Raw genomic sequence first — 144,179 nt, 5'->3', positions numbered from 1 at the left:
AATGAAAGAGCGCCATCATTCTGAATGAGCGACTATATGTATCAAAAAATTATGTCTACAAACTCAGCACTAAATGGCTCTATCATTAATCGGAGTCATCGGAGGAAGAGTCCTCCTCTTGTACATTCTTGGGTGGTTGCGATGATAACCCTACTGCTACCTGTCGAGCAACCTCGTCCATGTCGTTCTCATCATGTTGCTCCTGCAATTAAAAATGTCTATTGGCTATTTGAGTATAAAAAAAACCATATAACATATAACACATGCAGATCTTGATTGGCATAAAACAATATTTGATAGAATTACTTACAAAAGCATCGGGTGTCGGCATCTCCTTCTGTAGCGCTCTGTAGCCGTAAATTGTGGCTCTCCGTATCTAGTCTGCAGATGGTGCTCGACCATAATCCTTTCTCTGTCATTTAAACATTGCATATATATAAGTAAGAAGTGAATTGAATGCATATGAGATCATAGATACATGGATACATATATATATGTATGTATGTATATACAAATACCTATAGATAGTCGAACAAAAAATTTGTGCACTTACAAAGAGTGCTCGAAAGCCATTAGAGCCCATCCGGCCAAGCCGAGAGGTGTGCCCTGACTGGACACGAGCTTGTGCTGCCTCCTGCAAATTAAATGCGCTTTTATATGAATATATAATTAATGCTATTCGAGAAGTACCTATCATATGCATTGAGTGAATTAACTTTGTGTACCTTCTGTTGAGGCCATGTCACTCTCAAGCGAATCTCTTTCCTGAAGTGCCACCAAGAATCTTTGCACATCGCAGGTGGGCGTGTATGCTCAGGGACGACCGCAAATTTCCTAAGCATTTAACAACAGTGTGTTATTACAAGGTTTCACAATTTACGATCAATAAACATATAGATGGATATATAAACACATATACATAGGTAGGTGGATAGATAAATAGATAAATGTAGCGGTCAGTATGCGCTATGGATGCTCAATTGGGTGCATTTGGAGAGCGTACTAGCTCTTCGAATGGACCAATTGCACATCCATAGTGCATACGGACCGGCTGACGGTCCGTATATGCTATGCTAACGCATTTGGGTGCATGTCAATTACACCTTGAAGAACTATTTTGTGCAAGGTTACTGTAAGCCTCTAATATGGACATAAGTACAGTAAGAAGGTATGATTACAAATTAACTAGTTTCTGCTGAGGGAAGAACATTATTCCTAACCTGGGGATAAGCAAATATGCATTGTGCGCTACCATAGCATTTACAAACACTTCTAGGATGATTTTGTATGTGTATTATTTTTGTTCAAGTTTTCTTTGATTTTTAATGATATTAATATGACATTAATATTTTATGAATGTAGATTCCGGATCATGCTCTGGGACACCACCTCCTCCCACTCTTCCTGTGCGTCCATCTGTAGTTGCGAGAGGAGATTTTTTCCTCTTCTTCCACATCATCTACGACACTATGCGACTCACAAACATATTACGTTGAAAGAATCCCATGTTGGTGTGCAGCATGCCATGGCACTCATCGACGAATGCGACGCATATGTTTTGCCCATATGGAGCAGTATGGTCCATGTCCTGATATGCCACCACAAGAGGAACGGGAGCATCCCATGGTAAGTGATGTCATTTTAGAACTATGTATAAATTCATATCCAAGTTTACTCCGCACTATTAATCGTGTTCCATGTGTGTCTCACCCTTCATATAATCAACAATGATGCATTATTCAGCACGTACCAGTTCTACATCCTCGATTTCATGAGGATTGTGAAGACCATGGAATTGATCCTTCATTCCTTCCACGCACACAATATGGTCAAGCCGTTTTTCAGTTGCAAATGGAGGCATCATCAACTTCTTTGCCCCTCGGTGCCCAATCAGAGACATTGGGTGATCATCCATTGCCTGATCGTCTTCTATCTCTCATTCAAACGTACGATCGTAGACGCTATGGAGGATGGTTGGGAGCAGCCCTTCCAGCAGACGGAGAGGTTTTCAGCTTTTGGGGTGCTCGATATGTGATTGCACCATCTACCATTCCCAATGGTGGACGAGGTCTCTTTATTGCACAGGATTTACGCGTGCCCGCAAACTCAGAGGTGACTCTTATGTCATTTTGTGGGCCCATTTATGGTTGGGGCGCATGGCATGCACTTGTTCGCTTTATCAGAAGTATGACAACATATGGGCTTTGTGCTAATGCGGCCTCACTCACCGAAAGAAACATTAGATATAATTGTGGATCGCGGCTTTATATTGATGGAAGACCCTATGCTCAAGGAAATATAGCAGGGCTAATCAATAGTAGTAGAGGGAGAAATGAGAGAACAAATTGTAACTTTATGGAGTGTGAGAATAGTCACGAGCCATGTTATATGATTAGAGATGTACCCATATATATAGTAGTGTGTGCTACAAGATCATTACAAGCTGGCGAGGAATTATTTGTAAATTATGGTTGGCGTCGGCCATCACCAGCCCCTCTTTGAGAATGAAATTTGAGATAAAGTGTCGGCCTCTTAAATTATGTATGTTTCAAATAATGTATCCAGCTTTGTAGCCCAATCAGCATTTAATTTTGACAAATATTTGATGATATATTTCATTGTCTCGTCAGTAATACAACTAAGGGTATTTTAGTGTCTTGTCTAAGGTTATCTTGAGTATAGATTTTTGCTCCTAATATGCTTGAATTGTGTTGTAAAAAGGGTTTCAATGTTATGATTATATCACTTAATAATTCGATTGTTGTTACTTTAAATCATTTCTTCATGTAGACTATGTTTATACATGCAGTTTCTAGATGTTGAGGGTGTATCTAGCTCTCACCGAAGTCACCATATCTTGCCAGAGGAGTACATGAGGCTTTTATGTACACAAGATCCAAGTACATATCAACGACTTAGAGATGAGTACAATGCAAAATGCACAGAAAAAGCGACCAATGAGGGACATGTTGATGATGACATCAATGAGTTTATCGACGATTGGTTCCAAGCAAGTAGTGAAGAAGAAACTTGTCCGCATGAAAAATTTCTACGAGAAGAAGCTTCAAGGCCCATCTACGATGGTGCATCCATATCAAGATTGAGTGTGACCTTACTCATCTTGAATCTCCAAACACGCTACCAATGGAGTAATGCATCAGTTTCTGCATTACTATCGTAAGTTATATTTGTATTTTGTTTGCATAAAAATAATGGCTCTCAATCACTTTTGTGCTCATTAAATATTTACAATTGAGTGGTAGGCTTCTTTCGAACAAGATTCTACCATCAAACAATGTGATCCCAAAGTCGAGGGACGAGGCAAAGAAAATGATCGCATCCCTTGGACTCGAATACAACACAATTCATGCATGTGTCAATGATTGCATTTTGTATCGTGGAGAGTATGAAAATGCAACCACTTGTCCCAAATGTGGTATTGCTCGTTTCAAGGCAGGAACCTTGAATGTCCCTATGAAAGTTCTGCGACACTTTCCCTTGGCACCACGAGTTGAACACATCTTCCGCAGCCCCGAAATAGCCAAGCTTATGGATTGGAGTTCGAGAAATGCAAGTATAGACGGAGTCATGAGGATTCCAAGCGATAGCAAAGCATTTAAGCATATCGATGCTACATGGCCAGAGTTTCATTGGGAGCCTCGCCATATAAAATTTGGAGTTGGCTTGGATGGAATCAATCCCTTTTCCATGCGATCGAGCAAGTGGTCAACTTGGCCCGTAGTTCTTATCAACTACAACATCCCACCATTCATGTCAATTAAGAAAGAGCATTTAATATTGTCTTTGTTGATTCCTGGTATGTGACAAATATTCTCATTTCTAAATAGCACACTCATTTCTCATTAGGAACTCAATGGAGTCTTCTTGGGCCCTTTTATTTGGCAGTTTAAGGGAGTCAAACCTTTTCTCTTAAGAAGAAACGTTTTCTAATTAGAAGCTTCAAAACGGCTACTTTATTCGAATTTGAATTTTGGGGGGAAAATGGAATTTAAAATCTAGCGGATAAAACCATATCATGTAACATATCTATGGAAAGCTCTTGATGTGTAGATCACGGATCTGTAATCTCTGCTCAAATCGGAGCTTGTATGTAGAAGTTATGGAGGTCCGAAAATTGTAAAATTGCCCCCTCCCCTTTTTGGGAGAAAAAGTGCACCCTTTGACCACTCTTACACCTCTCTTACAAACCATTGGTTTTTGCTTACATGGCGGGCTCCTATTTGTCAAAAAGTTAAACGTTTCCATAATCTCATGGCAAATTAAAGGGCCCAAAAAGACTCCATTGAGTTCCTAATGATTTGAAAAATGTCAAATTTAAATGATGCATCAATGTAGGGAAGCGGCAAGTTAAAGACATCAACGTATATCTTGCACCGCTCATTGATGACTTGCAACAAATATGGAAAGGAGTAAATGTTATTGATATGTCAAAACCTGTGGGTAATAGAAGTTTCAAGGTTCGTGGCATTTTAGCATGGACAATACATGACTATCCTGCCTATGGCTTTGCATCAGGTATAGCAGGGCTCTTTAGTTGTTTGTTTGTTTATACAATCAAAAAATTTGGATGTTGAAAACATAAAAACAGTTTTTGTTTCTCTCAGGCCTATCAACAAAGGGTTACAAAGCATGTCCACCATGCGGTGATTGGCTACGCTCCAAATATAGTCGAAGTTTGAGTAAAAATATATACCTTCGACATCGATGATTTCTGCCTCCAGATCATGTGCTACGTTCCAAAGCGAATGCGAGACATTTTAATGGCAAAGTGGAGAATGGACGTTGTCCAACGCGAATGACTCCAAGAGATTGGTACGTCAAGTGGACAAACGGACCTCTAATAGATCCGGAGGCAGAACTTGCAAGCGATAATGATGACGAATATGATTTGCGACAGTCGTCGAGAGGCAAGAAATCAATGACACAAAATTCATCCATATGGTATACGTTGGAGTATTGGAAAGATCTAAAAATAACTCATTTGCTTGATCCCATGCACATATTTAAAAATGTTGCACACTCGCTTTGGAATCATCTTATGGGCTTCAAGGATACAGAGGCTGCAAGGGCAGACCTAAAGATTTGCAACTGCAAACAATCACTATGGCCTATAATCAATGAGGAGACATGAAATATTACTTATTCACAGGCACCATGGGTACTCACAAAGCAAGAGATAAGCGTCATCAATGAGCGGATACGATGCATACGTACTCCTACGGGCTATGGTGCTTCATTGCAAAACATGTTTACCATGGATGATAACTCTCTTTCGGGTCAAAAGACACACGACTGGCATAACTTCATTAAGGTATGGTGCCTCTCTAACATGTATCGTCAATTTCTAATGAAGGTGCCATTACATTATCATTTGTTAACACTAGAGCTAATCTATGTGCAGCACGTCTTGCCACTTGTTATCGACGGTTGTTTGACTGAGGGTATTAGGGATGTTATATATCAATTGGGATCATTGACAAGGTATTGACAGTGGAACATCATATTGTTCTTACTTCTTTGTCACAAAAATCTTATGCTAATCACATTGTTTCTCTTTATAGATGGATTACATCCAAAGAGATCGACTCACGTGATATCCCGCAACGAAAGCTAGAGTGTATTGAGCTCCTTTGTCTGATGGAGAAGGAGTTACCTACCTCCTTTTTTGACATTCAAGTCCATGTTATGATCCATCTCGTTGAAGAGATAGAGATTGCTGGGACCGTGAGTACACGATGGATGTTCTGGGTTGAAAGGTACATGGGGGTATTGAAAGGATTTGTGCGCCAGCGAGCAAGCCGAGGGATCCATGGCAGAGGGATGGTTGCTTCACGAGTGCATGTATTATCTATCTGAGTACTTGCAACATGTGGATAACGAAGCTCCTCCTGGTTGGAGAGAAGAACAATCAGACAACGAAACCACAGAGATGTTATGTGGGCAAGGGGTCCCACTAATGATAAGTGCTGAGGAGAGGGAAGCGCTTAGTACTTTTGTGGTGTATAACTCAGATTGCATGCAAAAATGGATTGACAAGCATGACAAAGAATGCAAAGAGAGAAACAGGAGAAGTAGGGCATCCAAAAAGGGTCGGAGTGCACCTCCAACGATGAGCCTAGAATGGTTGAATACACATATCAGAGAGATGCGAGGGCAGGGGTTTGACATCTCACGAGAAGAGTTTGAGCTTAGCCTAGGATGCGACACCATGGTAAGTTACTCCAATGTTATATTTTAATTTGAATAATACTACATGTTTTTCTGGATTCTAACCATACATGTTCATGTGGTTCCCATGTGGTTTTAGGTCCGAGCTCACAGTAACATGTGGGTGTGTGGTCAGCATCTCCGCGTCAAGAGGATTGATGATCTTTGTGTTACTCAGGACTCTTGCATCGTTGCGTCCTTTCATCAACTCTCTCGTGCAAGTGCTTGTGACACAAATTTGATTGAGGATGAGCTCGGCTACGTAGGGGATCTGGAGGGCATATACGAAATTAACTATCGTGTTATGAAACAGGTATGCATGATTCGTTTCAAAATATTATGCAAACCAAATGATTGAAATATTCAGCATCTTTGAGTAACAAGTTTATATACATTATAATATTGCAGGTAATTTTGAAGGTGCGTTGGTTTCGAGCGGAGTACAAAGGAAAAAGGGCCACCTTGAGGCACAAACAAAGCGGCTTCTGGTCCGTTGACTCATCGAAGCTCCTACAAGCAACCAAAGAGCCCTATCTCTTCCCGATGCATGTGCAATCGGCCAGATGCAAAAAGCCCACGACTGAATATATTATGCCAAAAATGGCATAAATGCTGGTCGGCTGAAGTAGCATCCTGTCGGCTGATGTAAACAAGCTGTCGGCTGCCTCCACAAGCCCTAAATGCTGGTCTATATGGCTAATGTGATGCTACCATGCTGAATCCCATGTGGTACATGCTGAAAACATTCATTTAAATGCCTGAATAATGCCTGATAAATCTTGATGATACTTATGATGCTAAAATGATGCCATGTCACTGTACACCTGAATGGTGTGCACGTGACATTCCCCACTGCTAAACTGTTGCTGGGTGATATACCTGGCAACCTTCGACTCCTCTGTGATCCTTCTCCTCCGAACCACTGCCCCCTTCTGTCTTCTGCTACCCGGACTGAGGTCGTCCTGCAGGAGTGAAATCCTTCGAGCCAAGACTCTATGTACTGCGGGAATTGAATGGCAAATGCTGTTAAACTGCCTGGAAATACCTGAGTCACTGCTGACCTGTCTCTGGAAACCTTTCATCTACCATCTCTGTCGTTCCTGAAGCTCTGAACCTCCTAAGGCAATGTTGGAGCAAACTTCCGTCTTCTGTGGAAGAGAAACCCCCTGCATCAAGTTGAAGCCCAAAACTTATGTCCTCCTTTGATGATGGATGTCATTCTTTCCCAAAGAGTTCATGGGCAACATGTATGCCTTGCAAATGCAAGATGGACTGCTAAGATGACTGCTAAGATATCTGATATATGATAAATCCTGATGATACTTATGATGCTAAAATGATGCCATGTCACTGTACACCTGAATGGTGTGCACGTGACACCTAAGCTATTTAGTGAGAGGTAGTCCTAAAGATATTGTAAGGCTCTGATATGAGCACAAGTACAGAAGATGGTATGGCTACAAGTAGCTAGTGAAGGATAGATAAGTTTAATACCAGCCAGCTGTGGATTGCTGTGGATTAACTCCTCGCAGCTTGCTGTGGATTAACTCTTCTACAATTTCCTAAGTATGGAAACCTAAAGGCCACTAGGGCAGCCCATGTCCCTAAGGCATATGATAGAGAGAGAGAGAGAGAGAGAGAGAGAGCATAAGGGCTGGGGGTGCGTGTTAGAGCTAGATCTAGCCTACAAAGGAAATCGCACACCAAAACTGGCTAAGGTCATTTATATCAGCAGAAAGGCATATGCCAAAAGTGAATCGCAGCTCTAAAAGTGAGGAGAAAGGCTCCTTTTGCTCTGTGCAAAAGGAAGGAGGCCAGCCAAGTTGAGAATCACCTTTAGACACCCCCCCGGCCGGCCCCCCCAGAGCTGTGCCCTCACGCCCCCCCCGGCCGGCCCCCCGCCGGGGAGCCGTGCCCGAACACCCCCCGGCCAGCCCCCCGGAGCCGTGCCCAAACACCCTCCCCGGCCGTTCCCCCGCCGGAGCCGTGCCCGAACACCCCCCGGCCGGCCCCCCGGAGCCGTGCCCTCACGCCCCCCGGCCCTCGCGGTGCCATGACCGAACACCCTCCCTCGGCCCCCGCGGTGCCATGCCCTGAACACCCTCCCCCGACCCCCACGGAGCCGTGCCGTGCCGTCACCCCGGTGAGCCCGAACACCCTCCCCGGCCCCCGCGGTGCCGTGCCTGCCCGAACACCCCCCGGAGTCGTGCCCTCACGCCCCCCCCTCGGCCGGCCCCCCCGGAGCCGTGCCCTCGCACCCCGGTGCCGTGCCCTCATGCCCCCCCGCCGACCGGCCCCCCCCGAGCGGTGCCCTCACGCCCCCGGCCCCCGCGGTGCCGTGCCCGAACACCCTCCCCGGCCCTCGTCGGAGCCATGCCCTCATGCCTCCGGCCCCCGCGGTGCCGTGCCCGAACACCCTCTCCGGCCACCGCGGTGCCGTGCTTTAAAGGCTGGTCGGCTGACTTGAATGCTGTCTGCTGCCTCCACAATCTATGGTACAAAAAGGTACATGTCTGCAGCCCTTGGCTGCCTTCTTGAAAAGGTGATAACACCCCAAAATTCAGTCCCAAACTAGGACTCCTACTGACTCAACCCCTACTAGTGGGCTGAATGATTAAAAACAAGGAGCACTTGGGCTATTTATAGTCCCTTTAAATGCATGGGGAACTGGCTGACTACTGGTCGGCCCGTTCATAAATTTTTTAATGCTCTTTTAAACACAGTCGACTGGATCACTCCTGCGCATGCTGCTGCCCGACTGCTTTCCAGTCCACACACACCCTAGCGCCTGCCTGCTGCCTCTATGTACTGGTTCAGCCGACCATGGCTATGGGCAGCCGACACCTTCTGCAACCAGCCTACTCAGCTCTTGTCCTGCTGATGTCAGCCGACAGTCCTTTCTGGAACCAACTGACTGCTTCTTGCTCCAAGTCCTGCTCCATGTCCACCTCAGATGTTACACCTGAAGCTCCTACACTCTGGTTCTACCTATCTTCTACTGGTTCATACTCTTTATCTGGTTGCCTTTTCTGGATCTAGCCCTGAGAATGTCCATGGCATCTATGATGCACATGACATCCCCCTCTGCTAAACTTGATGATGGGAATCCAGCCTGCTCTTGGATGACTGTCATCATCCCAATCCTGTCCCGAAGTCCATCTGTCATCATCCATTCCTCGCAAACCTTTTTCTTTGAAAACCCGGCCTGTTCTCCAAACCACTCTGTCTCTGATGAAGATCTATGCATCTGGTCTTCCTCTAGTCCACAATCCATTCCTACCCTGACTCTGAACACGGTCTTGGTCTTCATTCCTGGAACTGAGTCTGGCACTCTCACATCACCCTTGGAGGATCAACCTCCCTACCTGAGAACCTATCTGGCTCACGGAACTGCTATCCCCATCTGGCACTATGGAACACCACCAACAAACCTCCTGGGAGTTCTTCCCGATCTGTGTTCTTGCCTTGGGCTTCGAATCCGTGTACTTTCCTGTACCTTGGACCTGTACACCATCATCTGGGACTGATTCAGTTTTTAGCTTTGCTGAGCCTGATGCTCTGATACCAATGTAACACGCGGAAGCTCTGGGTAGTCTTCTTTCAGCCCTAAACACTCTTGGAAACCATCTGATGCAAAAACGCACCATCTGATGCAAAAACACAGATATAGAGAGAGAGTAGAGAGCGAGAGAAGTGCTGGAAATTGAGTATAATCTATGGTACAAAAAGGTACATGTCTGCAGCCCTTGGCTGCCTTCTTGAAAAGGTGATAACACCCCAAAATTCAGTCCCAAACTAGGACTCCTACTGACTCAAACCCCTAGTGGGCTGAATGATTAAAAACAAGGAGCACTTGGGCTATTTATAGCCCCTTTAAATGCATGGGGAACTGGCCGACTGCTGGTCGGCTAGTTCATAAATTTATTAATGCTCTTTTAAACACAGTCGACTGGATCACTCCTGCGCATGCTGCTGCCCGACTGCTTTCCAGTCCACACACACCCTAGCACCTGCTGCTGCCTCTATGTGTAGTACTGGTTCAGCCGACCATGGCTATGGGCAGCCGACACCTTCTGCAACCAGCCTACTCATCTCTTGTCCTGCTGATGTCAACCGACAGTCCTTTCTGGAACCAGCCGACTGCTTCTTGCTCCAAGTCCTGCTCCATGTCCACCTCAGATGTTACACCTGAAGCTCCTACACTCTGGTTCTACCTATCTTCTACTGGTTCATACTCTTTATCTGGTTGCCTTTTTTGGATCTAGCCCTGAGAATGTCCATGGCATCTATGATGCACATGACAAGTGGTAGCAGGGGGTGCAAACAGTTTCTGAGAATAAGAAAAGCATTCATGTTGGAGCTCTGAGAAAGACAGAGTCCATTCACCATCCAGTTTACGGACTCTGAGGCAAGAGCTCTTCCTCCTGTAAGCATGTAACCCTTGAAAGAAAGATTTTGAAGAGCAGCCTTTATCCATGAATTGAGTCATCCTTGCCCGAACCTGCCACTTGGCCAATTTCCGTCGGTCAATAGCTTGCAAGAGAGCTGTTGACTGAGAGAGAGAGTGTCCATTTGTTGAGAGGAGAGGGGCTGCAATTGGGAATGTGCAGTCAAGGACTGAACTACTACTTTGGCATGCTGAACTTTAGCTCTCCAGTCAGGCATGAAATTACTCCCATATTCCTGAATAGCATGCTGAAGCCTGTCCACAAGGCGTTGCCATGCAAAATTACAGTCATAATGGACATGGGCTGCAAGAGGAATTATGGCATATCAGATCAATTGTTGAAATTGTGCATGCTGCAGGTATCCTTTATTGATATGTTTCACCCTATATGCTGTGCAAGAATGCAGATGGATGGGTTACTAATGCATCCCTAAGGGAAAATCCCTAAGGGTGGCCTGCAAGATTTTGAGAACTAGGTTTAACTGTGCGGAAGCAATTAACATGATGTCTGACTGAATGACTGATGGAATGAACATGATCTAAGGCTGGTTACCCTGTAACGCTCTGATACCAATGTGGCATGTGAGGCTTCGACCGTAGTAATCACAACCTTAGTCTAACTAAACTACACTTAATGATGTTTAAGAGACAGACAAATATGTGTCAATGCAATGCAGCTATATTAGATGATGAATGCGGTTACAATGAGATCCAAAGGGATGTATGCTGTCCTAGATGATGTCTACCCCTGGAAGAGAGGGAAACATGCTAAATAATGATGAAGGATGGCTGAAAGATGGTTGTCCTGACTCCAATGCTGAGTTCCACCACTTGTATGCTGGTATCCCTCTATGTAGGAGTTGGGAAGATGGCTGAATATGCTGATGCGTGGATGCGTTGTTGTTCCCAGCCCTCTTGGTGTAGAAACGCTGAAGGAACACACTAATGGATGCTGAATTGTATCCCCCTTTGCTCCTAGGAAGGAAAACGCTGAAGAGATCCAGATATCTATGCTGAAATGATGCGTTTCTTTATATATGGGGAATTGGTGCTGGTCGGCCAGCTTGGCTGCAGTCGGCCAGCTTTGAATATGCTCACGACTGCCATTTAAATGCCATAAATGCTTTAAAGGCTGGTCGGCTGACTTGAATGCTGTCGGCTGCCTCCACAAGCCCCAATGCTTTTGTCTAGATGGTTAATATGATGCTACAATGCTGAATCCCCAACCCATACCATGTGGTACATGCTGAAAACATTCATTTAAATGTCCATAAAATGCCTGATAAATCCTGATTAAATGCCTGATGATGCCATGCCATAAAATAATGCCATGTCACTGTACACCTGAATGGTGTTCACGTGACAGCAATGGCATGCCACATGGAAGCTCTGGAAGTAGAAGTTTGCGAGGCATAAACAAAGGCAAACTCCCAAATATCACCATTGACATCACATTGAATCACCATCCATCTGCCATCACAATCATTGAAGGCAAGTTGGGGCCGGAGGCATGAGGGCATGGCTCCGGCGAGGGCCGGGGAGGGTGTTCGGGCACGGCACCGCGGGGGCCGGGGGCGTGAGGGCACGGCTCGGCGGGGGGGGCCGGTCGGGGGGGCGTGAGGGCACGGCACCGGGGTGCGAGGGCACGGCTCCGGGGGGGCCGGCCGAGGGGGGGCATGAGGGCACGGCTCCGGGGGGTGTTCGGGCGGGCACGGCACCGCGGGGGCCGAGGAGGGTGGTCGGGCACAGCACTGCGGGGGCCGAGGAGGGTGTTCGGGCTCACCGGGGTGACGGCACGGCACGGCTAGGTGGGGGCCGGGGGAGGGTGTTCAGGGCACGGCACCGCGGGGGCCGAGGGAGGGTGTTCGGTCACGGCACCGCGGGGGCCGGCGGGGGGCGTGAGGGCACGGCTCCGGGGGGCCGACCGGGGGGTGTTCGGGCACGGCTCCGGGGGAACGGCCGGGGAGGGTGTTTGGGCACGGGGGGCTGGCTGGGGGGTGTTCGGGCACGTTATCTTCAGCTTTTTCATCCTCTGAACCCACATTCTCATCAAGGCTTTCCTGACTGGTTGAATTTCCTGTATTGATCATCCTGCTCATAAGAAGCCTATTTTCAAGGGTTGTTAAAACTCCATCTCCATTCTCTTTGCCAGCTAATGCAACTTGCACAAGTGTTGGTTTGGCATCCCCCTAGTTGAAATTCTCACAGCTTTTACTTTCATAAGATACAGTTTGATTGTTCTCAGAGCAGTCCACAACTGTGTTTCTAGATTCCCCATGCGTGTCGAGAATATCTGCAAAAGATAGCATTGCATCGTAGTATTGCCCATCTTGCATGGTTAAGCCAACATCATCCTCATTCAAACCTTCTAGTGATAATGGGGTTGAACCCCCATTGACATTAACCTTCCCTGTTGTCTCAGAGGCTGGTGCCTTACGCTCAGGGTAGTCCGTATCTCTTATCTTTGATATGCCAAGTTTTGAACACCCTAGCTGCACTCTCCAGACTCCCACATTTCGTATACATATTGATAAGTGCAATCCCAACCACTGCATCTAACTCAAAGCCACTAGCCATCAAGCGAGCATGGACTAGCTTGCCTTGGGAAAGGGCAGCTATACTTGAACATGCATTCAAGGCACTGATAAGAGTAACATTATTGGGCATTTGCCTCTCCTATTGCATTTTGTTCAAAAAGTCCTGCTTGTCCATGTCCATGTTGAGAATATCCTGCAATCATAGTAGTCCATGGCACCACACCTTCTTGTCCTAAACTGTCAAACACTCTCTGAGCTTCCTCAAGAGACCCAAGTTTTACAAGCATATCAATTAGCATACTACTGATGCATGCATCCAAATCATAACCACTTTCGACAACATATCCATGAATGAAATTACCCCTATGATCAGCTGATGTACTGGCGCAAGCTTTCAAAGCACTAACAAAAATGGTATCCTTTGGCTCCATCCCTTCCCGCATCATTTGCTCAAAAAGATGGAGAGCCTCCTCACCCTGCCCATGCTGAACATACCCTGTAACCATTGCACTCCATGTCACCCGGTCATGTTTTGGTAGCTTTTCAAACACACTCTGTACATCTGCAGGCCTTCCACATCTGGCATACATGCCAATAAGGATACTCCCTACAAATACATCAGTTTCAAACCCACTCTCAGCTACATAGGCATGAGTAAGCTTGCCCTGCCCTAAACTTGCCATATAGGAACATGCTTTCAAAACACACACGAACGTAATTGCGTTGGCTTCATGCCATGTTGTTGCATTTCCTGAAAGAGAAGGAGAGCCTGGTGACCATGCCCATGCTGAGCGTAACCTCCAATTATTGCATTCCATGTCACCGCACTTGAAATGGGCAATCTCTTAAACACTTTATATGCACATACAGGCTACGACATATGGCATACATGCTAATAAGGGTATTGAAAACAGTAATGTTTGAGTCATGACCACTCTCAAGTAAGTGTCCATGGACCAGCTTACCCTCATGAAGAGTTTCCATACTTGAACATGCTTTTAAAACAGCAACATACATGTAATTCCCTGGAATTACACTTGTCTGTTGCAATTTGCTGAACAAATGAATCACATTTCCACCATATCCAAGCTTTGCATGTGCTAGAATCACAGCAATTCATGCTAAGACATTCGGATTCGAAAGCTTGGAGAACACATCATTTGCTTCCGGTAAACTACCACACAACGCATACATTCTAATGAGATTCTAATCAAGTGGCTTCCCAAGAAAGTGTTGAGATCATATCTTCTTCTCCTTATAAGAGAATGCACTGTTCTGCCAGTATCCAGGTCCCTTTTGTCAATGCACCCTTGTAAGAGATAGTAAAACATAGTGGTAGAAACATGAGAGCTGTGCCCGTCCACTGTCAGGTTGTCCACAGTCCGTATGGCTTCATGAAGGCTACCCTGATTACAAAGCTTTTTCAATCCTTCAACAAATTGCTGTGGGTTATCATGCTTTGCCATCCTGCATCACATATGAAGCCTAGCCTGCCTTCCCCTTCCACCGATGCCCTGTACTGCTTCAAATCACCATGAGCTTCTTTTCAAAGACTCTAACTGGTTGCAGCCATTAACTGGCACATAGTTTATTCATGTATTACAAATGAGCATTCCATGTGTACATATAATGCCATCATATATGGCTTTCCTGAACAACGAGTAGAGCTTTAATCTCCATGTTCATACACTCAATTCTACAGCATTCTGCATTGGCATTCCTTTTATCCTTCTGATGTTTTGGGCTTTCTCTATGTCGAACCATTCATTCAGATTATCATTGCATACATTTAGCCTTGTTTTTCAAGAGTTTCTTTCAGATATTCCGACAATTAGAGTACAAAGAAGTGTCCACCTTTCCGGCATTCATAAGTTCTTGAGCATTCTAACTGTTTTGCAACTTGTAGGGAAGACCTCAAGTCAATACAAGCTCCTCACCACCTCAATGGCAAGCTTCACAGCTTCTTCTCCCTCTTCTCTCATTTACTCATAAACCCTAATAGAGAGCACCAAGCTCTGACACCATAGAGGGAAGCCATCTCCCTTCTCACACAATGCATAAAGCCATAATCCATAATACACAAGACACACTATGTGTTGTGTCTACACTCAGCTAACCCTAGCTAATGTCCACACACTATGACCACCTGGATGCGGTCATTTATGTCTCACACATGCTACTATCTAGCATGCCAGCACATAGTACAGCTGGCACACACTGACATGGAGCTTGAATCTCAACAAAATACCATCAACGTCTAAAGGAGTTGGGGAATACCCAAATGCTGAAGAGGAGATAAGAAAGCTCAAAGATGCCATGGTCTTATTAAGAAGAATGTCAACGGCTTCATGAAGCCAAGTTAAGGGCTAACCAAGTCAGGGATACAATGTATGCAAGAAAGGAGCCAACAAGGGAAAGAGAATTGGACGTACCTACTCCGATTCTAGAAGTGATGGAAGAGGGATCTCAAGGGAGCATAATGTCAAGAATGTTTGAGGAAGATGCGTAGGGTGAGTCCATCCATTCATTCCCTAGGGATGGATACGAGACACATACATGATGCAAGGAACCCTCAATTACTAGAGAACCCAGAGAGATAGGAGGCCTCATGGTTGTACTGTCCACATTTGTGCAAATGCCATTGAGACGATTGCTCCGCAGTTCACCAACATTATGGGAAGATATAAAGGAATGGGTAGAAGGTGGAATAAGGCTAGCCCACACTACAAAGGATGTTCTATCACCTCTGTGGCTGAAAGAACCCTAAAACACACAAGAGAAAGAATAATCAAAGTCGTCAAGATACCAGTTAATCAATTGGGGAGTTATTACAAAACTGACGATACTAATGCTAAATTAGGGAAAACTTGATCTAAAAAGAGAAGATCTAATCATTAAAATGGCTGACGAAACATTCTCAAGACCGATTGGGCTTTTGGAGAATGTTAAACTCAAACTTTTTACATTTCGCTACCATCATACATTTGTAGTAATGGACTTTCTGTACCAACCAGACTCATATGAGACTCTTCATGAGAGGGAATCCATATTGGTGCAAGATTGGGGACTAGATCATGTGTATGTGCATAGGGATTTGTAAATTTTAAAGATAGATCTAAGAACATGGAGAGCACACCCCATGGAAGGGTAACTGTCGGTAATGATTCGATCATAAACTGACAGACCACATCCGTACAAATATGCCAACCCACTGTGGAAAATTCCAAAGAGGGAAAGAAAACGGAAATGTGTGCATCAATTCCTCCTCTGGATTTACAATAATTTGGTTCTCAACCAAGCTATTGTCCCAAAGAATTAAAGAGAATATGGATCTGAAAGCGCAGTTGGAGCAAGCTAAACAGCAACTTCAAAAGGAAGTTACTCCCATAACCATGAGCTAGCAGCCAATCATGCCCAACAGGTACATGAGCTCTAGCATACATCCCTAGCCAAAGAAGAGGAGCTACAAAGCCAGATCCAGATGCTATTCTTAAGTTTGAAGGAAGCAAAAAGTAGAGCTACCCACTTGTAACAAGAAAGAGAATAGACAAGCTAAGATGCAGAGAATGGTGATTGCACACCACAAGGCAATGGTGCAAGTTTTACAAGACAGTTAAAGACTGGCTACCCCCAAAAGAATTCAAAGAATCACAAAAGCTCAAGAAAGGGAGGTGCAAGAGGAAGCAACAAGGTGCTTTGAGGAGTTGGATGCTGCACAAATGGTTGGAGAAACAACCATATCAAACCTCCTCAGCACCAATGACTCCCGTGTACAAGAATTGGAGCGACAACTAGCCATACATGATAGAAGTCAAAGACAAGAGCCTACAAATGAAATGCGCCTACTCCTTGAGCAAGCCTCGGAGATAGGTCAATTGTTTGTCAGTAACTCATCAGGCCCCTCCTCAAACTCTTACTCTTGTTTTGTCTACACTAGCCCTCTCATTGCTTCAATATGATATAAATCTGTCTGAGGATCTAAGCCTAGGTGAACCAACCCTCATCAAACAAAATACTGAGCGTGATGCTGATCCCACTATCATTATGGGAATTTTACGGGGGGGATGTAGTTTTAACTAATCCACAAGATAATTACTTTTATCCATTGCACCTATTGTGCTAAACCTTCGTAGTTGGTGTTGGGTACTCCAAAACTCTAAAATCTTGGACACAACAGTGTCGAGAACTTCGACCTGTTTGTTCTAGATGATATTCCCAAAACACTTGCCAACTACGAGGTGGTAGCACAAAGTTATCAATGGATTATAAGACATGGCTAGCCATAGTTTTCATGAGATACATCATGTTGTTCACGTTCATGTCCCGGCCTTCTTAAGGTATTTGTGGAACATTAGCCTCTTTATGCACCCCTTCATTGATATTTCCACTAATTTATTCTTGCATTTCTCCTTGAGCATCCTAACTCACTTCTTGTCTTGCTTCCTATGTGCTCGCTTCATACTTAAGAGCTTCCTTGTAGTTCCCTTTTTGGGTTTAGCCTTCGGCATCATCTTAATTGCTCAAAAGTCTTTTGAAAGGGTTCCCAAAATCCAAATTGAATGTTCCTTGGATCTATAGAGGGGTATTTCAATGCTCTATCCACTTATGTAGTTGCCTTTGACTTGGTCAACTTGTACTATTCTCTGTTTAAATTTTTTGGAGAAGTCAACTTTAACACAAATGTGTCCAAATCTTCATCAACAAATCGAAGGCAATTTTGAAAGTCTTTAGCTTGATGAGATGCTTTAAGCTAGCCCTACACATCCATGTCAATGCCTTGACCAAATTTGATTGGCAACATTCCTTTGTTTGACCCCTTTGTTGTGACTCGTCACAACTACTATCGTTTCATCAAGTCAATGTTGTCGAAATCAAGAACCCTTTGGTTTGTCAAGGAGCTAATGGAATGTACAATGCCCCCACATGCGCAAATCTCAAACTTCATTCATTGTTTTTGACTAGGCACCAGTTCTGCCTTGCAGCAGCAGCAGGGAGACTTGCTGGACGAAGTCATAATGGAGAAGTTGAGAGATCCAAATGGAGCCCTTAGAGAGTAGAATAAAGCTATGTAAACCACTTGAAAATAGCCCCAATCCTCTTGGACTAAATTAGGTTTTAGCAACGCAGTAGAAAACTTTCAAGATTGTCTCCAATTGCTATCCACACTTCCCCTTTGCATTGGCAATGTCTAGGACCCATTTAAAACCATGCACCACATAATATTGCATCTTGTGCATCCAAATCCAACCCCAAATGCCTTGTATATGTGCTTTTGCAAAAAAATTGACAATGCCTCCTTTGTATTTGCAATGAAATCTCAATGTAAACTCAATTAAATTTCACTTGCAATACTATATCCACTGCTTGTTGCCCATCAAAATACATCCATTGAGAACACTTGGAGGTCGATGTAGTTCTTTGAAGATTGCCAATCTCCTGAGCAAGCTCTTCCAACCCCCTTACTCAATTTTTAAATCCAAGAGCAAGGGCTTGTGCCAAGTCTTCACCACCATTGTACCTAATCCCTCACTGTACCACTTTACCATGGCACTCATGGCATGGTGAGTTCAAGGCACACTATCATTGGCCTCTTTCCCGAATTGCCAAGGTACCCTCACCACATATCTAGCTTTTTAGTTATGAAAGAATCAAATGAAAGCCTAGAAATTGATGAGAGTGTAGATTACTTACAAATGGAACTTATAGATGCATGCCAATCAATCAATACAAGATTTTAATGGTGGTGATAATGATGATTTCAAAGAGGAGATTCAAAAGCATGTCTTCCCATATACAGCTTCAATCACTTGCCCTCCCGAATTCTCAAAACATGTGCCTCTTCACAAGAGCATATGGCATGCCTTATATCACTTGCATCAAACATGATCAATGGCATACATATTCATCCCATAAGCTCATATGAAACCATAGCATGATTCATACATGTCATGTGACATACCATAGCATGGAAATGGCTACGAATGGCATCTAAAACTTTCCAATGACATGTAGTAGTGCATATAAGGATCTCAATGCCATAGATTAAACCTTCAATTACCAAGAAATGATGAAAATGGATGAAATTAATGCAAATATTGCTTAGCATTCTCCTAATGCTTCAATTGAAGACATATGACTGCATATGGTCTTAATTGGCATGATATAGCTCTCCATACAAGTGAATAGCATAAGTAATTATCCAATTGCATGCAATCAAGGTTCCTATAATGAAAGCCCCAAATTGATAAATAACCTTCTATCTTAGCATGACAAGGCTCATTTAAAGGTTTATGTAGAGTATTAATCAAATCTTACTCATGATTAGCATCTTAGTTAGCACTTAATTAGGCCACATTGTGCACTTAATCAGGCCACATTGTGCACTCTCTTCTCAAAAAAACCCTAAGAAGAAAACACAACCATTTTTTGTCTAATTGTAGCCTGAACAATCTTTCAAACATGAAGAGAAGACATTATGGAATAAGCTTGAGAGGTTATGAAAGGTTTATGAAGCTTGAACCTCGTGATTTTCTAGATATTTTTTTCTCAGTTGTTGTGGCGGCGACCTGTGCGAGTTTGCCATGAGGAAGAAGGAGTGTATAGATGTCATTTTCCACCATTGTACTATCCAATCAATGTTAAATCCCTTCCACAAGTCATGAAAAGCTCCAATGGTAGATATTTGGCTCCAATAGATGAGAAGATGCACATAGTTGTCGAGCACCCTCATGGGTAGAAATCCTCAACGAAGGTTACCAAAGCTAGTCTCATTGTTGTGAAGCTTATTACCTCGCAAGCCAAAGCCCTAAGATATTGCAAGCTGTTAACTAGAGATTTAAGCCTTCTATCACTCAAAAATCAAGCAAGAAATAAGAGGAAGGGGAAAAACATTTTCGGATTAGCATTAATCTTGATTAGCAAATTTTTCCCCAATTTTGGTCCTGGGATTTGAAATTAGGTGCGGCTTCCTCAAAATTTAGTCCTTAGCAAATGCACGGCCCCAAAAGCTTAGAAAATGAATCAAGAAGATTAAATTCGCTCAATCAAGATCACCATGTCCCTCTTCTTGATCAAGAAAATAAAAAAATCCAAGAATTTCTCAAATTTTCTTGAAACCAAGAACCAAGTGGATCAAAAACTAAGCTCTTATACCAATGAAAGAAAAGAGCTTCTAGATTAGCCTTGGATTAACCTAATTATCTTGGATTAGGATGATTAGCCTAGGTTTAGAGAGAGAAGAGAGCAATTGACTTATATTATGTTGGTTATCAACAAAAGGTACCCCAAATATAGCCTATTTGACATATATACATGACCACCCCTTTCACACTATCGTAAGTGTGTCCATTATTCATTATATGAGACCATTTCACTTTATTACAAATAGAGGCCTTAAAATTTTAATCTTGTTATATTTTGTAGACTCTTATTATGCCAGTTATTTTGTTGTAAATATGGTGGCTCTTATTATGTCTATTATAATAGTATACAATTAATAATAACTTGTTTCTATTATAGATTTATTCATGAAAAATCTATTTGCTAAATTTATAATTTTATTTAAACAAAAAAATGTTTGAATATTAAATAAAACATATCAGAGATTGAAAATGATATTCGTCATCTCATTATTATTTATAAATCTTACCCTTTCACAAAGATCTTGAGCTTCATCTTGTAATAGTTGCACCTACATCATTGAACATAGAAAAAATTTAACGTTAAGAAAATAATGATATTTTTACCATATTGAATAATATTTTCACATACCATTCAAAGATCAAACTTGTAAATAAAATGTAAACAACACTTACCATTCTTTCTCTTATCTTGTTAAGTGCAATAACCATTCTATTTTCAATATCTTCAATCTCATGAAGATTCAAGGGCATGAGACTCTCACCCAACATGTAGCTGTAAAAGTTTTTAGAGGAGGTGTCACATGATTTTAAGAAAAGTGTCACATGCAAAATTATACGCAATGTATATCCAAAGTTTTATCACTATTGAGTAAACTTTCAGATGTACTAAGAGTACCTTTGTAGATTCTTTAAGTGGTCTATTTTCTCCCTTGTTGTAAGAGCTTTGCACCTCCAATACTATTTTAACAACCATTGCAAATAAATGAAGATAAAAAAGTTATTTAAACAAGAAAGGAAAAAAATATATTGTGTGACTTTAGATACGTGGACATAGTTCTTAATGATCTACTACATGTTAAAAACAAGAGGGTTTCTTAATGGTGGACAAAGGAGTTAAGAAATAAGGGTAGATTAACACTTGCATAGAGTAACTCACACAAAGTGTTGATTAGCAATAAGAATAATGAGACTAGACATAATGAATGTGACCAAGCACTATGAGTAACTCATAAAGACAAGAGAACTTAATTGAGAAAGGAAGCAATTTTTTTAAACAAAATCTAACCAAAGTTTATGTGGTTTAGACCTAAGAGCAGTCCACACACTCTCTCTCGTGTAGGAGAGAAACACCATAGCAAAGAAATATTGAAAGCTTCATTTGATTAGTAAAATGATTATATCCTTGGTTAGATCCCATAGTTGGTATTTATACTTTCTACCTTTATATACTACCACATATTGATGCACCCCATACTTGGGCAACTCCCCCCAAGCCCATGGCCTTGACCCCACTATGATAGATGGTCCATAAGAACTTTCTTATAAACCATCCCCACCTACAGGTTTCATCTGTGAAACCTTGCATCGATAAGATAATCCACATGGGTAGGATCTCCAATCATAAGTGCTTGGGTACCAATCATAAGTGCTTGGGTACCAATCATCCAAAGGTGCTTGGGTACCAATCATCCAAAGGTGAATGAATGAATGTCATATTTAATCCAATTGTGAGAGCATCATTATACTTTTTGAGCATGGTTGTAAATGATCTCCAATAGCTATAACCTTCATCATTTTCCCTGAAAACAACCCAAAACTTACTCTCCAAGAAAGTACATCAAGTTTTCTATCTTAGAAATGCAAGTATCTTCATTCTCAAGTGGTATGAATCTCTCTAACAATGATTTATAGGAATTTCTAGCAAGTTGAATCAATGTTGTTCCCCTACATTTACCTCACCAAATGCATCCAAAATTTTCTCACATGACCTTCTAAAACTGTGGCGAGTTTCCATGATGCTTCTTCAATAGGTAAACCCTTCTATCTGACGAGGTATTCCACAGTGTGTAGCACCCTTTCTCTAGTACCCTCATAAGTGGGCTATTTCTTGTACAATACTTAATCTAATATTAAATGCATAAAGTTCATTCACAATTGAGACAACCATGTTAATAGTGTCATCCTTAGTCTTGCATGACTTGAAGTGTTCTTTATGCCACTTCTCACCACATTTATCGCAAAGACCTTTGTTCCTCAACTTATTGTTGTGGCCACTGTCAAAAGTTCCTCTATTTTCCTATGTTGGTAAGATCAATGCTAATAAAAACATTATAAAGCCCATGGGCAACAATTACAATGGGTAGTTAGTTCCCTTGATCTTATTCCTAATGGTGGAAAGCATCCTAAATACATAGTTCAAACCATTTTATTTTGAAATTAATGAATCTATAACACAAAATGCAAATATCCCAAACTACAAGTATTGGAAATGCCCATTTAATGAATTGATAGTGAAGAAACATGCGAATTGTATGAAAATGACACAATGTATTGTAGAAATGTCACTAGCAAGGATGCAAAAGTAGATAACAATGATGATGATGATACCAAAGAAGTTAATGAGACGAGATCGAACATGCAATGTCGATGATGACAAAGAAGTGATGATGAGACAACCTTTTTATACTTATGGAATATGCACACCATGTTGGAACAAAAAATTTATGTCGTTACACTACTTGAAACCTAAAATTGAATAAAGACAATTCAAACGAACACTCCCCTAGGATGTTTGTTGAAACATTATAGCATGCAAACAGGTCATGAAATCTGACAAAAACGGCTTGAAAGTTGTAAAAATCATGTTACTTTATTAACCAATAAATTTATTAACTTATATGGTATACCTTCTCCACCTCAAATGATAGCTCAATCTAAGACAATTGAAGAGCATCTTGAGAAGGTGATAATGAGAGAAAATGAGAAAGGTGAGAGCCAAAAGCACCTACTCAAAGGAAAGCTCGATCTAAGACAATCAAAAGAGAATCCTGAGAAGGTGATAATCAGATAAAATGAGAAAGGTAAGATCCAAGAGCACTTACTCTAATATCAACTATTATGCAATGCCCAATCATCATGTGAATGATTCGCTAATTCCCTATTTTTAGCACTTGGTGCTAATGAATTAGCTATAGTCATGCTTGACTCTTTCTTCTTCTCCATCTCAAATCTTTTTTTCTACATTTATTAATATAACAAGTTGGATTTTAGCAATAGTTGAATTTTCCTTTCTTCTTAGGATTATCACTCGGGCCCTTCTTGCCATCCTTGCCACCAGAAGACTAGGTTGATTCCTACTTTAGCTTATAACCACCTTGAGAGAAGGCTTTACCTTTGCCTTTACCTTTTTACACGCACTCCTATACTAATTTTCTTTTATCGATATTCATCTTCTTACAACAATACTGCAACCAACTCATCAAACATAGGGGGATTTGGGTTACCCTCATAAGAAGATTTGTGGATGAAAAATCTTGGTGTGAATTTGATAAACCCTTCACCAATCAACTGTCTTCATCAATATATGCAAGATTCTCTCTCGGTTCTTTAATACTTGTGAGCAGCTCATATATCAAGTCTCCTTTATTAATATTATCGCACTCTACTTGCAAGCTTACGTAAGAAGGCTAGCTGGCAGGCGTGGCTCATTACACACCTAGTAAAGGAAAGCAAAAACATCCCCCAACCTACTTGGTAGCTTTACATTAGTAAATATAAGGAGAGTAATGGTTGATTTCATGGAAATTTCAAGCAATGTATGTGCATATGTTAGTCGTAACCTCTTTGGGGATGCCCATTATTTGATTTTGGGGTATTGTATTTTTGCATGCTCCCTTTTATATCATCTACAAAGATAAATGTGTTTAAGTAAGCTGTGTGAGTTATTATGCTGTCTGCCAAAATTAATGTGCTTAATCAAGCTATGTGCACTAGTCTGATATGGTCATGATTAATGTGTTTAATCAGATATGTGCACTGACTATTACTATTTTGCATGTAAGCGAAGAATGAGTGGTGGATTATGTGATAATCATGGGTAAAACATGTGTTGGACCACTATGAGATATTTTGGAAGACATGTGAACACCTTTTATGGTTTCATATTTAGGCATCTATATTTTGGTCAGGCTAAGGTCTTATACCTTTGTACATACCAAATAGTATTTTATACTTTTGGTAGGCCCAATACTTTATATTAATACTCACTATCTTTTTGTAGAGCTTGCACACTCATAAACTTAAAAGCACTTATGCTTTATTTTTGGAATTATCTTTTTAAAAATTAAGCACTTTTTCTAATATATATAAATAAAGAAAGCTCTTCCTTGTGCTCCGTTTTTGAAATTAGCTTTTTGGAAAGTAAGAGCTTTTTCTAATACAGATAAATAAAGAAAAGTACTAGGCTTGTGCTCTATTTTTAGAATTATCTTTTTAGGAAGTAAGCACTTTTTCTAATATATATAAATATGGGAGACTCGTACAAGGATCACACTCTAATCAAGGGAGATTCAATCCACTCTTGTGTTGACGGTAACTTCTACTCCATTCTCCATGTTTTTCTTTGTTTGTTTAATTTGGTTTATTAAGGTTTATGCAAATATATGTTCTACTGTAATTTTTGTGTTGAGAAATTAGAGTCTCCTTCTCTATGTGTCTTAGAGGTCATGATAGTGGTGTCAGAGATTTGGCGACCACTTAAGGAGAAAGACTTTTGAAAAAAAGTTAAAAAAAATAGAGGTTTTCGCAATTTATTTGGTGCAAGAAAGGCCAAAGGTTTAATTTTTATAATATCTAAAGATTTAAAAATTCAAGGAGAAATATTACGAAAGAGGAAAGGCCTTCAAAAAGCTACAACAAGGGTACAAGTACTTGGACAAAGAGAGGACATCATCAAAGATCCAAAGGATAAAGAGAAGAAGGCTATAAAAACATCTGGACATCATTAAGGATAAGGCGAAGAAGGCTATAAAACCTCTAGGCAAAAGCTTGGATGGTTTATGGGAATATTATGAGCCGTTAGATTAAGATAAAGATCAAAAACTAGGGTTCAATACCAACGTTTTCACAACAACTTCTACAAAACCCAAAAACCACCTTTTATTTATACAAAACCACTTTCTTCAATTCCTAATTTCCTTAATAATCAAGCCATATGGATGTGATTTACTAGTAGGGCAAGGCCTCCTAGTCTTGGATTCTAGAGTCAATTTCCATAATCAAAGGCCATAATAACTTCCATACGCTTTCTTATAAAGCTTTTGGTAAATCTTAATTGAGCTTTAGATCTAAAAACGCTTTACTATTCTTTTGTTAGAAAAGCATTTAATCTCCAAACCTTGTATACCAAATCTTGAGATTAAAAGCTTTCTATTGCAAGCTTGGTGTCCTCTATATTAAAAGCTTACCAATCCAGTTTTCCAAGATTTTACCTCCCCTTCACACTTTGTGATAAAAACACGAAGAGATAAAATCTAGGTTTAAAGGCTTCCAACGATCCAAGAGTTGAAAACAAATAAACTTTTGCATTATTTTAAGCAAAAATGCCACAAAAAACCATGTTTTAAATTAGTGATATATGTGCCCAAATGAAATTGGAGTGTAATATGATACAAAATAGAAGATTATCAATGGCCTAATCAGATATTTGAACCTTTAAAGATTAGTATTAACACTTCTTTATGCATTAATTGTACAGTCTATTTGTAGATAATGGTTTGCTAAAAAATAAAGAGTACATTGAAGATTTGAATAGGTTAGAGAGAAAATCAAGCTATAAGAGTTGACGTGATCATGGATCAATGATAGCTAAATATTCTTATATCTTCAATTGCATCATAAAAAGTGTCTTATACTAGTTATTGATCTCATCTCTAATCGACATAGATCTACAAATCTCTCCCGATTCATGTTTGTTTTGCTCTGGATGCTTGATGTTATCTGATGTAGATGATCTCCTTAATCTTGTGGGATTATGGGGGTTCCTAAAATCTTCAAGAGAAGCCCTCCAATCACTTAACTTGAGATTACTAGAGTGAATGGGTAAAAGAAGAAATTTTTAGATTAACAAAGCCATTAATACTTAATGACATGTACTAGTTAGACACATCGTAGAGTGCATAGATATTTAAGGGATAGTGGTAGGCTCTCATACCAAATTAGAATTAGAAATTTTGGAGTAATAGGGTGGATAGTAATGGACAAGGTTCAATACTTGAACATAATCATGAAAATTTAATTAACACTAATGATAAGATAATGACATGCTAGAGAGTTGATCTAGCACAAACACAATTTCCATTACATGGGGGCATTTAAATAGGTTGTTGCACTTCATTCGTTATTTTATGTATTTTCTTAATCCTCATGTACACATGCCCTTTTCATCTCTCTTGATTCTAGGTATACCTCCCCCTGATCTTCTTGTTGATTAAATACACATCATGTGCACGCCCACTTGAAGTAGGTGTCTTCATCCTAGGAATCTACCATGCATGTTGAATACCTTTCTAGGTTTACATTGCTTCCTAACATCTACTAGTTTGATTTCTCACATAAACTTAGCAACACTTTTATCTCTAAGGTGTATCCTCTCCTTCATCACTTATTTTCTAACATCCCCCCCCTTAACCGTTGAATTCCTATCAGCATACATGTATTGGGTCTACACTCTTACTCATTTTATAAAGTGGTCCACCTCACTTTGAATCTTGGCTACAATTTTGACTTTGACTTGAGTCTTCACACTATTAGGTGGAAAAAGGGTTACAAGTATGGGTGAGACTCATGCTCTCATTACTCCCTTTTAAAAGGGCATATATGAGTCCTAACTTCCTTCCTAGGAAGTAATAATATCCTTTTCCTTATCTTTAGTCTTATCATGTCTACTTCAACTCAAAGTCCATGCTAGGAGTCTTATCATGTCTACTTCAACTCAAAGTCCATGCTAGGAGTCTTATCATGCCTAGTGGGAACACCTTTCTAGGTTTATAATTTACTAGTGTATTTTCTCATAACCTTAGCAACACTTCTATCTCTAAGGTGTATACACCCCCTCATTTCAAATTACCCTTAATCACTTACTTTCTAACAAAATAGTCATATCTCCTCTATAGTGTCTATTGATTATCTTAAAGAAAACAAAAACAAGTGTGCAAAGTCTTCTAGCTCTAGGGTTTTTATCTTTAATATACACACATAACTCAAGAACTTCTTAAAACTTATTGGTTGAAAATTTTATATAACATTTTGTACATAATATTAAACTCGTTGTAGAGTAGCTAGTACTTTTCTAGTTGTTTTTACTACAAAATATCAACCAAGCATAGGCTAAGGTTCCATTTCAAAGTTGGGGAAATTTTGTGAAATGTATATGGACATTTTCACCAAACCAAAAGGCATAATAACATACTTCAAATTCAAACTTGGAATTAATGAGATCAAAGAATTGAGTTAATGTTATTCATGTAAGATGTTTATAGTATTCAGACATGGAAATATTAATGTTATTCATATAAGATGTTTATAGTATTGAGACATGGAAATATTACGTAATATGATAACTAAAATCCATATAGCAACAAGATGAGTTTTAAATTGTTCACAATTTTAGAATCATTATGCACAATGTTAAATATTTCTTAAAAATTATAAGCCTTCAATAACACATGCACTCATATAAATAAATTTAAGCATCAATGATTAAAATTTATATAAATACAAAGATAGAAAAAAAAACTAAAAAATTTACAAAACTAATACACAATTTATTTCTAATGGATGAATACAAATTTAAAGATATAGAGGAAAAATTAGAAAATAGAAGAGACTAATTATTATGTATTTTTATTGGATGAAATATAAGTGTTATCGTCTTAGTTTTACCTACCTCGACATCCTGAAGTCATTCTTTGGAGTGTTTTTTGTCTGCATGCTCTCGATATCTCTCCACACCATTCGGCACGCTAGAGATATTATAAAGAAATAAATCATTATTTTATGATCTAGTCATGTTAAAAAAGAATAATTTAACTAATCTAACAACTTTAGATTTCTTAAAACAATAATGCATGTACGAGAGAATGTGACACCTATGCGTATGCATGACACACTCATACATCGGATAGCAACTCACATGCAAAGTTTGACACTCCACATAACATGTGGCACTACCTTGTGGTAGTGGGGAAGTGGAAATCAGGTACATGTGGCCAAGAGAACTACTTTTGGCTAACTAGGAGCATTCGTGCATATAAATACGTGGACCCATAGCTAAACCATCATATTCATCTTATTTTCTCTCAATGTTGGACTTCACATAGCATTTATATGCAGATGATGAGTGTATAATAGGTCGTAAAGCTCACATTACATCTTGTACTTGAGTTTAGTTTGTACTACTTCTTCCTTTTGCATTATATAGAGTAGTATTTTAGGACTCTTATGTGTGCTATATTTCTACAAATATAGATAAAGAATTTAAGGAGGGGCTAAGGATAGGGGATAATATTAGAGTAATGAGAACAACATGAATTATTCTATTGATAATAAAAATGTAACTTGCCCTCAAGGATGTCCACATCCCTTTGAAGTTTGCACGCTGTAGTCTAGCACTTGCTCCATGTAAACACTCAAGTGTGTCATCTTTGGGACATGTAGGTAGCCTTTTTCTACTTTCTTTTCCTTTCCTTGTAAGATGTAGTTTATGGTAATATAAATAATGAATATTCACCCATCCAAGAATGCTGTGGGTTTTCTAAGTGTAGACAAAGGCTACAAATTCAATTCATAACTATTGAATTTCTATACATGTTTTGTGTGCCATGAAATTTTCCTACTTCCATTTTGTGAATAAATGCAGAGATAATGACATTATATTTCTGATTTATTCACTTAGGCTCACCTCAATAAACATCCATGCTACGTACTTTTCATGAGGTTATGATCTTCATGGTTATTAATCTTTTTTTATATCTACAAATATGATTATTGATCTTTACAATGAATTACAAAACTATGTCACATAGTATTTTGGTCAAATATAGAAACTACATTAGGTAAGAATTCTCATTGAGATGACTTTAATTTCAAATTTCATCTAAAACATGCAAGGAAAAATAAGTAAAAATAGGATAATAATATTGATAGTGTAAAGAAAATGTAAATATTATTTTGACCATGCAATAATGGTCTCAAGAACATCTTCTTTTGCAAGATAAGATAAGATTTTCCATGTTGATTTCTATAGCTCACACACCTTTGTCTAATGTCCTACATATTATTATAGAAGTGTTTACTTACTGTTAATGTTTCAAGGTCAAATTAACTATGGACAAAATATTTCCTATGATAATGATAATGCATCCTTCTTTTTAGACTTACGTCAATAATATCATGATTTTTTGTATCCCCTTAATTCTATGTCCAAGATTCTGATTCTTAATGAATGCATGACATCATGAGTATTACACATTAAATTTTGATTGACTTAATTTTATGAGTTTAAAATCACAACTTATAATATTACCATTCTATTGAAGAGATACAATTTTTACATGCACATCACATCATTTTGTACCCTACTTCTTATAGCTCATGTGCCTTTTTCCAATGTATTACATATTTGTAGTAGTGAAGTGTTTTCGTTATGGTGCTAGAGGTGGTCGTGGATATACACCTCAGAGAGGCAGAGGTAATTCTCGCGGTAGAGGACGTTGGCAAGGCCAACAAACATCTATGCAAAATGTGGAATGCCATTACTGTGGGAAATTTGGTCATATGGCACGTGATTGTTTCCGTAAACAAAATGATTTGAGAGGGGGTAGAGCATAACAGTGTGGACATTAGCTAGGGTTAGCTGTGTGTGGACACAACTCATAGTGTGTCTTGTGTATTATGGATTATGGCTTTATGCATTGTGTGAGAAGGGAGATGGCTTCTCTCTATGGTTAGGGTTTGCAATATACATTAGGGTTTTCTCCTGTGTGTGTGTCTCCTCTCCCTCTACCTGTTTTTCATATGCCTCAAGAAGGTTGGTTTTGTGAAGTTTTTCCTTAAAGTTTTGTGTTTGAGCATGGAAAAATGCTCTATGAAGGGTTGCTATGTATGGGATTTTTGTATCCCATGAATCTTGTGTGGAGGTGCATGCTTGTCAAGATGATGGCAAGTGAGATAGTGAACTCAATGGAGTTCACATGTGTGTGCATCAAGAACAGAATGCGCTTGTGAATGTTTGCTCAATGAAGGAGAGAAAAGAAGGGGATGGAAACCTTGGTAGTTTCCACATGTTTATGCACCTTGGTTCTTATAAGAAACTTGTGAAGAAGCATCGTGAATGGATGCATGCATTGAAGGAAAAGCATGCTGATTTGGAGGCCATGAAGGCCATGTCAATGGTCATGGAAGACCTCAATTTGGAGTACTTGGAGAGGCAAAGTAGCAATGGGAGAGCATGCAAGGTTATGGAGTTCATTTGGGAGCTCACAATGGTCATAGCGATGGCTGTTGGAACCTTGGAAAGAAGGGCTTGAAAGAGATTCAAGAAGACATATGAGACAAATTGGAATGAGTCTATGCAGGTAGCAAAATAGAAGGCAAAGAGAGGCTTGTGGCCAAAATTATTATGGAGTTCATTTGGGAGTTCACAATGGTCATAGCGATGGCTGTTGGAACCTTGGAAAGAAGGGCTTGAAAGAGATTCAAGAAGACATATGAGACAAATTGGAATGAGTCTATGCAGGTAGCAAAATAGAAGGCAAAGAGAGGCTTGTGGCCAAAATTATTTGGCGTCTGAGAAAAGCAGCAAAGCTATTGAGAGCCTTGAAAATGGCATAGAAAGGAGAACCATTAGATATGGACAGTAAACATTGAGCTTGAGTAGCAAGAGCAAGCAAGCTCACAACAGATTGAACGAGAAGTAAATGCATTTGGAGAAGAAGGAGCACATCAAAAGTGCATTGGAGCAGTTTTAGGCTCATGAAGCAAGCCATCATCAACAGTTGAGCAGGTCATGCAAACCTTGCTCACAACCAAAGTAAAAGCAAAGTTAGCAGCCCCTATGTAGAGCCAGGCTACAAAGCGAAGCAAAAGTGTGAGCGCAAGCAGAGCCATAGTAGCTGTAGCTGAGGAGAGCACGCAGACCCGTACATAGAGGGTGGTACCCGCCATAGCTATTGTAGAGGTAGCCGAGTGCAGAAGCAGTCACGAGAGGAAAGGGAAGAAGACCATCTGGGTGTCAGCGTTCAACGCAGCGCAGAGAGGTGCATTTAACGCGCTGCAAAGAATTAAAATCTCAGAGATTTTTTTTTAAAAAGAAATTATTTTATTAAGGTCCACAACCTTTCCAAAATCTCAAAGGGTATATTTTCATAAAGCCCTTGTTCACATGCTTTGTAAGAAGCATGTACTTTGCAATTGATTACACACTCACATGAGTTCTTTGCCTAGCTTTGGCCATAATGTTTGTAATGTTCTCTCTCTCGAGTGTCCTAAAATAGGGGGCAAATATCGGTTCGCAAAATAAAGCCATGGAAATTATTTTTTTGTGACAACTTGAATTTTTGATGGGTACCGTGCCCTTGCCTTGGTGCATAAAATGGATATGTATTATTCACCCATGGTATGAGGGACGTCTTGCCCGAGCTCACCTAGAAGCTCAAAATGGTTGTTGTAATGTGTGCAAGAGCGATGCACATGTGAGGTGCATGCGCATGGGTTGGTTCCCACCAGAACTTTCATGTTCACAGTGGTTCCGCTGTGAGCAAGTTGGCTCAAAATGGACTAGGTGTCTAAGATGGTAGACATGCGCACACATGTTTGGTTGATGGACACTCCAATGTATCATTGAGGGGGAGTGTTGAGAGGTAGCGATTGCGGTTGTGCAATGCTACATTGATGGGTGATGGGTGAGTTATGGAACACCTCGATTAAGAGGGGGGGTTAAGAGATGTAATCGCAGTGTTGTGTGTATGTGTGAAAGCACCCTAGAGGTGCAAGATATTGTGGTGAGATAGGAATGCCACAATATTGTATGGTGTGGGAGTATTGACCAAAAGAGTGGAAAAGGGAGTGCCACATGGATGATGATGTGTAAAGTGGGATAAGGCTAGAGAGCCTATATCATTGTATGGTTCATTATGATATGCAAGTGAATAGAATTGAGTTTTGAGTGTGCAATATCTCTCTCTCTCTCATGGAGTTTTTAGTGTGGTTTAATCCACCTTAATTATGTTGCTTAATCTATGTCCACCATGATCAATCCCATTTCTAGAATCTTAACATCATGTAGTTTAGACGATTTGAATCCTCCCAACTCATTTCCCTCAACGTTTTTCCCTCCAAATGTTCACCTCTTACCTCAACCTTATTCTTGATTATTCTTGCTCAATGTATTGTTCTATGTTTATTTTCTCATGCTGCATTATTTTTACAACCATAACATTTTTTCTCCCTTACAAGCTCTCCTTGCTTTTTGAGACATGTCCACTTCAGATATCCCCTCTCAAAGGAGGTTTCACATGAACATCAAGCTTGGCTTTGAATACGCAACTTGGCAAAGTGCAAATCAGAGGTCATTGAGAGATTCAACTAAATCAAACCACCTTCAGAATGAAGGGAGGAATCACATTGACTTATGGCTGGATGGTAGTCTCTAGCCTATTGATCCCTTAACTGGTAGGTGTCCTTCCTTCACATCTATTTATGATCTAATAAGGATTGTGGGAGATGGTGTTAATGGTTTTCTAGGGTATTGTTTAAGATTATGCCAGTTGTATAATGAACATTCTAATAATATCTATAACTTACATAGAGCTATATCAAATTAGGCCTTTCGACTTGCAAAGTCCACATAAGGTCACTAAAGCAGGAAACCTATTGGATCTTAAAATTCCTAACTACTTTGGAAACTATTATCATATAGAAGGCTCTATGGCATTTGAAAAATAGAAAAGATAGAGTGTTTTTGAATACAATGAATTGAATAACATTTGGATGGATATTATAAAAGTACAATTTGCTATGGTTATGTTGTATGAAATAACTCTAGATGAGTGTAATGGGAAACTTAAATTTGTTTTAAAGTTAGATGAAGCACATATTCATAAGTGCTAGAAAATGGAAAGAGAGTATTTCTCTTATGAATCCATCATTAGGATGTTCCTAGTCATAATGTACAATCAGAGAGACGAAGCTATGGTGGATAAGCTATGCCTAAGTATCGGTTGAAAGCCATTAAACAATGGCTTTTCTCTCATACTAGCATTCCTAGCATTATTAAATCCCAAAGTGTAGGTGAATGCTTGAATGTTGATGGTGTTGGTAGTTTTTCAATTGAGTGCCATATGAGTGCTGATTTAAAGGCATTAAAATCAATGTATGGTATTAGTGATGGTGCTAACTCTATGTATCTTTGCTTATATTGCATGGCTAGTATGGGGACAAATGAGTGGTATAACAAAAAAGCTATTGGTAGGCCTATAACAAGAAACAATGGATTTATCAAAATTTAGAAACACTAAATTGATTCAAAATCCTTTAGTCCCAAATCATCTTACAAATGTTTATATTTTCATGTTTCATGATGTTGAAATAAGAATACTTTTGATAAACTTCTTCGTCCTCATCTAGACTATGCATATTCATTGAAGTCTACAGAATTGCAAATGAATGCATAGATAAATGTGAAAATTTGCTATCCGCAAGCATGGGTTTCCATGGTGGTCAAGTGCACCTTGAGAAATACCCAAACCTTTCTAGGAAAATAGATGATGTTCTTGCAGTTCAATGGGAGGATCAAAGGAAAGAAGATTTTTCAACAATCATGACAAAAAATAGGTAAACGTAATGTGGGAGTGTTGGAAAGAGCTATGCCAAATAACAACAAATGTCTCGAGAAATCCTCAAGTAGCCAAAAAAAGAATGGAAGTGTAGATGATACTTGATGACTTTTCCAGGAAACAAGTGAGAACAAATACATATTCTCATGAGTGAGTACAAAGAAATTATAGCATGTCTGATTCAGGCCATCATGGTTGCATGGGGAGAAAAGGACATCACATACTACCTAGTAAGGTCTTCAAGATATTTTTTAGTTTACACTTGTGAAACAACTTACTAATGTGTATAGAAAAACTAAAATAGTACCATTACTCATACAACATATACTTTATATTCATGGGGCATTATTTATTGAGAACCAAGGACCACTTGCAACATGGAGTACTCAAGGCATGGAGAAAGCACACTACCAAGCCCAAACACCATTCTTTCGAAGTACCTGACATGGAGGCGGAAGAATAAGAAGCAATGATCGTAAACACAAACAAGAGAGGAAGGTGAATATATTTCATCAAAGGCATACATCAACTAGCATTCATCTATCTTGATGCAAAAATTTAGTATATGGTTATATAGAGAAAGTAAAAAACCAGTTGAACAATATAGAATGGCTTTAAAAGCCCTACAATGTATGACTTAAAATCTCCTATAATGTACAAACTTCTTTAGTATAATAATATTTTTTGCTTTTCTTCACAGCGGTGTCAAGAGGAATTTTGCCTTTATATCTCAAAAATGTCTTTCTCTTGTATCCTCCAAGTAGGTTTATATCTGACTTCTTATCTACTAGTAACAAGAAGAATCACATAAAAAGTATCATGTCCATGAAGGCTAGAATCCAAAACCATAACCAAAGATCCTTATGGGAGTTGTCCTCTCCAAGAGCATAAGTTTGTTTGCATTCGACTCCCATGAACCTGGAAAGTACCTTCACGAAAAAATATCAAGAATCTCAGAGAGAACATTATGGTAGATGATAAACACATTATTGTTAAGATATGGCAAATAATGAGCTAGAGCATTGTCTATTTTACTTTATTCTGTTGGATAAATGTAATCCCAACTCCTTAGTCCAATTTAATATGTGGTGGTTAGGCTAGTGGTCAGTGGTTGGTGTAAAGCCTACAAATGGTTAGTGCATATTGTACATGCAACTCATGCAACTAAAAATAGGATAGAGGAGTCTCTAAATAAGGTACAAGTCATGATCAAGTGATTATGTAAGTTTGGTTCATGCCTAATCATAGTTAGTGTCTTCTTCTGTTAATCTAAAAGCAATTTCCTGCATATAATAGTTTTTGTCCCTCATGTTCATGATGTTTTGTACAAGCTTTGATCCACCTTGAGTATGTTTTGATCAATTTTCATAGTTGAATTATCATATCCAACATTTGGTATCAGAGCATGACCCAATTAGGTTTAGTTTATTAGCAAAAACCCTAATTTTTCTCTTAATCACCATAGAGCCAGTTTTTCTCTATTTGGATAGGATGCTGTAGATTGCCTCCATGCTTGCATATGAGGTGATAATACCCCAATATTTTGATATAGGCCTCTTGCCTTGCTCCCACGCATGCCCTAAAACGAAGATCATAGGCGGATTTCATCGCTTCTTCACGAATTTCTCATCGCCATCAAAACAGGCCATTTTCTGCTAATCGGGTTAATTCAGTGCCATCTCTATGAATTAGTCTGATTCCTCTTAGGTGCTTCAAGTTTATTTTGTGAGGATTCATCATATCAAATCTTGAAGCAATTGGTCCATAGGAGCTACTGTACAGAGCTATTTTCTAGTCGCCTATTTTCTGCCTCTTTTGCTCCAACAACATGGTGATTATTATTTTGATCTATATTGATGATATTATTATTATTTGGGCTTAAATCATCTATATGAGCAAGTTATCAATATCAAGCATCATATTGCATCATCATGAGCTCCAAATTTCCCCACAAATTCAACGGAACTGGGTTTCATACCTGGAAAATCAAGGTGAAGGGCTACCTCATGAAGAAAAATCTGTGGAGTATGGTCAAACCACTTTCTAAAGATGAAGCAGGTATTTCTGCTACAGTTACAAGAGCTACAATGGCTGCACTTCAAGCAAAAGATGAGAAAGCACTTGGTATTATCATTACTGCTTTAGAAGATGATTTTATTCATCATTGATGATGTTGAGTCAGCTATGGAAGCTTGGGAATTATTAGAACGTACTTTTGGTGCAAAGGCAAAGCATTCCAAGATCAGTTTGAAGATACAACTCTTTGATCTAACCATGGAGAGTAATGAAAATTTAACAACTGTGATTAATAGGTTGAAGAGCTTAATGACACAATTGGTTTATGTTAAGTCTCATGTTCTTGAAGAGAATGCTATTGCTATTTTGCTTAAAAGCCTACCTTCAAGCTGTAGGCAAATTGTGATGGTACTTAAAGAGAAGGAGCCAGTCCCTTCCTTGGAAAGTTTCATAAATTCTTTGCAAGAAGAAGACAAGAAGATTACAAAGGATGTGATATATCCTTATGCATATGCTATTACTTCGACATCAGCAAAGAAGAAGTGTACTATTTGTGGTCGTACAAATCATCTTACTAAGGATTGTTTCTCCAAACATCCTTGTGAGTATTGTGGAAAGACAAATCATCCATCCTCAAAGTAGCTAGCAAAGGCACATGTGGTTGAAGAAGTCAACCAATTGTTCTAGTCTTAGTATAAAAGATGTAGATGATGATTATGCTTTTTAAATTATGTCATGTATGTGGTTGAGTCAAGACTTATGTTGTTCCAACTTGACGAGTTGTAGAGGAGAGTACACCACCCTATGTTGTTAAGGGGGGAATCTTACTCATTGTGTCAAGGAGGTATGTTAGACTTGTTCATGTTCTTGTAAGAAGTTAGCCTTAAGGAGGAATTGTTGGATAAATGTAATCCCAATTCCTTAGTCCAATTTAATATGTGGTGGTTAGGCTAGTGGTGGTCAGTGGTTGGTGTAAAGCCTACAAATGGTTGGTGCATATGGTTCATGCAACTCATGCAACTAAAAATAGAGTAGAGGAGTCTCTAAATAAGGTACAAGTCATGATCAAGTGATTATGTAAGTTTGGTTCATGCCTAATCATAATTAGTATCTTCTTGTGTTAATCTAAAAGCAATTTCCTGGATATACTAGTTTTTGTCCCTCATGTTCATGATGTTTTGTACAAGCTTTGATCCACCTTGAGTATGTTTTGATCAATATTCATAGTTTAATTATCATATCGAACAGATTCCATGTCTAGTGCTCCTCTAGAACCCTTCCCCCTTCCCAAAAAGTGGTTTGCATCTTCTATCTGACATTTAAAATAGGATTGAATTAAACAAACAGTAGTGAAAAAGAAGTAACACAAAAATGGAGAAAATTCTTACCTTCTAATTCTCATCTTCCTCTAGAACTTTATCCTTTCATAAATTGATGGAGCCTTGGTTGTCCTCTTTAGGCTCTACATATTCTACCTTCTCCCTTCCAATATCACCAATCTCGAGCCCTTCTCAAACATAAAGCTAGAGTTAAAGATGCATCTATGCACTTGTCATTGGATGTCTCTATTCCTAGAGAAATAAACTCCTTCAAAGATTCATTCTCCACATGAATAAGCCTTGAAATAGCCTCACATCCCCGTGCAATAATGGACAAGAAGTAGTCCTCCCTAAAGTTGAAGAGACTTTGAATATGAGGAATCAAAATGAAGTCCTTCCCATTGATGTGGAATGAGGGTAAGCTAGGAGGGGTGAAAGAGTTCTCTGAAATCTCAACCTCCTCTCTGGCAGATGGATCATCAACATCTAATGTAACACTAGATTTAATTTCATCATCGACTTAAATAGGCTCTTCGAAATCCATAGACCCCCCCTCCTCTAGCTCACTGATGATTAAAAATGTTTCTTTTTGTCCGCAATATCATCCTCATAAAATCTATCTTTCATATCGATTTGCACATATAGAGGAATATAATGAATGTAAGGGACTTCAAAACTAACCTGCAAGACTTTGTGTGTAATGGGCATCTCACATTGATCGGCATCAGCATATCGTCAACTCCAATTGTTATGCATCTCCTTGTATTCTTACCCCTTAACGATGGGGTAGCACCTTTGGTTGAAATGTGCATGTAAAGACCACCGTCCAAAGTCACTATATGTTGCTCAATGAGGTTTTCAAAACTCCTCCTTTTTTCTTCATGCAGGAATTCCTTGTGGTGGTCAAATAATAGAGAAACATCAACGGGTGCATTGAGAATCTCCCTCGCATCATTGAAATATCTGCTCTTTCATCCCCCCTTAATGATAAAGTCAAAGAGTTTTGCATTGGGAGTTTCAATTGTGAGCTCTTTGAAGCCTTGAGATGAGGACGTCATTTCTTTACCCTCCATTGATTACACTCTTAAGAACAAATAACCATATAGCGTGAAAAAGGCCCATGTAAGCAAAGAGAAACCCTTGAATTCATGTTGTGTGGTCAATGGGATACAAAGGTTTTGCACTAAATGACACTAGGATGTGAAAATGACCTAAGAAAGCAGTGTGAGGAAACCCTGAAGTCGCGCTATGTGGTCACTATGTGGATGCCTATTGTGGATGAAAATAAGAAAAAATATGCAACCATTCCTCTTTATATGCAAGTGTTCCTCTTTGCAGCCAATGAAACAATGACACATGTACAAACCATTGATATGACACATGTACCCAATCAAATTTCTCCACATGTTCTTAATGTTGTAATGTTATTGCCAATAAGAGATTGACACGTGTCACTCGACATGTGAGATGACCATTTTCATGAAGTCAATCATAAGGTGCCACGTGTACTACCCATTTGTATGGTGCACAGAGTCAATCATCATGTGACATGTGTACTACCCATTGGTATGGTTTACAGAGTTAACCAGTACGTGTCAAATGGCAATGTATAAAATCCCTATAAAAGTATCTTTTGTGTTTCCTCTCCATGACCATACAACAGAAAATAGTCCACTCAGGTATCCTTGGACCTCAACTTTTCACGCCATATTGTTTAATATCTTCCTTGAGAGTTCACGCCAATCTCTCCACTACCATATGCCTATCTCTCCATGACCATATGGTGTGAAATCAACCACTTGGGTTTCTGGGGACCCCCCCTTTTGGCACTGTATTGCTTCTTTATTGAGATTTTGAGCCTCTCTCCATGACCATATACCTTTCTCCATGACCATACGCATATGTCTTTTGATTTGGCTCCATGACCACACAGCAAAAAAAAGGCCCATTTGATTTGGCTTGACCCCTGTCTTTGTGCTGTATTGACATTTTTTTTAAAAGCCTCTGCTTGGCCAAAGAACTTATCTTTTTGCTTTACACTACAATGACAAGGACAAAGCAAACTGTAAGAAAAGGTTGGGAATGATCCAAGTCTTGCAAAAAAAAAAGCAACTACCCCCCATAATAATTAAAAAAAAGCAACTACCCCCATAATAAAATTGAAGGTATCAAGTACAAGAAAGTGAAGGCAAGGAGGATCGATATCAGTTTCATTGCTTGAGAGAGATAAGGAAAGAAAAAAAGGCATCAAACTTGGATATCCCCAAGGTGCCATTTATGTGTCTTGTGAGGGACATTTCTAATAGGTTATGCGAGAGGATTAAGACTGGCGTTTTCCAAAATATGATATGGAAATATGACATTATTTTATGTTTCCAGGAGGTTGTAGAGGACATGCTCATAGATTGTATAAATGATAGTTACATTGTTGCGGCACACGCCCATCGAGTCACATTGATGAACAAGGATTTCAGTGTTGTCAACAAAATAAGATATAACTCAAAAGACTCACAAAAGCTTTAAAATAAAGCTTTCACATATCATCAAAGAGGGTTTCAAAGTGCAGTTTGTGGACATCAAATATTATTAATTTTTTAGATTTTAGGGGAAAATAAATTCAGCATGATCAACTGGGTTTTCCTCTAGGATATTTTTTTTGACTCTCTTAAAGACTCTTTATTGTCAACATCAAGGATTCAAGCTCAATTGTTGAGTGATAAGAGGCAAAGAGAAGATCTTGGCAAAAAATTTATCAAAGAAGCGAAGACGTGCATCTTTGGAATCTGATTCTTTTGATTACGAGGAGGACCTATCCAAAGGACTATACGAGCTACTCTCAAAGCTCAAGAGTCTCAAAAGGGACGTAAGATCAATAGAAAGGCTTTTAATTTTCAAGATTATGATGGAAAAAAGGAAGCACACATCATACTCGCATGGTTGAGCCAGCTTGATGATTATTTTTCTAGAGAGAAATTCTATGAGAAGAGTAAGGTGAAATGTTCCACTAATCATTTGGTAGGTAGTGCAGCTCTTTGGTGGAACGTTATTAAACAGGGAAAACACAAACCAAAGTCATGGAAAGAATTTCAGAAACTGATCAAGAAGGATTTCTTACCTCCATCATATAAGAGTAAAGCCAAATAGTAATGGGATATTTTAAGATAGCTTGAAAAGGAAAACATAGCAGCCTATGTTGACATGTTTTTGCAAACTTTATTGTAACTTCAAGCTATAGAGAAAGTGCATGAAAGAGAGCAAAAGAGGAATTTTACATAGCAGGTTTGAAGCCAGCTATTAGAGCAAAAGTGAACATGTTTCGTCCTCGTTTCGTTAGCAATGCCATCTCTCTATCAATAAACTGTGAGAAGAAAAATGTCTTTCCAAGGGACACTATAGTGGCAGATCCTCATATTCCTCAATTTCTCGATCTAAATATTTTGAGAAGTTTCACAAAGATGAAGCAGGGAAGCACAATGGTTCACAAGTGAATGGGAAGAAAAATGAAGCTACAAAGAAGACAAACAATGGTGGAGGAGATTAAAAACCTTGTGTGATTACATGCTATAGGTGCAACAAAGAAGGGCATTATACATAGGAGTGTCTTGAGAAGACAAAGCATCAAATTGTGATCATGAATGTGGTTAAAGAAGAAGACAATGGCGATGAACCTGAACAAGACGATACTCCCAATCATGATTTCTACCCCTACAGAGGTAAGCCTAAAACTCATAATTAAGTATTGTTTAAGTTTTTTAAAATCTGACCAACTGTGACATGTGACGCATGTAAGGAATGTGGGAGTTTGATTGTGAGTGAATCCAATCAATTTTAAAACATCTGTGATGCATGTAAAGGTTGTGTAAGTTTAATGATGAGTGAATCCGATCAACTCTAAGACACGTGTGATGCATGTAAAAGACATTGTGAGTGAATCCAATGTGGAACGATTAATGTGCTTAATCTCTTGTGTGTGCGGATAGTTATAACCGAGAACGGTGGTCTTCTCAAACAAGAGGACTATCATGAGAGTGAGATTTTTCAGAATATTTTGTAATGGGAGTGAACCCAATTAATTATGTGTGATGCATGGTGGTTTATGGGTGAAGCATGTTAGTAAATGTTTTCCATTTGTTAGAATTATTTTTGTGAGTGATTTCAAAGTAATTGTGATCTAACATTGTGGACTTTGTTAAGTAGTATAGATCATGAGTTCGGAACAACCAAGGTGGACATTAGACAAGATTATCTAGTCGAGCACATGTGTGCTAAATATTTAATTTTGTATGGTTTGGCCCATTGTACATATGTTGGGCAAGGTTTATTTTTTATGAGATACTTTAAAAGCATTCGACTATGGTGCAATTTTGTGAAAGCCCAATTTTAAAAAAGCTATGCTGTTATAGCTCCAAGGACTAAATTTATGATAATATGATTTAAATACCGCGTGTGGGAGTGGAGACATGCACGTCGAAGGGGAGATTGCACCCAATCTCGTGTTCTTTGATGTGTATGCTCTTGAATTATGTTATGGTGTTTATGGCTTATTTCTTCTATTATTCAGTTTATGGAATATTCTAATCTCCATGTACCATGGTCCTACAACACATTGCCTTCTAGATGTCTTGTGAAATCTTTACTTTTATGCTTGACAATGTTGCTATATCCAGGACCTCCCAATTAAGCAAATTGAGGCATGGCATGGGTAGATCTTCAAGCTCACCATATGAAACTGCCTTTGTGACAAATTGAGGGGGGTTTTTCCACCAATGTAATGATTTTTGGGTTGAAGAATAGTCTAGCCACATTTGAAAGGATGGTTTAGGAAATATTATATGATTATTTAACCACTTTCATGACAGTCTTCATGGATGACTTCAGTGTGCTTGGAAAGAAAGAAAACCACATAACACACCTCACGATGTGCCTGGAGAAGTTCAGCAAAGCTAGACTGAGCCTTAATCCTTCCAAGTGCGCCTTTGATGTATAATGAGTGGATCCCTCTTAGGGCGCATAGTATTTGCAAAAGGGCTAGCGGTAGATCTGGCCAAGGTCGTGATTATTATGAAGCTACAGCCACCCATGAATGCCAAAGAACTTGCCAGATTCCTTGGACTAATAAAGTGGCATAGAATATCCATGAGGTTCCTGGAAAATGTGGAAATACCCCTACATAACCTGATGGTGAAAGATGCAAAATATGTCTAGTCGGGATCCTATAAGGAGGCATTCTAAAATCTCAAGAGGATACTGTCATCATCAACACCCATTCCCCCAACAACTGAACTTTGATCTGGTATTCCACATATTTGTTGATGCCTTTGATTTTTCCATTTGTAGTGCTTTGATGCATAAGGTTGGTTCATACCAGTTTACTATCCAAGCAAGAGGTTATCTAAGCCAGAAAGTAACTACTCTATGGCAAAAAAGGAGTCATTGGGGACTATCTACTTGATCAAAAATTTTAGGCACTATCTATTGGGAAAGGTGTTTCAATTTTATGTACATCATAAAGTACTCTTGTATCTCATGGACAAACCATACCTGGTAGAAAATTAGCTAGATGGATACTTCTAGTTATTTACAAGAGTTTGAATTCACCATAAGGCACACTCCCAAAAATAAGCACGTAGCTGCAGATTTCCTATCAAGATTGGAGTCAGGAGAAGATCCAAAGGGGATGGAGAATGACAACCCAGATGCATAACTCTTCTTCAACGAAGAAAAATCCAGTTGGTATAATGAGATGCTGCAATTCCTATCTAACTTGTTCTTTCCGGAGTGCATGTCTAGAGATGAGAGGAAAAATATGACTGTCATTAATGGAAGTAGTAGGTTAGCTCCATGAGATGGGAATTGATCAAATACTAAGAAGATGGGAATTGATCAAATACTAAGAAGATGCATCCTTGAACATGAATAACAACTTGTGCTAGAAGAAGCACACTAAGGAATAAGCGGAGGGTACGTTTCTAGAGAGGTCATGGGGTGAAAAGTGTTCCAGGTAGGATTATGGTGGTTGACTGCATTAAATGATGCACACAAGTTCATGCAAAGGAGTGTGATATATGTGCTAGAGACTGGGGTAGCTGAATGATGTACACAAAATGCCTCACAAACCAATATTTTCCCTAGAGCCATTCCAGAAGTGGGATCAGCCGTTTCAAGCCAACAACTCAACGAACAGAAAGTAAATACATTCTGGTGGCTACAAATTACTGCACAACATGGGTAGAAGCCAAGACCCTGAGAGACTCTAAGGCATCCTCAATAGCAAAGTTTCTTTATAAAACTATCATGATAAGATTCAGATACCCAATTGAGATAGCGTCCAAGGGAGCCACTTCATAATAAAGTGAACAAGAAGCTACTAACAAAGCAAAATATGATAATACATAAGAATTCAACACTCTACTACCCGCAGGAACATGGGCAAGTAGAATCCACAAACAAAATCATGAAGGGAATTCTAGTCAAGATAATAAATGAGAACACTAGGACACAAAGTTGCACTCAGCATTATGGGAATTCTCAACAGCTTACAAGAATGCAATAGGACTTATGCCTTTCATAATGATGTATGAAATAGAAGTTGTAGTGCCCATGGAATTCCTCACACAAAGCCTTAGGATAGCACTAGAAGAAAAGCATTCTTCAAAAGAATCACATGTGCACAGGATTGAGCAACTCCTTAAGCTAGATGAAAGGAGACTACGTAGTGCATGGACAACCAAAATTGTAAAGAAGATGAGAAATTTGCAAGTGGATAGGAACACAAAATTGAAGATCTTCGAAGGAGGAGATGGTCATCAAGAATGGGACCCCACCAAGGAAAGCTGAAAATGAGATGGACGGGCCCATTCAAAATGAGATGGACACCCAGGAAAATTGAAAATGAGATGGACAAAATTCAAGATCTTTAAAGAAGGAAATGTAGTCCTGCTTTTCTCATCTCAAGAATAGGACCCCACCCAAGAAAACTGGCCCATTTAGAATTGTTAGAAAAATGGGCATAGGAACCTTTGAGCTGGCAACTCTAGATGGTGAAAGGTTAAGAAAACTGGTGAATGGGTATAGGCTAAAGCCTCATTATGGAAGAATGCCAGAACAAGGAAAAGTGTGTCCAAATTAAAGAGAATGTGGGGGAGAGGGAGAGCTTCAAACCCTAGCAAAGCAAACACACACACACATGGATAGCTGAATTTTCTTCTATCTTCTTCTTCTCTACTTAACCAACATAACATAAAGATAAGAGTACACACTATATTTGTTAGTACTCAACTACTACAACATACAAGGGTTGGTCCATAATGTGAACCTAACTAAATGCGCTGGCGCTATAACTATGCCAGTCTCTAGTAATCCAAAATGACTATCACATAGCCTGCCTTTCCACTGGCCACATATCACCCATAATCTCACAAACCATGCCAATGGTGTAAATGCGGAAGCTATCACCCAGGCGGATCATTAATGTCCATCGTCATAGCCAGGGATTTAATATTCACGTGATCACAAGATTTTTTGTGATAATAACACATGTGAAGAAGTTATTCACATGTTCTCATGTTACCGTTCACAAAATAACAGGTCACTTGCCATTTGGGAACCCCTTAAAAGCTTGGCTACACATGGGAATAAGCTATTCACATGTTCTCATGTTACCATCTTCACATAATAGCAGGTCAGTGGCCACCTAAGAAGATTTTTTATGCCCGACAAAGATAAATTTTTTAGGCCCTTGTGAAAGCTTTGTGAATATAACATGTGATCACAAGATTTTTTGTGTTGTTAACATATGTTATTAACATGTTCACATGCTCTCGTTTACGTCAGTGAAATCCCTGGTCGTAGCACTAGTTGAGCTTGATATCTCAACACTCTCTCTCGAGATCCTCCACACACTCTGCACTCCAAGTAAGCTTCTAAACCTATGGAGCTTCTATGTGCCCAATGCCTTTGTGAAGATGTCAGCCATCTGATCCCTCGAGTTTGATCCTCTATGCTGACATATACCAGATCTACATCTCTTGCTAGAACCTTCTCCCTCACAAACTGATAATGCACTTTAATGTGCTTTGTTCTAGCATGATATACTGGGTAAGTGGCTAACTGTATTCTACTCATGTTGTCACAATATATGACAACTACCCTATCCAGGGGGGGCTCTCCCATGTCACCAAGTAGCTTCGGAAACCAAGCTACCTCACAATTTGCCATAGCAGCAGCACCCCTGTACTCTGCCTCTATACTCGATAAGGGAAATGGTGGATGCTTCTTATTTCTCCAATTCACAATAGCACTCCCAAATGAGAGCATAAAACCACTAGTAGATCTCATGTCTTCAGTACTACCAGCCCAATCAACATTTGTTAATGAAGCATAACACTAAGGAAAGTAGAAAATAGAAAGCATTAGTACAACAAATAAGTAATCGATAGGGAAAATCCACCACTAAAGATTGAAAGAATTAGCACAATATCAACTGGCCAATAAAACTTCACAATATAAAATCTGCATGTACGCTAATACAGCTTAATTATATACCTAGACGAATCCATACAACTGTATCTCTGTACCAGCCTCATAGAAAAGCCCATAATCAACTGTGGACTTTATGTACCTGAGAATCCTTCTAGCCGCATCCAAATGTGGCTTCCTAGGGGCCTGCATAAATTGACTTACAAGTCCAATAGCATGTCTCAAGTAGTCTGGCCTTGTAACGGTCATGTAGATCAAACTACCCACTATGCGCCTATATGTAGTGGGGTCCTTCAAAAGCTCACCTGTATCTACGAAAGCTTTGTGTTCTGCTCCAATACTTGGACATGTCCAAGCGATACTACCTCTACAAAATAGCAAAATGCCATGAGGTGATCTCATCACCTCTATGCCCAAGAAATACCGCAGCTCACCCAAATCCTTCATCTCAAACTTCTACTTCAAAAGCATCCTAACATCATGTATGTCTACATCACTATCACCAGTGATAGTCATCCACATAGATGACTAATAGCATGATGCCTCTATCTATCTTTTTCACATATAGTGAAAAAAGTGCATTGGGGGATATCAGAAATCTAATGGTAACAAGATACTTCCCAATCTTGTTTGTCCATGCTCTAGGTGCTTGCTTCAAGCCATACAAGTCTTTGCATGACCTGCACACAAAATCTAGATGTGGATGAGTCTCATAACTTGGTGGCTGTATCATGTACACTTCTTGCAAATCACCATGCAAGAAAGCATTATTTACATCCATTTGATGTAAAGACAAACCCTTCTCTACATCCATAGCAATGATAACTCTCACGGTTGCCATTCATTAGGGGAAGGTTGAGGTCTATATAGGGGCCCTTTAAGCTGCCATATTATGATTTTAATGACTTTTTGTTAAAATGTTAAGTTTCTTTGACTTTAGATACCTTCTTATTCTTCAAATGGCTAGAAGTTTGAATTTTAAAGTTTCCCGCCAAAATTGAATTTAAAATTGAGTGGACAAAACCATATCATGTGACATATCTATGGAAAGAGCTCAGCGAGTGGATCTCTAATCTCCGACAAATTTTGAGCTCATATGTAGAAGTTATGGATGTCTGAAATTTCAAAAACTTTCCCCCCACTTTTTGGGAACGAAAAGTACAAAAAGGCATCTTGCGTGGATTACTACTAGGTGTCCTCAAAACAACCCTAGTTCTCCTTACACTAGGAGTAACCATAGACGAAATGCCAAGCTCCTTATCAAGGCTCTACTCAGATCCACTAGAGCGAGCACTAGAGTCACCATCCACATATGAGTGACTTGCTGACAGATGAGACACAAAAGGTTGATCTACCTTTTTCTTCCCTTTTAGTGATGATACATGTGTACCTGCATCATTCCTCAACCTACCTGATCATGGGCTACCAATTGATCCACTAGTTGAGGACTCCCCAGGTCCACTCAACACCTATGATTGCTGCTCCACATGTGGTGCAACATCAACACTTCTTACATATGCATCTTCTTTTACCTTCACTACTAGTGTATACCAGTTACTCATCTCATCGAAGACACCATCTCTACTTACTCGCATCTCACGAGTGGTAGGTTTATAGCATCTATAACCTTTTTTCTCCATAGCATAACCAATGAAGATGCATTTCTCTGCCTTTGGATCCAACTTTGTTCTCACTTAATCAGGAACATGTACATATGTAGTACACCCAAACACTTTCAAGTGAGACACATCCGATCTTATGCCTGTAAACTTCTATTCAAGAGTCATACCATGAACAACTACAGTGAGTTTCTTGTTCATAATAGTTGCTACTACTTCTACCCACCAAAAGTAATGTGGCATATTCTTTTCAGCCCCATAAAGGCACGTGCCACTTTTGCAATGTGCCAGTTTTTTCTTTCTGCAACACCATTTTGTTGCGGAGTGTACCTGCACGTAAACTGCCTCTTGATTCCTCGCTTTCTGATATGAGGCAATTGTTGAACTCATTGGAGAAATATTCTACCCCACCATTTGATCTTAGAAATTTTGTTTGCATGCCTTTTTCCTTCTTGACCAAGGCTTTAAATCTCTGGAAGTGAGCAAACACCTCACTTTTCTCCTTCATGAAATAAACCCACACTTTCCTAGTGTGGTCATCATCAATGAATGTAACATAGTACTTGCAACCTGCAATTGTTACAATCTTGGTCAGTCCCCATACATATGAATGTATGACATCCAATGGCCTTGCACTGACATGCTTTTCATGTGTGAAAGCATATTTGGCCTGCTTACCAAGCTGGCATGCTTCACATACCTTATGGTGGATACCGTCAACCTTAAACTTTTGCAAACCTACAACAATAATTTGGGCCTGCATACATTTCAGTTGCTGTACATTCACATGACCAATGTGCTTGTGCCATATGCCAATATCTGCAATGACGACACATGTTTCATATGCAAACATGGGTGCCTTTATCTCAGGCATGTTCACATCCAAAGTAAATATCCTACCATTTCTGTTACCCTTTGCAACCAAGCGACCCTTATTTTTAAAGTTTTCCATAAAAAATCATTGAGGATTAAACTCACTTGCATACCCTGCTCAACCATCTGTCCAACAGAAATCAGGTTCTTTGTAATATTCAAAACATGAAGTACATCAGCCAAATACTTCATTTTGCCATCCTACCAGTTCTGTTACCCTTTGCAACCAAGCGACACTTATTTTTGAAGTCTTCCATAAAAAATCCTTGAGAATTAAACTCACTTGCATACCCTGCTCAACCATCTATCCAACAGAAACCAGGTTCTTTGTAATATTCATAACATGAAGTACATCAGCCAAATACTTCATTTTGTCATCCTGCATAGACAATGGAACTTTACAAACATGCACAATGGGATGCACAGTATCATCACTTGTTTCTACATAACTTGGTTTTTTCATTATTTGCATCCTTATTGACTTTATGTCTGCAATTAGGCTTATCTGGTTGATATGGACAAGAAAGGGCAATTTTTGTATGGCCTTGACATGCAAATCTAATGGGAGGTCTGTATGTTTAGGCCAGCCACTTTTGAAGACGCACTCTCACTTGCGCAGAGTGTATAAATGAAACATAATGGTGACAAGCCCAAGACTTCCTAGCCGGCTTCTCCCAGGGCTACCGCCCTTGGGGGGCAAAGGCCAGAACCAAACGGGGTCTTCCCCAGGAGAGAGCCCAGGAGCCTTTATCTCCAAGAACTCAAACAATGTGTCTAAGCATACTCCAGAGACTAGAAAGCGGAGGCAGGCAAGATAGGTGGCAAGTTAAGTGCTGAGGAGATTTCGCAGTACAAGGAGGAGGGTAGATGTTTCTTTTGTCATACAAAAGGCTACACTTCTTGGGATTGTCCGAAGAAACCTCGAAAGCCCACCATCACCGCCTCCATAGCTTTCACGGGGTGGAGGTGAGCTCCGCTCCCACATAGACCCCAGTGGCTACCCCTAGTTCTTCAAACCCCGGTGCTTCAGTTGGAGCAATTATTAGCCGGGAGCTCGAAGATAAGTAGAAGCGTGCCCATGACACCAAGAGTATGAGCACAACAAATTGCTCAAGTCCTTTGGCTACATAGGTGGCCAGAGTGTCATTGTCTTGTTTGACAGCGGCGGCAGCATAGAGGATGTGGTCACATGGAACAAGCTGCTAGGTGTGCCCGTTTTGAGCTAACTTCAATGGACAAATAGGTTGAGGGTTTCAGCATAGGCATGACAACGCCGAGCGTCAAGTATGAAGCTCTAGGTGCTAAGTTAGTTACTCAGGGCATAGAGTTTGTACGTGATTTTATGGTTGCCCCTCTTGGGAGCAGACATAATTTTAGGTATTTAGTGGTTTCACAAGTTTCTCCCTGATGTCAAGTGGGACAAGCACACGTTCCAGATCAATCGGAATGTGTCAAATGCCTCGGTGACAATTAAGTGTGTGTAAGATTCCTCCCCCACCCCCTTTTTGATGTCTAGTATCTTCCCCTGTAATCAATCCCTCTTCAGAAATATAAAGACCTTGTTTCTAGCTATTTTAACCTAGAGAGAGAAAATATTATAGAGAGAGAATATTCAGATTTTGAATATTTTTGAATAGAAAAATATCTCTTATAATTAAGATGAATTCCCTTGAAACAAAAATTCAAAAAGAATTTTCCAATGTGCAATTGGAACTAATTGGAAATGTGTATAAAGGACCTTAGCCTAAGGGTCTAGATTTTCAGAAATTTTTGGATTATGGTCCAATTAAGGTTCCTATGGGCCAATAGCATCAATCCATGTGTAGGGAGGAGATAAATCCAATTTGTAAAAGAAGATACCCAAAAATGAGTAAATGCTCACATAAGATGAAGAGTTGAAAATGTACAAGTAAAAAAACTATGAGCAATATTAAAAATATGAGATATTTGGGTATAATGATTCCATTTTGACACATATGTAAGGAAGGGGAGTTCTTTAAAGGAGGTGCATATTTCACATGCTTGAATGAGTTTTAAACTCATAAAAATTGAGATATTTCATCTCTCCTCTCTCCTCATTCAAGTCCAGTTCCAAAAAGTTAGCTTAACTGACCTAAAAATGGTCAAAAATTGACCAAACTGATTTGGAAAATTCTAGAATTAGTTTGTTTGGTTAGGTGCTCAATTTTTCCTATAAATAGAAGCCTACCCCTTGTTGAAAAATATATATAGTGTTTATGCATCGTTACTCTACTCCACCTAAGCCAAGAACTGTGAATTCATTAATAATTCACTAGTTTTTGGAGCTTCCCTCTTTCTTCAATCCCCATTGGTGGCTCCATCAACATACTTAACCAATTGATTGGTTGGGGGCCTCTACCGTGAACAAAGAATCAAGCAATTTGTAAGGTAATTAGTGAATTTTGATCATTTTCTATAATTTCTCAATGTTTCTCTCTTCTCAACCCCTCTCAAGCTTGAGAAGCTTAACTAGAATGGTTTTTGAATGTTATTAAAGTTAATTGATGAATGGTAGTGAAGAGTTACATAATTTGATGAATGCTATTGAAGTTAATTGATTAATGATAGTTAAGAATTACATAAATTTCTATTTATACTTAATTCAAATGGTTTTTATGAAATTTCTCTCTCACTCAAGAAATGGTCATACTCATGACCCATTCTCAATCCAAAATGAAGCTTTTCATAAAGCTTTTCCTTAATCCAAGATTAATCTATACTTGAGGTCAAATTAATGGCTTTTTTCTATGCTTTTAGTTTATGTATTTCATGAATATTAATGATTCAATCCATTATGGATTATTGATCCAATTAGGGATCATTCTAATTAATTCTTAATGATAAGCTTTATCCCTTAGAAAAAATTGAGATTTATCAGTCATAGCAGCGGAGCTATGGCAAAATTTTTATAAAAATTACGCATAAAATAATTTCATTTAAAGCATGAAAAGAGGACTTCCTACCATATTCTAGGAATTATCATCCTAGATTAATTGAAGATATTCATAGAGAAATTGATTTTTATATTATGCATAATTGATTTTCATGCATAGAGGTATGCATAATAGATTATTATTTTAACATAAAAGTGTTACTTTTATCATAATTAGATTTCATGCATAGAGGTATGCATAAAAGTTGATTATTTTATTATAAAAGTGTTGCTTTTATCACAATTGAATTTCATGCATAGAAGTGTGCATAAGAGTTGATTATTTTATTATAAAAGTGTTACTTTTATCACAATTGAATTTCATGCATAGAAGTGTGCATAAGAGTTGATTATTTTATTATAAAAGTGTTACTTTTATCATATTTGGATTTCATGCATAGAGGTATGCATAAAAGTTGATTATAAAAGTGTTACTTTTATCATATTTGGATTTCATGCATAGATGTATGCATAAAAGATGATTATTTTATTGTAAAAGTGTTACTTTTATCATAATTGGATTTCATGCATAGAGGTATGCATAAAAGTTGATTATTTTATTTTAAAAGTGTGACTTTTATTATATTTGGATTTCATGCATAGAGGTATGCATAAAAGATATTCTTTTATACTAAAAGTGTGATTTTCATCATAAATGGATTTTATGCATAACTTAGATGCATAAGAGAAATTCTTTTATTCTAAAAGTGTAATTCCTACCAAATTGAATTTATGCATAAGAAGATGCATGAAAGATTGATTTTTACTTCGAAAGTATTAATCTCCTTAAATAGAATTTATGCATAAATAAATGTGTAAAGAAATCTTATATCAAATATAAGAATTCTCTTGTATTCTATAAATAGATATGAGATGTGATAGGATGTGATAAGAGGTGTACAAGATGTGAAAAGAGGTGATAAGATGCTTATGAAATAAGTTCTGAGGTGATAAGATAAATTAAGATTTGATAAGATGTGTATGAGATGAGGTAAGAAGTGTATGTGATAGGATAAGATGTATATGGGTTGTGATAGGGCGAGAATGGATGTGATGTAAAAGATTAGATGTGAAGGCATATGGGGTTATATGAATGGGAATGTGGAAATGGATGTATGTATGTGGATGTGTGGATGTGGAGATGGGAGTGTGGATGTGTGGATGTGGAGATGGGAGTGTGGATGGATGAATGTGGAAAGGGATGTATGCATGAAGATGTATATGCATAGATGTGAATGTGGATGTAGATGTGGCTGTATAGATGTGAATGTGGAATGTGGATGTGGATGTATGTAGTGTTGAAATGTAGAGAGAAAGAGACGAGACAAGAGACACATCATGTACGCTCCCAAAGACTGATTCATATTGAGGACAAGATACATATATATAGGTGAGACCAAGTTAGGTAGAGTGAGCCATATATAGAGCTCCAACACCCCCACTCAAACAAGGGTCTCTAGCTATGGATGAAAAAACCCTTGGGGAGTACAAGGGAAAAACCCAAGCCCCTATACAAATGTGAAAATATGAACCAGAAGTAATGATATGAAAGTGCATTGTGCATCTATGTACAAATATACAAAAGGACCAAGAGGTCATAGTGAGCAATTGTGGAATGTGCAAAGTGCATGGTGTCTAGAAGATTACAACGATATATGTACAAAGCTACCATAAGAGTAAAGAGCCTAATCTAGAAAGAGTGAGCCCGAGGCAACTCCAAGCTCTGAGCGCAAGAGAATGAAGCGTGACTCATTGAGACCTTTGGTAAGAATATCTGCAATCATCTGGTCACTTGGACAATGTTCAATCATGATAGTGCCTTTGCGTACTTCGTATCGAACATAATGGTAATGCACAGCAATATGTTTTGACTTGTTATGTTGGACATAGTCTTTTGCAAGACTAATAGCACTCTGATTATCACACCGCAAGGGTGTACTAGAAAGAGGAGAATGGCCGATATCTGTCAACACTTGTCGAAGCCAAATGAGTTCACGAGCTGCAAGTGATGCCGCAACATATTCAGATTCGGTTGTAGAAACTGCAACACAACGTTGTTTCTTGCTTGTCCAAGAAATAAGACAACCATTAATGAAGAAACAATTGCCACTAGTAGATCGCATAGATAAATGTGAGCTGGCCCAATTTGCATCTGTGTAACCCAAAAGAGAAAGAGATGGAATGGAGTCGGATGTGAATTGTCGTTGATAAACCAAACCATAATCTATAGTGCCTTTCAAGTATTTCAACACGCGCTTTGCTGAAGACCAATGCTTAAGAGAAGGACATGCAAGGTGTTGCCCGAGATAGTTAGCAATAAACAAAATGTTAGGACGAGTGTGACGAGTGTTCAAACCAACAACTTGAAGACATCCAACCAAATTAGCATATGGTTGATTTGTAACAAGCTGGCCACCACCATCAGAAGTGTTTTTCATGGAACTCGCAAGACAAGGAGTAGTTGCTGAATGTGCAGATTCCAAACCAAACTTCTTAATAGTATCTTCAATAAACTTTGACTGTCGAAGTAATAAAATACCTTTACTGCGATCCCTTTGAATCTGAATGCCAAGACACGAGTGAAGCTCTCCAAGATCCACCATATCAAATGCCGAAGATAACAACTGCTTACTTTGGTGTAGAAATCCCAAATCATTGGAAACAAGGATTGTATCATCCACATAAAGGGAAAGGATTACAAAACTACCATTTTGGTGTTTGGTAAATAAGTTGGGATCAGAAGAGCAAGAGAGAAAACCATGGGAGGTAAGAAAAAGATCAAACTTGATGTACCAGGCCCGTGAAGCTTGTTTAAGACCATATAAAGCCCTATGAAGACGAGCAACAAGATCTTCCTTCCCTGCAATAACAAATCCTTCTGGCTGCTCCATGTAAATTTCTTCATTCAAATCTCCATTCAAGAAAGCTGTGCGCACGTCCATCTGATGAATTTCTAAGTCAAATTGAACAGCAAAAGCCAATAAAACCCGAATACTAGTAATGCGAACAACTGGTGAAAAGGTTTCGTGATAATCAACGCCAGCAACTTGAGAATAACCTTTGGCAACTAAACGTGCCTTGAATTTGTCAAAGGATCCATCTGCTTTAAATTTTGTCTTATATACCCACTTACACTTAATGGCAGTACGGCCAGGAGGTAGCTCAGTGAGTATCCATGTACCTTTAGAGATAAGAGAATCATACTCTGCTTCCATAGCCTCTTGCCATTGATCCTTTTGTGGAGAACATATAGCATCACTGTACGTGGCTGGATCTTTAGAAGTAGAGAAAACATTAGCCTCAAAATCTTCATCATAAACATGACAAGAACCATGCTCAAAATCAATAGGCAGATCAATAAAAATGTCAACATCATCAATGACAGCATTCGGAATCAATGGTTGTGAAGAGGAAAGTTGCTCTTTAGATGGTTGTGAAGAGGAAATTTGCTCTATAGAAGAAGATTCATCATCACACAAGAATGGAAAAGCTTGAAGCAAAGATTTAGTATCATCAGAATCATCCATGGACCATGTACCGCCCATAAGCTGTTCATTGAAAATAGCATCACGATTCACAAGCACTTTCTTGGAGGACGGGTCATAGAATTTGTAGCCTTTGGAAGTGTCAGAATACCCAATAAAAATAACTTTAAGGCCAGGAGCATCAAGCTTTGCTCGTGTTTCTTTAGGAACATGAATGTAAGCAATACATCCAAAGGTTTGAAAATGAGATACAGAAGGAATTTCACTTGTCCATGCTGTGATGGGTATCTTACCAGAAGGAGCAGTAGTAGGAAGATGATTCTGAACAAAGACTACTGTCAAGAGAGCTTCACTCCAGAAGACACGAGATAACCCAGAATGAATCAGCATACATCGTATAGCATTGATAATAGTGCGATTCTTACGTTCAGCAACACCGTTCTGTTGAGGTGAATATGGAATTGTATGTTCATGATGAATACCATGGTCCGTACAATAACTCTCAAACTCACGAGACACATATTCTCCACCATTATCGCTGCGAAGTTTCTTGAGGCGACGTCCAGTTTGAAGTTCGGCAGCCTTGTGAAATTGCTTAAAAACAGATAACGCCTCAGATTTTTGTTGAAGCAAGAAAACAACTGTATACCATGAGTAATCATCAATAAACGTAATGAAATAACGATGTTGTGTTCTCGATGGAGGCAAAGGTCCACAAATGTCGGTATGAACAAGATCCAACAAATCATGAGAATGAACTGAATTCGAGAGAGGAAAGGGTTTACGATTGTGTTTGCCAAGAGCACAAAACTCACAGATTCCCATATGAGGATGAGCTTAAAGATCCATTCCGCGTACAAGACCTTGACGATGAAGATTAAGAAGCTTTGAGAAATCAGCATGAACAAAGCGATGATGCCATATCTTGCAATCATGATCCCCTGGAGCAGTGACAACATTTGCTACAGCATCATTAAGAGAGAGCTCAAACAAATTGCCATTACGAGAAGCAGTTGCAATAATCTGTCCATCTTTCTCAATGCGGCATTTGGTGTGGTCGAATCCAACAAACAAACCAAGATCAACAAGTCTTGCAACTGAAAGAAGATTACGTTGAAGTTCTGGGACATGTAAAACCCCTCGTAAAACTCGAGTTGAAGAAGATAAGGTGCCAAGATATAAATCTCCAATGCCCTTGACTTGGCAAGTTATGTCATCAGCAAGATAAACAACACGCTTAACAGGTAAAGAATGATAGTTATGTAGCCACTTAGATTCATATGTCATATTTCCTGTAGCACCAGAATCAATAATGAAAAGTGAACCATCAGGTACATGAAGTATTCTGTCTGGGGGAACTAAACATAAAACACAACTTGTTTCAGGCATAACATTATCATGATGCTCGGCTGCATATGCTCGATTTCGATCTACATCAAATCGACGCTTAAAGCACATGGAAGAGGGATGATCAGATTTTCCACAATAATCACAAGAAGAAGAATCTCTAGATAAACGTGGTTGTTTTGTGGTAATGTTGTGTTCTTCATCATATTGACGTGCCCAACAGTCATCTTCAGTATGACCATTCCTATTGCAGTAAGAACAATGCTTGTTAGGAAATTTGAGACGAGAGAAACTACCACCACGACGACCACCTCTACGGTTGCCTCGTTGAAAAGAACGCCTTCGCACATTAAAGGCCCGTTCCAACTGTTGTGACTCAGGCTCCTCGTGTTGTGAAAACATAACTGCATCATGACCAACACTACGTCGTTGTTGACGTTGAGAATACTCAATCAAAGATATGCAAGTTTGGTCAAAATCAAGACCGTCCTTGTTAGAAAGAATGGTAACAATGTTGTCATAAGACGGATCCTTTATTGTATCAAGAAGAATTGTAATAAGTTGCTTTCGTGGAACAGGATCACCCACTGTCGTGCTGTGACACGTCTATGCAGTGAAAGCATGTTCATGGCACAACTTATGTGGAATCTGGGCTTGTAGAAGGCCTGTCCGGAACGTGGTTGGCAGCAGATGATATCAGCTACTTGGGTTTGAATGTGTGGAAACCGGCAAGCAATTGATGATGTGGCCAATGTGGCCAATGTGCCTTGACATGGTATGAAAAGAAGTATAATTGGATGGCCATCTCCCAGGCATTAAATAAAATAAATAACAGTAAATATGGCCATTAATAAAAAAAAAAAGCTACGTGGAGGTTAAGGATGCTGCCAGCGCCTCTTCTAGAAAGGTGGCGAGCTGGCGGCCTGAGGGAAAAAGAGGATCGTCTGACGGGAGAAGGGGGGTAGCTGTGTGTGGAAGGGGGGGGGCCTCGGGGAAGGGGCCTTTCTCTGTATATAATCTCTCTTCCCGAGAAGGTTTGCAGTATACAAACAGATTTGCTAGCCAGTTCCACTTCTGCGTTGGTGACCCAGCGAAGGAAAGAGATGCATCTTTTGATTTCAGTGCAAATTTAACCTTCTTGACAGCATGTTTGTTTGAAACAGAAGCAACTATGTTGGACCGACTATGCAGTGCAGGGGAAATCAAAGCCTATATTGATTCACTTGTGAATCTTATAGAGAGCAGCGAATCAGGAACAGTGGCTTCACCCATTTCAAATGTCAACTGCAATGAAACCAACTGGAGTCAAGGATGTGAAGATGGTTGGTCTAGGAGCCTGCAAGTCAATGTGAAACAGATGAGTAATCTTTATCAAAACACTACTACCATTCCATTACGCGATGATGGGACTTCGGACTTGCTGTGCAGGCTTTTATTGTCCCCGGGGTATATCTTGCATGATCCCTTGTCCTCTAGGAGCTCAATGCCCAAAAACTACTATGGTCGAAGGCCTTTGTTCACCATATGACTACCAGGTGACTCCTGGTAGGAATTATTCTTGTGGAGGAGTCGTTATGCAGCAACCAAAGAAGGGGGCCTCCAGTGTGAAGAACAGCGCAGCTGGTAAAGAGCTTTCAAGAGGGCTGGGAGGATTCGGCACCGTGACTGTCAGTTCACTATTTCTAGCCGGACATAATGATGATCTAGCTGCCCATTTGTATTGGCAAATATCAACTGTGGATCTTCAGAATCGTGCTGATTGCAACTCAAAATCCGTTTTAAACAGGTGGTTTGGAGCCATTGTATTTGTGGGGATCGCTTCTGGGAAACTATTTGGATAATTCTGTGTAGACTGCAAACTCAAATCAAGTGAATTACAAAACACCAAACTCTCACAGCCAGACACCCAGTGTGTTCCCGGCTATACCGCCCACGTCATGACAGCTTTGGTGAACCCGACGTGAAACAGCTGGGGTGAGAGTAGAAGGGGAATCATGGGTGATCAACAGGAGCAGCAAGGATTTCGTCCGGACGTCAACACCATGCAGATGTTTCAGGCGTTTGTGCTCTACATGCAACAGCAACAGGCAGTCGAAAGAAGGCTGGGTGAAGTGGGAAAATAAAGGTAATGTTATCTGATTTGAATGCTGGATGAAAAACGATATGATATCTGGAATGTATGGATACATGCAAGATGACATACAAATCAAGATGATGCTTGAGGAAAATTAGAGCAAATAGATACACAATCAGGGCTTTCTGAAAGGCAGGTACAAAAATGAAGGAAATATACTATAATGATGCTATATCTTAGCTGCTTGGAGAACTTCTAAAGCATGACAAGGATGCAAAGGAGGTAAAAATAATGGCAGACAAAGCAAAGAAGGCTATAGGGGCCTATGACACTGATGCATTTCTCGAAAAGAGAGAGCCAGGAGCTTATAGGACTTGTAGTCTTCCATAATAAAACTATTAGGGAAGAAGAAGGATTACAAGGGCTTATGACACTTGTTCACCTCAGGAGAAAGGGGTGGCAAGGAGCTTGTATAGACTTGTAGTTCTCTCTTAGAACTGTAGAATGGCAACAAGGGCTTGTGACACTCATCCTTCTCGACAGCTGAGGAAGGAGAGGAGCTTGCAATGACTTGATCCATTTTTGCCACTTCAAGGGCCTATGACACTCATCTATTCCAATAACCAAGGATAGAGAGGAGCTTGTAGTGACTTGAAGCTAACCCTTTGTCTCAAGGGCTTACGACACTCGACCTTTCTGATAGCTGAGGAAGGTGAGGAGCTTGTATTGACTTGAGGTCTTCCCTACAAGTTGCAAAACAGATAGAATGCTCAAGAACTCATGAATGCCGGAAAGGTGGACACTTCTTTGTACTCTGATTGTCAGGATATCTGAAAGAAACTCTTTGAAAAGCAGAGCTAAATGTATGCAATGATAATCTGAATGAATGGTTCGACATAGAGAAAGCCCAAAACACCACTGTTCGGGTTGCTAAAAATCTCCGTGTTTGTGACTATTGCCACAGCATGGCAGCACTTATATCCAAGGCAGAGCAATGAACTATTATTTGCAGTGATGCAAGTCTCTCTCATGTTTTCAGAAATGGGAACTGTTCTTGTGGAGACTATTGGTGACAGTACTGCATTTCAGAGAGTGCAGACTTGCAGTTGGCCCCGGGTTGCACTTCTCATAAAGGCAGCCACTCTAATTCATGCATATGGGAGTTGTGCAAGCATGGTAGATGCACAGGTATTTTTTTTGATGAACTTTTTGAGCCTGATATTGTGTCATGGAATGCATGCATTGATGGTCATGCAGGAGAAGGAAATTCTGTAGCAAGCCAGTACATGTTTGAGAACTTGAAGTTTGTAGGTGTGAAGCCTGATAAAGTAACGTTCACTTCAGTTCTCTCGGCTTGTAGCCATAATGGTCTTGCTGTCAATGGTCTTGAGTACTTTGAATCTATGAGCAGAGATTATGGGATATATCCCGATGTGAAGCATTATGGCAGTATGCTAGACCTCCTTGGGCGTGCAGGGGACTTCAAGAGGATACAGGATATGCTGGGGAGGATGCAAATGTGGGCTGATCTGAACATTTGGTTGGGCTTGCTGGGTGCATGTCGGACGCATGGCAATTTTGAGATGGCAAAGCAGGCATTCAGTTACGCAGTGAATTTGCATCCTGAAGATGCTACTGCATATGTTTTCATGTCTAACATCTATGCTGATACTGCGGTTGCAGCCGAGATGGAAATATCTAGACAAACATGGTGCATGCAAGAAGCCTGACAGGAGCTGGATTGAGCTTGGAGTTCAAAATACCCACACGCAAAACATTGGAGTTCAAAACACCCACATGCAAAACATGCTACACATAACAAGCAAAGATTTTCACGAGAATGGTTGTGTTTTATATACAGGAAGCTGGTCATGGCATTTGGGCTGCCTAACATTGCCATGAGGAAACGAATTGGTTGAAGGTGAACTTTCATTATGTGACTGTCACAATGCTGAAAACGTTATATAATTAAGTCTAGGCAAATGTTCGTGAGGAGATCATCTCTGTGTTTATCATTACAAATCAATCAGTTGAAATGGCCTTTGCAAAGAAGCACCATAAACGCAAGATGTATGTGGTTGAGCACCTTCTTGAAGGCAAAAGTAGACGTGCTCAAAATGCCTACCTTCAAAAAAGTTTTCATCAGCATGATAGAAAAATTACACCACAAGATAGTGCTTCTAAAGCCCAGAAAAGTGAGTTGCTGAATGTACAGGGATACACACATGTCAGTCAGTTTAGAGGCAGAAGGCCGGGGGTATGTGCAGCATCAGGATGAGTAGCCTTGCTTTGTGAATCCATTCAGGCAAGATGAATCTCAGGCGCACAGAGGGACGGCTATCGTGCCTTAGAATATCGTGCATCCTGGCCCTAAGAGTTTTGGAAGTTCTTATGTATATCGGCCCAGGCGTGGCTTTCTGTATCGTGCATACTGGCCCTAAGAGTTTTGGAAGGAGATATGGCGATTCTTATGTGTAGTGGCCCAGGGTGAAAAGGAGGGATGGCTTTGAGGCGTGGCTTTTTCTGAGCTGCTGATTAGTGGCTCTTTGAAAGAAGAAATGCCCGTTCGACAGAAAAGCGGTAGCTGTTTACCAGCATCAAAATCACAGCAAGCCTTCAAAAGGTCCCTTTGGCTGATGAGCAAGAACTCGTGGGTGGATGATCATCATAATGACCGAGAGGGCTCCTTTGCTGCTTCTCTTTCGTGCAAGGGTTTGAATGATGAGGAGCTTCTTCTTTTGACTCTGTGCGAGAAAGGACAGCAGGACAGAGCGCTGGTTGTGCTCTCTCGAATGAGCACAGCCCCCTGTAGCAGCGTCTACCTATCCCTCTTAAAGGAATGCAAAAAGAATAAGGCCCTCATTCAAGCTAAGCAAGTCCATGCGCACCTTGCCCGAAGTAGCCCCAGCTGACCAGCTTGCTGGGTGACTACTTGGTTATGACGCTGGCCAAGTGTGGTGCCATTGAAGAAGCTCGCCAGGTATCTGGTACATTACCTCACCGCACTGTCTTTTCTTGGACTACAATGATCTCTGCATATGCAGATTGTGGCCGTGGGTATGAAGCACTCCAATTGCATCAATTGATGGAAGAGGATTCTGTGGAGCCAAACAGCTACACCTTTGTCAGCCTCTTCAAAGCTTGTGGCAGCATACAGGACCTTGGGCAAGGCAAAAAACTACATGCTGATGCTCACAGGAGAGGCTTTGCGTCAGATGTTTTCATTGGCAGCACCCTTGTGAGAATGTATGGCAAATGTGGGGCAGTTGTAGATGCAGAGCATGCATTCCATGCAGTATCCCACCGCAATGTTGTCTCTTGGAATACGATGCTCTCGACATATGTTGAACACAACTATGGAGAAAAGGCTTTATATTTCTACAGGCAGATGCAAGAGGAAGGAATAAGTCCTGACCAGCACACACCTGTGCTTGCACTTCAGGCATGTGGCACCCATGCAGAGAAGGAAGAAGCTTTCATAGTTAAGGGACGATCGACTAAGGTGATTTCTCTGGAAATTGTACAGGCATTACATGCTGATGCATGCATGAAGGACTTTGAATTAGATGTCTTTATTGGTAGTGCTATGGTGAGTATGTATGGCAAGTGTGGGGCTATGATGGAAGCAGAGGCTGTGTTTGGTGCATTGCCCCAACGTGATCTCGTGTCATGGAGTGCAATGCTCTCAGCATATTTTCAGCAGGGCCAAGGAGAGAAGGCTTTGCGTCTGTATAGACAGATGCAAGAGGAAGGCGTGACTATCAACCAGCACTCAATCGTGTGTTTGCTTCAGACGTGTGGTGCTCTGGCAGAGTTGGAAGAAGCCAAGAAAAGGGAGGCTGATCTAGAAAATGATTTGGATGAGAATGTGGGTTCAGAGGATGAAGAAGCTGAAGATAACGTGTCAAAATTTGATGAAGATGAGGGTGACATTCAAATCAGTATAGATTTGAAGAAGATTAGCCTATATAGCAACTTGGTGGCACATACCGGAGGATGTGCAGGTTTAGAGGGGGTTGATGTCGTGCTGTGGCACGTCTATGCAGTGAAAGCATGTTCATGGCACAACTTATGTGGAATCTGGGCTTGTAGAAGGCCTGTCCGGAACGTGGTTGGCAGCAGATGATATCAGCTACTTGGGTTTGAATGTGTGGAAACCGGCAAGCAATTGATGATGTGGCCAATGTGGCCAATGTGCCTTGACATGGTATGAAAAGAAGTATAATTGGATGGCCATCTCCCAGGCATTAAATAAAATAAATAACAGTAAATATGGCCATTAATAAAAAAAAAAGCTACGTGGAGGTTAAGGATGCTGCCAGCGCCTCTTCTAGAAAGGTGGCGAGCTGGCGGCTTGAGGGAAAAAGAGGATCGTCTGACGGGAGAAGGGGGGTAGCTGTGTGTGGAAGGGGGGGGCCTTGGGGAAGGGGCCTTTCTCTGTATATAATCTCTCTTCCCGAGAAGGTTTGCAGTATACAAACAGATTTGCTAGCCAGTTCCACTTCTGCGTTGGTGACCCAGCGAAGGAAAGAGATGCATCTTTTGATTTCAGTGCAAATTTAACCTTCTTGACAGCATGTTTGTTTGAAACAGAAGCAACTATGTTGGACCGACTATGCAGTGCAGGGGAAATCAAAGCCTATATTGATTCACTTGTGAATCTTATAGAGAGCAGCGAATCAGGAACAGTGGCTTCACCCATTTCAAATGTCAACTGCAATGAAACCAACTGGAGTCAAGGATGTGAAGATGGTTGGTCTAGGAGCCTGCAAGTCAATGTGAAACAGATGAGTAATCTTTATCAAAACACTACTACCATTCCATTACGCGATGATGGGACTTCGGACTTGCTGTGCAGGCTTTTATTGTCCCCGGGGTATATCTTGCATGATCCCTTGTCCTCTAGGAGCTCAATGCCCAAAAACTACTATGGTCGAAGGCCTTTGTTCACCATATGACTACCAGGTGACTCCTGGTAGGAATTATTCTTGTGGAGTCGTTATGCAGCAACCAAAGAAGGGGGCCTCCAGTGTGAAGAACAGCGCAGCTGGTAAAGAGCTTTCAAGAGGGCTGGGAGGATTCGGCACCGTGACTGTCAGTTCACTATTTCTAGCCGGACATAATGATGATCTAGCTGCCCATTTGTATTGGCAAATATCAACTGTGGATCTTCAGAATCGTGCTGATTGCAACTCAAAATCCGTTTTAAACAGGTGGTTTGGAGCCATTGTATTTGTGGGGATCGCTTCTGGGAAACTATTTGGATAATTCTGTGTAGACTGCAAACTCAAATCAAGTGAATTACAAAACACCAAACTCTCATAGCCAGACACCCAGTGTGTTCCCGGCTATACCGCCCACGTCATGACACCGCGACGAGCTGCTTTATCACACCTCTGCCAATCCATATAAGCAAGACGCCATGCATCAAAAACAGGGCCTTCCGTGATAAGAACGTTGTCAGAATTCGGAATAATAGGCTGAGACGGACATAGAGAATTGCCAATAACAACATCTGAGAGCTCATCGCCTTCAAGAATTAACAGCATCTTTGCTTTCCAACCGGGAAACCCTTGGCCTTGAAAAGAAGGAATAGAACGTTGGCCAGAAGGAAAACCATTGACGAGAACAGTCATAGCCATATCTATCTGTGAGAAGACGTATAAGATAAAATCACAAAATCTGCACACCATAGACAAGGACGACTGCAAGAGATAAGAGATGTCAATAAGAAAAGAGTCCTCAAAATAGCGAGACGTGGGACGCAAGATTCATTGGTAGATGTTGGATGAAAAAGCTAGATTGGTCGCTTTGCTAAAAATAGCAAAATCCGAGACGTGGGACGCAAGATTCATTGGTAGACGCTTGACGAAAAAGCTAGATTTGGCGGTTTGCTAAAAACGCTTGACGAAGAAGCTAGATTTGGGCAGGTTGCTAAAAACGCTTGACGAAGATGAAACCTGTGTGCTCACAAAGACACTTGATGAAGACGAAACCTGTGTGCTCACACAAAGAACCTGTTTTGCTGTTTTACAGATGTAGTTTGCCTGAACTGTCATAACTTTTGACTCACAACTCCGTTTGACAAACTTTTTTGATAGGATTCACCAGCACAATACAATCTACGCACCTGCAGTGGTTTTGGTTTTAAGGACGCGATTAAGAAACAACTCTAATTACAACAAGTTAAGCTATAAAATCATGTAGACAACACATAATCAAAGAACAATCTTGTAAGACATGAAATTATAATCATGAATTTAACAAGAAGACATAGATGCTTCCCTCATAGATGCTCTGATACCATGTTGAAATGTAGAGAGAAAGAGACGAGACAAGAGACACATCATGTACGCTCCCAAAGACTGATTCATATTGAGGACAAGATACATATATATAGGTGAGACCAAGTTAGGTAGAGTGAGCCATATATAGAGCTCCAACATGTAGGTATGTGGATGTAGATGTGGATGTATAGATGTGAATGGGAAGGTGGATGTGGATGTATGTGAATGTGGATGTAGATGTGGATGTATAGATGTGAATGTGGATGTAGATGTGGCTGTATAGATGTGAATGTGGAATGTGGATGTGGATGTATGTATGTATATGGATGTAGATGTGGATGTATAGATGTGAATGGGAATGTGGATGTGGATGTATGTTTGTATGTGGATGTGGATGTATGAATGAGGACGTGATAGTGGATGTATACATGTGGATGTGGATGTGGATATGGATGTGTATGTATGAATGTGGATATGGGATGTGGATGTATAAATGAGGATGTGAAAATGGAGGTAAGCATGTAGATGTGGATGTATGGATGTGAATGTGGATGTGGATGTGTATGTATGAATGTGGATATGGGATGTGGATGTATAAATGAGGATGTGAAAATGGAGGTAAGCATGTAGATGTGGATGTATGGATGTGAATGTGGATGTGGATGTGGATGTATGGATGTGAATGTGGATGTGGATGTGGATGTGGATGTATGGATGTGGATGTGGATATGGATGTATGGATGTGAATGTGGATGTGGATGTGGATGTATGGATGTGGATATGGATATGAATATATGATATGTGATGTGAAGGAATCTGAAGTGAAGAGATGGAAAATGATGTGATTGGATGAGTACACATATAAATGGAATGTGGAATAAGTAATGTGGATTAATGAGGGATAATGTGGAAAAATGAGAGTTAATATAGAAATTGTATTTGTAAACGGTTTGTAAATGCTATTTGTAAATGGCTGTTTTATGTCAAGAATGCTGGGGAAGCATTTTGACCGTCTTGTGATTAAGGTCGTGGTGGAGACCTAACTGATAAAGTTGCAACTGCTAACAGAGAGTCAATGGAGGACGTCTCGCGTAGCAAGGTCGACCGAGGTCTTGACCAGCCTCGGTTTGATTAAAATGGTGAGCTTCCGGTACGGTGGATGAGGGACCAAGGAAGCGGCCTATGAGTGAAGCGCTAGGTCACCTGCGAAGGATCCTAGAGGGTGCTGACCATACGGTGCTTGGGATCTGGGTCGCCTAGGATACCCACGCGTGCATCGAGGAAGATATTGGAACAAGGAGTAAGAGTTGTTTTCTGAAACCGGGCATGGATCTGGTTGATTGACCTTGCTGGTCTTCAATGGATGAGTCCATGGCTCTTTTTATGGATCTGTTGGTTGATCTTGCTGATCTTCAACGAGAGTCCATCTTGATTTTTATAAGTGATTATATTGCCGAGTATTATGGGCTAGGAACTATTGAAAAGGCCCCTAAGTGGACAGGTGGTGAGCGTTCTAGTTGCCAATGATGCCATAGATACTCTGATGAAGGAATGATGGGAAATTATGAATCAACCGGATAAATTGGAAGATTGTGATCAGTGGTACTATGGTTTCATTAAAGGATTGTTTTAAAGTTAGCTGATGCTAAGAAAAAGGCAATTTCATATTGGGTGTGTAAGTGGTGTGGCTAGTTTTATGTTTGCATGAATTCCGGCTAGGGGGCCTTGGAACTCTTTTCCTTGGTACCCGGGACAAAACCTAACCAAATTCCAAATTGGATCCCATCACTACAGTGGTGGTTGGGCGGTTGGCTAACCCATGGGATTGGATGGGGTTAGGCTGGACTGATGGATCCATAAATCGAGACTCAACTTTTGTTATTACGATAGATAAAGTAAATTTCGGACAGTAATTGTTCTATGGATAGGAATCAACGGCTGTGCCTCTTGAATGGGAAAAAAAGCGTTGATCCCAATGATCCAAGTGCAAGTTTCTTCCTTGATCCGACCAAATATCTTATAGATGCAATTGGATCAGTTTGATCAGAAATGATCTTGACTACGTTAGAGTAAGAAGTTATCCTGGTGGAATCGCCCGTGCTTTCCGGTAAAGGAAGTTTTTCCAGGTTCGATTTTGGAACAACCGACGGATTAGTCTCTTATCCGGATATCTGTGTGGTGGGTGAGGCCCCGAGTGTGGGACCCCTGTCCCGTGCGAGAAGTGCTACTTCCGCTGCTAGTACCCCGAATCCGTTGCTCGGTGGGAACAGGGATCTCACAGTGTGAGCCAAGAATTCTGAACTTTCTGCTCATAAGCCACTTGATAAGTGAGCAGTAAGGAAAGGTGCACAGTGTGCGATGATTTACATCCAGCCTAGACGGTGGCCAGTGCTTCCGACGAGAAGTACTCGGTTCTCTGTGAAAAGCTCTAGAAGATTTTTCTTCGGGACAGCCTCCCTCCCTAGCTCCCCCCGTCTAGACCGGAGGATCACAGGATTGACCTCCTCCTAGGCTTGGAACCCCCGAGCAAGTTTCCGTATCGACTTTCCAAGGCAATGGAATCAGAGTTGGACCGCCAACTCCAAGAATTGTTGCAAGATGTGCTTCATCCACCCCAGCATGTCGCCATGTAGCACCGATCTTGTTTGTCAAGAAGAAAGATGGGTCTTCTCGTTTGTGTGTTGATTATCATGCACTCAACAAGCTGACTATCAAGAGCACATTCCCGATGCCTCGAATTGACTATATTCTTGAGAGGCTAAATGGAGCAAAGGTGTTCTCAAAATTGGATTTAAAGAGTGGGTATGACCAGGTGCGGATTATGGAGGGAATATCCCCAAGACAGCCTTCTCTGTACAGAACGGGCCCACTATGAATTTGTGGTCATGCCATTTGGCTTGACAAACGCCCCAGCTACATTTAACTGCATGATGATGCGTGTTTTTCGGGATTTGATTGGACAGTGTGTTCATATTTTTGGATGACATACTAGTATTGTCAGCTACGGTTGAACAGCATGACATTGATGTGGAGAAAGTCCTTAAGTTGCTGGAAAGCAACAAGCTCTATGTCAATGAAAAGAAGTCAAAATTTTATCAATTCAAGGTGCATTACTTGGGATATATAATTAGTGTTGAAGGCATTTGACTTGATCCGACTAAAGTGGCCGACATTGCAACTAGGAAGTACCTCAGATAGCCTATGACATTAGATCATTTGTGGGTATATGCCCGGCATATTCCACCCACATCGACAGGTTTTTTGACCTCTCAGGGCAGATCTCACCGATCTGCCCCGAGAGGTCATTTGTGGGAAGTACCTCAGATAGCCTATGACATTAGATCATTTGTGGGTATATGCCCGGCATATTCCACCCACATCGACAGGTTTTTTGTCCTCTCGGGGCAGATCTCACCGATCTGCCCCCTTTAGCAGATCTCACCGATCTGCTAAAGGGGGTGAAAATTAGTACTCATTGCACTTAGCTTAAATGATGAAATCATTCACCACATTGCGGGGATACAACAAGCTAAAGATGCATGGGATGAAGTTAACAAATTATTTGGCACTCAAGCAAAGAATTCAAAGATAAATCTGCTAATGCAATTCTACAAAATTGACATAAAGGAAAGTGAACCTCTAGCCACACACTTGAACAAATACAAAATCATCAAACAACTTGCAGCCATTGGGAAGAAAGTAGAAGATGACAAGGCACTAGCAGTGCTTCTAAAGAGTGTGGACAAGGGAGAGTATAAGAACATTGTGGCAACCATAAAGAATGTACAAGATTTGAAGTTGCATGAGATAGAAGGAGCTCTACGAGAGCAAGAGAACAAGGTCAAAGAGAGAAAAGAATTGGACCAACAACTCGAGAGGTGCTACGCCCGAGGAGGCCTCGCACGAGGATGAGAATGAGGAAGGGGAAGAGGAGGAGAAAGGACCTTCACTTGCCACAATTGTGGGAAGCCAGAACACATGGCTAGAGACTGCTACAACAAACCAAATGAAGAAGTATCAGCATCAACAAACTTCTTGGAGACTCTTAAGGAAGAGGAGTCAGAACATCTTCTCTGAGAGAGAAAGAGAGAAACCCCACAACCCAATGTAACCTGTCCCAATAGAGTAAAAACGCCTTTGAGCCACCGATGATGTAGGCCATGTGGTAGATGTATGTGTGAGCACTTTAGTCAAAGTTACGAGCACTTGTAGTAGCCTTGGAAAATAGAGAGAGAGTGTCAAGGACTATGAATTAGGGACTCGAGGCATTGGTTCGCGGGCTACCAAATAAGAGGGAAACTTGGTATAGGGTCCATGTGTGCGAGAATTATTCACTTGAGGGGAGGTGTTGAAATATGCAAGTGAATGGGTGTGTGTGGGAACAAGCCCTTAGCTAGAGATTGTAAAAGGGAGTCCGTAATATTGAGTGGGTAGTAGTGAAAACTTGAGAAGAATCTACTGGATGAGAGAATCAAGGGTAGCATGAGTGAATATAAGGGTGTGGAAAGATTCTAGGAAAAGGTTCCCCCAAATGTAGGGGAGGTGACACAAATCAAGGAGAAATCACTGGTGGGGAGTGGGTTCTTTTTGAACCTTGTGGATGTAAAAGCTATAAATTGAGGCATTGGCCTAATGAGAATTTGTTGGTTTTTTAGTATACATGCCTACATTATGCTATTAGATTAATTGTGCACTAATCTTGCTTTAATCACTTTTTAATTACTTTCTAATCATGTTGATTCTTGTATTTAATCCACCATAGCCCATCACATTGCTGAAAATTCAACTCCGTTGTTGTTGTGAATTACAATATTCCTCCATGGATGTCCATCAAGAAGGGTCATGTAATGCTTGTACTTCTTGTGCCCGAGAAGCCAAGGTAAAGAATATGGATGTATACCATGAGCCCAAGAAAGTATCTGAGAGGTCGAGAAAGTATGGAGAGGCATAAGGGTGCATGATGTTTCTCGTCCAATTTCATGCCGCAATGCGATGGTCAACAAGGGTATCTTAATATGGACTATGTAAGATTTTTTGGGCTATACGGAGTGTCAAGTATGTTGTAGGCATAAATTGATTTTTATCTAAGATTGCACAAATGATTCATTTATAACTCTAATGTGTTGTTATGTCTATTAACTTTCAATTCTTACATGCCATTTTCATAGGTCTCACAACTACAGGATATAGTGCATGTCCAATTTGTGGTCCATCTTGTATTGATATAGGAGCCATCAAAATGATGTATTTGATAAACCAATTGGCATGCATGGATTTATTGCAAGATAGATATGATGATGGTATAATTTAAATATATATCATCATAACATATGTACACATTGATCAGTTTATATAGCGAATGTATTTGGGTGTTTATGAATATTTTTTGGGTTTTAGTTTATTTTAAGTTTTTATTTCCACGCAATTTCAATATTATGTAGTTTTTCGAGTGTTGCTCCAACAGGGTTTATACTAGCCCTTATAGCTGCGTTTATATAATGCCACTGAACGACACTTATACAAAGTCATTGAGCGGCATTTAATAAGGTGCCACTAATAGTGGTGCTTATCCAATGGCACTAAAATGATGCTTATAATGATGTAATGTAAAACATTGCTAAAATGCTGCAAATAAGCATCGCTAATGATGCCTTCTCTTGTAGTGTCTTCTTTGGAGCCTACATCCTCCCTCTGACCTGCATCCTCCTTTTTCCCTTGCATCCTCTTTATGGCCTTCCTCCTTATTCTTTCTGGCTCTCCTGGTTGTGGCTTAAACAAGACTGTCAAATACATGCTAATTTATTATTTTTGTGTTTAGGTGATTGGGTTTATCTAGCTAGTCCTTCAGGTTGTGATACAACACCTCTGACCATGCCACCTTCATTCCAACTTCCACGGCCTTCACCATCCCAAAGGTCTTCCTTGTCATATAATATGGTTTGTGGATGAGATTGATCATCTCCACCACAAAATGCATTTTCTTTTTTCTGTGCTCGTTTACTGTGCCCATGATCTTGAACTCCTTGGCTTTGCCCTCTAGCAAGTCAAACTCCTTAATTAGGACTTTGTCATTGAATGGCTTGATCTTAACCTCCCCCTCAGCATTTTGAATACTTCAACAACATACAGAGGGTTGAATGTTCTCTTCTCACCTAATGGGAGCGTGATAATGTTTGACTTTTGCAGCTGCTTCAATTGCTCCAAAGTCTTGAAGTTGTGCTAAAATGCCTCTCAAGGCAGCTCCACAAACTCTTTTAATCCCATCTTTTCGAGCCATTGGGCATGCCTATCCACCTCATTGTATAAGGTGGACAAGAGGTATTCAAATTCCACCGTCCTTTCAGCTTTGAGTGTGTTTGGATTGAGGGACAGAAGGAAGGGGTGAAAGTAGAGTTTAGGAGCAGAAGAGCTAAGGATGCAATGTAGCAAAGAATTTTTGCACAAAAGTGACTTGCAAATCAGGCCTTTAATGTAGAGGTATCTAGTCAATGTCATGATGCACGTCTCCCCTAGGTAAGGCCGCCATAACTTCTCGACATCTCCATGATTTTTCCAAATCCCTTTTAAAATCTAACCATGAGTGCCAGTTGCACTATTTGCGAGGTCATTAATGGCTAGGCTAAGAATAGGCAAGGATAATGTGACACATTTCTCTTTCCATCCATGCACTCTTTCTAGGGGTGGAAACCTCGAGTTTCACACCAACTCCACGTCACTACCAGCTGGCTTCTCATTCTCTGTGTAGACTGTAATCATATTCACATATGTAATTCTGCCTAATTTGGATTTTTTTCTTTTCTATTTTTATATTCTCCAAAATCCTATCCGGATTTTCGACCTTGACTAGACTCAGATTCTACTTGTTGAAAATTCTTTCACTCCTAATTGGACTCGAATTCTGTTTATTGGATATTCTCCGGATCTGGATTTGTGTTGAGATATCGAGCTCAACTACTGCTATGGCGGACATTGATGACTCGCTTGGGTGATAGCTTCCACATCTACACCAGTGGCATGGTTGGTGAGATTATGGGTGATATGCAGCCAATGGGATGACAGGCTGTGTGACAACCATTTTGGATTACAGAGACTGACATAGTTATAGCGCCAGCTCATTTAGTCGGCAGGTTCACATTATGGACCGACCCTTGTATGTTGTAGTAGTTGATTACTAGCCCATATAGCGTGTACTCTTATCTTTATGTTCTGTTGGTGGTTAAGTAGAGAAGAAGAAGATAGAAGAAAATTTAGCTATCCTTCTCTCTCTTGTGTCTTACTCTCTCTTGTGTGTGTGTGTTTGCTTGCTAGGGTTTGAAGGTCTCCCTCTCTCCCCCCACATTCTCTTTATGGTATCAGAGCCTCGTTTGTGTGAGAGCTAAGGAGACAAGCAAGAGGCAAGAACACTCAAGGAAGGAAGCGGTACTACATATGGGTAAGAGCACCATCATCTCTTTCCCCTTCTTGGTTTAGGTATAACACCTCCTCAGTAGCTTTGGGAGCTACACATCTCTAATTGAGGATCTCTCTTCTGGGAGAGGAGCTATAGGGTAGGTATATTCTTCTACTGGAAAACATGTTTTTTAGCTAGATTCGCGTTTCAGGCAAGTTACAGGTCCCGTTTCGTCAACTACGGGTATTTTCGGTAGTTTTTTGGAAGTTATAGTAGAGAACTATTTTTGCTCGAAATCTGGTTATTGCACTACAGCAATGCATTTTGGAAGTGCAGACTGTACATGTACTCTAGTAACATTTGGTGACACACAGGCTATGCTGAAATATCGATGTTACAACAGCACAGCTACAAGAGATATTGTTGTATTATAAGCTGCATATGGAAGTTGTCTATTTGCAGGTTATTTGATTGCTGTAGGAAAACATGTCTGACGAAATTAATCAGATTGTTAGTGAGAAGCTGGATAAGAATAACTTCCATGCCTGGAAGTTCAGAATGACCAATTTCCTAATGGGGGTAAAGGATTTTGGGATTATGTAGAAGGAGACAATGAGAGCCTCCAGAGCTATATGAGGAGAATGCCACTCCTGTAGATATAAAGGCATTCAAGGATTTGAATCAGGGTGCAAGAAAAGTCATGTACTGGCTTTCAATTAGTGTCACACAGACACTACGATAGGACACATATACAGGATGCAAACACTCCAGCAGTTGCATGGCAAAACATTAGGGGAAGGTTGAGGTCTATAGGGGCCCTTTAAGATGCCATGTGATTAAAAGGTTATTAAGGAAAAGGGCCAATCATGTGATGTCATGTATACAAAAATGTTCAGTGATTAAAGGTGGTCAAAAGAATCTCTAGAAGCAAAAAGTGGGGGGGGAGTTTTTGAAATTTCGGACATCCATAACTTCTACATATGAGCTCAAAATTTGTCGAAGATTAGAGATCCAGAATTTACTCACTGAGCTCTTTCCATAGATATGTCACCTGATATGGTTTTGCCCACTCAATTTTAAATTCAATTTTGGGAGGAAACTTTGAAATTCAAACTTTTAGCCATTTGAAGAATAAGAAGGTATCTAAAGTCAAAAAAACTTAACATTTTGACAAAAAGTCATTAAATCATAATATGGCAGCTTAAAGGGCCCCTACTATAGACCTCAACCTTTCCCTAATGTTTGGTTTAGATGTTCCAGACTAACACACAAAGGCAAGGAAGTTGTAGTTAAAGCAAGAGTTGCATACTGTGGAAAAGAAAAGCATGTCCATCAATGAATATGCCTTAAAGATCAAGGGCTTTGTTGAATCCCTTGGGTCTATCAATGTATCAGTGGAGGATGATGATTTGGTGAGTGTCTGTCTCAATAGGCTTGGCAAAGAGTACAAGCCATTTAGGACCTCCATTGTAGTTAGGGAGAATACTTTCAACTTTCGAGACTTGATATCTATGCTGATCATAGAAGAAAAGGCTTTATGTGAGGATTCTTCTTCACAATGCAAGAACACATCGGAACAGGCCTTCTTCTCTAATTCAAGTAGAGGCAGAGTGTAAGGTTCCCCCCTTCCAAAATGGGAGAAACACTTAAGATAGTCCACTAAGTCTTATCTTAGAGAAAATTTCCTACTCATCGACACCTTGACCATACAGAGATTCAAGGATACGATTCATAGGTAAGACCTAGTTCTATCCCGCAGGGGGAGCGTGGTCTTCTAAAAGTCAAATCACCTATAGGATAATTTATCATAAATTGGGTAACTACTAGACTTGATTTCTAGAGGCAATGCTTTTTTCCTCATCCATGCAAGGCACAGCCGCCGCTGACCTAGTCTTCTAGAGTAGAGTTACCCAAGAACCTAATTATCTAGCGTAGGACTTTCACTTAATCTGTTGGAAAGCTACCCGACTAATCGGGTCCACCCGTCCGTAGGATGGTGCCGTCGGGGCATTCCATCCTCCCACTTTCCACCCTACTCACGTGTCAATTTGTTTTCTAATTAATCCTACCACACTGTTTGACATAAATAAACATGTTCCTTAATTAAGGCCCTTTTCACAAGGTTTGTTAAAACAGCCTTTTCCTACAATACAATCATACCAAAGACAAGATTTATAAAAAACAAAGTTTAAACATGAATCAATTTCATACAAGCCAAACCGGCTCTCTTATTCTTTTCCTTTATACCGCCGATGATCTAGAATTCGGCCTTCCAGCCTCCACATGCTGGGCAAAACTCTACGGGACCATACACCTCATCGTCGGCCGCTGGCGAGGACTCAAGCCGGCCTGTCGCCCTCTCAGGCTCCATCGCTCGATCCTCCCGCCCCTCAGAGGGATGTCTGCGCACTAGGGTGGGCTAATTCACCGCACTAGCCTGGGACCTCAGAACTAGGCAGCATTACAATCACTCGCCTCAATCGGTGAACCTCATTCTCCCAACGGTATGAGGGATACCATGGGCCAACTCCGGGCCTTACTAACGTCTCCGCCGTCCGGCTATACAAGCACAAGAACGGGGTAGCGTCAAGGCAGGGAGAAGTTGTACCTGTACCTTAATTTAACCAAGATAACAATCCATTTACTCACTAAACCATAGGACTAGAATCCATGTTACCTTCTTAAGAAAACAATCCCTTTCACAAAGATTTTTGTATTTCAACTCGAGATTGCCATAAGACATTCTTTATTAAGGCATATGCTATTGTTTTAAAAGAATACAAACTTTAAATAGTAAATCAATCAAATAGATCACTATTAACAATTAATAGAGAAGCTGGGGCCATACCTCAACCCCTAAGAATGATATGTAATTGAAAAACAAAATATGTATATACCTTATAGGAATTTATCGTTTATCGTTGCCTTTCCTCGTTAACAAGAGCTTTAGAACATAGAGTCTTCTAATACCTTCTCTTACGATTGAAATCATCCAATCATCTCCAAGCTTTATCTCCTCTTACTCATACTGTGACTCTTCTCTCTTTCTAAGATCTATGGCAAAATAGCCTTCTCTTACAGGGCTACGGCATACTATTCTTTCTCTAAAAGAAAAGCTATGGAGTTTTGGTCTCTTCCTCCGAAAGACGATAGCAATCTAAGCTTCTTTTCTGAGATATTAGATAAGAATGAAGGGATATATGCATCTCAAACTCTAGGATTACCTTGAGGCTACTTGCTGTCTTCTCACAGTTTTCTCTATGTAGAGACCCTGACAGAAACAACAAACTGTTTCGGCCATAACTCTCTGATAAAAACTCAGAATATAGTCATGTAACCACTCAAAAGAACGGGAAGGCATCTGGTCTACAAGCGGGCATAAGAATAGGCAAAAACGTCTGTATATAGCCACAAACGCACCATCTTTAGAAACGCGTTATTTTTCTACATTTTTAGTATGCATGGACTCTAAATGTGTAAAAGTACTCTAAATATGACCTCTTATCACCTAAACTCGAAATTCTATTTTTGGGGGGATACTTATCTCTTAATAGAACTATTCTTATGTTCTTATTTCTTTTAGGATTTTTGGAGCTAATATTTTTATTCTAACACTTTCTTAATGTTTCTAGCCTTGTTGTCTCACTCTTCTCTAATTACACTCTCTTTCCTTATTGAATTCTATATTAAAAGAGACACATACATACATGGCTTGGGAGGGACCTTACACAGAGGTAGAGGCCCTGGTCAAGACCAAGGTGCTGGCCGACAAGGAAATCAAAATTCTGGAGGACAACAGTCCAATGATTCACAGCAGCAATCATACATAGGTGGAAAAGGCCAGTCTAACAGGGAGAGACAAAGAGGCCGAGGTGGTTGGCAAAGAAATCAAAATGCAAATAGCATAGAGTGATAATAGTGTGGCAAACTAGGACACATGGCAAAGGACTACTACAAAAAGCCGAATGACATTAAAAGTGGGAAGTTGCAGCAAGGTAACTATGCATCATCCCTAGCAAACATGGAGGTGACAGAAGTTAGCAGCTATTTGTGATGCAGCACATGCTTAGTTCCATAAGAGGAGATGTGTCAGGATCTTAAGATATACGGTATGTGGATTCTTGCACTTCTAACCACATGACCAGTCATGTTGAGTCTATTGGCAAACTGAAGGACTGGTTGTGCGTTTTGACGTACTCCCCTGAACTCATCTTCGAGTCGCTCAAGGTAGTGGGGCGATAGAAACCGTTGCTTAAGGTCGCGGACTATTGAAAAATAGGTAGAGGGAGAGGAGACACACACACAAGAGCAAACCCTAACCATGGAGGGAAGCCATCTCCCTTCTCACACAATGCACAAAGCCATAATCCATAATACACACAACTCACTATAAGTTGTGTCCACACACATCTAACCCTAGCTAATTTCCACACACTATGACCAGCTAGACGCGATCATTTATGTCTCACACATGTTCCTACCTAACATGCCAGCACATAGCATAGCTGGCTCACACTGACATCGAGCTTGAATCTCAACAGCCCCTCTCAAGCTCATGATGTACTGCCATAGATGAAGATGTAGATGAGCTTGGGATATCAAGGCTCTCAACACTCCCCCTCAAGCTCATCCCATGTACTCCCAACATAGTATGGAAGTACTCAAACTTCTCCCTGCTAAGTGGCTTTGTAAAGATGTCTGCCACCTACTCATCAGTCTTCACATATTGTAGATCAACTATACCATCTAGCACCTTCTCTCTGACAAAGTGATAATGGACCTCTATGTGTTTGGTCCTCGCATGAAATACTGGATTCTTGGCCAACTGTATGGCCAACTATATACTGCTCATGTTGTCACAATGAATGACAACTTTGCCATCAATAGGCTCACCCAAATTTGCCAAGAGATTCTTTAACCATATTGCCTCACAACAAGTAGCAATGGCTGCACCCCTGTATTCAGCCTCTGTTCTGGTGGATAAAGCAACTGTAGGTTGCTTCTTACTACTCCAACTCACCCGGCACTTCCAAGTGTAAAAGCATAACCACTAGTAGACCTCCTGTCATATGAGCTACCTGCCCAATCAGCATCTGTGTAGCCATATATATCCAAGTCTTTACCACTCTTATAAAGTAGACCATAATGTGCAGTGGTCTTAACATATCGCATGATGCGTCTCAATGCATCCAAATGAGGTGTTCTGGGGCTCTGCATAAATTGGCTTACTAGCCCCACAGCATAACTCAAATCCGGGCATGTGGTAGTCATGTAAATGAGACTACCAACCATCTTTCTGTACATAGATGGATCATCCAACTCCTCACCATAATCAGCCTGCAACTTCACATTTTGCTCCAAAGGTGTACTCATAGGCTTACATCCTGTCATGCCATATTTTGCCAACATATCCAATGCATATTGGCATTGCATTAACCATGTACCTGCATGGTCTTTGATCACTTCAATTCTAAGAAAGTATCTCAAATCACCAAGGTCTTTCATGTCAAATTGCCCACTCAATGCTTTCTTGACATGCATCACATTTGTACCATGATCACCTGTGATAATCAAGTCATCCACATAGATGACCAGTAAAACAATCCCACGATCTGTTTTCTTCACATAGAGTGAAGAATCTGCTGTAGAAACCTGAAATCCAAGAGAGATAAGATATCTGCTCATCTTATCACTCCAAGCACGAGGTGGTTGCTTCAAACCATATAATACCTTTTTCAATCTGCATACATGAGTGGGATACCTTGGGTGTACATACCCTTTTGGCTATGCCATATACACTTCTTCTTGTAAATCACCATTTAGAAATGCATTTTTGACATCCATTTGATGCATTTCCCAACCATTAGCTGCAACCATAGTAGCAATGACTGCTCTCACTATTCCCATCTTTGCCACTAGACTAAATGTTTCATCATAGTCCAAACCTTGGATTTGTGCATAACCCTTAGCTACCAATCTTGCTTTATGTCGCTCAATGGAACCATCAGACTTGCACTTCACTTTGTAAACCCATTTACAACCAATTACATTTTTATCCTGTGGTAGCGCAACCAAATCCCATGTGTCATTATGAACCAATGCGTCCATCTCAACATCCATTGCTTTCTCCCATACATGCTTTCCAATAGCTTCTATATAGCATGTAGGTTCCACATTCTTCACCAAAGAAGTCATATATGCATAATGCATAGCAAAATCTCGATATGTCAACCTGTCAACCGGATATCTGACCCTTTGGGATCTCTGCAATGCATGCGGATCACTCTGTACACCTTTCACTCTAGCATGTGGTGGCACATATCTATCCTGCTACCTAGCATCGGGTGTGCGTAAAACAGGTATGCCAAGCTCCTCATCCAAACTCTCTCAACTCGATGACTCATAACCTATAATTCCAATGCCTTCAACCTTCTTCTTTCCTTTATCCACAGCACTACTCCCAGTGCTCACACTCTCATGCCTCAAACGTCCTGACCATGGACGTACACTCTCAGCTTCTACTGGCCCAGACATAGAAGTAGAACTAGAACTTGTTTGTGGCAAGTTCACATGCACATCAACTTCAAGAGACTCAATGACACCCTCATCCTTTGCTTTGTACCAACTAGCAAGCTCATCAAACACCACATCTCGTGAGATGTGACCACTTGTCTAGTTTGTGGATTGTAACATTTGTATGCCTTTCCATCCTGTGCATATCCAACAAATACACACTTTTCTGCCTTAGGATCCAACTTCCTTCTTCTTTCATCAGGCACATGTACATAAGCTCAATGTCTGGCCTATAACTTGTAAGTCGCATCTCTGGCGTACTTCCATGAATGGCTGCTGTAGGTGTTCTGTTCAGTATATACACTGTAGTAGCACAAGCTTCTACCCAATAATAATCTGGCATGCTCTTTTCATTGAGCATTGCCCTGGCCACTTCACATATGACTCTATTCTTTCTCTCATCCACACCATTTTGTTGAGGTGTATACCTGCAAGTCAATTGTCTTCTTATACCATGCTTTCTCAAGAAATGCTCAAAAGCATTTGAGGTGTATTCACCACCTCCATCTGTCCTCAAACATTTAATCCAACAGCCATATTGCTTTTCTGCAAAAAGCTTTGAAATCCATAAACTTTTCCAACACTTCACTCTTCTCTCTGAGAAAGTATATCCATGTCATCCTGCTGAAATCATCTATGAATGTCACATAGTATAAACTGCCTTTGATAGATGGCTTTTGTACAGGACCCCATACATCACTATGTACTATCTCAAGTGGCTTGCTACTCATATTTCCTTCTCTAGGAAACCGCAACCTTGCCTGCTTTCCAAACTGACAGGCTTCACAAACATGCATATGCCCATCATACTTGAATCTAGGCAGCCCACTGACAATGCCTCTTGTCTGCATGTTCTTTAACCTTTGTATATTGACATGTCCAATCCTCTTATGCAACATATCAATGTCCTGTACCACATTTTTGCTTTTAGAGAACATGGTTGATTTTAACTTAGGAATTCCAGCATCCAGCTTAAACAACCTGCCTTCTTTCTTGCCTTTAGCAATGACTCTACATCCATGTTTGAAATCCTCAACGAAGCAACCATGCTCGTTGAAACGAACTTATAATCCCTGTTCCACCATTTGACCAACTGAGGCCAAGCTTTTTGTGATCGAAGGCACATACAATACATCTGACATAGATTTTGTTTGACCATTGTGCATAACCAATGGTACACTTCGAACATGTGTAATGGCATGCTGAGTATCATCTCCTGTTTCCACATAGCCTTTCACATCCATAGGCTTCATATGCTCAAACCATTCACCATGACAAGTCATATGGTTTGATGCTCCAGAGTCCATATACCAACCAAGTGTCATCATTCTCAGCATTTGTCATCATAGATCCAACAACATGTTTCATGGCAAACAAGTGATTTGCGGTGCCATCATTACTGTTTGATGCATAATTTCCACCATGTTGTGCATAAATGTCCACGATGATGTGCTCTACCCCCTCTCAAATCATTCTGTTTGCAGAAACAATCTCTTGCCATATGACCAAATTTCCCACAGTAATGGCATTCCACATCTTGCATAGATCCTCTACCACGAGGATTACCTCTGCCTCTCTGAGGTGCATATCCACGACCACCTCTAGCACCAAATGTGGGCTGAAAATTTTGTTGTTGTGATGACCTGTCCTGCCATCCTCGACCATTACCACCACGGCCATGTGATGCGAATCTCCCCCTGCCTCTAAAACCTCTTTGCGAGTAGAAAGCCTGATTTCTACCATTATCATCATGGCTAGTAGATGCATCCTGAAATGAATCACTGAGTTTGATTTCCTCAACAAGCAAGAGTGAGACCAACTCATCAAAGTCTGGTAAACTTGTACTCCGAACCGAGATGGATGTATCAAAAGATTTATATTCCTTGTTGCCAAGACCACGCAAGGTAATATCCACCAAATCATCATCAGGCATGGGGGCATTTATTGTTGCCAATGCATCTGCAAACTTCTTGATTTCTTGCACATAATCATGGATGCTCCTTCTTTTTTGCTTCACATTATGTATCTGTTGTCACAATTGAGACTTGCGAGCGCTCCTGTCTGTATCAAACAACTTCACCAATGTATCCCATGCATCCTTGGGATTCTCAACATCATGTATGTGTATGAGCATAGCATCTGAAATACATATAGACAGATAATGCAACACTTTGAATGCTCTTTCTGACCATTTCTTATGAGCTATAACCTACTGCTGTGTAGGTTGTCGGGGTAGTTCAGGCTCTGGCTCAGCACCTGTAATGAGATTCCAAAAACCTTTTCCCTTCAAGAAACTTTTGATCCTGTACTTCCATGCCTGGAAGTTCTTCCTATCCAGCTTTTCACCAACAATCTGTACTGGATTATTCGACATATTTGCTCAATGCAAAACACCTTCTGCACACTTCAAATCTGTAAGCGAGCCTTCCTCAGCTCAACCACACTCCAATGGATGTTCCAGATACTCCAAAGTAGCCAACAATCTTCAAATTTGATGTAGAAAATCAACCTGTATGCATCCAAAATGAACTGGCTCACGCAGTCCAAGATACCCTATTTTGATGCGCTTTCCAAGAATCCAAATTGCAATGTAGTGGTGTAATCAAGTATGGGTAACTTGCATTGACACCTAAACAACCTCAATGTTGAATATCATTCGACATGTGTACATATCAATTTTGTCAAACCCCTTTCTCTATTGTGTGAAAAACCAGAAAAACCAGTAAAACCAGTAGCAAATTTGCTCTAATTTCTTCAATATTTGTCCAAATTGAGCAACCAGGCATTCATTAGCTTAGCAATGATTTCCACTAACTCCATGTAAGAGAAATCACTCCAATTATTTAAGACCAATGAGTAATTGTTCGATTAAACTCACTCTATTTCTCTGCAACCAGTAGACAGGGTTTAATCAGCTCATTCCCAGCTCAATTAGGCATAATTGATCAAACCAACCATGTAGCATCCTTGTCACTAGTATGTACCACAAGTTTGCTAAACCAATTTTGAAAGATGTCAAGCACTAGTGTTGATTTTGATCCTCCACTTTGCAAAATATTCAAAAACTGCCCCGTTTCTGCTGTCCAGTCTACGTCGCCTGCTCTACAGTGATTTGGGAGTGATTGTAGTACTAATTGATGATGGGTTTGAGTCCCCACCACACCTAGGTATGTGTGCAACCATTCAATGCTTGGATTTTTGCCAAAAACATGCTCCAAATGCATCAAATTTTGACCTCCTTTTCTCTGTTTTGTGAGAGCTCAAAAACCAGAATTTTTCACTCATTCAAATGCATATAAAATGCTCCAAAATCAGTGTAGGGCTTGCATAGGAGTTGCCAATACATTCCTCCTTGTTGGATACATGTGTCTTTTACTAGATTTACTTCAATTTCCACCATACATCACCGCTTCCAAGCTTTAATGGAAAGCTTCCAAAAAACTAGAATTTTTCTTTGCTTGAGTTACCCTAAATTGCTTTGTTTCTGCCTGAATCACCTACAATCCGCTCAAGGATGTTTAGAAGACGTTACCCGGTAGGCCAACCTCTCAAATCTGATAGAAATCGGTGTGCTCCAAGCTTCACAGCATCAATGGCAAGCTTCACAGCTTTTCTTCACAGCTTCTTCTCCCTCTTCTCTCACTCACTCATAAACCCTAATAGAAAGCACAAGGCTCTGATACCATGTTGAAAAATAGGTAGAGGGACAGGAGACACACACACAGGAGCAAACCCTAATTTATATTGCAAACCCTAACCATGGAGGGAAGCCATCTCCCTTCTCACACAATGCACAAAGCCATAATCCATAATACACACAACAGTTGTGTCCACACACATCTAACCCTAGCTAATGTCCACACACTATGACCAGCTGGACGCGGTCATTTATGTCTCACACATGTTCCTACCTAACATGCCAGCACATAGCATAGCTAGCTCACACTGACATCGAGCTTGAATCTCAATACGGACAAACTCGTCCCACACATAAGCTGCCATTCCTACTCTGGTGTGGGCATGAGCCCACTGAGTCAACAAGGGAATGGCCTCACCTTCCAAGTACCAACAACTGGCTAAGATCACTCTGTCAGTATCTGTTTTCCTAATTGCGGCAAAGTAAGCTTCAAATTGATGTAACCATGAATAGAGAGTTGTGGGATCGAGTTTACCATTATACTTATTACTGAAATTCATTTTCTCGAGAAAGTGATTCGAGGGCACCACCGGTGTCAATATGGCATCCAATGCTTTGAGATAACGCTCGTCTTCCACGCATCGCATGGCTTCGTCTTCTCGTTTTGTCGTATCTCCAATGCACACATCTGCAACTCAAGCAAAGAGCTTTTGGCTGTGGCTATGACCATGTGAGAGGGTTCCTGTGTCGAGGATCTGGTATCTGGGATACGAAAGGAGAGAGGAGGAGATGGAAAATACGATGCTGGAGTGAGGGTACGCTCCTCCAGAGCCAAGATCTGTGCCTTCTGCTCATCCAACTTGGCTGTCTGTTCTACGATTGCTTGCATCATCTATTGGAACATGTCTGTGACACTCAAACCTGGTGCACTCTGGTCCCATGGTTCTTGGTCTCTCTCGTCTTGTCGAAGCTCGCCATAGCAAAAAAATGCACTTCCTTTCTGAAATGCAATCTGACCATCCACTATCTGTGTGGGAGACATCCGGAGGCTAAAAACCAACCGTCCTTGTGTAATACTTGTACATGAATGTCCATACCCTCCTCATCCTAATGAACCATATTTAAAAATGATACTCAACATTATATAGGGCAAACCATGAGTTTACATTTCATCTCATAAGTTTATATACTAAAACTGAGGAATTGCCTTGCATCATCAAGCTGGCTGGTATTGGTTCAAACCATCCCCGTTTTTTGATATGCTCCAATGTCACTCGACGTTCACGTACACAAACATTCTTGCATCTTGCATATGATCAAGGGATTCTTCTTTGCAACCTCTCTAGACCTCCAATTAATGGTAACCCATCACTACTTGAACTAGTAGAAGACATCTATATTGAGCAAAAAGTATGTAATTAAAAAATTGAATATGAATACATGTACTGAAACTAGCAGTGTCAATGATATATGTATAAGTTTTCTCTCTGGAATTTGTCCATTGTTTTTCTATAGGTGATGTCATAAGTATTGTCGACGCCTATCTTTCTCTCCCCTAAAAAATTCCCTCTAGTCCTTTCCTTAAGTTTCTGCACCACCTCCTCCGCTTCGTCAATCTATCTCTCCTCACATGCATCTGTATTCTTTATATTCCCCTTCCTCTTTCCCTTCATGTGACTCTTTCTCTTTATCACTATATGTCTATGGTGTAAGCTATTGAAGGTATTTTTCTATTATGTTTTATTCTAATGTATTGGTTTAGGGTTCTTCTTCTTCACCTTCCCCTTCTTATTTCTCTTTCTTTTCCTATCCATCACTCTACAAGTTATGGTGTGACCTAATGATTAGGGTTTGCTTCTATTATGCTTAACCTAATGATTAATAAGAAACATAATGTGATTAGGATTAATGCATAGAATACTGACCTTATTTTACTTCTTCTCCTTCTCCTTTTTGTGTCTATGCTTAATGTGTATTGGTCTTTTGTATGTCTCTTATGTTTGGTAGGTAGAGTTGAGTAAATGTATTCCTAATCACTCTTTTGCCTTTTTATGTTATGTAGATCTTGCACTAATCATTTCTTTTAGCTTGATAATATAGAGGTAAGCTCTCTTTTGTATGTCTCTTATGTTTGGTAGGTAGAGTTCATTAAATGTGTTACTAATCAATCTTTTGCCTTTTTATGTTGTGTAGGTCTTGTACTAATTATCTCTTTTTGTAATATGCAAAAGCTTCGGAGAAGAATCGATAACTTCAATACTCATAATTCAGCACTCTTTTTGCGTAGCTCTTGAAAAGGTCCGAAGCTCCTGAAAGATAATTTTGGGCATCGCTTGCCCACCTTCTTCAATCTTTGCTTCATAATCCGAAGATAAACCAAATCCCCTTTTTGAAAACTTCATATTCCTTCGGTCTTTATTAGCCTGTCGAGTGTAGGCCTCTTGCACTTTAGCTAATCTGTCTTTTACTGACTCTAAGATCTCCTGGTAAGACTCCATCACTCTGTTTGCCTCTGGTGTACTGAAGACGATGTCCTGGTTAACGACTGGAAAGGTTTGCCAAACGCTACCTCATATGGAGTCCTGCCAAAGTTACCTCATATGGAGTCCTCCCAAAGCTGAAGAGAAAAAGAGTCATTCAAAACAGCTTGAACTAAAGGTAAATACGATTCCCACTTACCTTGCTGATCGTGGACATAACACTTCACCACATCAAAGGCCAACTAGTTCTATATCTCTGTCTGGCTGTCTGTTTGTGGGTGGAATGCATTAGAAAAATTCAACTTAGTACCAAAATTATCAAACAATGCCTTGTAAACTTGGCATCTCGGTCTGACACTATGGTCCTAAGAATCCCGCTAATCGGGTACCAATGTCGAATGAATAACTGGGCAACATCCTCGGTGGTCACATTGGCCCTGCAAGGAATAAGCATAAAAAATTTGCTAAACCTATCAACAATAGTTAAGCACTGTGTATTACGCTTACTCGGACTCGGGGGTAGATTTGTGACAAAGTCCATTGAAATGTCTTGGAAAGGACCCTCAGGAATTAGCAAGGGCTATAACAACCCTATCTTCTTTCAACGAGGAGCATTCACCTTTTGACAAATGTCACAGTGTTGTACATATGTAAACACATCACGCCTCATCTTTGGCCAATAGTATTGTCATTCCAATTTCTCCAGAGTCAAATTCATGTCCCTATGACCACCTATATGGGGATCATGGGCATCATGGAGAAGAGTTGCCGCCCTGAACGACTTCACGACACATAGTCGACCCTTGTAGAAAATCCAACCATCTTGTATTAGAAAATGGCATGGTCTTGTGGCATCCACCAATGCCTATTCCCACTGTGTACTGAACTCCTTGGAATCCGTGTACGTGTGCTTCATGTTATCTAGTCCAATACCAACAAGATCAAGTCTAGTGGTCTCAATCGTGACACTTGTTCCTTCCTGCTCAAAGCGTCAGCCACCACTGGATTGGCCTTTCCTGGAAGGTATTTAATCATACCACCGGAACTGCTGGAATACTCTATGTGTTGGGCAAGGAGGCTAGCAAAACAGTGGGGTAGACACCAGTAAAGAAAAAGATCTGCAATTGAAAAATGAGCAGCTGTAGCAAGAATTAGTGGTCTTGGAAAGGAGGTTCACCATCTTTAAGGGGGGAGACAAAAAGAAGCGAGTCACGCAGTGAGAAGGGAAAGGAAAGGAAATTATTTAATGGAAAGGTTCATCAATGGACCTGATCCACGATGAAGAGCGGAAAGAACATGCATGGGTAGCTACAAAGAAACTAGAGGAAAAGTAAAACGATGAGGCTGTGCCAAATTTCAAATTAAAGAGTTAGAGACACTCATTGAAGAATTTAAAGAGAAGTAGAACTAAGAAGGAGAAACAATAAATGCTCTAAAAAAGGAGGTAGAGGTAGCTACGCCTACAAGGGTGACGAGAGGAAAAGGGGGGGAAATGACCGTGAGAGCTGAAGGTCACCTTGACATCCCCCCACACTGACCTCAGGAATAAATAAGATCAAATGGATGCCATGACAAGGGTACATGTAGAGGAAATGCGAGCAAAGGAAAAAATGAGAAGACTTCCAAATCTAGGCAAAAAGGAAAAAAAAGAGCAAAATATCACCTGCAGAAAAGAATCCAAGAAGAAATGGGCCAAAGAAGCATGGGCGTCTGGAAAGAGATTCCTCTTAAATGTATGCAAAATTTAATCTAGACAGCTTAGTAGGCACATTCCATGAGTCCTTCTAACTTGGATGAAATTGCAAAATTCATGAACCAATTAGAAATGCCTAAGACAGAGAGACAGGGACAAAGTAGCCCCTAGGCACGCAGGAGCATCATGATAGGAAAGAAACCCCTCCCCCAGATCTAGAGCAGTGCATGGAAGAAACGGCCTCTTATGACAACTGGATCCGAGTAAGGAGGCCACAACTCATTGGAAGAGAGACTCTACTAGTTCCCGTGGCCAACGAAGTCACCAAGAAAAAAGGGGAAGGGGAGTGCCGAAGAAGACTGAACCTACATGCATACCACCCTATGGGTGGAAATGGTGTCAAGGTGGGAAAAGAAGGCCCAGGGAACTTGAGTAGACCATCTTCGAAGAAGATATCATCACCCTAGAGCAATCAGAGCCCCATGCCTTCACACCAGGCATGGCTATGGACACAATGAAGAGGGCAAGGCAAAGGTATTGAGAGGAACGACCCATTCATGTGCAATTTCAACAGGCCCATGAGAGGACGGGCACATGGCATGCCTAGGTAAGCAGCACAGGAAGAGGGCTTACGAGCCAAGATATGCCAGGATCACCCTATAAAGGTGGTTGGATAGGCCATAAGACATATGGACTGGAGGATCTGAACTCAGAGGCAATCTGGATACACATTTTTTGCATAACAACAACTATGGGCAACATGCCCTTAGGGATATCCACATCTCTTTGCACAATGTACACTACCACTTAATCCTTGTAGAGGAACACAAGTGTCATCTTTGGGACATGGAGAAAATCTTTTCCCACTTTCTCCTGCTTGCCTTGTAAGTTTGTCATGTGCATCCCACACTTGGATGCCACGTGGACATATCTTTATAGAAGGTGCAAGACCTGAAGTGGAAATTGGTCCTATGTGAGCCCCCTAGTCAGAGACAAGTCACCTAGGGTTACACTCTAAGCATCAAAGGTCAAGTGTAAAAGTCTCGTACATGGTCTTGGCTAGGTGCACATTGTCCTACCCTACTGTTTAACTTGTAGCCAAGTACCAGGCACCTAGTGTCATGTGCATGATCAATGCCATGGACAATTCTTTGGTGCTGATCCAAAAGAGGCAACCAGATAAAGACTATGAACCAGATAAGAACTAAAAACTGGAGCAAGCACGGCTGTTTGGTAGTATTGGTCTTGGAACATAGCATGGAAGAGGCTGTCGTCGCGGCTGCCAGAATGGATTGACGGCTGCATGAAGGATGACATCAGAGTTGTGTCAACTGCTGCAGGCGCTGCAAAAAAAGGACAAGGCGACAGTGGGGCGACTAATGATCAAAGAAGACCACCAGTCAAACAGTGTTTAAGGTAGTTATTCCCCAAGTCAGGCAAGCGTGAAGTGTTTTATGGTTGTGGAACTCGCCAACCAGCTCGGCCAGTTGGCCAAGCCTTAGAGAGGGCCTATAAAAGGGGGCCATGTGCTCATTATTAGAACCATTCAATCCTCTAGGGATTGGGTCAGTAGTAGGAGTCCCATAGGGGGACAGAATTTTGGGTGTTATCACCTTTTCTTCAAGAGAGCCTATGGTTGTAGACAAGTACCTTTCTGTTCTATAGTAATATACTGAATTTTCCAGCACATATCTCTCTCTCTAGTCTCTCTACATATCTGCGTTTTGCATCAGATGTTTTCTAGTAGTGTTTAGGGCTGAAAAAAGACTCTTAGAGCTTCCGCATGTTACATTGGTATCAGAGCATCAGGCTCTCAACAGCAAGGCTAAACACTGAATCAGTCCCATATGATGGTGTATAGGTCCAAGGTACAGGAAAGTACACGGCGGATACGAAGCCCAAGGTAAGGAACACAGAACGGGAAGAGCTCCTAGGAGGTTTGTTGTGGTGGTGTTCCACAAAGCCAGAGGGGATGGCAGTCCTGTGAGCCAGATAGATTCTTGGGCAATGGTCCCAAGGCAAGATTATCCTCCAAAGGGTGATGTGAGAGTGCCAGACTTATTTCTCAGGAATGAAGACCAAGAGAGTGTCCAGAGTCAAGGCAAGAATGGATTGTGGACTAGATGGAACCAGATGCATAGATCTTAGTTTGTGACAAAGTAGTTTGGAGACCGGGCTAAAGCTCAAAAACCAGTAATTTTTCACTCATTCAAATGCATCATATTTGCTCCAAAATCAGTGTAGGGCTTGTACATGAGTTGCCAATACATTCATCCTTGTCACATACATGTTTCTTTGCCAGATTTGCATCTATTTTCACCATACATCACCGCTTCCAAGCTTCAATAGAAAGCTTCCAAAAAACCAAAATTTTCCTTTGCTTTGGGCAACCCTAATTTGCTTCGTTTTTGCCTGAATCACCTGCAATCTGCTCAAGGGTGTTTAGTAGACCTTACTCGGTAGGCCAAGCTCTCAAATCTGATAGAAATCGGTGTGCTCCAAGCTGGCCATAAGTAGGAACGGGGACAGGGGAGGGAATGGCACTCAAAAAATACTTTTTTTTTAATTTTTCTGCTCTACACTTATTCTACTTTGGAAGTACATCAAAATGAGCACACATTTACACTAAAATGGTAAGCTTTTGAGTCATATTAATAATTAAGTAGATACAAAATGAGTCATGACTCAAGAGTCAGGAGTCATGACTAAGGCTTAAGGAGGAGGCAGTATACATGGACGTACTCAAATGAGTCAATGACAAAAAAGTGTTGAAGACTAGAGGCTAGAGGCTAGAGCTAAGTAGTGAGGCCAATGAATCATGATCCAGGAATGATCATCCGTGTGAAGTTCTCGCCTCATGGTCATGGGTAGCTTGTGCCAAAGAAGCATCAAGCTCATCCTCAGTCTCATCCTCACTGGCATGCTGCTCCTGCACCTCATCCTCTTGTTGCTCTTCTTGTTGACTCATCTCCCACTCGGTGAAGGAATCTGCCTTCTTGGTCATGCTCTTGCAAAGCATTCGCAAGTTTGCGCTGACAAAGACAAGGTCATTGGCATGCTCTACCCCGAGTCGATTCCTCTTCCTAGAGGCAATGTGGCTGTAGGTACTCCAAAGTTGCTCCAAGCAAGAGGAGCTGATGGCCTCGCCAAGTATGCGGATGGCAAGCTGTTGCAGCTCCGGTACCATCTGAACCAAAGTCCTCCCACGATAGAGCAGCACCAACTTTGGAGCGGTCAACTTGTGCATCATGACAGCCATAGGAGCCATGAAATGCCCTGTACATCAAAAGTTGGTCCTTGATCTTGCGCCTAACCGATGCATCAAGCACAGGATGATCCAAGATGATCCTCCATCCAGCGCTCACCTCCCGGTCACTCTCTTGCTTGTTGCCTTGGAATTCTGGGTCCACCACATAAGCGGTTGCATCCAATGGAGAGTAGTAGGAATTCCACCTTCCTAGACACAAGGCATGGATCTCCTTGTATCTATCTTTGTCAGGCACGAAGTCTTTCAACTTCTCTATCATGCGATCCATGGCCTCGTAGACCTTGCCTATGCATGGTTGCATAGCATCTACAATCTTCAATAGGTGGACTATGGGCCTCACCATAGCATTTGTGCTCTTCACACGCTCCCACCAAGAGGCGTCATCTGCCCGTAGCCTACACTCTTGGCCAGTGTTTGTATGGGACTCTTGCATGGCGACAAACTCGTCGCTAAGGAAAATCCCCCTCAAAGCACCGCTACAATCCTTCAACCGGCCCAACATGAGAAAGTTGTAAGCAAACCGGGTGTCGGGGAATATTTGAGGAGAGAGAGATCGGACCTCTTGTTGAACTCATGCTGAAGTCTTTGGTGGTTGAGGACAAAGGAGACCATGGTGTTGGCCTCCTCAATGAGCGGGCTGATCCATGGTAATGCCCCGATGTCCTTGAGGAGGTTGTGAAAAGATGCAGGGGGGAAGAGAGCTTGAGCTCTTGCAAGCACACACTCACACTCACAAAACCCTAATAGAGAATACACAAGGTGAGAGGCTGAAAATCTTCTTCTTCTCTACTCAACACTCAACACACCATATACAAGAATAAGAGTACACACAATATGAAAGGTACTCAACCAAATACATACACGGGTTCTCTATAGTGTGAACCCGACTAAATGAGTTGGCGCTATAACTATGCCAGTCTCTAGAGTGGCTGTCACACAGCCTGTCATCCCACTGGCCGCATATCACCCAAGATCTCACCAACCATGCCAGTGGTGTAAGTGCGGGGCCTATCCCCCACAGTGTCCACCACCTCACTAGAGCTCGATATCTCAACACTCCCCCTCGAGCTCAACTCCATCTCATGTACACCAAGCGAAGCCCTGAATCTGCGGAGCTTCTCTGTACCCGATGCTTTGGTGAAGATGTCAGCTACCTGATCCTCTGTGCTGACATAAACAAGGTCAAGGTCTCCTGCCAAGACCCTCTCTCTGACGAAGTGGTAGTGGACCTCTATGTGCTTCGTACGAGCATGAAAGACTGGGTTCCTGGCCAACTGTATACTGCTAATGTTGTCACAGAAAATGACAACTTGTCTATCCACTGATAGACCCAAATCTGCAAGTAGCTTTCTCAACCAAGCTACCTCACATGCTGCCATAGCAGCTCCTCTGTACTCGGCCTCCGTACTCGATAGAGCAACCGTAGGCTGCTTCTTGCTGCTCCAAGTCACAGCAGCACTCCCCAAAGAAAACATGAATCCACTGGTAGATCTTCTGTCTGAGATACTACCAGCCCAATCAGCATCTGTGTACCCATGTACACATATCTCTGTCCCAGTCTCATAGAATAGTCCACAATGTAAAGTAGACTTCACATACCTCAGTATGCGTCTCACAGCATCCAAATGCGGTTTCCGTGGAACCTGCATAAACTGACTCACCAACCCAACAGCATAGCTCAAATCTGGTCTGGTGATCGTCATGTAGATCAAACTTCCTACTATGCTCCTGTACATAGTAGGATCCTCCAAGATCTCTCTTGAATCTGCACTCAACTTGCCATTCTGATCCAATGGCACAGAAATAGGCTTACAGCCTGTCATACCATACTTGGACAACATGTCCAAGCCATACTGTCTCTGCAGTAATCCAATACCATGTGGTGACCTAATCACCTCAATGCCCAAGAAATATCTGAGCTCCCCCAGATCCTTCATCTCGAACTTCTGTCTAAGCAAGATCTTTACATCAAAGATCTCTGCATCATGGTCCCCCGTAATGATCAAGTCATCTACATAGATGACAACAAGCACAACCCCTCTATCACCATGTCTCACATACAATGAGAAATCTGCATTGGCTACATGAAAGCCAATAGTGACAAGATATTCAGAAATCTTGTCAGACCATGCTCTTGGTGCTTGCTTTAAGCCATACAAGGCTTTCCTCAACCTGCAAACATGCTCAGGGTGACCCTCATCCTCATAACCAGGTGGCTGCAACATATACACCTCTTCTTGCAAATCCCCATGCAAGAATGCATTCTTTACATCCATCTGATGTAAAGACCATTGCTTTGACGCAGCCACTGCTATCACAACTCTCACCGTTGCCATCTTGGCAACTGGGCTGAAAGTTTCCTCATAATCAATCCCATATGTCTGCGCATATCCTTTGGCTACCAATCTAGCCTTGTACCTGTTTATGCTTCCATCACTGTTATGTTTAACTTTGTACACCCACTTGCATCCAATGGCTTTCTTGCCTTCTGGCAATTGCACTAAATCCCAAGTTTCATTTCCATATAGTGCATCCATCTCCTCATCCATAGCTTTCTCCCAACACACATTTCCAATAGCCTCATCAATGCATGTGGGCTCAACAACCTGCACAACCTTTGCCATATATGCATAGTGATGTGCCACATAACCATCATAAGTAAATCTCTGCACAGGGTTCTTCACTCTCTGTGATCTTCGCAGCTTTTCATTCATGGCTTCCATAGCCTTCTTTACACCAGGTGTTCTCATAGCTGGGATCCCAAGCTCCTCATCAAGGCTCATATCTGAGCCACTAGACTCTCCATCAACATGAGAATGCCCTGCAGAAATGTCAGGCATACCAAGGGGCTCAACCACTTTCTCTTTTCCTTTACGTGATGTAGTAATCACATTTGCAGGGCTGGTATTATGACGCAGCCTGCCACTCCATGGTCTATCAACAGACCCACTAGATGAGGACTCTCCTGGTCCACTCAAAGACTGTGATTGCTGACCTGCATTCTGTGCAACCACACTTCCACTCAAATCAGCCCCAACAGCTTCTTTTTCAGCAGCATACCAGCTGCTCATCTCATCAAAGACAACATCCCTGCTTACTCTCAACTCACATGTAGCAGGGTTATAACACCTGTATCCCTTTTGCTCAAGGGAATATCCAATAAACACACATTTTTCAGCTTTCGGATCCAGCTTAGTTCTCATCTGGCACATGCACATATGCAATGCATCCAAAGACTTTCAGATGAGACAAATCAGGTTTTCTGCCAGTAAACCTCTCCTCTGGAGTTACATCATGTATGGCTGCAGTTGGAGTCCTGTTCATGATGTATACTGCTGTAGAAACAGCCTCAGCCCAATAGCAATGCGGCATATTCTTCTCTTCCATCAATGCTCGCGCAATCTCAGCAATGTGCCTGTTTTTCCGCTCAGCAACTCCATTTTGCTGCGGAGTGTATCTGCATGTGAACTGTCTCCGAATACCATTCTTCTTCAAAAATTCAGAGAACTCATTGGAGAAGTACTCTCCCCCTCCATCTGACCTTAGGCACTTTACATATTTCCCTGTTTGCTTTTCAACCAAAACTCTGAAATTCTGAAAGTGAGTGAACACCTCACTCTTCTCCTTCATGAAATATACCCACACTTTTCTTGTGTGGTCATCAATGAAAGTGACATAGTACCTGCAGCCTCCCATAGACACGGTCTTCGTAGGACCCCATACATCTGAATGCACAACATCTAGTGCATTTCTGCTCACATATCTGTTACGTGGAAACACATGCTTTGTTTGCTTCCCAAATTGGCATGCTTCACATATTTTCTGCATACCTTCCACTTTAAATTTTGGCAGCCCTGTCACAATTCCTTTTGTTTGCATAGACTTCAATCTCTGCACATTTACATGTCCAATTCTTTTATGCCATATGTCTGTGTCTGCAACAACTCCTGAACCATTTGCAAACATCGCAGCACTCATTTCAGGCATGTCTATATTCAACGTAAACATTCTGCCCACTCTGTTGCCTTTTGCAACCAACCTGCACTTGTCTTTGAAATCTTCAACATAACACCCATCAGGGTTAAACCGAACCTGCAAACCCTGCTCAATCATCTGGCCAACTGAAACCAGATTCTTTGTTATATTCGGTACATGAAGTACATCTGCAAGGTACTTCACTTTGCCATCCTGCATAGACAATGGCACATCTCCAATGTGGGCAATTGGATGAGCAGTGTCATCCCCTGTTTCCACAAAACCTGGTCTTTCCGGGTTTTTCATCTCCTTGAACCACTCCCCATGACTCGTCATGTGGTTCGAAGCGCCTGAATCCACATACCATACATTATCTTTTTGTGCTGCATCAACATTTTCAGACATGGCATTCACAACATGCTGCATAACAAACAACCTTTCATTATCCTCATTATTTCTGCTTGAGGATGCATAGTTGTTTTGCTGCACTTTCCCATTTTGCATGTCAGCCTGCTTCTTATAACATTCTGACTGCACATGTCCAGGCTTACCACAATAATAGCATTCACGTGTGTCATTATATTGCCTTTGCCAATTTCCACGGTCTCTTTGACTCCCCCTGCCTCTGAATTTGCCTCTTCCACCTGCGTGTTGTTGTTGTTGTTGTTGATTCTGGGACTGTTGTTGCTGCTGCTGCTGCTGGCCATAATTCTGATTACCTGTTCGGCCACCTCCTTGACCGCGTCCACGGCCTCCTCTACCTCGTCCTCTTCCTGAACTCGTGTAGAAGGCCTGTTGCTCTGAACTGTTTTTGCTTTGTGAGGACTGTTGGTCTTCACCCAAGTTCTTCTCTTCGATAATCAGCATAGACACCAAATCTGTAAAGTTGGGAATGTTTTCTCGAGTCTGAATAGACGTCTTGAACGCCTTGTATTGTGGCCCGAGACCACGTAGACAGACTTCCACCTTGTCATCGTCATCTACTGACACACCAATAGATGCAAGGGATTCCACAATACCCTTTATCTTCAGCGCATAGTCATTCACAGACATGCTCTTTTTCTCCACAGTGTGAAGTTCATTCTTCAACTGTATCTTACGTGCCTTGGTGTTTGTTTCATAAAGCTTTACCAAGGTGTCCCACGCCTCCTTGGGGGACTTGGCATCCTGAATGTGCCCAATCATGGTGTCCTGTATACTAATGGAAAGCCAATACATAACCTTCCTGGCTCCTTGGTTCCAGTCTTTAAACTCTTTCACATCTGCAGCAGTCGGATTTATATCCGGTATCTCCGGTGCCTCTTCATGCTCACCTTCTATGTAGTCCCAATAGCCTTTTCCCATCAGGAAATTAGTCAACCTGAACCTCCAAGCATGGAAGTTATTCTTATCCAGCTTCTCAGCCACAATCTGTGTTATGCCATCATTAGACATCTTGCCAAACACACAATTTCACCAGAAACTGCACTCTGGTTTTTTTTGCACAACCTGCAGTATTTTCTGCACAGCGGTACTGCAGTACTCTCAAATGTCACAACCAGTGACTTCAATGCACATACATACACCCAATGGCAACTGTAGACCTCTTTGCAGCACCCACAGTGTCTGCACAGTCAATCTGTCTTCCTGCAGTTCTTAAAACAGAGTTCTGCAGAGAATCGATGACTTACCCGCAGTGCTCGAAATCGCCTCCTTTCTGAAAAACGGAGATCCAAACGCGCCCAAAACGCGTTTTCGGCCCGAAAATTATAGTCCAAAGGACTGTATAGTTGCCCTATAGCTTTACTCCCGCGAAGAAAGCTCCTCAATCGGAGATCGTTTGCCGGTGCCTCCCGTAGAGCTCCCGACAAGGGTGTAGTCACCAACACAATAGGGAAGAGTAGTTGAAGCTCTTACCCTCGTACCGCTTCCTGTGGTTCTCTTGCTTGCAGCTCAGCCCTTAGCACGAACCAGGCTCTGATACCATGAAAAGATGCAGGGGGAAGAGAGCTTGAGCTCTTGCAAGCACACACTCACACTCACAAAACCCTAATAGAGAACACACAAGGTGAGAGGCTGAAAATCTTCTTCTTCTCTACTCAACACTCAACACACCATATACAAGAATAAGAGTACACACAATATGAAAGGTACTCAACCAAATACATACACGGGTTCTCTATAGTGTGAACCCGACTAAATGAGCTGGCGCTATAACTATGCCAGTCTCTAGAGTGGCTGTCACACAGCCTGTCATCCCACTGGCCGCATATCACCCAAGATCTCACCAACCATGCCAGTGGTGTAAGTGCGGGGCCTATCCCCCAGTGTCCACCGCCTCACTAGAGCTCGATATCTCAACAGGTTGTTTAGGCAATGAGCCATACAAAAGGACACCGTGACATGTCCATACATACCTTGGAGAATAGCTCCTGCTGCCCTATTGGAAGGCTCCCCATCTGCAAAACAACGTTGATTCCTATCCATAGAACAGTTACTGTCCGGGATTTATTTTATCTATCGTAAAAACAAAAGTTTGAGTCTCGATTTACGGATCCATCAGTCCAGCCTAACCCCATCCGATCCCATGGGTTAGCCAACCGCCCAACCACTGTAGTGATGGGATCCAATTAAGAATTTGGTTAGGTTTTGTCCCGGGTACCAAGGAAAAGAGTTCCAAGGCCCCCTAGCCGGATGTTCATGCAAAGATAAAACTAGTCACACCACTCACACACCCAATATGAAATTGCCTTTTCATAGATTCAACCAGTTTAAAACAATCCTTTAATAAAACCATAGTATCATCGATCACCATCTTCCAATTTATCCAATTGATTCTTAGTTTCCCATCATTCCTTCATCAGAGTATCTATGGCATCATTGGCAACTAGAATGCTCAGGGGCCATTTCGATAGTTCCTAGCCCATAATACTCGGCAATATAATCACTTATCAAGATGGACTCTCGTTGAAGATCAGCAAGATCAACCAACAGATCCATATAAGGAGCCATGGACTCATCCATTGAAGACCAGCAAGGTCAATCAACCAGATCCATGCCCGATTTCAGAAAACAACTCCAACTCTGTTCCAATATCTTCCTCGACGCACGCGTGGGTATCCTAGGCGACCCAGAGCCCGAGCACCGTATGGTCAGCACCCTCTAGGATCCTTCGCAGGTGACCTAGCGCTTCACGCATAGGCCGCTTCCTTGGCCCCTCATCCACCGTACCGGAAGCTCACCATTTTAATCGCACCGAGGCTGGTCAAGACCTCGACCGACCTTGCTACGCGAGACGTCCTTCATTGACTCTCCGTCAGCAGTTACAACTCTATCATCACGACCTTAATCACAAGACGGCCAAAATGCTCCCCCCAGCATTCTTGACATAAAACAATCATTTACAAACAGTATTTACAAACAGTTTACAATACAATTTCTATTTTAACTTTCATTTTTCCACATTATCCCTCATTAATCTACATTACTTATTCCATATTCCATTTATATGTATACTCATCCCATCCCATCATTTTCCATCTCATCACTTCAGATTTCTTCACATCACATATCATATATTCACATCCATACATCCATATCTACATCCATACATCTATTTTCACATCCACATCTACATGCACATTCATGCATCCACATCCACATTCACATTCACCTTCATACATCTACATCTACATGCATACATCCACATCTCCATTCACATCTACATCTATACATCTACATCTACATGCATCCATCTACATCTCCATTTACATCCTCATCTATACATCTACTTCTACATGCATACATCCACATCTCCATTCTCATCTACATCTATACCTCTACATCTACATGCATCCATCCACATCTCCATTTACATCCTCATCTATACATCTACTTCTACATGCATACATCCACATCTCCATTCTCATCTACATCTATACCTCTACATCTACATGCATCCATCCACATCTCTATTTATATCCTCATCTAGACATCTACTTCTACATGCATACATCCACATCTCCATGTATCATAAAATTCTTTTAATTAATCTAGGATGATAGTTCCTAGAATATGGTAGGAAGTCCTCTTTTTAAGCTTTGAATGAAATTATTTTATGCGTAATTTTTATAAAAATTTTGCCATAGCTCCGCTACTATGACTGATAAATCTCAATTTTTTCTAAGGGATAGCATAGAAAAAAGCCATTAATTTGGCCTCAAGCATAGCTTAATCTTGGATTAAGGAAAAGCCTTATGAAAAGCTTCATTTGGATTGAAAAGGGTCATGAGTATGACCATTTCTTATGTGAGAGAGAGAAAGACCATTAGAATTAAATATAAATAGAATTTTATGTAATTCTTTACTAACATTAATTAATTAACTTCAGTAGCATTTCAAAAACCATATCAATTAAGCTTCTCAAGCTTGAGAGGGGTTAAGAAGAGAGAATCATTGAGAAATTATAGAAAAGATCAAAATTCAATATACTTACCTTATGATTTGCTTGATTCTTTATTCACGGTAGAGGCCCCCAACCAATCAATTGGTTTAGTATGTTGATGGAGCCACCAATGGAGATTGAAGAAAGAGAGAAGTATCAAAAACTAGTGAATTATTAAAGAATTCACAGTTCTTGGCTTAGGTAGAGTAGAGTAACAATGCATAAGACATTATATATTTTGGCTTAGGTGGAGTAGAGTAACAAAGCATAAGACACTATATATTTTGGCTTAGGTGGAGTAGAGTAACAAAGCATAAGACACTATATATTTTGGCTTAGGTGGAATAGAGTAACAAAGCATAAGACACTATATATTTTGGCTTAGGTGGAGTAGAGTAACAAAGCATAAGACATTATATTTTTTTCAACAAGGGGAGGCTTCTATTTATAGGAAAATTTGAGCTCCTAACCAAACAAACTGATTCTAGAATTTTTCAAGTCAGTTTGGTCACTTTTTGACCATTTTTAGGTCAGTTAAGCTAACTTTTTGGAACTAGACTTGAATGAGGAGAGAGGAGAGATGAAATATCTCAATTTTTATGAGTTTAAAACTCATTCAAACATGTGAAATATGCACCTCCTTTAAAGAACTCTCCTTCCTTACATATGTGTCATAGTTTTTTTATTAATAAACCTTGTACATTTTCAACTCTTCATCTTATGTGAAATATGCACCTCCTTTAAAGAACTCCCCTTCCTTACATATGTGTTTTTTAAACTAATAAACCTTGTACATTTTCAACTCTTCATCTTATGTGAGCATTTACTCCTTTTTGGATACCCAAAATATCTCATATTTTTAATATTGCTCATAGTTTTTTACTAATAAACCTTGTACATTTTCAACTCTTCATCTTATGTGAAATATGCACCTCCTTTAAAGAACTCCTCTTCCTTACATATGTGTCATAGTTTTTTTTTTACTAATAAACCTTGTACATTTTCAACTCTTCATCTTATGTGAGCATTTACTCATTTTTGGATACCCAAAATATCTCATATTTTTAATATTGCTCATAGTTTTTTACTAATAAACCTTGTACATTTTCAACTCTTCACCTTATGTGAGCATTTACTCATTTTTGGGTATCTTCTTTTTTTCAAATTGGATTTATCTCCTCCCTACACATGTATTGATGCTATTAGCCCATAGGAACCTTAATTGGACCATAGTCTAAAGATTTCTGAAAATCTAGACCCTTAGACTAAGGTTCTCTATACCTATTTCCAATTAATTCCAATTGCACATTTGAAAATTCTTTTTGAATTTCTGTTTCAGAGGAATTCATCTTAATTATATGAGATATTTTTCTATCCAAAAATATTCAAAATTTGAATATTCTCTCTCTAGAATATTTTCTCTCTCTAGGTTAAAACAGTTAGAAACAAGGTCTTTATATTTCTGAAGAGTGATTGATTACAGGGGAAGATACTAGACATCAAAAAAAGGGGGGTTGGGGGAGGAATCTTACATTCTACCCCACTTAAAAAACGCGAGATGTCCTCATCTCGCAACTTGTGATAATTTCGCAAGATGCACGAATATGAGACTTAGAGGAAAATTTTAATCAAGATTAACCACCAAGAAAAGTCTTAAAGAGGGCAAGATAAGAACAAGATTTAAACTTTATTCATTCTCGGAACTTATACAGTAAAGATAGAAGAACTCTTTACACTTCCATAAGCCCGTCCATCATATGGTCACAAAAGCAGTCCTCACAAGCTGCACAAGTATAGGGTAACTCATCTATGGGAATGATTCTGCTGGTTATTGCCGCACCTATCTCAGTGGTATGAGGTGATCCAACAAAAGGACCTCTGAGAGGTAAGCCAAAAACGGGGTAAAGGCATATCTTCTCATGAGGAAGAAAACACGCCAGTAAGAAGACCCGCTCAGAAAACCCAAGATGCCTTGATCTCATGACGCAGTAGTATCGGGGACCCAAACCCAAAGCTTCAATAACCATGGCCAAGCGGACATTGTTACGAAAGTGCTGCTGACCCCAGGGTGTTACCCTAGTTATGTTTTGATAGGTCCGCCATTTGGTCTGCGCTACAGAAGTTCCTAGGTGAGGAAAAAGTGAGCGCTCATACTGTTCTATAAAGTCTTTCTTCACAGACTCTCTTGCGTCTTGAAGGTGAGAAATCATCATGGATAAAACTAGTTCTTGTTGCCAAGCCATGAAGGAGATTAAGAAAGAAAGGAGATTGATGGGAGTAAGATTACTGTGAGCGACAAGTAAAAGTTACGACTTATATAAAGGAAGGAGCTAGCGTAACCTAGAAGCCAACGGTAACTTGCCACTGAAGTTTTACCATCTTTCCATGATTTGTGTTTGACACATTTTTCTATAGAAGGCATTAAGAATTTTGAGATGAGGAGATAAAAGAAACTTGTAGGCTAAGTCACCTACTTTCATTGAATTCAGATATAAGGATCACAATATCTGGGGGATAACTTCTTATACTCCCCAAGAGATAAAGAACTTCTTTTGGGCCGTACTCGAATGAAAACCAAAACCTTGGTATCCAAAACACCGATTTTCACTTCTGAACTCATTGTTCTGAATCCTTAAAACAGGTGGGACACCTGAGAAGTATTCTAGGGAAAGGGTCTTCCTTTTTTTAAACAGAATCATTCTTTTATTTTAGAGAGGGAATAATTATAAGATCAAAAAGGGAGATTCTTACTCCTGTATACCTCGAAGGCTGGGGAGGAATCTTACATTGAGACAATTGAGGGCGTACAAATAGAGGGCTACATCAATGAAAGCAAACTTAAAAAATATTTTAGACCACTAATGAGATGCTCTTGCAAGAATATCTTTTAAAACAATGAAAGGAGCTCGCAAAAGAAAAAATCTAGCAAGCTCAAGAAGAGGCTAAGGCAAGGGAGAAACAGATACTCCAGAAGAGAATGTTGCATGAATATGGCTTCACTAACTCTCCTTGACAAAGATGAACTAAACATTGAGCTAGCATGACTCAAGGTGGGAATCACTCTATGGCTAAATGTCATGGAATAAGCATTGTATTGATAGATACGGGATCAAGTCATAACTTGATCTCATATGAGACATGGCTAGCCTTAGATAAATGCATCTTGAAACCACCAATGCACAAGTACAAAGTGTGCACTACTTGACAACTACAGAAGCTAAGGGATTTCGAAGTATTAATGTTTCCATAAGAAATAATTCCTTAGTTGGAAAGGTGTTTGTCATGCCTCTGCAGGTTCGATGGAGGAGGAAAGGATCCTAGAATGATCTTGGATTTGTGCCAATAATTGTAATATCAAATGGGAGAAGAGGACAACACTACTGAACGAGGGCAACAATGTCATTTTTGTACCCTTATGGAGCCCGATAAACACAGGGAAGCAGGCCATGATTGAGGATATAGAAATACCAAACACGGTGACATCAGCTCATGTAGCAAAAAAGGCATCAATTTCGTAATCCCTACGCAAAAAATAGCCCAAGTCATAGGGTACACAACAGTGGGTGCCTAAGGGTCAACCTGGAAACCAGCTCTACAAGGATGAGGAAGGGCGTCAATAAGGCATCAACAAGAAAGGTTCAAAGAGGAGACAAGGGATAGAAATGGTCTTCATAGGTAAGTTGGCGGTACTCCAAACAAAACAACACTCCATAAAGCTTTCGTAAGCAATGGGTTCGAAAGGACTTGCTATGGCACAAGGTTATTTCCAGGGTAATAAAATAGTATACGTGCCATAACTCCACCCAGTGGCCACTGTTGCAAATACCTCCAAATACAAAGAAAAGGAAAATAAAGGCATTCAAAACTCGTTCACGACTCAAAGCCAAAAACCTGCAATTTCAGGGGTTTTCCCATTTTACAGGATTACCCTTCATGGCCTGAACTTTCACAACCTTAGACAATTTCACAGAATTTCATTTCATGAAATTATCCCATTTCACGGAACTGACTTTCACGCCCTGCACTTTCACGGCCTTAGACAATTTCACGAAAATTCCATTTCACGGAATTATCCCATTTCACGAAACTGAATTTCACAAGTTTACCCCATCTCATGAGGTTAGCCTTCACAGCCTACACTTTCAAGGAATTCCATTTCATGGAATTATCCCATGTTACAAAACTAACTTTCATGGGATTCCATTTCACGGAGTTACCCCAGTTCATGGAACTGACTTTTACAGTGTTGAACCAAATCACGAGAATTTGGACCCCGTCATGTCGCATCACTTAAACCCCCTCAATTTCTCACACCATTAACACACTTGCCATCAAAATTAACCTTAACACCCAAAACAAAAGAGAGAGAAAACAACAAGGTGTCGTACATGCCCCCACCAATCTATAGACTGACCTTTTTCTGAATGTACAAATGTTGATGTCAACAACATCTGACCCAGAAGCCACAGAGACACCCACGGTGACACAAGCTAGTGCAACGAGATCTCTAGTGAGTAAAAAGAAAAGACCCACACGGGGCCCGAAGCTAAGCTACCTGGGTTAGTATGCCCAAGCATTCCATGGCGCAATAATCAGTAGAGAGATCCACACTATGCATGAAAAGGTAGCCTTATAGTAGCACAGTCCTGAGTGCCTCCAAATTTTGGAAGATGCTGAAGTCAAAGACAAGCTGGAGAAGGTGGGTCTCGAATGGATGGCAGAGAATCTCCCTCAAAACATTGACACAAAGCTATGTGCAGAGAGTACATCAAGACATACGACAAGGCCACCAAGAGGGGGACAATAACCAAAGTGGATGGCACCATAGAGCAAGTGTTGATCATGGAGGATCTAATACGTGAGGCTCTCAAGCTACCACCACCAGTAAAAATACACACACATAACTTTGAAAAGATGCCCCTATATGCAATGTTAAAGAAGAGTTCTTGCAACTCTAATGGATCAAAATATGAGAATATCAGGGATGAAGTCATAAAAAAAGCATGCGAGACAATATCACTAATAATGCAAATGAAGCCAGTAGACAGGTACAACAGGGTGCCACTAAATAGAATAGCCAAGGTGCATGAGGAAAAGAAGGATGATTGGGCCTACTACATCCACACAGAGATGGAGAATTATCTAAAGGTCCATCAGTCGAAGATCTGCAACCCGTACCTAATGACACATGCGCCAAGTCACGTGGCGTAGAGGCCTCTTCTAGATCTAGAACCAGAAGAAAAAATGCAACAAGAATGCAGCCAACGACAAGAACCCATAGGCGAGATGTGACTACTCCTTGAGCGAGCCTCGCATATAGGTCAATTTGGCAGTAACTCCTCAGGACCCTTCTCAAACTCTGATTCTCTTTTTGTCTACACTAACCCTCTCTTTACTTCAATATGATATAAACCTGTCTGATGACCTAAGCCTAGGAGAACTAACACTAATTAATTAAAACACAGAACATGATGATGATCCTACCCTCATCATGGGAATTTTTCAAGGGGACTAGTACTAACTGACATCCTAAAGATATTTACTTTTATCCCTTGCACCCCATTGTGCTCAACCTTTGTAGTTGGTGAGACGGGTGCTACAAAACTCCAAAATCCTGGACAATAGTGTTGATAAATTAGACCTGTTTGTTCTAGATGATATTCCTGACACACCGGCCAACTACGAGGTTGTAGCCCAAAGTTATCAATGGATCATAAGCCATGGGTGGCTAGAGGTATATAATACTCATTAGCACTTAAATCTATGTGAGTCCTCTTTATATCATCCTTCTGGTATTCTAAAACTATAACATAATATCTACAAACATCTAAAAGCCATCTTAACCAACGTCCTTTATACTTTTGATAGAACACATATTGAGTATCCAACATAAATCCAGAGGATAATACTGAGCTACAAGACTTTATGAAGCTCCACAAACCCAACCACCCACCCCCAAATTCACGACATGGTCAAGAAGAAACATCAAGTTTTTCACTTAATCCTACTTACCCTGTATATTCTAATGTTGCCAATCAATTACTTAATCCATATCCAAATCCTTTGCCTACTGACAAATCTCAAGCGGACTGTATTTTTTCTACTCTTCCTTCTCAACCCTTAGAATTTCCCACTAACACTCTCACCCTCGAGGAGTTACGGGAGCTTAATCGTCTCCACCACAGCCAACTCAAGGGGTAAGTCACACTCCCCCACAAGATGTAATTGAACTGTTTACTAATGAAACAATTCTCAAGTCCTTGTGTGCTATAGAGTACGAAGGATTCATAAGAGCCGGGAATCTGCTACTCAAACCAAAGCTCATGTTCAAGGTATTAATGTAACTACTCAGTGGATCCTACCCAAAGCATACTCAGATGTCACACCAACAAAGCAACCCTATGTACCATATCTTCTCTAAGCACCTAGATCAGAATTAGAAGAGATACTACGTTTGGCAAAAGATGGCAGTTTATGGTCCAATGTGGCACGGAACACCAAGATGGCAAATCCACATTTGGCAGATCTATTGGAAATAAGGATTGTGATATTTATGATCAGTTAGTGCTTCCGCAGTGCTTCCGCAGGTGGAGGAAGGCCAATCCAATCCACATAAAAGGGGGTTATACAACAATTATCACAGATGATTCTAACCCCAAGCTAGAGGATTTCAGAATACAACCAGATTGGAGAAAAGATTATCTTACAATCCGAGAGCATAGCCATCAATATATGTGTGCACCACTAGCACAAAGAGTAGATCCCTTGTACATGCCACTAAAGAGAAGGTGGACACCATTGGAATTTTAAGAGGCAAAGTAAAGGGATTCACATGTCTGCTATAACTTCCCCATCTTCATGCAAGCAACATTTACAGATATAGGAGAGAAAAGAAAGTAGATGCTGAATTGGATACAAGCATGGCGCCATATCTCAGACCCGATAATTATGGCTAGTGTTCGATTCCTAAAACTGCTCGTGGTCCTGAGAGATCAACCCAAAGAAATATATGATGGATATGGTGCTGATCAGCTGCAGTAGTTTGACATGAATCAAGGACCAAGTAACAGAGGCATGATGTTATATTATCATGCCTAAGGTGTCTACCAGCATATATGCATGTCACATTCGAGGACATGGTTGACACAGTAGGTTCTGGATATCACACGCTGCATTCATGAGAACCCTGAAAAGGCTTTAGTCATACCAGAACTTCTATCATCACGAGTTCAGTGACCAGTCCTTTCAACCTTGGTAATAGGTTCTGAGGACAGAACCTACATCAAGTAGGGGGAGATGTTAATCCCATTTTGGATTAACAAATATGCTCCTCCATTTGAGGACATTAATAAGTGTCATGCAAAGGCACTATAAAAGTTTTACATTATGAGATATTGGCCATCCAAGTCCTTAGTTAAGTACGTTTTGGGCGCCGAAGTGTGAATAAGGACCAATTGTATACAAGGCATTTTCTCATAATGAATGGACACAATCTCCCTTTGTGCTATTGAGAGCTCTTGCTTTTGTCTTGAGACAGAGAGAACTCTAGCACTTGTGCCTTCTCTATACTTATTGGATATGCTCCATCACATGCACACATTAACATCCTCTTGGTAGAGTTCAAATCTCAAAGGTTATTGAGACATTAGTCTTGGCCCTTTTACTCTTGTTAAAGCTCATAGATGTACCACAAAAGACATGCCTTACGTTGGAGATATTCTTGGCTCCTAATCAAGCAAGCAGTGGAGATAATCATGGAGATAATTATGAAAAAGGTTAGTACCTAATCATCTCATTAGAGCAAAGCTAATGCATGTATCTCTACCTATCTAAAGAGGCATCAAATCAATGCAATGTGTGGTATCTATTTTCATCTGTAGTATTACTATGTTTTCATTTAATGCTAATTTTTATTATCATCCTCCTTAATCAAGATTTGGTATGTGCATTCCTTCATTAGAATTCTATCGACTCTGAGCACTTGCCATCGCTGCCACATCCATGCTCCACTCCATCGCCATGGGCCGAAGACCTACTAGATGCTACCGACGAGATCAAGAACACTGCTGCCGACACCTGAGCTAAGCCACACGGCCAGCTTCGCTCTTTGCTAGTAGCGCTACCCGAGCCATGTGGCCACTTTTCTTAAGCCTTTAATTAAGGCTTTTAAGTAAATAATTTTCATAAGGTTTATAAGCCTTAGTAATAAGCTCTATTAAAAATCAAACTCATCTGCTCATCACGGTCATGCCTTGGTGAATTGATCTCCTTCAGCTCTGCTCAACTCAACCGGATCTGTGACAACAAAATACAAGGTGGTTTTCTTTGAAGGTCAAGTATTTGAACACTGTTTTGCAATGTTCTTTAAATTATTGATGATTTGACTAGATCATGTGAAGAAATCATACAAATTTCATCTGACTCTAAAGCTTTGGTAAATCAGCCAACTAAACAAATTCTTAAGCCGAGGAAAAGAGTGATTAAAAAAATTAAAATCAAGGCTCGATAGAAAACTATGGTATTTTAATTATGCCAAATATATTGGTTTAGGTGATTTTCTTGCCACCCACAAACATGCGTTTGTATGGAATTGTAATGGATAACTAATCTCTTTCTACCTCAGCATTAGACACTGCTCAAAGAGAGTCTCTCAAGTAAGACCTTGCCATCATGTCCAAAACTTCATAGTTAGAAAGATTTACTGGGAAAAATTTTCATACTTGGCAGACTAGGCACAGGTTTATCCTTCAAAAGAAAGATTTGTGGAAAGTAATTACTACATCTGAAAATGATAGACTCACCATAAGGGAAGGAAAAGCACAATGGGAACTCTGTGACACTAAGGCACTTGCTATTTTAGCACTTGGGCTTGGCGATCAATATTTACATCATATTTCAAACATAGAGTCAGCTAAAATAGCATGGCAAACTCTTGATAGACTTTTTGGTACTAGTGGAAAGAATTCAAAGATAAATCTGAAGCTACAAATCTTTAGGCTCACTATGAAGACCAGAGACTCCTTTCCCAATCGTCTTAATAAGATGAAAAGTCTCCTTACACAATTAGAAGATATCAAGGCAATAGCTTTATTGCTAAATAGTATGCCTAAAGAATATTATAATATTGTAACTACACTTCTGAATGTTCCAGATCTTAAAATTCAAGATGTGGAGTGCTCTCTTATGGAAGAATATAAAAAGAAACAACTACGATAGGAAGCCTCTGAAGAGAAGTTGATGGATTAAGCATATGTCACTTAAAAGAAGAATATCAAACCTCCTCAATGCACTCATTGTGGTAGGATTGGCCATCTTGCAAAGAATTGTTATCACAAGGATAAACCAAAGCTTCAATGCACAACATGTGGAAAGCTAGGATATCTTGTAGAAAAGTGCTACATGAAAGGTGCAGCAAACATTGCTAGCACGTCTACGCTTGAAGAAAACATTGCTAGCACGTCTACACTTGAAGAAAACATTGCACTATGCAACCATGTAAATGCCAGGCTTATGATGATGAAGAGGCATCATGGGCTTTTTAAAAGCCATGTACTACTCTCCATTTCCCATATGTAAAACCACCTCTAACCACCGATAATGTAGGTTATGTGATATGTCTGTTCCCACATTGTCTCTCACTTGGCCATATAGCCCTCAAAGGGGAGATTGATGGGAGTGTTGGGTCTCTATGCCCAACTCATGATAGTGCACATGAGGCACTATGTTTCATGGAGTGATGATGGGGATTTGGAGGGATGCACTATGATTAGAAAATACCTAGGACTCATGCATTTTTATGTAGAGCTATGCTATTGCATTATGTTTTCATGTTCCATGTATGGATCAAGCAGGATGTTGGATATGCTCCATCACATGTATGCACACATGAACATCCTCTTGGTAGAGTTCAAATCTCAAAGGTTATTGAGGCATTAGTCTTGGCCCTTTTACTCTTGTTTAAGCTCATAGATGTACAACAAAAGACACGCCTTACATTGGAGATATTCTTGGCTACACGCCTACATTCAAGATATTCTTGGCTCCTAATCAAGCAAAGCAGTGGAGATAATCATGGAGATAATTATGAAAAAGGTTAGTACCTAATCATCATTAGAGCCAAGCTAATGCGTGTATCTCTACCTATTTAAAGAGGCATCAAATCAATGCAATGTGTGGTCTCTATTTTCAATCATCTGTAGTATTAGTATGTTTTATTTAATGCTAATTGTTATTATCATCCTCCTTAATCAAGACTTGTATGTTGCATGCTTGTATTGAGGAGTGAGAGAGAGTGATTGCCTTGTGTGGTGGTATGAGCAACTCTACAGTGAAAGCAGGGAGGTGGAGCTTGGAGAATTCGAGCTTCTCAAGTGAGCTTGGAGACAAGTGACACAAGTTCAAAGCATTGGTAAATGCCCTACGACAGTTGTGTTTTATTGCTCCTTCCTAAGGTGAATGCATTGAGTTCCCTCTCTCGGAGGTGTGGTAGCCCATAACATAGACATGTTTTGTGTACCGTGAAATCTCACTTTTTTTGTTGTGAAAAAATGGTGAGATAATGGCGGTATTTTCTCAATTTATTCACTTAGTCTTACCTCAGTAAACATCTATACATACTTTTTAATTCTCTTTGAAAGATCTATGGTGGGTGGAGAAAAAATGAGGTTCTGGTCTTCATGGTTACTTTTCTTCTTTTTTTAATTTACAAAGATGATTATTGATCCATACATCGAAATGCAAAGCTATGTTACATAGTATTTTGGTCGAATATAGAAACTATATATGGTAAGAATTCTCATTGAGATCACTTCAATTTCAAATTTCCTCTAAAACATGCAAGGAAATTCAAGTAAAAGAACACACAATAGGATAATAACCTTGATAGGATAAAGAAAATGCAAACATTATAGTAATGGTCTCAAGAACATTTTCTTGCAAGGTATACTACGTCACAAAATTTTCCATGTTGGTTTCTGCAGCTCACACACCTGTCTACTGCCCTACATGTTCTTATAGAAGTGTTTACTTATTGTCAATTTTTCAAGGTCAAATTAATTGTGGACAAAATATTTCCTATGATAATGATAATACATCCTTCTTTTAAGATTTATGTCAATATTATATACGATTTTAAGCAACCCCTTAATTCTTTATGTTCAAGATTTTGATTCTTAATGAATGCATGAAATCATGAGTATTACAAATTACATTTTGATCAACTTAATCATATGAGTTTAAAACCACAACTCATAATATCACCATTTTGAAGAGATACAATTTTTTCATACACATCACATCATTTTGTACTCTAGTTCTTATAGCTCATGTGCCTTTGCAGTATGCTACATATTTGTATTAAAGTGTTTTTGTCAAGGTTAGTGTTGCAAGACCAAAGAAATGATAATATACTACCTATTCTTTCTTTCTTTTTCAAGTGGCCTTTGGCTCAAGATCGTCCCATAGTTACCCAATTTCACTGCCCATAGATAGCCGCTCGTAGGCCCTTATTTATCCACCCGTAGGTCTGCCGAGGAAGCAGAAGGGGGGTTTTGAACCCAGGACCTCTTGGTCCTAGGCAAACAACTTCACCAGTTGAGCTATCACCTCATTCGCAATATACTACATATTCTTATACAAGTGTTTTGCTAATGATGACCAAAATTTTAATGAATGCATGAATTCATGAGAATAGCTCGTCACATTGAAGCTTACAATCACATTTCAAATTATATCAAGCTATCAAAACAAAGCACTTCCCTTTTAATTGAAAAAACTGAATATGTAGTTGTCCACTCCTTATACTTCTGAAAATCAAGACGCAAATTAAGGCCCAAATTATATTTTGAGTGAGATTACTCATGAATAAAATCTTGATAAACTCCACGAGTTCACGAACCTTGAGCCAGGACACGTGATGTGCAAATTTATGGCTATGCAAACATTTTCATAGTCACTGGAAAATATCATTTTTAACAAGAGATAGCACCTTTCCTTGGGACTTATTAAGGGAGAAAGGAGAAAGCCGTTTATTTATACTCTCCAAAGCTAATTCATCTAATCTTGAGATTCCAAATATTGGTTTCACGCTTGAAAACGCAGTAAAGCTTTAATTCACTATACAATGGAGAACTTAGACGAAGGCCCCTACCTGGAGCTGGCGAACTCGAAGAGCGTTCCAGTGGCGGAGTACATTGCGACGTCCACCTCCGCATCGAAGATGACGGAGAGCTCGTAATCCTCCTTTCGTAGCCTGTTGCGGCGCTTGGAGAAGGTGAGCCGGCCGTTGATGGGCTTCTCGATTCGACTGATGGGGTTGGTGGCGCGGCCCTGGGTGGCGGACAGCGGCCCCGATGATGGTCGGTTTTCCGCAGGCGCAGGATCATCAACCAACAGATGAAGGGGAGGAGCCATGTCGGCGGCTGCAGCTGATCGGGAAATAGTGGTGCGGGACGACGTCATTTTGGCTTGGCCGATCTTGCAAGTGCAGCGCGGCAGGCTGCAGGTAGTGTTAAAAAAAGAGCAGGTCGCGCAAGATTTCCGGTTAATAATGGCGAGGCACCACCCCCTTCTGCTTCATGAGGTGGTCCAAAGACTTCAACCCCGATGGACCTAAATCTTCAGTGTACCCTGTTTGGGTAGAGCTTCCTAACTTACCCATTCACCTTACTCCTTGGATCAAAGCCATCCTAGCTCCCCTAGGTCAAGTTTTAGGCACCAAAGCCTTCACTGACTACAATCCCGCATGGCACCCCCAAGTCCTTGTTGAGCTAGACTTGTCTCTCCCCCTCCCGGAAGAGATCTCCATTGGATGTGGGGAGTTCTCTCTCACCCAACCTATCCTCTACAAGCACTTACCAAACTCTTGCTTCCACTGTGGGAAACAGGGGCATCTCATCAGAAACTGCCCTATCAAGAACCCTCAAATCATTCTTCCTCACTCAGTTAACAAAGCTCCCCCCCCTCAGCCGGTTGGTCAGTCCCCCCCCCCTCCAATCCACCTTCTAATTCCAAAGATCCCGAAATTTCAGTTGGCAACAGGCGCAAGCCAGCAGTCAAACCTAAAACCCTTGTGCCTATAATTAAGCCGAACAGGTACTCTATCCTGGCTGCCATACAAGAACCTGGGGCTACTGAAGATGAACAAGACTGCGTGGAAAGTACTCCAATCAACAAGCTGAGGCTCGAGAAGGAGGTGGATAACCTTGATGACGCAGAAATGGACACTGTTTCCAGCCCAACAAAGGAGAACAGATCAACACTACAGCCTTCTGCATCCAATGACATGGAAATCAGTAAGGAGCTCAAGAGAGGGAGAGCGCAACTTGGTGCCACCCCCCAGTCAGCCACCAAGGGAGGTACAAGCAAACCCCCCAATAAAAGATGAAAATAATCAGCTTCAATGTAAAAGGCCTAACTGATTTGAAGAAAGTTCAACTTGTCAGACAGTGGATTAAAACCAAAGGCCTCTTGGACATCATTGTTTTAGTGGAGATTAAGACTACAGGAGAAGAGCTGAACAGAAGGCTCAACACTATCTCTCCTGATCACTTCTGGATTCACACCCTGCATTCACAAGGAAGTGGAGGATTGGCTGTTGGCATTCACCTCGACCTCAGCCCTGAGCTTAAGGGATTCCACATAGGGCACAACAACCAATGGATAGCAGTGTACCTTAACAATTTCACTCTTGCTGGGATCTACGCCCACGGGCCCCAAAAGCAAAGGACTGATACCTGGAACTCTCTCCTCAACCTGCAGTCCCCCTCCCTCATCTTGGGTGACTTCAATATGGTAGAATCCCTCCAAAGACAGGTTTCAAGCGAAGGGGCAGGCCCTATTTGGAAGAGAAAAGCTTGCTTGGGAGAAAGTCAAACGCAAACTCAATCTTCAAGACCTAGGCCAGGAAGGAATATTCTCATGGCAAAACTATTCAATAGGGGAGCTCACTAGGAAAGCCAGGCTGGACAGAGCCTATGCTAGCAATGAAATTGTTGCAAAACACAACAGATGTGAATGTCTGGTCGACATGTCAACCTGCATCTCCGACCACTATCCCATTATCACCACCTTGGATAATCAAGACACCAGACACAAGGCTGGATGGTTCCACACTGATCCGGCCCTCTTCAAATTACCACTGGTCAAGGAAGAGATAGTCCATATCTGGAAATCCTTCTTCTCCTACAACCTCCCCCCGGCTAAAGCCTGGAACCTAGCCATCAAGTCTACTCAAAACCTCCTAAAGCAAGTAAGGAAGGAGGTTACAGCCCACAGGACCAGCAGGCTCATAAAACTTCAATCCCAGCTTCGGGCGCAGGAGTCTTCTACCAACCCGGGAAACCTCAACCAGCTCAGAGCTCAAATCAAAAGGGAGGAGGAAATAGCCCTCCAGCAAGCAAAACTCTTCACAAGGGACTGGTGGGCAGGTAAAGCTGATAGACCGACCAAAGAAATGTTCAAAATGTTGAAAGTGAAACAAAGACAAGAACACCTCCCCCTCCTTTGCTTCAAGAATGGAATTAAGGCTAGCAACCACGAGGAGAACAAACAGCTTCTAACTAAATATTACAGGGATATCTTCCTTGATACAGGACCCCCCTCTCACAGCAAGCTAAAGGCCATGCAGACCATCAAAGATGCTAGGGAAGCCACTGTTCCTCCTAATCTAGCAAAAGTTCTGGAGAGAGACATCACTCAAGAGGAAATAAAAAAGGTAATTTTATCTCTCAAACCTAATAAAAGCCCAGGGGAAGATGGATTGGCTGCTGAATTCTACCAAACCTTCAGTGAGGTATTAGTAGACCCTATCCTCCAAGTGTGGCAAGAAGCTATCAAATTCGGTGCATTGCCCACCCAATCTAATCAAGGCCTTATCAAGCTTATTCACAAAAGAGGCCCTAAGGAGGAAGTAGGGAACTGGAGACCTCTAACCATGCTTAACAGTGTGTACAAGATCATAGCCAAAGCCCTTGCCCACCGTCTGTCCGAGCACATGAATAGCTGGATAAACAAGGAACAGAAAGGATTCATTAAGGGCAGATACATCCTAGACGCCATCATATCTCTTTGGGAAGGTTTTGAATATGCAGAGAAAACTAATCAGGATTTTCTCTTCATGAAGATTGACTTTGAAAAAGCATATGACAGAATCCACTGGGATTTCATCCTCCAATCTTTAAGGGATATGGGTTTGGGACCCCATTTCACCCACATGGTCAAAACCCTCTTCGGCAACGCCAAAGCCAAGATAATATACAACGGAGAGCTCTCTGACCCCTTCCCGCTTCAGAAGAGCATCAGACAAGGCTGCCCGTTAGCCCCTCTCTTATATGCCATAGCCTCAGACGGCCTCAACTGGCTCATCAAGGACAAGATGAAAAAAGGTGAGATAGAGGGTATAAAGCTCCCTAATGGAGACCAGATGTGTACACAGATGTTCGCTGACGACACCAATTGCCTGATAGCCAACGAGGAAGGAAGTATAAAGGCTCTCTGGGAATGCTTACAAATCTACTGCATGGCCTCAGGTTCTTCAATCAACCATTATAAAACAGGCATCAAAACTCTCATAGATCCTCCACCTGATTGGATTAAGGAAGCAGGTTGCAATCTCCTTCAGGACGGTGTGATATTCAGGCTTCTAGGAATACCTATGGGCTTTAAGGTCACTCTTAAACAAAGGTGGCAGTGGGTCATGGAAAAAATAGACAACAAGCTCCTGAGATGGAAAAGAAGACAGCTCACTTTGGCAGGGAGGATAATGGTCCTCAACCACTTCATTCTGCCCTATACCATTTATTTTATCAGCTGTTGGAGGCCTCCTGATTCTGATCTGAATAACCTTACCAAGCTGTGCAGGAACTTTCTTTGGGGCGGCGACCCTTGGAACAAGAGCATACCCAAAGTCAAGTGGGATATCTGCACCACCCCTAAAGCAAAGGGAGGACTAGGCATTCAAGATATCAGGATCACTGCTAATAGGATGGCAGCCAAGTGGATCATAAGAGCTTGTACCAACCCCTCGGAAGACTGGGCCCAACTTCTTCTCAAGGACACCCCAAGGTTTGTCATCACTGGTTTCAACAAATGGAACAACCTACCCCTCTCAACCATAGTTGTTTCCAAGTTCCCCTTCTCGCCCAAAGGCAGTCAACTAGTTTCCTCATTATGGAAAGCTTGGAATAACATCAAATCTTACCTAAACCCAGCCCCAAATCCCCGTATCTCAAAAGGTGCTCTGGCCTGGGACTCCTGTTGGTGGTCCAGTCTCCCTTTCCCCCCTCTCCAGCCAGAGGAAGCCCAAGTAGCGCTAAACCTGCACAAGAGAGGCATTGTAACCTGGGCAGATCTCTGGAATCATCATCTAGGAACCTGGCTATCAAGAGCTGAACTTGTGGCCAGATTCAACTGCAGGACTCCTGAGTTGGACCTTGTGCAAAGCAGAACTTCGGAATGGGATCAGCAGGAGACCTGGAAGCTAAGCAACCCCTCTGCCTTCAACATCTGTGCTTTCAAATGGACAGGCAATAAACCTCTTCTTCCCATGCCTAAGATTTCTAAAGCTCTTCCCATCCACCTAACCCTCAACCGTAGATGGAACACTCAGTGGGACCGGAAAAAATGGTACAATATCCTCAGAAACCTCTGGAACCCCCACACTAATCCTAAGAAGTCATGCCTAGCATGGCTTATTGCTTATAGAGCCCTATGGACTCAAGCCAAGGCAGCCAAATTCAATGTGGCATCGAATCAATGTGCAAGGTGTGGACTCCCAGAAGATGATTTTCACATCTTCCTTCAGTGCCAGCACATCTCTCATTCTCTCAATCTACTTCAAGCATAGCAGCTAACTGGGGCAAAGCTCTACATTGGAAACAGATTTTACTGGGAGAGGCCTTAGGGTGTTCAGACACTTTGTGGAATGTCATTAGAAGCGAATATTTATGGCACGCATGGCTGCTGAGATTAGCAGCATCTTTCAACAATCGAGAAATTATAGGACCCCCGCTGTCAGTTAGTCTCATCTCATCATGCAGAAGGTACTGGTCTAAAAGATTGCCTTCTTTAATCAACTCTGAGAAAAAGCTAGAAATTAAATTCAACAAGAAAGCCTCAGACTATACCAAGGCCAAACTGGATTCAATCAGAGAAAAAATCAACCTAGTCATTACCAAAGACAGAGCACTAATTGAATTAATCGGTAGCCTGTAAAGTCGATCTACATGCAGCTATCATGTTTCTAATCAAAAATTCAATGCGGAGTCACACAGCAAAAATCATTAGACAGTTGAGACAGGATGCTATCAAAGTTCAATACATTTGTCAACCAGATCCCTGCAAGAAGACAGAGACAACGAGGGATAAGCCTCGGCAAGTGACCTGCAGGTCATTTGCTTCTCCTCCAGTCGATCTCCTCCTCCGCAAGGCAATCTCGAGGCTCAAGGAAGAAGAAGGAAATACTCAGACAGAAAATCTGCCAGCGTCCCCTTGGGAGAGCCCGCTAAAGCAAGGAACCCGTATACCAGGTAGAGCCCCTCAATCCTTTGCTTCACCTGCAAGAGGAAAAAAGAAAGAATCAGAATAGAGGAACACTGAACCTACTTATCGGATACCTGAGGAAAGATGCCCGACCGACTCTCGCGGTGAAGCGAGCCAAGCGGGAGAATACAGCCATTCCGAGGGCGATCCCCCCTCTACCCCGTTAAGGATTCCTGCACACGTATTGAAATGGGATCAGATTAAAGGGATAGGAAGCCAGAACCAAAGAAGAAGATGCTCAACCACAAGCCTTAACCGGCGCCCTGAATGGCGAGCCAGAAGGACCCTGCAGCTCCCTTGCAAGTGGAAAAGAAAGAGAAGGTCGTTCGGCAGTAGGAAGGAGGAGGAAAAGCATACAAGATCAGCGGGCATCTCAGCACCCCACCAGCTCCCCGTTGAAGAAGAACCAGAGTCTATAGACTGCCCGCCGAGGCCAGCTGCATGTGATGACAAGTGGTGGCACTCACACGGCCACTGCATGGTGGACACGTGGGCATATGTACATTGGATTCCTTCTCTTTCTAATATAACAGCCTTTTAAAAAAAGAAATACAGATATGGGCTGTCAACCAGGATCTCTGGAGAGGTCCATGCATCTCGGAAACTCAGGATAGTCCACTACCGCATGGCCTCCGATCTGACAGTCATCGAAAGCAGAGCCCCAACTCAAGAAGAGTCCTGTTCCAGCCTCTGCTTCCTCTTCTGTGCACCTGTAAAGAAAGAAAAAGATTCAGAGCAGAGGAATCTTAACCGTCCCCGAGAGAGAAAGATCAAGGGCCTCATAAGGGCTCCTACCAAAGGATCGAAATCAAAAGGGTGAGTAATATACTTCCCCCTTCTTCTACCAAGGGGCTCAGGCACCAGGATCAAGCAAGAAAAGAAGAAGCGCAGAAGTTCTGCCGCCCAGAGGACTAGCGAGGGAGCCTGCAAATCAGAATAAAGAACCAGCACCTTCATCCCCCCAGAGTCGAACCGCCCGTGATGGAAGAGACAAAGGTGGAAGTGCCAATCAGCAAGACGAAGCCCCCTTCCAAGCCAGAAAGAGAGAAGGAGCCGGCGGCTACGCCCCCCAGAGAAAGAAGGGAGCTCAATCCTCAAGAGAGGGGAGAAGATCTCAACACCAGCAAGGCGTAGATCGAGCAGTCTCCATGCAATGATACCCCGCGTGGGTCGTCAAATCCTCTGCTCCCCTCTCACGAGTCACACATGCAATCACATGCACTAAGTGTGCCAAATGGCCATTTTGAACCAGCAGCCACCACGTGGCCCTTGTAACTTCGGATTCCTCCTTTTCTATAATTCAACTGCCCTTTTTTTGAAAAAAAAAAATAACCTTACGGTTTCCACTCTCTTAATAGCTTACGGTTTCCGACGTGCTTGACGTACCTGCCGGTGCTGAGTACAGCGCATTGCAGTGCAGGGGCCAGCTCTGGATTGGCACTCACACACTCATACACGAACCAAGTTGGCCAAGCACCCTGGCGAAATTTAGGGGGATCTTACGGGCAACTGCCTGCTGGGAGTTTAGAAATTGAAAGACAAATTGGAAAGAGGCCTTCTTAAGAAAAAAGCATACCCTACTTGGAAAAAAACACTGGTCCCAACTGGAGGATTTTACGGGCGTGAGTCGTGTGCACTTATTTTGCAACTTGCAGTGGTACACGGCGACTTGAACGCAAGGGTGCTTCCATAACTTCCATAGTGCGCACGCCATCGGGCAAGGTACGTTTTCAACCCACCATGAATGGCACCAAATTTCAAAACTTATAATATTAGTGTGGAGAAACTGTACAAAAGGTACCAAAAATATCATGGGCCAAAGACTATGAGCTAGAGACTATTCCAACTCATTTACATTGCTTACAACACATATCCTGTCGATCATCTTCCCACACACAAATGAGGATAGGCTCCAAGACACGTGATACCCAAGCTGCATGCATGCAATCATCATAGCTTCAGTGGTGCATCCTTTAGGGGCCAGCCTTTCCAACACGTACTTGCCAGTCCACACCTTGACCACTGGTCTCGTCCCCTAGGGGTTCTCAGTGAAGGCCACAAATGTTTCATTACGGTGCTTTTCCTTGAGGTACCATCTTTTGGTCTTTGGCCCAAATTTGAGAGGCCTAGTCTTCACATCATATCCTAATCAATCCTGCATGCACCCAAATATTAGACAACCTAGTATGTACAAGGGTCTGCTGAAATCAGCAAATCAACTGATCCTAGTTTGCAGAGAGTATAATGCTTGAAAAATATTAGCATCATTTAGCTTGCTAGAATAGTATATAGACTAACACAAACGAGTACATTTATACATCAATTCAACCACATTTAGACCAGTATTCCCCCCCTTTCTGAAACACAATACTATTTCTAGATACCCATATTTCCCCCATAAGCAGCCATATCTAATAATATTAAAAACCAAGTTAGTGACATCTTCAAATTCCACCCCCTACCTAGAACCCAATCCCCCTAGCGACCCTAAACACCTAAGGACTTGGCTACCTATTTTCCAATTCTAACCCAAGAGTCCCAGATAGTAGGGTGATCCAAGAAAGCATGCCTTCCATCTTCCAAAGTTGATCTACACCTGGGGTACCAACCTAAAGTGAAGCTCCTTTGAAGGAGTTTAGACCCAATGAATTCCCATAGTCGGGACCTTTCCACGAAAGGTACCCCTCAGGACTAAGTGCCACGGGGTCTTAAAGACCCTTGTCAGATGACATCAATGGGTGACATAAATCGAAATCGTGACGCCTTTTTGGACCATCGAATAAAGTAAACTAGGTCTAGTAAACTAGGGTTGAAAAACATAGAATATAATGACTTGAAACCACATTTTTGTTGTTGCTTGAAGGTATAGTGTAGTGGTAAGATGTTTCCAATGGTGACCCAAGCTCTTAAGTTCAAATCCTCTTTTGCACATAACATCTTGGTCCAAAATTTTCTAAGTCTGAAACCCAAATTCACCCTCATTCCATGATGTGCCTGCTGGTGCTGAGTACACTGCACATTGCAGTGCACGGGCCAGCTCTGGATTGTGCTACAACGCACTCACACACTCTCATACACGAACCAACTTGGCCAAGCACCCAACCGCCTGGCAAAATTTAGGAGGATTTTATGGGCAACTGCCTGGGAGTTTAGAAATTGAAAGACAAATTGGAAAGAGGCCTTCTTAAGAAAAAAGCATACCCTACTTGGAAAAAAACACTGGTCCCAACCGCCTGGCGAAATCTAGGAGGATTTTACGGGCGTGAGTCCCGTGCACTTATTTTGCAACTTGCAATCGCTAGTGCACTTATTTTAACGCGGTGACTTGAACGCAAGGGTGCTTCCATAACTTCATCATGAATGATGGCACCCGTACCAAATTTCAAAACTTATAATATTAGTATGGAGGAACTGTACAAAAGGTACCAAAAATACCATGGGCCAAAGACTATGAGCTAGACACTTTTCCAACTCATTTATATTGCAATTTCGCAGCTTACATAACATATCCTGTCGATCATCTTCCCACACACAAATGAGGATAGGCTCCAAGACACTTGTTGATACCCAAGCTGCATGCATGCAATCATCATAGCTTCAGTGGTGCATCCTTTAGGGGCCAGCCTTTCCAACACGTACTTGCCACTCCACACCTTGACCCACTGGTCTGGTCTCCTAGGGGTTCTCACAAATGTTTCATTATGGTGCTTTTCCTTGAGGTACCATCTTTTGGTCTTTGGCCCAAATTTGAGAGGCCTAGTCTTCACATCATATCCTAATCAATCTTGCATGCACGCAGATATTAGACAACCTAGTATGTACAAGGGTCTGCTGATCAATTGATCCTAGTTTGCAAAGAGTATAATGCCTGAAAAATATTAGCATCATTTAGCTTGCTAGAATAGTATATATATTAACACAAACGAGTACAGTTATACACAATTCAACCACATTTAGACCAATATTCCCCCCTTTCTGAAACACAATACTATTTCTAGATACCCATATTTCCTATAAGCAGCCATATCTAATAATATTAAAAACCAAGTTAGTGACATCTTCAGATTCCACCCCCTACCTAGAACCCAATCCCCCTAGTGACATCTCAGATTCCACCCCCTACCTAAAACCCAATCCCCCTATAAGCAGCCATATTAAAAACCAAGTTAGTGAAATCTTCAGATTCCACCCCCCTACCTAGAACCCAACCCCCTAGTGACCCTAAACACCTAAGGACTTGACTACCTATTTTCCAATTCTAACCCAAGAGTCCCAGATAGTAGGGTGATCCAAGAACGCTTCCATCTTCCAGAGTTGATCTGCATTTGGGGTAGCAACCTAAAGTGAAGCTCGTTTGAAGGAGTTTAGACCCAATGAATTCCCATAGTCGAGACCTTTCCACGTAAGGTACCACTCAGGACTAAGTGCCACGGGGTCTTAAAGACCCTTGTCAGATGACATCAATGGATGACATTGATCGAGATCGCGATGCCTTTTTGGACTGTTCGAATAAAGTAAACTAGGTCTAGTGAACTAGGGTTGAAAAACATAGAATATAATGGCTTGAAACCACATTTTTGTTGTTGCTTAAAGGTATAGTGTAGTGGTAAGATGTTTCCAATGGTGACCTAAGCTCTTAAGTTCAAATCCTCTTTTGCACATATCTTGCTCCAAAATTTTCTAAGTCCAAAACCCAAATTCACCCTCATTCCATGATGTAAACTAAGAAGTAAACTACGATTTTCTTAGTAAACTAGGAAGTAAACTATGCCCGTTTACTAAACTAGAAAGTAAACTATGATCGCTTAGTAAACTAGGAAGTAAACTATGCCCATTTAGTAAACTAGGAAGTAAACTATGATCGCTTAGTAACCTAGTTTACTGGCCCTAGTTTACTGTATCCGACGACCCAAAAAAGGCGTCGTGATTTTTTATTAATGACATCCATTGATGTCACCTGACAAGGGTCTTTAAGGCCCCGTGGCACTTAGTCCTGAGGCAAGGTACCCCATTGTTGATATCCGACCCACAAAAAACTTTATTAAAAAAGATTGGAGTCCAGTGTTCGTAGAAATTATTTTTCCAACAATTCAAAAAACCTTCAACCTCAAATTTTGTAGGTTTTTTTCTAAATTTTAAAAATTTCTAAGAACTAAAATCCCTTAAGGTTTTTAGGTTTTTGTGAATTGTTATTTTGAAATTTGAGGGTTATTTTTTGACCAAAGTGCCATGGGTGGGTAAAACTGCCATCCACACAAATTTGATTAAGGAATGGACGGCTGCCTATATGACGCCATCAAAGGAAGATAGGAAGACCATGGCAGATTTTGAGGAGCAATTGAAGAATTTGGAAGTGTCACCTGCTGCATGCTTACGTCCACTATCTGAGATGACACCACACTTATTTTAAAGTCCTTGTAAATGATATGTTTTGGTTGGCTATCTATTCCATGACCTGCCTTTAATCGACTGACACTATTTTGGTCCCAATTGTTAAATATTATTTTGATTCCAATTCTCTCTCTCTCTCTCTCTCTCTCTCTCTCTCTCTCTCTCTCTCTGAGTATTTGAAAATAACAAGTTTGCAGTAAATAAACATTGATTTTATAAACTTATACCTAACATCTGAAAATAACTTTAAAGCTATTCCTAAATTAACATTGATTCTATAAACTTAAAGTGTATACATACTTTTTCTCAGATGGCTGATAATAATGAAGCCGCAAAGAAGGCATTTGAACGCTTAAAGCAAATCTCGGGCACTGGCACTGTGAATGATGCGGCACGTATTGCCGGACGCACCTCCAAATGGGCACCGGCCCATGGATTACAGTATGCCCAAGTAAATAAGAATGTGTCCAAAGAGATGGTCAAGAGCATCTGGCCTGACGTCTCCAATGATGCCATAAAAAAAGGGCGCTTGAAGCTAACACAATGTAGTGTTCCTTTAATTATCGAGCATGCGGAGCGCATTTTTGTGGATGTCATGGCCCAACCCATGCATCACGGTGACTGTCCCCTCTGGTTTGCTAAAATGCTATATGCACAATTTGTGCAGAATTCAGTTGTAGACTTTAGCTCTCGACCTCCTCATCTACATGTGGAAGACATTCGGAGTGAGTCAATCACTATGCCTCGAGATGAGTTGCAACTGGCCATTCTTGGAGCCTCAATGGAAGTTCATCACACGGTTGATGAGCTTCAAACTCAAATCAACCAAATTAGAGGCACCCAAGGCCCTCAACAGACGGAAGCAGCACCAGAGCGCGGGCAAGCACCTGAAAGTTCAAGCGCTAGAGATATACTAAGAGAGAACAAGCTCTTGAAGAGACGCATAACGCAAATGGAGGAGCAAGGCCATGCAAACTCTCCTATGACGGCATTTGAACACCGGAATAGTTTGGAGCAACCACCTCTACATGGGCACGAAAGTGGCGGACCATGCCCTATTTGTTATAGTTTCTTTCACTCATGGTCTGGCCACTACACTGTCCCATGTGGGCACATGTACCACTTGACCTGTCTTTTGCAACACATGGTCAACAGTACTACGTGTGCTTTGTGCGGCAAAGAATTTCACAAAAATTTGTATATATGTTTTAAATTGGGTGCCGACTATGATCGGTTGACCAATGCACGACACATGGACGAGTTAGAGCCGCATTTAAACTTATCTCTCTCTTAAATGCAACCCTGGAATTTAACAAGATTCGGCAACTTTGTTCAAAAGATTTCCAATGCTCTCTCTCTATCTCTCTCTCTCTCTCTCTCTCTCTCGCACACACACAAACACATGCACACAGATTACTTTGGAGTGTGTCAAAACTAACATGATTTCGTATTCTAAGTTTAACATGACATGACTAAAAACCATTCTCTCTAAATTGACACTAACATGTTTGATATCCAGTTGTTGCAAGACGGATTACTTTGGAGTGTCTCAAAACTAACATGATTTCGTATTCTAAGTTTAACATGACATGACTAAAAACCATACTCTCTAAATTGATCACCAACATGTTTGATATCCAGTTGTTGCAAGACGGATTACATTGGAGTGTGTCAAAACTAACATGATTTCGTATTCTAAGTTTAACATGACATGACTAAAAACCATTCTCTCTAAATTAACACTAACATGTTTGATATCCAGTTGTTGCAAGACGGATTACTTTGGAGTGTCTCAAAACTAACATGATTTCGTATTCTAAGTTTAACATGACATGACTAAAAACCATACTCTCTAAATTGATCACCAACATGTTTGATATCCAGTTGTTGCAAGACGGATTACATTGGAGTGTGTCAAAACTAACATGATTTCGTATTCTAAGTTTAACATGACATGACTAAAAACCATTCTCTCTAAATTGACACTAACATGTTTGATATCCAGTTGTTGCAAGACGGATTACTTTGGAGTGTCTCAAAACTAACATGATTTCGTATTCTAAGTTTAACATGACATGACTAAAAACCATACTCTCTAAATTGATCACCAACATGTTTGATATCCAGTTGTTGCAAGACGGATTACATTGGAGTGTGTCAAAACTAACATGATTTCGTATTCTAAGTTTAACATGACATGACTAAAAACCATTCTCTCTAAAATGTTCACCAACATGTTTGATATCCAGTTGTTGCAAGACGGATTACATTGGAGTGTGTCAAAACTAACATGATTTCGTATTCTAAGTTTAACATGACATGACTAAAAACCATTCTCTCTAAAATGTTCACCAACATGTTTGATATCCAGTTGTTGCAAGACGGATTACATTGGAGTGTGTCAAAACTAACATGATTACATCAAACGTGAGGAGCGTCTGCGGGTGGCTTTACTAACACCAAAATCGGGTTGCAAGTTTTCTTCTATCTCTTCAATAAAGCACAAGTTATCGCTCGTATGTGGGACATTAGGCTCTACATCTCCATTCTCTTCTGCATCATACTCATCCTGAGTAATGTCATATGTCCACTTAGGCATCTCTTCGTTGTAATCATCTGACTCAATTGACTTCACCAATTTATCATTACAATACATATACACCAACTTCTCAGCTCTATCACTCAATAAACGATTTCTGCTAATAGAATGCACATACTTGTAACTGCTCCAATTACGTTCAGAACTAGAATTTGAAGCACATTGTGCAAGCACTCTCACAGCTAAGCGTCGCAAAGTTGGAACACTTCCCCCATTCAACATCCACCATTTCCAAGCAGGCTGTTCCTTAGCAAGCTTTTGCACAAACTCCAAGGCAAATCTACCTTCTTTCAATTTATACTTGGTTAGCTCAATTACCGCTGTTGCTTGCTCATCTGGATCTTCATAAAATCGCTCCACAACATCATAGAAATCATCGATTACCTCCTCATCTAGGGCATTCACGTCCATATGCCAGTATTCTGGGTCAAGACAATATGCAACACTATGCAATGGACTATGTGCTCCTACCCACCGAGCGCTTACATACTTGGCCAAGATATTTCTCCTTGCTCTGGTGAATGGAGGACTCCAATGCTTGACAACAGTTTTAGTGGGCTCCTCTGGGTTTGCGAGGCTTTCTTGAATGGACCACCACGCCATCCAAACCTTCCCGATATTTGGCAATCTAGAATCCAACTGGCGCAAAGCAAGCATAACTGGCATCATAACATGATAACAATCTGCTGCTTCCTCCCATAAACTACGATCCGATATCAAAGATCGCATGTACCTCACCTTTTCTTTAACCTTTTCGGACTGGTCAGCCTCCCACTCAGAGAAGCCAGCACACACAAAGGTTTCCATGACTGCATTCTTATTTCTTAGGAGAGATTGAAGCATATAAAAATTAGTGCAAAATCTGGTTTCACAAGGCAACTTTAGCATAGTTTCCATGCGTTGACGATACATATCTAAAACACGTTGCCGTTTGAGCACAAATTTGACAATCTTACTTGCACTATCGATAATCTCCTTGAACCACTCTGTATCAGCATTTTTGTACCAATCTTGTAACACCAAGTTAAGGCTATGAGTGTTACAACCAAATGTATAGATATTGGAAAATCGAGATTCCAACATACGACCTGCTGCTCGACAATTAGCTGCATTATCCATAATCACTTGAAGCACATTTTCAGACCCAACTTGGTCGATAGCATCACCAATGATATCGGCGATAAATTGACCAGATTTAATTTCCCCGGAGCTATCAACAGCTTTGATAAAGCATTCCCCACGAGGACATACCAACATTACATTTATCAATGGACGTCTTTGGGCATTCGACCAACCATCACTGACAATTGTGCATCCAGACTGATTTGTGGTGTCAATTATGAGTCTTTGAACGCTTTCCCGTGTGTTGTCATAGCACTTGTCAAGTAATTGATTTCGCATGTGGTGATAAGTTGGTGGACAAAACCCAGGTCCATATTCTCCAATCTTCTTCCAAGCCATCTTCCATGAATCTTTCGTGACCATAGACAATGAAGAACCAGTAAAGAAGATCGCTTTCGCTAAAGCAAGTTGAGCATCCTCTAAAGCAGTGGCACGAAAGCTGTCAACTAGATTAGTTTGTCTGGTACGAGACATACCCACCTGAAATTCAGGAGATGCATCCATCGGTATTGAGACATCTGGACCTTGGGTGTCATTTTGGCAAGTAGTATGTGGAGTCACTCCTTGGTTGGAGATCCCTCCACTTGATGCTGCCAAATTCGGCGATTGGTGATTTCTTGCATAGAGATTGGGCCTCTTGTTTTGTGATGCTTGTTTACTTATCAAAGCTCTAAGGCGCTTTGCAGCATCATCAGCTCCTGCACCCTTGCATTTACCTCCGGGATTTTTTGTGCTAGTGCCAAGCAAATGCTCCCTTATTCTGGGAGCACCCCCAGATTTTACCAAGCCACAAAAATTACACTTCCATTCGACAAATCTAGAAAGATTGGAAGCAAATTGCCATTCAGGTCCCGGTGATTTTCCTCCGCTCCTCCTCTTGCCACTTTGAGACGCAACATTCAAAGTTTGTGCTGTCATATCTCGTTGCAAGGAAACTCCACTAGTTTCTAATGGTCTGTTGCTTCGTTGGGTTGATGTGCCGCAATTAGAAGCAACCATTGTAACACCTAAACAACAATCATGCAAGATTTGAGATCCAAAACAGCCTGAGTAAAACTAAAATATGCAATTATAAAGTCTAAAACCCACTTCTTGCCAATGCAACCGAACGTTTGGTGAGATGCATTTGAGGCAATCCATCCCTAAATAGAGATGATGTCCCGAACATCTCACCACCTATATCCTCCTCTAGAGAAGCTCCTACCGAGACCAAATGGCACTCGAGTAGACCACCCAAGAGGAGGTATTGCTAGTCGACCTAAAGAAACCAAACGTTTGGTGAGACGCATTTGAGACAATCCATCCCTAAATAGAGATGATGTCCCGAACATCTCACCACCTATATCCTCCTCTAGAGAAGCTTCTACCCAGACCAAATGGCACTCGAGTAGACCACCCAAGAGGAGGTATTGCTAGTCGACCTAAAGAAACCAAACGTTTGGTGAGATGCATTTGAGGCAATCCATCCCTAGATAGAGATGATGTCCCGAACATCTCACCACCTATACCCTCCTCTAGGGAAGCTCCTACCCAGACCAATTGGCACTCGAGTAGACCACCCAAGAGGAGACATTGCTAGTCCACGTAACAAATACGATAAACCATTTACAATCAAAATCTTATAAAATACAAAATATTATTAACAAGCTTCAAACAAAAATCCAGAATATTTATACTCACCTCTTGTGTCTTTTAGCCTGAGGTGAGCCCCCCAAGTGCTTTGGTAAAGCACATTTGGAAGTGAGGGGAAACCCTTTATATAGGTCCCTCCAAAACAGCCAAGTTTTTGGCGCAAAAAAGAAAGGCCCCGGGGCCCGCCGGGCTAGATAAGTAACCCGCCGGGCTAAACAGTGGCCCGCCGGGCCAAGCTAGTAGCCCGCCGGGAAAACCGGGATAGCAAGTTTCTCCCGGTTGTGTGAATATCTATGATATTAACAAGTGTGTGAGAGTGTTATTAACTAGTGTTATTACCACTTCACGGTTAACGTGATCACGTGAATGAAATCCCTGCTCTCAAGTCATATTGTATACAGTTGACCCTCATAGTCACAGAAGTAGCACCTTACCAAACCGCAACCACTTAGGTATATAAGAACACTTCTACGTTTATAATGGAAAAGAAGGCTTTGGGAATGGTCAAGGGAGTGTGGAGAATGATGCTTTGCAATCTCAGCCTCTCTCTTGGGTAGAAGATAAGGTTGAGCTTAACTAAGTGCAAGTGATTAATAGCTTAAGACTAGTATAATGTGAGGTAAGGGAGATGAATGCTAAGCTATAGGAAGTAAGAACAAGGCTATGATACCATGTTGAAAGCATGGATCACGCTCTCCTAAACAACTTCCTAATAACAAGACATTTACTTAATCATAAACTAATCCTACACTAATGATAACCATAATCTAAGGTGAATAAAAATGAACAATACGCATGGTGATGAGTGTGTGCTAATTAAGTTTAGACTCAAGTTTAGTTAGGTTACAAGATGGAAACTTGTACTAAAAAAAAGACTTGACATGTGCTTGATTTCATTGCTTGAAAATGGCCCCTTTTATATGAGGAGAGTACAACCAAGCTATGATAGCTCATGTGGGATAAATTGGCTAGGTGACTTGGCACTGTAGGAACACTCATTTCAACACAAATAGAACTAAGCTGGCTGCCAAAAGCAAGAAATGTATATTCCTTGGATATAGCACAGAGTCAAAGGCTTATTGTCTATTTGATCCAGAGGCTAAGAAGATAATGGTCAGCTACCGGAGATGTGGTGTTTGTGGAGCATCCTTGGAAATTCAGTGGAGTACAGGGATCCATCCACTTTATCCACAAATGTAGAAGAAGCTTTGGCAGATCCAAAGTGGAAGGCAGCAATGGAGTCAGAGTATGATAGCATCATTAAAAAAACACTTTGGAGTTGGTAGATCGGCCACCAAAACAAAAAGTAATTGCCACCAAGTGGGTGTGGAAAGCTAAGTATAAATTTGATGGTTCATTAGACAAATGCAAAGCTAGGCTAGTTGCACAAGGTTTTTCATAGGTTGAAGGTTTGGATGTCAGTGAGACCTTTTCCCCAACAGCTCGAATGACCACTATTCGCACAGTACTTACCTTGGCTCTGCTGCTAATAAGAAGTGGCAAGTTTTTCAAATGGATGTCACATTGATGGGTGGTGAGCCATGTGAATACAGCGTAGCCGCCCACATCTTGTGCGCATCCGCACTACCTGTAGCACTATAAATGGACATAGTTGGCACAAGCAAAGGCATCCACCAATGCTTGTTGAGAAAACGTGGTGCTCATGCTAGATCAAGTGTGTGGAGGAAAAGAACTCACAAAATACAAGAACAATATCTTGCTTATTAAGTTGTTTATGAATACAACTAGGCCTTGCTTCATACAAAATGCCTCATAGCTCCACCTTTAAATAGATGAGCTAGTGGACCTTAAGTCCATTCACACTCACACCCTTCTCTTCCCCTTCTAAATAACCTTAGTCTCTTAGTACCCCCCCTCAATACCAACTATGAAAGAATGGAATAGGTGGTATTGGACATAGGATGCCTTTATAAATTAGGCGTACAAGGGTTGGAATATAGGTGTGATTACATTGAGAATTAAAACAATTTCTCAGTAGAGGTAGAGGTTGATACAAAGTTTGCCTCTGACTCTTTGTTAGAACATTTAGATGTGATATGTCCCGTTTGTTTACATTTGTTACATTTCATTTTGTTGGGATATTTGATCCAACAATTATTTGCCAAATGACCCACCTTTTTGCAATGGGCACATCTTACTTTGTGACCACTTGATGTGACAAAGCTTGTTCGATAGTCGATGAAGTGGATGAATTTGAAGATTCAGCTCCTCCCTTTGGCCTCTTTTCTTCATCAAGACAAGATTGAATGACTCCTTCGCAGGTGGAATTAGGTATGTTCTTCAAGGTGGTGACTAAGGTGGGGTACACCTTCTTGACTGCTTTGAGAAAAACAGCCACTGCATCATCTTCATCCATTCTCGCATTCAATCACTAATGCAAGTTGAGCCATAAGGCCCTTCAAGTGAGAGATGAAGGCTCCAATGCCATCTCCCTCTTTGAGTTCCAAGCTAAAAAATTCAATTTTGAGTGAGATCTTGGAATTCTTACCACGAGCTCCATAGAGCTTATCAAGCTCATCCCATTTCTCCTTTATAGTCGGAAGCTGGTCCACATGGTGAATGAAAGCCTCATCAAGATGAAGAATGATGATGGCTTGTTCCCTCTCATCATCTTCAATATCTTCAGCCTTTGTTCGATCAATAACCTTGGTGCCGGAGATGAATGGTCAAAAGCCTTTGGACATCATCTTGTACTTGACAAGGACTTGCCAAGTGTGGAAGCCCTCTCCCAAGCTTCTTGATTTGAGTGTTTTTCTTTGACATTGGGTATTGAAAGAGGTTATGAGAGAGTAATGGGATGATTTATGAAGATGAAAAAACCAAAAATTTATGATATTTAGGCTTAATTAGAAAGAGAGAGGCTTATGAGAGTGCAACAACCTTAATCAAGTCAAGAATGTTCCATAAATAGGAGATTAAAATAGTAATTTTTATGGTTTAGCACTTAGAGTTTGTGCCCAATTACTAATTTTGATGGGGATTAGCTTCATTAGTGTAAAGAACACTTTGGTTGGTGATTAAGATCACCATTAGTGTTTAAAAAACATAATTAGTACTTAAAAGTACATTTTTAGTATCTAATGACACTTATTTTGGTGATTAGATTCACCATTAGTGTTTAATAACACTGTTAGTATTTAAAAACACTTTATAATAACTTCCCTTGTTGAATTAAAAGCCTCATTAGTGTTAATCAACACTATTAGTGCTCACAAGCACATTTTGAAAAACTTTGAAAGCTTGAAAGTGGTGTTGATGATGGAATGAGGCTTATGGATACCTCATGTGGTTGGCCAGCGCTTCAAAATCAAGAGGTAGATCAGAAACAAGCTTCTCATAACATCACTTGGATGATAAGAGCAAGGAGGAAAGGATTAGAGCAAGAAAAACACAATTATGAAGCTTTAATGGTGAGCTTCATGAAAAAAGACAGTGGTCGCCTGGTTTGTTTGCCTCCCACGCACGTTTTACGCCTCCATTACAGTTATAAATTGAGCTGTAGACTCATGAGGCTTAGGGCTTCAAAAGCCCTAAGCTAATGTGGCTTAGGATGTACCACAGAAGGCGTATTCACGTACGACCTCCAACTGTGCTGCAGAAACCCGATGCCGGTGCACTCAGACGACAAATGCCACAACAAAGAGAAATGCTACCCAGCAATTGGTCGTACAAATGCATGTGCCCAGGCCTCCTCTTCATTTCCCATGAAGAAATCTTTAAGAGTTATAGCCTCCACAAGCTGCTAGAGCTCCCAATGGCTGGGGGTTAAGCTCCACAAGTGAAGAGATAAGAAAAAATGAAGAAAAATGACCCAATCTACACCACAAGGGACCTAATCAACCTAGGCTCTGAATACCATGTTGAGAAAACGTGGTGCTCATACTAGATCAAGTGTGTGGAGGAAAAGAACTCACAAAATACAAGAACAATATCTTGCTTATTAAGTTGTTTATGAATACAACTAGGCCTTGCTCCATACAAAATGCCTCATAGCTCCACCTTTAAATAGATGAGCTAGTGGACCTTAAGTCCATTCACACTCACCCTTCTCTTCCCCTTCTACATAACCTTAGTCTCTTAATATGTAGCACTATAAATGGACATAGTTGGCACAAGCAAAGGCATCCAATGCTTTTGAGCATATATTCCCTATACTCTTAGTACGTCCTCCATCCATAGTCTACCTAGATCGCCATCTAAGCTCTACACTAGAGTGCATGGGTGGATATCAACATCATATTGTACATATCTCTTGTTTGGTATAATCATAATTTTAAAATTCTCTCCATTCTCTCTATTGCATTGTCTAGTGTACTTTCTCTTGCTGTATCTATTTCTGTTGTGCCATATTCTTACACTTCACTATTAGAGGCTCTCCTTATGTTTGGAATATTAGTGTGAGTGAAGAGCCATTTAACAGTCTCATGACTCCATTTGGAACATGTGCTGCACCTATCCAGCAATAGTTCATTTTTTGATTAAGCACATTATAATATAATGTGTCCACTCATATCCATTGCATAGCTTAAGGCTCTATTCATCAAGCTAATGTTGATTCTTTCCAGTTTTTGATGTTTCAGAACCTCTGCCTCATCCAAACAAAAATGAGTTTACCACTTGTATTCTCCATTGACATTTCATACACCTTCACCATTGCAGTCTGAACTTTTTTAACATCAACCTAGATATTATTATACTCATTGGTAAATTGCATTAAACCACACCGTTTATGTGTGTTTGGTCTTCCCTGTCCACATAAACTTGCAGTAGAAAGATAGAATTAGAATATGACTATTATCGAAGTGCTTTGGTGAGTATAGACACACAAGCATGCCTTTGAAGAATCTCGTCCCAAAGAAAAATAAAAATGTGACAAATGTGCACTCATTTCAGTATGATGAGTAGCACAATAACCATTTTTGCTAATGGAAGTTTACGGTCTTTAAGAATCTTAGGGATATCATTTATGTGCAAAGTTAATTTGATCATTGAGATTCTTTGCTCCCCCCCACATTCTTGCAATCCAAACCACTTATTGTCCTTAAGTATTTCATTCTTCTTTTCCTACCAGCCCTATCTCTTACTAAGCTGGTAATGCCCTTGAATTTTCCTTGATGCTCCATAAGAACAAGAGGAGTACATTTGACCTTCTTCTTAGTAGCTTTTAGTTGTTCCTCAAGCTTAGCTATGCATTTTTTTTAATCCTCTATAAGTTTTGTTTGTTTTGCACAAGCTTTTTTCAATGCTAAAACTTCCACTCTATGTTCACTTTGGACTGCTAGAAGTTGTACTCTACTTGTTTGTTGCAGAGCAACATGTTGATGAATTAGACGACGATAATAACCTAATAGTACAACTTTTCCATCTCCGATAAACCTTATAATATCATGAAAGGTGGAAAATGGAGGTGGCTTACCAGTTATTAGCGGATCAAGTGGGTATAGTTTTCCTTTAACCCAAAGATCAATACTCTTTTTTCCTTCACTACGCAATCTTGTAGCTTCACTTGTATCTTGCAAAACTCTACGATGAGAACTCTTCCATGTTGCATACTCTTCATCCAACTCCAAGCGGATTTGAAAATTTCTCTTCAATGGTGTCTCTCGCTCCATGGTGTTGTTGGCATTTCTATTCTTATTGCTCCATGTTGATACTTACTTAGATTTGGTGAATAACTAATTGGCACACAATTTAATGAGTTCATAGCGCTTCTAGCATGTTGACTCCTTTGGCTATTTCCGACAGGGCTGGTTTCTCCACTTTTCGCCTGCTGGTGAGACAGAGCTCTTTATTTTCTTCTTTCCACATGGATAGTAATCATATCTGCATCCCAATCTTGCTTGATCCGTGCTTGGTGGAGCGAGGATTTCCCAAGCAACATTGGATAAGTGCCTTTGATATCTTCCATCCAGAGCACCACAACTGCTATCTAGAAGCTGTATCCAAATACCTCCCAATGTGAGCTCCTGGATCAATCCGAGTGGTTGCACTTGCCGTTGATCCATCATTTTGATAGTGAATGGTGTGGGCTCCCATCTACTAAATCTGAGCATTCTGCATGTTGCATCAGATAGGATATTGACTTCGGAACCGCCATCCAGTAGAACTTATGATATATCCACTCTGGCCAACTTGACCTTGATCATTGGGATGGCTTCATCATAAATGGGGGCTTCCCTTGGTGGGGTATCTGCCTTTTCAATATTAAAGGCTTCCAGCTGCAAGAGTGGTGTCTCCTCTCCCCCCTGAGGTTTCAAGTGACCAATCAGCTGCTCCCCCTAAAACTTGGTACTAGTGTAACTATTCCACTGACATGTGTATTTGCTGCTTCAAATCTTCCCATAGATCATATGACTGGTATTCTGCTTCTGTGTGCCTTCTTGGTAATCCACCCGTTTCTATGCTTCCGCACATTCTTCTGGCCTTGGTGTCTCTGCACCTTTCATTGACCATTGCATCTTAATTGGTGAGGCCACTTTGCCTTCTTTTCCTTCCAGGCTCATCTCTGAAAAATTGGGTTGCAATTTTGGTCGACAGATTGGCCTGCTTTTCCAGGTGCTTTTTCCAAAGTGCCTCTTTGGCTTGTTGCTCCTCCATCTAAGTAGATACTTCTGTCTCAAGACTTTGTGTTGCTCCTACCAAGTGAATCCTTTCTATTTCCCCTTCTTATCCAAGGTTGGTTGTTCTTGCTTGGGTTGCATGGATCTGGTCACCACCATGGTGGCTGATGATTCGGTTGCTTGTGTGGTTGGTCGAGGTACTATTTGCTCATCCAGAGCTTGGATTTCCACTACGTTCACTACTACGGGTTGATTGGGTACAGAAGCCTGTGCTCCCTCTAATTTTGCTCTATGCATAGTTCACCCTCCTCTGACTTCTAGTGGCCTTGGCCATGGCGATAAATGAATGTAAGGACACGCCTTGGGAAACCAGCGACATCCTATGGGGAGGAAAGTTTCCCGTAGGGGCGGAATCGGGGTCTATGGAACTGGTCAGGCATAGCCATGGATTGGGTGTCTTGGACTCCGCGGCCACTGCTGGAGGTTGAATTACCGGTTGTGGGGGGGCTCTACTGCCATTATAGCGGCAGTCTTCAGTTGTATGTGTGGCTTTCTTGCAGATGGCACACCAGAGTTAATTCAAGCTGCATTCATTGGCTCCATGTCCATAATTGTGACACCACATGCTAGATGTTTGACTGAACGATGGTAGGAGTGGGGTTTGCACCTTCACTAGCCTATTGAGCCATGGCTGCAGCCACAGCTCCTTGGGTGTCTTCCCTGTCTTCCTGCTCTTGGACCCAGTCTTGAGATGTTCTTCCTCCTCCTTCGATTCCTCAATGGCTATGGAATCATCGAAATCATTCTCCTCATCCGAAGATCCAGATGAGGACTTCTTGGACTTGCTTTTACTCTTGGACTTTTCCTTGATTTTGCCCGGGCCTACCAATACGCCGCTCTACTTTGAGAGCTGAGTCTACAAGCTCCTCCATGGTGATAGTAGTCGGGTTAGCACTAGCAATGGAGTGTTTGAGTTGCTTGTTGGCCCTTCATGAAATAAGAGTTGATAATTTCCTACATGGGCCGATTAGCTGCATCTAGCCTATGGATGAGTTTTCAAAACTTTACAGCATAATCTTCTATTGTCATTATCCTCTGGTTCATTCTGCATAGCTTATCCAGCACATGCACATATGTCTTGTCTTGTCTGAAGCGTTGAAGGAATGCATCCCAGATGGCATCATGGTGGAAAAATGGGCATTCTCATACTGAGCAACCCAAAGAGTGGCACTCGTCTTGAGTGTGGGAACAAAGGCAGCCTTTTTGAGTTGTTGATCAACCAGGCCAGGTACATTGACACGCCAGGGGGTGTCGAATATCAAGATGTAAGCATCTGCATCATTCAAGGATTTCTCAAAAAATTCGGGGTACTTTACATTAATAGATGGTCGGTGAATCGTGTTGAGGTAACGAAGGAGATGGGGCTAGGGGTGGTGGTGGTGGTGGACTCTGGTATGAACAGTGGTGGTAGTAGAGGTGAGTGGTTCTTCTTCTGAGTGGGATGCGGGTTGTTCTAGTGGTTTAGATTGTCGGGTTGGTCTTCAAGATTGGCGAACAAGAATTGATGAGCTTGGTTGCACTGCAAGGAGCGGCTTTCACGTGCTGACATGAGGGACGGGTTTGAAAACAAGGGAAAGAGATTCAAACACTATGGTAATCAGGCAGCAAGAAAAATGGCAATAACAAGAAGCATCGTGGTCACCAAAGTGTTGGCAGGGGAATATGATCGCTTATTCTCGCTGTGCAACCTACTGAGGTTCACTGGTTATGCACACAACATACACTAGACAAATACAGATCTAACACAAAACAAATAAACACAACACATAGATCAGTGAACACTAACTAGGTTGACCGCTTAATAAACAGTGTAGAAACATGATACCTTACTAGATAACATTAAACGATGATAGCGTATGAAACAAAATTGAAATACACAGAGACGTAATAGAAAGTTGAATGTACAAGAGGAAGATAACAAAAAAGAATGGTCTTCCTTATATTAAAAATAATAGCAAGTGATACAATCAGTGCGCCAGCCTTTTGCAAGGCTCAAGACTCATCCATTTATACTTACAGTATTTGTCAGTATTGTGATGATACGATGCATTGGCTGTGTTTAGTGAAGCATCGTTTCTCGCAATAAAGTAGGTAAGCCCTGACGGTGCTAACATGTAGCTATCCGACAGCGTCTGTGGCACTAGCCCGCGGCTCTGGCTAGCTAACATTGAGGTCTGTGAACAAATGTTGGCCAACTTGAGGTCTGTGAACAAATGTTGGCTAGCTAACATTGAGGTCTGTGAACAAATGTTGGCCAACTTGAGGCCCTTGCTGTTATGCATGGAGAGCAAGGATGACATCATCACTTGTCACTCTCGAGTCATTCAGCATCGAGTCTCCGATAGTAGCAATAGTGCAGTCGGACGACTCGAGTCCTACAACTAAATTTTGGCTCCACTAATTGAAGAGGATGTGAAGGCCCAAACAAGGCAGCTAAAATGCTTTGGAGTCTACATGCTTTTTGAATAGCCATACCGACCAAAGGGTAAGCAATTTTGATGAACGTTCATCTTATTTTTTTTTGCTTAAAATTAATGTTGAGATGAGACCTCTTGAGGCTCATGAGATCTGAGCTATCTCCAGGCATAGTCTACTACCTCAGGTTCCCTTTAGCTCTGCAAATGTTGTCGTGTGATCAAGCACCATGCACCCTCTCAAAGTCAACATGAACAACATTTACTGAGAGACACACAACTTTCCTTAGCTTGCTCTCATTTTTATTGCTCTCCTTAGCTTGCTCTAAGCTCTCTCATTTTTATCGATCTTCTCATCCCTACATCATGCATCTTCTTGCGCACTTCTAATGCTTTAGCAAAACTTTATGTTATATTTTTGGAACTTGAATATTGGCGATGAATCATGCATGGTAAATAGAAAAAACTCCTTAATGCTGGATTCACAAAAACCCCTAAGCTTTCATGGAAACATAGGAAAAATGTCAGTAGCAGTGTTAATAATGATGAAGTAGAAGAAGAGATTCTTGGAAATGTGAGTGCACAAGAGGGAACTAGAATCTAAAAAGTAAGGATAAGAGAAGTTGGATAGAAGCATGGGGGCATTGTTTTTAAGTGGGCTTATTTTGATAGAAGAAGTGGAAGAGTGTTTTGCACTATTTGTCAAAAAGTAAAAAAATAGCAAGAGTGAATATGGGACTAGTGGTTCAATCAATGTACAACTGAGTGCCATTAAACAACATGCTAATTCTAGAACAGATAAGTTTTATGAATATGCTCAAGGACATGCTCAAAAAGCCTTGGAAGAAGGTATGAAAAAACAAATAAGGAATGTTGAAGAAAACGTTGCATGCGTTTTTTGAGTTGCATATTTCTTAGCAAAGCATGACATTGCTTTTTTGAAGCACCTGTACTTGTTAGAGTTTCTTCAATGTTGTGGGGCTCCTAGGGTGCCAGAGCAGCTTTACAACGATGATAAGGTTGCTACAGTTTTTGTTGGTTTTATGGCAGATTCTATAAAAATGGAAACAATTTGTAGGCTAAAGCAAAGCCTTGTGTTTAGCATCTATGTGATGAGTCTATAGATATTTTAAAAGCAGAGAGCACTTGATAGTTTATGGTAGCTATAACCACATGCATATATTTCTTTGTTTGTTAGAGGTTAATGAAGATAAAACAGCTAAAGGATTGTATGCTTTGTTGGATGCTTTCTTCAGATTGCATGAAATAGATGTGTCAAAATTTGTTAGCTTTGGGTAAAAAAGGGCATCTATCATGGTTGGTAAAGATAATGGCCTTGCAACACTTTTAGAGAAGTCCTTATCTCATGTCTATCCAATATGTGGCACATCGAACCCATTTATGTGCAAGAGATGCAACAAAGCATATCATGTTAAAGATATGAATGATATGATCGGAATGAATTGTTATTTAATGTTGAGTTCTATATAAGGGATATTTATCCCAGTGTTCTGTTGGGTTGACCAGAATATAAGGAACCCCAGAATAAAATTGGATCTTAAGAAAAAGAGCTGTCCTCTACCTTGCGAGATGAGGACATCTCGCACTTTTTAAGTGGGGTAGGATGTAAGATTCCTCCCCAGCCTTCGAGGTATACAGGAGTAAGAATCTCCCTTTCTGATCTTATAATTATTCCCTCTCTAAAATAAAAGAAAATTTCTGTTTAAAAAAGGAAGACCCTTTTCCTAGAATACTTCTCAGGAGTCACGCCTGTTTTAAGGATTTAGAACAATGAGTTTAGAAGTGAGAATCGGTGTTTTGGATACCAAGGTTTTGGTTTTCATTCGAGTACGGCCCAAAAGAAGTTCTTTATCTCTTGGGGAGTATAAGAAGTTATCCCCCAGATATTGTGACCCTTATATCTGAATTCAATGAAAGTAGGTGACTTAGCCTACAAGCTTCTTTTATCTCCTCATCTCAAAATTCTTAATGCCTTCTATAGAAAAATGTGTCAAACTCAAATCATGGAAAGACGGTAAAACTTCAGTGGCAAGTTACCGTTGGCTTCTAGGTTACGCTAGCTCCCTCCTTTATATAAGTCATAACTTTTACTTGTCGCTCACAGTAATCTTACTCCCATCAATCTCCTTTCTTTCTTAATCTCCTTCATGGCTTGGCAACAGGAATTAGTTTTATCCCTGATGATTTCTCACCTTCAAGACGCAAGAGAGTCTATGAAGAAAGACTTTATAGAACAGTATGAGCGCTCACTTTTTCCTCACCTAGGAACTTCTGTAGCGCAGACCAAATGGCGGACCTATCAAGACATAACTAGGGTAACACCCTGGGGTCAGCAGCACTTTCGTAACAATGTCCGCTTGGCCATGGTTATTGAAGCCTTAGGTTTGGGTCCCCGATACTACTGTGTCATGAGATCAAGGCATCTAGGGTTTTCTGAGCGGGTCTTCTTACTGGCATGTTTTCTTCCTCATGAGAAGATATGCCTTTATCCCGTTTTTGGCTTGCCTCTCAGAGGTCCTTTTGTTAGATCACCTCATACCACTGAGATAGGTGCGGCAATAACCAGTAGAATCATTCCCATAGACGAGTTACCCTATACTTGCGCAGCTTGTGAGTGCTGCTTTTGTGACCATATGACGGACGGGCTTATGGAAGTGTAAAGAGTTCTTCTATCTTTACTGTATAAGTTTCGAGAATGAATAAAGTTTAAATCTTGTTCTTATCTTGCTTTCTTTAAGACTTTTCTTGGTGGTTAATCTTGATTAAAATTTTTCTCTAAGTCTCATATTCGTGCATCTTGCGAAATTATCCCAAGTTGCGAGATGAGGACATCTCGCGTTTTTTAAGTGGGGTAGAATGTAAGATTCCTCCCCCAACCCCCTTTTTGATGTCTAGTATCTTCCCCTGTAATCAATCCCTCTTCAGAAATATAAAGACCTTGCTTCTAACTGTTTTAGCCTAGAGAGAGAAAATTATTCTAGAGAGAGAATATTCAGATTATGAATATTTTTGGATAGAAAAATAACTCATCTTATTAAAATAAGTTCCCCTGAAACAGAAATTCAAAAAGAATTTTCCAATGTGCAATTGGAATTAATTGGAAATAGGTATAAAGAACCTTAGTCTAAGGGTCTAGATTTTCAGAAATTTTTAGATTATGGTCCAATTAAGGTTCCTATGGACCAATAGCATCAATCCATGTGTAGGGAGGAAATAAATCCAATTTGAAAAAGAAGATACCCAAAAATGAGTAAATGTTCACATAAGATGAAGAGTTGAAAATGTACAAGGTTTATTAGTAAAAAAACTATGACACATATGTAAGGAAGAGGAGTTCTTTAAAGGAGGTGCATATTTCACATAAGATGAAGAGTTGAAAATGTACAAGGTTTATTAGTAAATAAACACATATGTAAGGAAGGGGAGTTCTTTAAAGGAGGTGCATATTTCACATAAGATGAAGAGTTGAAAATGTACAAGGTTTATTAGTAAAAAAACTATGACACATATGTAAGGAAGAGGAGTTCTTTAAAGGAGGTGCATATTTCACATAAGATGAAGAGTTGAAAATGTACAAGGTTTATTAGTAAAAAACTATGAGCAATAAAATTTTGACACACATGTAAGGAAGGGGAATTCTTTAAAGGAGGTGCATATTTCACATGCTTGAATGAGTTTTAAACTCAAAAATAATGTGATATTTTTTCTCTCTTGAACCAAACCAAATCAAAATGGAACCAAACCGAATCAAAAAGTAACCAAACTAGGTCCAAATCTAGTCCCAATTCAACCAAACTGACTTGGAAAATTCTAGAATCAGTTTGTTTGGTTAGGAGCTCAAATTTTCCTATAAATAGAAGCCCCCCCTTGTTGAAAAAAATATAGTGTCTTATGCTTTGTTACTCTACTCCACCCAAGCCAAAATAGATAGTGTCTTATGCTTTGTTACTCTACTCCACCCAAGCCAAAATAGATAGTGTCTTATGCTTTGTTACTCTACTCCACCTAAGCCAAAATATAGAGTGTCTTATGCATTGTTACTCTACTCTACCTAAGCCAAGAACTGTGAATTCTTTAATAATTCACTAGTTTTTGATACTTCTCTCTTTCTTCAATCCCCATTGGTGGCTCCATCAACATACTAAACCAATTGATTGGTTGGGGGCCTCTACCGTGAATAAAGAATCAAGCAAATTATAAGGTAAGTATATTGAATTTTGATCTTTTCTATAATTACTCAATGATTCTCTCTTCTCAACCCCTCTCAAGCTTGAGAAGTTTAATTGGTATGGTTTTTTAAGTGCTATTGAAGTTAATTGGTGAATAGTAGTGAAGAGTTACATAATTTAATAAATGCTATAGAAGTTAATTTCCATTTATGTTTAAATTCTAATGGTTTTTATGTAATTTCTCTCTCTCACTCAAGAAATGGTCATACTCATGACCCTTTCTTAATCCAAATGAAGCTTTTCATAAAGCTTTTCCTTAATCCAATATTAAGCTATGCTTGAGGCCAAATTAATGGCTTTTTCCTATGCTTTTAGTTTATGTATATTGATGATTCAATCCATTATGGGTTGATGTTCCAATTAGAGACCATTCTAATTATTTTCTTAATGATCCAATTAGAGACCATTATGGATTGATGATCCAATTAGAGACCATTCTAATTATTTTCTTAATGATCCAATTAGAGACCATTATGGATTGATGATCCAATTAGAGACCATTCTAATTATTTTCTTAATGATCCAATTAGAGACCATTATGGATTGATGATCCAATTAGAGACCATTCTAATTATTTTCTTAATGATCCAATTAGAGACCATTATGGATTGATGATCCAATTAGAGACCATTCTAATTATTTCTTTAATAATGAGCCTTATCCCTTAGAAAAAATTGAGATTTATCAGTCATAGTAGCGGAGCTATGGCAAAATTTTTATAGAAATTACGCATAAAATAATTTCATTCAAAGCCTAAAAAGAGGACTTCCTACCATATTCTAGGAACTATCATCCTAGATTAATTAAAAGAATATTATTATGCATGGAGATATGGATGTTTTCATGTAGATGTAGAGGTATGGATGTGAGTGTGAATGTGGAGGTGGATGTATGCATGTAGATGTAGATGTATAGATGTAGATGTGGATGTGGAGGTGGGTGGATGCATGTAGATGTAGATGTATAGATGTAGGTGAGAATGGAGATGTGGATGTATACATGTAGATGTAGATGTATAGATGTAGATGTGAATAGAGATGTGGATGTATACATGTAGATGTAGATGTATAGATGTAGATGTGGATGTGGAGGTGGGTGGATGCATGAAGATGTAGATGTATAGATGTAGATGAGAATGGAGATGTGGATGTATATATGTAGATGTAGATGTATAGATGTAGATGTGAATAGAGATGTGGATGTATACATGTAGATGTAGATGTATAGATGTAGATGGGAATGGAGATGTGGATGTATACATGTAGATGTAGATGTATAGATGTAGATGTGAATGGAGATGTGGATGTATGCATGTAGATGTAGATGTATAGATGTAGATGTGAATGGAGATGTGGATGTATGCATGTAGATGTAGGTGTATAGATGTAGATGTGGATGTGGAGGTGGATGTGTGCATGTAGATGTAGATGTATAGATGTGGATGTGAATGTGGAGGTGGATGTATGCATGTAGATGTAGATGTATGGAGGTGAATGTGAATGTGGATGTGGATGTATGCATAGGGATGTAGATGTATGCATGTAGATGTGAATGTACACATATAGTTGTGGATGTATGGATGTGAATATACGATTGTGATGTGAGGGAATCTGAAGTGATGAGATGGAAATGATGTGATGGGATGAGTATACATATAAATGGAATATGGAATAAGTAATGTAGATTGATGAGTGATAATATGGAAAAATGAAAGTTAAAATAGAAATTGTATTGTAAACTGTTTGTAAATGCTGTTTGTAAATGATTGTTTTATGTCAAGAATGCTGGGGGGAGCATTTTGACCGTCTTGTGATTAAAGTCGTGATGATGATAAAGTTGCAACTGCTGACGGGGAGTCAATGAAGGACGTCTCGCGTAGCAAGGTCGGCCGAGGTCTTGACCAGCCTCGGTGCGATTAAAATGGTGAGCTTCCGGTACGGTGGATGAGGGGCCAAGGAAGCGGCCTATGCGTGAAGCGCTAGGTCACCTGCGAAGGATCCTAGAGGGTGCTGACCATACGGTGCTCGGGCTCTGGGTCGCCTAGGATACCCACGCGTGCGTCGAGGAAGATATTGGAACAAGAGTAGGAGTTGTTTTCTGAAATCGGGCATGGATCTGGTTGATTGACCTTGCTGGTCTTCAATGGATGAGTCCATGGCTCTTTATATGGATCTGTTGGTTGATCTTGCTGATCTTCAACGAGAGTCCATCTTGATAAGTGATTATATTGCCGAGTATTATGGGCTAGGAACTATCGAAACGGCTCCTGAGCGTTCTAGTTGCCAATGATGCCATAGATACTCTGATGAAGGAATGATGGGAAGTTAAGAATCAATTGGATAAATTGGAAGATGGTGATCAATGATACTATGGTTTTATTAAAGGATTGTTTTAAACTGGTTGAATCTGTGAAAAGGCAATTTCATATTGGGTGTGTGAGTGGTGTGACTAGTTTTATTTTTGCATGAACATCCGGCTAGGGGGCCTTGGAACTCTTTTCCTTGGTACCCGGGACAAAACCTAACCAAATTCTTAATTGGATCCCATCACTACAGTGGTTGGGCGGTTGGCTAACCCATGGGACTGGATGGGGTTAGGCTGGACTGATGGATCCGTAAATCGAGACTCAAACTTTTGTTTTTACGATAGAAAAAAAAAATAAATCCCGGACAGTAACTGTTCTATGGATAGGAATCAACGGCTGTGCCTCTTGAATGGGGAAAAAGGCGTTGATCCCAATGATCCAAGTGCAAGTTTTCTTCCTTGAACTGACTATCTTATAGATGTAATTGGATCATATCGATCAGAAATGATCTTGACTACGTTAGAATAAAAAGTTATCCTGGTGGAATCGCCCGTGCTTTCCGGTTAAGGAAGTTTTTCCGGGTTCGGTTTCGGAACAACCGACGGATTAGTCTCTTATCCGGATATCCGTGGGTGAGGCCCGAGTGTGGGACCCCTGTCCCATGCGAGAAGCGCTACTTCCGCTGCCAGTACCCCGAATCCGTTGCTCGGTGGGAACAGGGATCTTACACTGTTGAACTTTCTATGTCTATCTGACACTATATCTGCGGGCAAGCCATATAGCTTGTAGAGATGTTCAATAAAGAGTCTTGCCAACTCTGGCATTTTTACAGTTTTCTTCATGGCATTAAACTTTGCCTTTTTAGTTAACCTGTCCACTACCACCCACACTGAGTCATTCCCTCGACTCGTCTTGGGTAAACCGGTAATGAAATCCATGGAAATGCTTTCCCATTTCCCTTGAGGAATCTCCAACGGATGGAGTAGTCCTCCAACCTTAAGACGTTCATGCTTATTGACCTGGCACTTACTGCATTTCAGCACATAAGTCTGGACGTCTTTAAACAAACTAGGCCAATAAAACTGTCTTTTTACTAGTGCATAGGATTCTGAATCCCAGGATGACCCGCACTTGGACTATCATGACTTTCTTTAAGAATTTGGGCCCGAAAGTCACCAATAGTTAGTACACATACTCTACCCTTGTAAAGTAAGTACCCGTCGTCAATGGAGTAATTAGCATATTTCTCACACCGACGAAGTTTAGCATCATCCTTTGAAACCGTGTCAGAAAACAAAGGTGATGAAGGGCCTACGTCCGAGCTCTCCGGCTCAAAACTATACCCCGAAGACTCGGCCAGTCTCTTCGGACTAGCATTACGTGCTGGCGAGGAAGGTGGGCGCGGCTGTGACAAAGTGCATACGCGTATAGCGTGCCAGACCTCTGTAAAGACAGGATCATACTCACACAAGCCACGGAGTGATTCCAAGAACTCATTCTTACCGTAAAGCTTAACTCATTAATTTGTGGCATGCAGCTAAGCGCACCCGCCACAACATTATATTTACCCCTTTGGTAGTGAACCTGAAGGTAAAACTCCTGTAGGAGCTCTGCCCACCGAGCTTTCCGACCTTTCAACTTGTTTTGACTCGAAAGCCATGTCAGGCTTTCGTGATCCGTACGTACTTCAAAAGTGGCACCATATAAATAGTGTCTCCACTTTTAAGTGCATGTACGATGGCCAGTAACTCCCGCTCGTAAGCCGAGTAAATGTAAGTTTTGAAAATTTCCATTCAAATATAACAATCAAACTTCCTATCTCTTATGCCATACTATATATGCGGGCAGACCATATAGTATATGTGGAGATGTTTGATAAAAATTCTTGCACCACTACGGGTGTCTGGAGTTACATCCAATCACTTACAACTCTTTGTTGCTATTACCAGACACATCCCTTCAAGTATTGTCTGGAATTACACAACTATTTGAGTTTATGTGATATTTGAGGATATCCCTCAAGAAAGGTTTTTGTCCTCAAAAACTCTACTCTCAAGCGGACTACGCGCTAGTGTCATAGGTCCAAGAACAAATCTAGACCATGTTTAATATCATATGTTATATTCTTGAGTCCTTCCAAGAAACTTTTAA

General features: G+C 40.9%; 1 protein-coding gene and 1 long non-coding RNA gene across 2 annotated transcripts; both read right to left on the bottom strand.

Annotated features, from left to right (window-relative positions):
- Window positions 1–20,859: 20,859 nt before the first annotated feature.
- On the bottom strand, window positions 20,860–21,313 carry LOC147626665 (uncharacterized). Its single transcript, XR_015268682.1, has 3 exons — window positions 21,250–21,313; window positions 21,027–21,126; window positions 20,860–20,902 (listed from the first exon to the last, which is right to left on the bottom strand). It is a non-coding gene; the product is annotated as an uncharacterized LOC147626665 (long non-coding RNA).
- Window positions 21,314–35,078: 13,765 nt separating this feature from the next.
- Window positions 35,079–110,609, bottom strand: LOC147626664 (developmental protein SEPALLATA 2-like). Its single transcript, XM_086816844.1, has 2 exons — window positions 110,285–110,609; window positions 35,079–35,175 (listed from the first exon to the last, which is right to left on the bottom strand). The coding sequence occupies exons 1-2, from the start codon at window positions 110,593–110,595 to the stop codon at window positions 35,079–35,081; spliced, it is 408 nt and encodes a 135-aa protein (XP_086672970.1). The 5' UTR covers window positions 110,596–110,609.
- Between the last annotated feature and the right edge of the window lie 33,570 nt (window positions 110,610–144,179).

This window comes from Cibotium barometz, chromosome 22 (assembly GCF_041138505.1).
Source record: "Cibotium barometz isolate CiBa-2024 chromosome 22, ASM4113850v1, whole genome shotgun sequence".
NCBI lineage: Eukaryota > Viridiplantae > Streptophyta > Polypodiopsida > Cyatheales > Cibotiaceae > Cibotium > Cibotium barometz.
The sequence above is the reverse complement of the archived record's forward strand: the minus strand, read 5'-3'. Positions and strand labels throughout refer to the sequence as shown.

Excerpts from the sequence above, each read along its gene's own strand:
- LOC147626664 (XM_086816844.1), bottom strand. The coding sequence starts at position 110,595 with ATGACGTCGTCCCGCACCACTATTTCCCGATCAGCTGCAGCCGCCGAC. Across the intron at positions 35,176-110,284 it reads TTCGAGTTCGCCAGCTCCAG|GTACTTTCCAGGTTCATGGG; the intron begins GTAGGGGCCTTC and ends TTTTTCGTGAAG.